The sequence below is a fragment of the Lepidochelys kempii genome, chromosome 18 (genome assembly GCF_965140285.1).
Source record: "Lepidochelys kempii isolate rLepKem1 chromosome 18, rLepKem1.hap1, whole genome shotgun sequence".
NCBI lineage: Eukaryota > Metazoa > Chordata > Testudines > Cheloniidae > Lepidochelys > Lepidochelys kempii.
The window spans coordinates 2,031,630-2,174,300 of NC_136397.1; the positions used below are offsets into that span (position 1 = coordinate 2,031,630).

General features: G+C 51.5%; 1 protein-coding gene across 4 annotated transcripts; it reads left to right on the forward strand.

The window, feature by feature from the left end:
- The first annotated feature begins 1,460 nt into the window (after window positions 1-1,460).
- ALPL (alkaline phosphatase, biomineralization associated) lies at window positions 1,461-88,164 on the forward strand. Of its 4 annotated transcripts, none has more exons than XM_073316617.2 (12): window positions 1,461-1,546; window positions 36,856-36,990; window positions 48,400-48,519; window positions 52,020-52,135; window positions 55,744-55,918; window positions 56,634-56,809; window positions 67,747-67,890; window positions 72,764-72,833; window positions 80,389-80,523; window positions 81,566-81,757; window positions 83,489-83,608; window positions 83,960-88,164. In XM_073316617.2, exons 2-12 carry the CDS (start codon window positions 36,933-36,935, stop codon window positions 84,226-84,228), a joined length of 1,575 nt encoding a protein of 524 aa, XP_073172718.1. In that variant the 5' UTR covers window positions 1,461-1,546; window positions 36,856-36,932; the 3' UTR covers window positions 84,229-88,164. The 4 variants fall into 4 exon arrangements, with proteins under 4 accessions (XP_073172718.1, XP_073172721.1, XP_073172719.1 ...); XM_073316620.2 differs by lacking the exon at window positions 83,960-88,164 and adding an exon at window positions 82,881-82,975 and having other exon boundaries at window positions 83,489-83,560; XM_073316618.2 differs by lacking the exon at window positions 48,400-48,519.
- Window positions 88,165-142,671: the final 54,507 nt, after the last annotated feature.

The window sequence follows — 142,671 nt, forward strand, 5'->3', positions numbered from 1 at the left end:
GTTTCCCCAAGATAATGACCTCTCAAGATAGCGATGATGTGAGATAATGCCTTGGCAAATAATGCATTTTAAAAATCTTGGCCTGCTAGGAAATGAATATTTATGTCAGTTTCCTAGCCACAAATCTAGCATTCTGGAGTGAAGTCACTAAAACAGCTCTGGCCGCTGTTGTTCATTGTGCCGCCGTTCACTCCACCGCTCCGTCCCCAGTGGCCCTGCGCCGTCACCTTCTGCTGCCACCTGCCGCTGTGACCTCTGCGAGTCGGTCTCTTGGGGTTCCACCCAGCTCTCAGCGATTTCAGCTCTCGGTGGGGGAACCTCGCTGCTAGGGCAGGCAGGGCCGTCGCTTCCACAGAAACACTGTCCCCTACAGCCGGTCTGAGCACTTAGACCTGATTGTCAGCGAATTCAGCTCTAGTGGTCACTTAACCAACCAGAAGACTCTCTGTGGAGCCCAATCCAGGTCAGACAGTGCCTGTGACTCTTAGGCAGAGCCCACCCCACCAAGCAAAACACCTGTTCGCCCCCTGCCCCCTCACTAGGATCTGGCACCCAACCCTCCTGCTTAGCGAGTGCAGTTCAGGTGAGGGTGACCAGGGCTTACTCTGTAAGGAAAGAGGTGCCGGGGCTCAAGCAAATTTGTTACTTTCATAAGTGATGTGGCAAGCCCAGAGGTCCCCAGGCTCTGAACGGCCGAGCCTGGAGGTGCCAGGGCTGAGCCCTGGCAAGCCCTGGCACCAATTAAGCCCTGAGGGAGACCCCATCATTCAGGCAGGCTCAGCACAGGTCTGCTGCCCTCTACTCAGGCCATAAGGAGAACAACAGTTCATGACCCCCACATTCAAAGTGATTCCTAACCCAGCACCAGCCAAAATGGATCCCTTGGGCAGCAGGGCTCCGTCTGCTGGATACCTCGGCAGAGTAGGTGAGTACATATCAATACAGTCTGGCCCTGAAGCCTTCCCCCCACCCCGGCTCATCAGCAGCTGTCAGGGAAGAGCTCCGTCAGACCTGGCTTACAAGTCATAATTGGAAATGATTAAGCAGGCCAATGTAGCCGAAACCAATGTGCGAATGTCACCAACAACAGCCGTGTGAAGAAACGGGTCTTTGTTCAGACTTTTCAACCCCATTCTGCTTGCTCAGGTACAAGGTTTGATCACAAGATGTGTATGCTTTTATAATGCTTCCATTTCAGTTCAAATTGCCTTTGGCAACGCTGCTACCTGGGCTGGGGCGTCGGGGAAATTCGGGGAGCGGCTGGGGAACCCCCCGCGGGACCTGTTGCGGGAACAGGGCAGAGTCAAGGGCCAGGTGCGGACGCCGCGTGTCCGCCCCGTGCAGCGCGCCCAGCCCGGCCCAGCAGGGGGCAGTCGCGTGCGCCGGTCCCTGGATGGGCCGGGCCGGGGGCGGAGCCGAGCCGGCGATTGTCTCCCGGGCTTTAAAGAGCCGCCGGGACGCCCCGCTCCAGCGCAGCTGGGCCGGTCGGGCGGGCGCTCCGGAGCGAGGCTGGAGGTTCTGCAGCGCCGCCGTGTGAACCCTGCAGGTAAGGCCCGGCCCGGGCAGCGGCTCCGGCCGCGGGGCTGGGCGGCGTCTGGGTCGCAGCCGAGCCCAGCCCCTGGGCTGTTCGCTCCGCGGGGCCCCCAGCGGAACTTCGACGGGACTTCTGCGGGGAGCGGACCCCGAGTTTGCCAGGGGATCGGCCCGTCGGGGGCTTGAATCTGGCCTCGGGCTTCTGTGCGCCCTTCCTCTCCCTCTGGGCTTTATCCCGCCTCGCCGGGACGGGGGCAGCGGGGGAGCCCCGGCAGCGCGGGGTCGGGGCTGCCCGGGGGAAGCCCGAGTCCGGGAGCGAGCAGTGGGGCCGCATCAGCCGGGCGTGGGGATCGCCCCTTCCCTCCCTCCTCTGGCGGCTGCCGTGCTGGGGAATCCCGCAACGAGGAGCGGGTTGCTACAGACCCGCTCTGGGGGCAGAGAGGCGCCGGAGGCTTGTGGCTGTGAGCGGTGCCAGGCTGCTCCCGGAAGCCCTCTCCCAGTGCTGCCCCTCGGGAGAGCTAGGGAGTTTGGTGGAAGTTCTCGTGGGCGATTCCCAGCCTGTGTGGACACCGCTTTGGTGCTGTCAGTCTCATCCCAGGGCGCTGGGCAGCCCCCCTTTGCGTGGAGGAAAGGTTGGCAGTGAAGTTGGGCTGTTGGCAGGGTGTGTGATTTGCAGTTAATTCTTCTCCCAGGGGAGGTTCTGGCTCAGAGTTGCTGGAATGTGTGTCAGATGGGTTCACATGCCAGCCAGTGGGTTTGCAAGGAGCCGGGTGGTCCTCAGGCTTGAAGTGGGCTCCCAGAAATGCCAGGCCTGTCATTAAATCATGACAAGATTTAAAAGTTGGCAAAATAGCCCCTGCAGAATTGGGGCAGATGCTGCAAGGAAACCACCCTTGGGGGAGTATGCCAGGATGCAGAAGGGAACGACCAAGGCTGGGGACTGGTGGTGCTTGCCAGTACTAAGGCACTGTGCCAGCCTCCCACCGGTAACTGGTGCCCCTTAGAGCTCTCTCTCTAGGGTGGGAGGCAGGTTGGTGACCCAGTCCCCACAGAGACTGATGGGGTGGGGGGGGGGGGGGTTGGCCCTGGGAGATGCAGGGACTGTTATTGTCAGATGCTGGCTAGAAAAGTTTCAGTCCAGCTGGAGGGCTGTGTGGATAAGGCCCAAGTAGGGGAGATCTCTGGGAACCCCACTATGGCCAGGTCTGTCAGGGCTCTGGGCACAGCAAAACATGGACTGGGGAAATGAGGCACTAAGGAGAGCAGGGGCACTTCCTGCCCATTGGTTAGTACTGCCCTTAGGATCCTGGGCTTTGCTCTTTGGGGCCAGGTTCCCATTTCAGGGTCTTGGCCCATGCGGCTCAGAGTGGTCCCAGGTCCAGCACCATGCAGTGTGGGGGAGCTGTGGGTGTATGGGGTGGGGGAATCTACGTCCTCCTAGGCAGCTGGGATGAGGTCACTTTGTGCGAGAGGTTCCCCTTCCTTGCTCTGCAGATGACTTGTAGGCAATTCCCCTATTGAGATTCCCAGCCAGAGCCCTCCCAGACAGTCAAAGAATATCAGGGTTGGAAGAGACCTCAGGAGGTCATCTAGTCCAACCCCCTGCTCAAAGCAGGGCCAATCCCCAATTTTTGCCCCAGATCCCAAATGGCTCCCTCAAGGATTGAACTCACAACCCTGGGTTTAGCAGGCCAATGCTCAAACCACTGAGCTATCCGTGATCGTAAGGCAGGCATGGGGCTCAGGATGCCAAGGGACTAACCCTCCCCTCCGAGCTAAAGCCTCCTGAATAATCCAGGGGTCTCCTACAGCAGCCAGCCCTGCTCGCAGCAGATATAGCCGTAAACCAGCTCTCGCACTCCTACCACTCGTGGCTGGCTCTTACGGGCTGTCTTTTGGCAGGTTTCTGTGCTGGCTGGTCAGTACCATGAGCTGCATGTGTGATGGGGACACACGTTTGTCATGGGTCACATGGGTTTGAAAGCTCTTTAGAAAAGAGTGCAATTTTCTAAGGAACTCGTCAAGTGCATGCTGAGCTCTGGGAAATCTGACTGTCTCCCCCAAAGGGAGCTGCTGGCTCTGGGAAACCTGGCACTTCTTTGGGTGCCTAAACGGGAGCCTGAGCACTTTGAGGAAATCTGCTCCATGCGTGCTGGATTCTTACCTTGCTCACCCCAGTGCAACTCTGTGGCGTTATCCTTGATTCTCACCAGTGGCAGTGAGCTCAAAATCTGGCCCTTGAGACAAGGTTTGTTCCCTTGCATTACACGGGTTTCCCAGTTTCGTGGGCTACAGTGTGTTCTCGTATTGATTGTGTTGTGGTACTATGGTAGGCCCTATATGAACATGTAGGAAGAGAAGGTTTAGTCTGCAGAAGAGAAGAGTGAGGGGGGATTTGATAGCTGCTTTCAACTACCTGAAAGGGGGTTCCCAAGAGGATGGATCTAGACTGTTCTCAGTGGTGGCAGATGACAGAACAAGAAGCAATGGTCTCAAATTGCAGTGGGGGAGATTTAGGTTGGATATTAGGAAAAACTATTTCACTAGGATTGTGGTGAAGCACTGGAATGCGTTACCTAGGGAGGTGGTAGAATCTCCTTCCTTAGATGTTTTTAAGGCCCAGCTTGACAAAGCCCTGGCTGGGATGATTTAATTGGGGATGGGCCCTGCTTTGAGCAGGGGGTTGGACTAGCTGACCTCCTGAGGTCCCTTCCAACCCTGATATTCTGTGATAAGGTGCCTGCACTGAAGAACTTCCAGTACAAGTTGTTAATGTCAGCGGTGTCATTCCCTGCAGCCAACCAGGGAAGTGCAGGTCACCTCCCTTTCTGCACCCCTTTACCTGGAAAGGTGCTTGTGCTGTCAGGCTGTGGAGGTAGGAGGTCTGATTCTGATCTTGCCCTGCTGGGAGTCCATTGAGTTCAAGGGACTGACTTCTGACCAGCATTGCTCAGCAGAACAGCCCATCTCTAACTGTTCCCACCAGCCACCCAGCTTGCTGATCTTCGGAGGGCAGTGCACCATGCATCCTCTTTCACGTGTTTTCCTGGTGATGGCTGGGTTATATCATCTGGACTGGGGCTCTGTGTGTGTGTGGGCGGGAGGCACCTGGGGGGCCTCTCTGCACTGGCCTTTGTGGGCAGTTAATTTAACGTGAGGCTGCATTGAATCTGCATGAGGCACCAGACGCTGCCGGGACCTATGCATTTTAAAACATTCAATGAATGGAATCAAATTAAATTTTAAGAGCTGAGGTGGGAGGAGCTTGTTTCTAAAAATGACCTGACCCCAAAATTTGTTTCTGAAACTCTTCTCCTCAGCCATTCCAAGTGCAAGTTAAAGCCACCTGGAGACCAGGAGGCTGCAATGCCTCTCAGCACCGGGTCACACAGGCTGATCCCAAGTGGGTCCAGGGGATCTCTGCCCTGTTCTGCAGCTCTGTGCTCAGACTGTCTAGTGTGGGCTATAGCTGCTGCTGCAGGATCAGTCAGCAATAGCTTCTCCATTCCAGTGCTGGGTGGGTTCCAGTCTGCCCAGCTTTGCCAGGGCACCTCAGCCCCAACTGGCTTCCCCCACACCTCCCCAGCTCTGCCAATGCTCTTAGTTCCTGAGTTGCAGCCCTCCAGCTCCAGTCCTAACCTCCCATCTGCACCCCAGCTTTGCTGAATCACCTTAGTTATATGTGAAAACTCTCCAGGTGTGGTGGGCTTTTAGCATAATGTTAATTTCTCTTGGAAACCAGCCAGGAGGAGAAACCCTATATGCCATGTCTTCCTTGCTTCCTGGTGATAGAGCACCCATGGCTTGCCATTCAGGGGCTCCCAGACCATCTGGAGATAAGGGTTCTTCCAGGGTCCCTGAGCTGACAGCTGCCACATGAGCCATGGGACCTTATTAGCCAGGATGAGAAGGTGCTGGAGCAACATGCAGATCCCCATTGTGGGGTGGGGGTGCCCCTGTCTGGAGGGGTCTCATTCTGCTCCCTTCAGCCAGACTGGGCCTCATGTTTATCCATGGATGAGGATGATGCAAGGGTAGGGTGGGGGGAGGGTTTTGTGCAGCAACAAGTGATCCAGAGGGTACCCTGATCTGGAGGACACTGGGACTTCAAGAGGTGTTAGTTTGCCTCCCAAAATTCCCTGTGCAGCTGCCACTGGAAATGGAGGTATTCAGCTGATTCCTAAATTGCTGCACAGTGTTGCTGCATAGAACAGTTACCATGCTCTGGACCAGAGGTGGCTGTATGTCAGTGCTGGGCGAAGTGATCTACTTCGAGCCAACCATAGAGCTGTAACGTATCCTCCCTGTGGGAACCTCTGGGATGAAAAGCACTAGTACAAATGTGCAAAGAGAAGCAACAATCCAGCGGTCTCATTATGGAGGGAAGGAAATACAATTGTATCTCTTTACGAAGAGACTGGTTGGTTTGTTTCTGTCCTTCCTACATCCCCCATGAGGGCTGGAGCAGTTACTCTGAAACAATTCATACAGGATTATTGTAACAGTCGTGTTAGTCTGTATCCGCAAAAAGAAAAGGAGGACTTGTGGCACCTTAGAGACTAACTCATTTATTTGAGCACAAGCTTTCATGAGCTCACTGGATCCGATGAAGTGAGCTGTAGCCCACGAAAGCTTGTGCTCAAATAAATTGGCTAGTCTCTAAGGTGCCACAAGTCCTCCTTTTCTTTTTGCCTGTATAACTTAATGTTTCTCTAGCAATCAGCAAAAAGCAGAAACCCTGCTAGGAAGGTGCCAACTTCTTACTGCCCAGGGCATCCCCAAACACCACTGGCATGATGTGCTCATGCCTTTGGAACATGTCAGCTTCAGGAAGAGCTGTGTTAACAAGCACATGGTTAAAGAAACCAAGCAGTGTAGTTAGGATCCAGCTCTCTAAACCAGGAGGGTGCTTTGGATGCACACTGCTTTAAACTGAATGGCAAACACAGGATCTTTCAGGGCACTAAAGCCTGCATCATCGGAGTTGCTCAAAAGGAAATAAATAGCATTCTCCTGCCAGACATGTTTCAGATTTCCTTGGAGCTGTGCTGCTGTAGTGTTTGTGGTGGAGATGCTCTCTCTCGCAGGAGAGAGCTTGCCTGTCTGCTGAACTCCTGCCTCTGCAAGAGGCAGCAGCTCTGCTGGCAGGAGACGCTTTCCTGCTGCAATAGTGCTGTCTACACTGGCAGCTAGATTCGTGTAACTTATGTCGCCAAGGGGGGGTGGATTACTCACATCCTGAATGTTGCACGTTATACCAAAGTACCCTGTAGAGTAGCCATGGTCTTAGTGAATCGGTCACTTAGCTGGCAGTCAGAGGGGCAGGGCACGGAAGCACTGCTCCTTGGGCTGAGCACTAGGAGCCTTTGGTTTGGTGCTGGCTCCACACTTCCAGGGTCTGCACCCCCAGTCTGTGAGGCAGGAGGGGAAGGGAGGAAAGCTGCCCTGCTGCTGAGGCAAGAACAGGACAGACTGCCCCTGAGTTTTGTAGGAAAAAATAAAATGTCTCATCGGATATTAGGAAAAACTTTCCCACTAGGAGGGTGGTGAAACACTGGAATGCGTTGCCTAGGGAGGTGGTGGAATCTCCTTCCTTAGAAGTTTTTAAGGTCAGGCTTGACAAAGCCCTGGCTGGGATGATTTAGCTGGGGCTTGGTCCTGCTTTGAGCAGGGGTGGGACTGGAACCTCCTGAGGTCCCTTCCAGCCCTGATAGCCTGACTGCCAAGCACTACCAGAGTCAGGTATGGAAACAGCATGTTAGTGCAGTGCTGTATGTTCCCGGGCATCTGCTCTGGGGTCTCCTTTAGTAGCTAGTGACATTATAGCAGGGACGTGGGCAGGAGGGCTCCTGGAGCAGTCTCTTGACTAGAACACTGCTCAAGCATTAGCAAACGCAGCGAGTGCAGTGCATGGTGCCCAAGCCCGCCAGCTGGGGTGGTTAGACACAAGGAGGAATGTTTCTGCAGTTGAGTGTTGCACTTGCTCTTGGGGGTGGGTGGGTGTGTTTTGTTTTGTTTCCCTTCAGAACAGTGCTTAGGATCTGCATCCTCACTGCTCCCTGTGCTGGGGTACAGCCGTGTTAGTCTGTAGCCACAAGAAAAGGAGTACTTGTGGCACCTTAGAGACGAACCCATTTATTGGAGCATGAGCTTTCGTGAGCTACAGCTCACTTCATCGGAGGCACTGAGTGGAAAATACAGTGGGGCGATTTTATATACACAGAACACGAATCAATGGGTGTTACCGTACACCCTGTAACGAGTGATCAGGTAAGGTGAGCATTACCAGTGAGGGGGGTGGGTGGGGGTGTGAGACCTTTCGTAGTGATGATCAAGGTGGGCCATTTCCAGCAGTTGACAAGAACGTCTGCGGAGCAGTGGGGGAGGGGGGAATAAACATGGGGAAATAGTTTTACTTTGTGTAATGACCCATCTACTCCCCGTCTCTATTCAAGCCAAAGTTAACTGTAGCTCATGAAAGCTTATGCTCAAATAAATTTTAGTCTCTAAGCTGCTGCAAGTCCTCCTGTTCTTTGTGCTGGGGTAGTCACTCTGGGGCAAGTCCAGGGATGCATATTGGTGTCCGTTCAGCTCCTAGGGATGCCCACATTTCCTAGGGTCTCTAATCACCACTGCCTGGGCTGTGTGTGCTCAGGGGAGGGAGCATTTGGCCTCCACTGTTAATCCACTTCTCCCTGCCTGCCCCCGGTGCTGACCCCAGCCAGGAGCGACTGAGCAGCACGGACTAGGGTACTTCTTGCTCTAGAGAGGCAGCAGCTGTGGAGATGGCTCAGTGGAGCATACTTGCTGGGTGACTGGACAAAATGGGTCTGTGGGGGAGAATGGGCTGAGGGAGGGTTTTGCAGGTGAATCTGCAGCGATGCACCCTGTGATTGCTAAAGCAACAGGAAACCCTTCAGCATTAGCAAGCAGCCTCTGGGGCAATCTCTGCCAAGTTGTTGCGCTGACCCAGTGTAATGGTAGGAAATGCTGGAACTCCCCCAAACCCTGGCCTCTGAGCAGGGCCCGGCCCAGCTTGGCTGTGTGTTCCTCTGAATAGGGAAGGATGAACTGGCATGACACTTGGCTGCAATGGCTTCCTGCCTGTGAAGGGGTGGGGTTTGCCTGCATGCTGAGTTGACCCAAGCACATGGGGGTTTTCTCAGTAACTCTTCCTGAGCTTTGGGGACAGTGACTGGGGTGAGAGTGATGGAACAGGAGTCGAGGACCATTGTCATGGCAGAGGGAGGAGCGGAGCTGAATTGCAGAGCAGCCCTGCTGAGAGACACTTGGGTGGTATTTGAGACTGCTCTGCCCCAGTGCCCTGCAGTCCTGCACATATCACCAGTGATATGTGCATGTCCATATCCATACAGCCTGCACAGAGCTGGCTTGGCTAGCCCAGTGCCTTCTGTATCACAACTCTTCCATGTTTCCATCCCCCTCTGGCACAGGGTAAGAGCAGAGGCAGGGCATAAATTGCCCTGGAAGGGAGGGGACAGAGTGGAAGTTGTGGATGGGGCTGGGGTTGGCCAAAGAAGCACTTCCCCATAGTGCTTTGCAAGCCTAAAGGCCACTGCAACAAGAGTACAAGTTTCCATGGCCTGCGTCAGGAGCCACCACAGCCCCCAAATAGGGGAAAGACAAATTGCCCTGTACCTGGGCCTGTGCAGGGCTCTATGCCCCAACACAGGAGGAATCCCCCTGCCTAAGCACATGTCATGGGGAGGGCAGGGGATGTTTGCATGAGAGTTGCGTTACTCAGACCCATTGCCATTACTGTGATCCCTTTGTAAGTCGTGCAATGGCCCGAGATGCAGAGGCAAATCGGTGGTAAGAGCGCTGGTCCAATCTGCACTAGTGCTTGCAGCTGTGGGAGGATTTTGGAGAATCCTGCCTGTGGGCAAAGGCCTGGAGATTGGAGAGAAGAGTCTCCATGGCCTAACCCTTCACTTGGCATGTGCTGAGACTGCTGCCAAAGCAGCCTGGGATTTGTGAGGGTTTCCTCTTTGAAGGAAATTAACCTCTACAAGTGAAGGCTGGTAGTAGAATGTGACCACATAATAAAAGTGCATCAGGCAACTGCTGGCTGCCTGGTGAAGGCAGTAACGCTGTGTGGGCACAGGCTGCAGAAGACCATTACCCTACAGTCACCTGTAAAGGCAGAAGACTGACTGGCCGTTGCACTCCACTCTTTCACTTCTGATTGATACAGTAATACCAGACACTGCAGAACAGGGAAGGATTGGAGAGAAAATGTGTTTGGTTTTTTGTTTAAAGTAGTCTACATAAAGTCTTGCATTCTTTCCATGCAGTTAGTGTCCTCTGTGGGGCTTCGTCTAAGCAAAGTTTGTGTGATGTTGGCATGGGAAAAGTGGTACAGCAGAGCCACACCAGAATCCTGCAGCTTTGCGTTTAGACAATGACTAACTGCAAGGGAAAGGGTGAAAATGACTAAAAAAATCACCCCCCCCCCCCAATGAGTCCTATGGATACAAAATCTGTTTGTGGACCAGGCCTTGATTGGGCGGGATTTCACACTGCAGCAGGGGAGAGAATTCTGTGCTTAAAATGGGAAGGTGGGATTGGGAACCACAAACACTGACAGGTCCTGGGGCAGCAGTATTTCCCAAGCATTTAAAGATTGCAGGTCCCCTCATCTGCCCCCCAAATCCCAAATGAGATTGTTTCTGTTTTTTTGGGGGGGAGGGAGGAGTCTTTTTATTGAGCTTCTGGTTTGTGAGCCGTTAGACATGTTTTCAAGCTTTCCTTGGCCACCACAAACTAGGAACGTTAGAAAGCTGAGATTCTCACATCTGCTGCTTGGTGGCCTGTGGGTAAGGCTCCTAATGCCAACAGTCAGGGGTTCCCAGGTGATTGAACACAAGAAGGTGGAAGGGGCAATTATAAGACCTTTTAATTTTGGATGAAATTCTCTGGCCTGTGTCCTGTAGGTCAGACTAGATGGGTAGGGCAGCACATGCTTTAAAGCAAAACTGGATTTAATCCACGGTCCCAGGTATGCAAGCAAGCGTGGGTTCAAAGAATATGCCTGAGGCTTTTGTGTATGGCTGGTAAGGGGGTCTGGGCAAAAACGCACCCAAATGATGGGTAGACCTACAAAGTGGACATAACCATAATGGGACCATTATGAATCTGTCTACCTTATGAGCTAGGGGTGGGGTTCATTCCCCTGCCCCCCCTTCCTGCTCCTGTACACACTTGCGCTAACTCTCCTCAAGCTAGTGTGACAGTAAATAGCAGCGGAGCTGCAGTCGCATGCATGGGGTTGTACTCGCCATGGCTAACCCCTGCATTTGCTGCCACTACCCATGCGACTGCAGCTGCCTTGCTAGTCCTACTCCTGCTGACATGAGTGTAGCGCGATCCTGAGAATCACATCCTCCGCTCTTAGGGCACATGTAGCCTGTGGCTCCAGGAGTTGGAAACTTAAGAAAAACACCCCAAATTGCAGGAGTTGGCAACAAGCAAACACCTGGAAGCTACTTTTGGTTTTAAGATAGCACAAGCAACTTGAAATCTGGCTTTATCTCTGCTCACAGAGCCCTGGGGCCACTTCTTCAGAAGAGTTCAGCACCCAACATGCAGAGCCTTCTTGCAGACCTGGCCCCAGAGTCATGCTGGGGGCTGAATGCTTGAACATAGGGCCCCAAGTTCCTTTGACGGGTTGGTTCCTGCTGCATTGACTCTGTCAACATTGGCCATTGTCTTGCTGGTTAAAAACAATTGCAACTGATCTGGGTGAGATTCTCTGGCAGGAGATCAGATTAGATGACTGCAGCTGGCCTTGAATCCAGCTGCTTGAAGCATATGGGGGAAGGGTTGAGTTTTGGGGGCATGGGCTCCTGGGGGCAGGGATTGTATGGGCCTGTAGACTCCCTCTGCCCTTTCCAGCTTCTTCCAACAAGTCTCCTCTTCCCATCTGCCTTGCAGGTGGTGACAGAGTATTGGAACAACACACTGAGGGGGTGACACTCACTCAGCGCATATCCTCACAATCCAATCTGAGCTTAAGCCTTAATTACCCTCTTTGCCAACAGTCTTCCTCACCCTAACCCCATCCCCTCCAGAATGCCTGAGGAAGGTGCTGAGCTCTGTGCAACAGCTGATCTTTGTCTGAGGGAGGATCTAGGGAAATATGTGTGGCCAGCTGTGAGGGCCCAGGATGTGAAGGATTGCCCCAAACAGGTCCATGTTTTGAGGTATGCTTTCCATGTACAGCTACATAAAGATCTCACTGTTTTCTCACAATGAGAAGGATCCAACAGGACTCCTGCTGTAGGGGAAACACTCCCATGAAGAATATTTGATTCCCAGGCTCACTTGATGCTAGCAGGGACGTTTGGAGTGTAGGGTGACTAGCACAGAGACAATTCTGAGGTGGCAGAGGATAGCTTAGGCAGAGCTGAAAAGGAAGCTATTATCTAATTAGCAGTTTCAATGGAAGTGTATGTGCTCTCATCAGTGTGTCATGCATTAGACTTCCTCTGAGCTGACCCAAGGATTCCTTTTCCCCTCTTATGTAAGAAAGGGAACATTTGCATATAACCTCACTTCAAGTTCATTAGAAGACACTTATCTTCCTGGCCTGGCTCTCTGAGCAAACCCATCTTTTTGCATATCAGTTGTTCACTTCCCTTCCTCAGGAAGTTGGCTGGGCTGTTTGCATGTTTCCTTGAGGCCACATTAACATACAGGAATTAAATTCATAACCACATACATGGATCAAATATCATAACCTTCAGACTATCACCAGCATGTCTAAAGATGGCCTAGTGATGGTGCCCTTTATTAAGGGGGAAACTCCCAGTTTACAAGTGTGCAAAAAACAAACTCGTGCACTTAATTTTATAAATCTATAAAAATATCCTAGCCTTTGCTCTCCTGTATACCCCTCCTGCTTTTCCCTTCTCCTGAAGGCTGTGGATAAAGATCTGGAGTGTACCAAGGTGGACCAGGTTACTGCAGTGAGTTGCTGAGCTTGGAGCTCTTTCTCCCAGGATCCACAGAAGTACTCCTGGGGGCAGTCTGGCCCCCCAAAATTTTAAAATTGGGCAATTTTATTTGTCAAAATAACACTACATAATCAGGACCATTTCAATTTTGATTTATTTCAAAATACCTGTAAGCAAGTATGTCTGTCACAATTCAGGCCAACACAAATTCCCCAACGAGTAGAGTTAAAGAGCCCCCTGTGACAACCCAGTTCCTCTTTCTGTCCCTTCCCCTCCCCAGAGCCCAGGTGGGAGACCAGACACCCACAACCTCCCACCCCTTCCCCAGAGCCCACTTGGAGTTCTCAGATTGTATTGCGGTCCTTGACCCCTGTCACGCTCTCCAGGGACACAGCACCTCACTACCACTTACCCTGAGTGTGAAGAAGCCTTAGGGTCCCCTGACTCCCCCAGCAACAGGCAACACATGCACCCCCCTCGAGGCCTACACCGGCCCTGCTGCTGTCTCCCTGCAGTTTAGAGGATAGGCATGCTCTAACCCTCGAGCCCTCCTAGCAGCCCCTGTTCTACTGGACACTCGCAGTATTCAGAGCCATTGGTTCCAAAGAAACTGCACACCCAGCTTAGCTGTTCCACCTCAGATCACCACTCTGCATTACATGCAACACTGTGAAGGTCACAGACCTTGAAGCAGGGCCCAGGAGTACTCAGACAGCACGTGGCCCACAGCCACCACCCAGCAGGTCCCTTGAAGGACTAGTGCGCAAAGAGCTCCACCCACAAAGCTTCTGTTTGGGGGAGACATCCAGCCCCACCGATCGGCTGGGAAGCTCCACTTAAGCCAGAAAGAGGCACAGGAAGTTGTCAAAGTGGGAATCTGTGGCTGGCTGCTAGTATGGATCCTGTCTGATTCCTGAACACTGCCTGTTCCTGTCACCCTTATCCCAGACCCCCATCTGTTCCGAGATCCTGCTTTCCTGCCTCACTCAGGTGTCTGCTCCTACATCCCACCCCGATGCTGACTCCAGCTTTCATCTTAGGGTTGGCTCCTGACTGTTGCCAGCTCTGGTTCCAGGCGCCTGACTCTAACCATTAGGCATGACTGCCCATGCCCTACAAGCACTGAGATGTTGCTTTATAGAGAAAGCAAGTACAAGTTTATTTTAACAATGACTCAAGTGATAGCAAGTAGAAGTATTGAAAACGAATAGTCCCAGGTAAAATCATAACATGCATTCTAGAGCCCTGACTTAATTAACAAGATACTTTCATGTCTAATAAAGTATTGCTCACTAGCACTTTGCAGCCAGGCTGGCTGTGACCTCTCTTTGAAAAGGCACAACATGCTGTCCACTTGTCTCCTCAGTCAAGGATCTGGGCTTGTCTCCTGGTACCCCAAGATGTATTCGAACAGTTCTTTGTCCTTAATCATCAGCAGGACATCGGCTGAGAAATCAATGAGAGGAAAGCCACAGGAAGAAACAAATCTAAGATTGATGATTGTATCTGGCTCAGTCTGTAAACAGCCCTACAGAGAGGCGGACAATACACAAATGACCAGACAGGGAGAGAAGTGTTGGTTGCCACCTGTCCAAGGTCTGTCACCTGACCTGATACGTCTGTATCTGTACTGAAAATTCTGTTCTGAAGGATTTGGGATTGAGAACTCCTTAAATATGATCTGTACCTACATTTTGCAACAGTCTACTTGCTCTGGATAGAGACCTCACATGTTGTCTTTGGTGAACTAATTTGTATATATCTGATCCAGGGATCCCTGTAAACCCCTAGGCACCCTTTGCACCCTCTGCCAGTTGGCACCAACAAGCTCCTGGGCCACAGACCCATGTGCCTGTCCTTTTGCCCACCCACACGAGACCTCCATTCATCAACAGCTATTTTTCCATGGTGCTCCAAGACCTGGTTGGTCACCATGGAAGGTTCACCAAGATTAATGTGGGGTGTTCTGGCCAGGTCCATGGGGCTACAATCTTTTGAAACTTATGTCTGGGCTTTGTGTGTGGTGTGTTTTTGCTAATGGAAAAATGGAACGCTTTCTTGCAGGACCGCTATGAACATAACAGCTTTACTGGGTCAGAGCAATGGTCCGTCTAGCCCAACATCCGGTCGCCTGACAATGGCCAATGCCAGGTGCTTCAGAGGGAATGAACAGAACAGGGCAGCTTCAAGTGATCAGTCCCCTGTTGTCTAGTTCCAGCTTCTGGCAAACAGAAGCGAGGGACACCCAAACATGGGGTTACAACCAGTATTCCCTCTCATTTTCCCCACCCATGTGCAGAATGAATTTTGTTATGTGCACCAATATGGATTATCACCTTCATATTAGTGCACATAACAAAATTCATGTGGTGGGGGTGAGGCCAGAGCTGAGGGGTTCAGTGTGGAAGGAGGCTCAGGGCTGGGGCAAAGGGGTGCAGTGCAGGGGTGTGAGGGCTCCAGCTAGGGGTGCAGGCTCTGGGGTGAGGCCAGAGATGAGGGTCTCAGAGCTGGGGCAGAGGGTTGTGGTGCTGGGGTGTGGGCTTGGGTGGGGCTGGGGATAAGGGGTTTGGGGTGCCTGAGGGTGCTCAGGGGCCACAGCAGGGAGAGAGGACTCCCTGTAGCTCTCTCCCCCCACAGCAGCAGGACCTGGGCTGCGGGGTGGGGAGATGGCTCTCCCTGCCATAGCGGGGTTGGGGCTGCAGGATAGGTGCCCCTCCCCTGGCCATGGCAGGTCTCCGGGCAGGCTCTTTGAGTGTCTGTGCAGCGCTAACTAGGCTGCTGCGTGGCCATGCAGCTCACAGGGAATTTAAGTTGCATCCCTGACCATCTTGGCTAATAGCTATTGATGGACCTGTCCTCCATGAACTTACCTTATTCCTGTTTGACCCCAGGTATACTTTTGGCCATCACAACATCCCACGGCAACAAGTTCCACAGGTTGACTGTGTGTTCTTTGAAGAAGTGCTTCCTTTTGTTTGTTTCAGATCTGCTGCTGATTAATTTCATTGGGGTACCCCTGGTTCTTGTGTTACGGGAAGGAGTAAATAACATTCTCCACACCAGTCAAGACTTCATAGTCTATCATATCCCTACTGTCTCTCTTCCAAGCTGAACACGGTCTTTTTATTCTCTCCCCATATGTTCCATGCCCCTAATTTTTGTTGTCCCTTTCTATAACTTTTCTAGTTCTAATATCTTTTTGAGATGGGGCAAGCAAATCTGCATGCAGTAGTCAAGGTGTGGGAGTCCCATGGGTTTAAATAGTAGCATTGTGATATTTTCTGTCTTATCTATCACTTTCCTAATAGTTCCCAACATTGTTTGCTTTTTTGACTGCCGCTGCACATTGAGCAGATGTGTTCTGAGAACTTGGAGTCATTGTGGATCTTTAAGTGGTGTCAAAGTTTGACTCAGACTCACAATTTATCAGACCACTCTGTTTTATTAGCAAAGCTGCTCTGCTAATACATTTAGAAGTGAGCCCCCCGAGTGGGGCTTGTGTCTTTTAATTTATACAGTTTTGGAGAAGAAAAAGATTTTAGTCGCCACCCTTTGAGATCCCTGAGACCAGTCACGTATCTTCAATTATCCGCCACCCTAAACAATCTCCTTTAACAGCTTCCAGTTAACTTAACTAATTGCCCTTCACACCTTCCATTCTGATGCCTGCTTCTTAGATGTGCTGGCTCTATCTTAATTGCTTCTCCATTCAAAAGCTAACTGTCCCTACGTGTGCTCCCTCAGATACTTTGTAACATGTTCTGGCATGCCGTGTCATATACAATGTATCCAGCATGCCCCCTTATACAACATTATACTTCCACAATCCCCCCTTTTGGTCAAGGCTACACCCATGACCATTGGCTTACTGGATTCCATACATCAGTCGTTCTTTTTCATTACTTTCACTGGTGACATTTAACAACATTAGATTAGCACTCTGGTTAGGGGTAACCTGATGGATGATGTGTCTTGTGCAGTTTTGGATACAACAAGAAATCAATTGAAAACACACCAAGATTATTAGAATTCCAAATAGGATAGTCAGGATTCCTTGAAACAACTAGGTTCCCAGACTAGAGAAATTGAATAAGTTACTCATCCATTTCCACAAGGAACTTGGTTCCTTGTGGGGAAGGTATGCAATTTGCTCCAGATGGCTAGCACGATTTATTACCTCATTAGTATTATCAGGTATGTATTCACAGCATTCTGTTCCGATTAGAACACAGGTCCCTCCTTTGGCTGCCAGTATATCTAATGCCTGACGGTTTTGGAGGGCCACTTGTTGGACCGCTCCTGCTTCTTTGGCTAGAGCTTTTAAGCTCTCTCCTGTTTCATTGGCCATGATCTCAACCACCGCTTGTAACCTTAAAAGCCTTTTTGCATGGTGGATTTACCCCCCCCCCCCACTGGGACTAAAGAAATGCCAACAGCTTCTTCCCAAGTTAGGGGGCTTATGTTATCCACATACCATTTAGCATCTGGCAAGTCCCTCCTTTTTTGCCTGAAATTACGGAGGCAATTTCGTGGGAGGGATTGAAGCACCTGGAATTGTGGAAAAGCTGAGCAGGATAACAGATACCTGACCAATTTGCTGGTAAAACAGTGTAAGCATTTTCCCCACAAACCCAATGATGTCCCATTAAAGCTGGGAAGGGTTGACTGCAACCCTTTGACATGTAAGAATTTACAAAGGAGAAATAGTATCCCCCAAAGGGCACAGGATGATTTTCACTGGGAGAAGAGGTAGCATTCACATGACATTTGTAGATGGTGCTGTTTTTCTCAGGGAGGCTGTAGGGGGAGCAAGAGATTGAATCTTTGGTTTGGTCCCAGGTTGAGAGGAAGTTTCTTTCCATACCCGGTTCGCCATTCTCCAACCTTGTTTGAATAGTCCCATACACCACAGGACACGATGTATTGGAGACAGCAGCTCCTCCCTAGATTCAGCCCTGTCCCATTACACGCCCAGCACCAGTGGCCCTTTCCTTTCACCACACTTATAAGTTTAGGAACATATGTTTTTCCCAGCCCCCAAGTGTCATTTTTCCTTCCATGTCCTTTCAAGTGGATAGGGTTCTCCAGCAAGCTCTGAGGAATTCAAAAGGATTGCCATGGTAGGGATACTAGCTTGTGAGTGAGCTGGGATGTGGCTGCAGACCCAGCAATTAGCCCAGATCCTGAATATTTCTATCTGCACCTGTTGTTGGATGAAAGAATTGTCACTGTCACTCTGGATTCCCCAGACCCTCAGGACACAGGAGCTGAGGATTAAGCTTCTCAAAGGACACATGTTGGAAGCAGGACCCTTTCTGGTTCCGACAACCCCTTTTGAGGGAACCGCAAAAATCACGGTTTTACGTCCACCAGGCAGCAGGTGCTAGGCTCACTACTGCTTCTTGTTTGTGGGGTCCTGCTGCCTGCTTACCCTCTGCTTCTGGCAACCCTTACGAGAGCGCAGATTGTAAGGTATTGCAGGCTGTTCCTCTTTGTCTTCTGGGGTTGAAGCTGGTTCTGTGTGGTCTTGCAGAGGTGCTTGGTCCCCGTGAGGTGGCGCTGGCTTACACTGTGAGGCGTGGATCCGTGCAGCGATGCCGGATGATTTCACTGCTGTCTGGGTGGTGAGCAGTACCTGGTATGGACCCTTCCACCGGGGTTCCAAGGCGTGCTTCCGAAGGTGGTGCCGCAGGCAGACCCACTCACCAGGCTCAGGGGTGTGACAGGCAGCAGAGGTGGGTTCCCTCGGCCAAGCTGCTCGCACCTGCCAATGGAAGGAGCTCACAGCTTGCATTAACCCTTTGCAGTACTGGAGGAGCGTGCTGTGAGTTGGGTTTAGGTCTGGGGCTGGGGTAATAGTAGCCATTGTTCGCATAGGGCGTCCCATGATGATTTCAAATGGACTCAATTTGTGTCTCTGGGATGGGGATGACCGAATTTCCATAAGGGCCAGTGGTAAAGCAGCTGGCCAGTTTAACCCTGCGGAACTACAGATTTTTGCCAGCTTATTTTTAAGCACACCATTTCTCCTTTCAACTGCCCCTGCACTCTGTGGATGGCAAGGGCAGTGCAACAGGTGGGTGACATGTAATACCTGGTTTAGATGTTGAACAATTTTTCCAGTAGAATGTGTTCCCCGGTCACTAGACAAAGTGGCAGGAATTCCCTTGGTAGGGATAATGTGGTTTAACAGACATTTTGCAACAGACAATGAATCAGCTTTGCGACAGGGAAAGGCTTCAATCCAACCCGAAAACAGACATATTATAACTAAAATGAATTCATATTTCTGACACTTTGGCATTTGTACAAAATCAAGTTGCCAGTGTAGCAAAGGTGCTTGAGGCAAACCCCAGAACCCTTGTGTTACTTTTACAGATTTGCCGACATTGTGGCTTTGACAAGTAACACAAGCCGCACAGTGGCGGGTTGTAAAGGAGCTGAAATGGGGAGCCCACCACCCCGCCTTTCTCATAGCAGAGACCATCCCCTCCTCGCTGACATGTGAAACACCACGTAGCAGGGCGGCTAGAGATGGGTAGAGTGAGAGGGGGGCTACAAAGGTACCGGTGGGCGATCGCCAAAGGGAATCAGAATGCAAAGAGCAACCCAAAGCACTCCAGGAGCCTTTCTCTGTTTCTGGGGCAGAATCCTGGAGCTGAGTGAGATGAGACAGGGATGGTGGCGTTAGAGACAGAGAGAGGACCAAGAAACGCTTCTGGTGAAGGTTTTATAGTGGCGGCATGTTTTGCAGCAGCATCAGCAAGTGCATTACCTTTTGCCACCTCAGTGTCTGCCGCTGAGTGGCCAGTACACTTAACAATTGCCAAGGCAGACGGTAGTAAAACTGCATACAGGAGGGCAGCAATGTAGGGGCCATTCTTGATAGTGGTACCAGTAGAGGTAAGAAAACCTCAAGCCTGCCAGAGGGTGCCAAAGTCATGCACAACCCCAAAGGCATACCGAGAATCAGTAAAAATAGTGGCAGAGAGCCACTCGGCTAGAAAGCTGGCACGGGTTAGAGCAATCAGTTCAGCCACCTGGGCAGAGGTCACAGAGGGTAAAGGCACAGCTTCTATGGTCTCAGAGAGAGAGACCACAGCATACCCTGCAAGAAGGTGGCCTTGGTCATTTCTATAACAGGACCCATCAGTGAATAATACCAGGTCAGAGTTAGAGAGAGGTACATCTGAAAGGTCGGGGCACGGGACAGTGATAGCAGAGACAGTTGCAAGGCAGTCATGGGGTTCACCATCACTAGGTAAAGGAAGGAGGGTAGCGGGGTTTAACCAGGAGCAGTGCTTAATAGTGATATGTGAGGCTGAAAGCAGCAGAAGTTCATACCTAGTGAGGCGAGCAGAGGAGAGGTGAGCAGTGTTGCGTTGCAGAAGGAGTTTCCACAGAATAGGGAACCGTGAGAGGAGAGCAGAGGACCAGGGAGTCAGACATCTCGACCAGGCACGCTGCAGCAGCTTCAGCACGTAGGCAAGGGGGTAAACCCTGGGCTACAGGGTCCAAGGTTGCAGAAAAATAAGCCACCGGGCGATTTCTGTCACCGTGCTCCTGAGTAAGAACCCCGAGGGCACAAGCAGATTGTTCGTGACAGAAAAGGGTAAAAGGCTTGTCATAGTTAGGTAACCCTAAGGCAGGGGCAGAGGCTAAATTCTGCTTAAGGGAGATGAAAGCAGCATTTGCTTCAAGTGGCCATGGCATGGGGTTAGGTAAAGAGGATCGAGTGAGTTCTTGGAGTGGTTTAGCCAGAGAAGCATATTGGGGAATCCATTGCCTACAGAACCCTGTCATGCCTAAGAATTTTCTGACCTGGCGTGGAGAGCAAGGCTGGGGAAAGCTAAGGATGGCTTGTACCCGGGCTGGAGAGAGCGTACGGGAGCCCTGGGAGAGAAGGAAGCCTAGGTATGTGACAGAGGTTTGGCAGAGCTGCAATTTTGTGCGAGAAGCCTTATGACCCTTGTTTGCTAAAGCTGTGAGAAGTGATAGTGAATCAGTTTCTGAGGCAGACAGAGGGGGGAACACAGGAGTAAGTCGTCCACATATTGGATCAGTGTGGATCCTGATGGGAAAACCAGATCAGCGAGATCCCTGGCTAGGGCTTGAGAAAAATAGGATGGACTCTCTGTATACCCCTGGGGAAGGGTAGTCCATGTATATTGCTGACCCTTGTAGGAGAAGGCAAAGAGATACTGGGATTCAGAGTGAACTGGGACAGAGAAGAAAGCGGAGCACAAATCTCCAACAGTAAAGTGGGTTGCATTAGGAGGAATAGACGCTAGTATTGTAGCAGGGTTAGGAACCACTGGAAAAGAAGGTCTGACAATACGGTTAATAGCTCAAAAGTCTTGAACAAATTGCCACAATTTGCCATCAGCCTTTTGAACTGGGAGGATAGGGGTGTTACAGGGGCTGGAACAAGGGACAATAATTCCTTGTTCTTTTAATGCAGATATAACTGGAGCAATCCCAGCCTCTGCCTCAGGATTCAAAGGATACTGAGACAGGCAAGGCAGAGGTTTGGAATTGTCTACAGTAATCCGAACTGGGTCAGTATTTAATCGGCCCACTTCAGATGGGTGAGATGGCCATAGGGAGGAAGGAACCTGAGAGATTAGGTGCTCTAGGGACGGAGTTAAGGGACAGCAAGGGACAGGAGTGGAGAGGGAAGTTTCAGACAGCAGGGAGGCTACAGAATCACATAAGGAAGACTGAGGGATTTGCAGATAGACACCATCTGGGGAGCAGTAAATAGAGCAGCCAAGTTTGCATAGCAAGTCCCATCCCAGAAGGTTTGCAGGGGTGGAATCAGAGAGGAGGAATGCATGCTCCTCAGAGAGGGGACCGACCTGAACAAAGGTTTTGAGAGGGGGAAAAGACGTAGGGATCCCTGTAATGCCAACAGCAGACACAGATTTTCCAGATCAGGGAACTTCAGGCAAGTCAGTGGTGCGGATTGTAGAAAGAGAAGCTCCAGTATCAAGAAGGAAAGGGAGAGAGAGATCATTTACAGTCAGGACACATTCTCCAGTAGGGGACAGAGGTAATAAGGGAGCTAAAACTTTGTGAGGTTCCCCAGCATCCCGTCATTGTTGGGGTGAAAAATAGGGTTGGGGATCAGCTGGAGGAACCAGCGAGGTGTTCACTTGATTTCCCATACAATTATTAGGTCGTCTTGGACACTTTTTTCCAGTGTCCAGGCTGTTTACAGTAGTTACAAACCCCAGTTAATCCAGCCCCACGCCCCCTTCCGCAACCCCGTCCCTGTCCCCGGTGTGGTCTGCTTAGTCCTGAATAATGCTGTATCTGCAGAGCCATTAACTTTTGGGAGGACTGTTCCTCCTTTCCTTTTAAAGTGCGGTGGCAATGCTCTGCTACTGCCAGCAATTTGTCCATGGTTTCAGTCTCCCATCCCACACTTATTCGTTTTAACATGCTGCCTGTGCAAGGGAGAAGACCATCAACAAATGCATGTGCCAAGGCCCCCTGCCCATTTACATCGGGCTCCTGTATTCCTGAATGTTGTAGGAAAATATCAGTTAGCCGGGACCTATAGTCGCCTGGGCTTTCTCCTTGCCCTTGCTTACAGCAATGTATTGCTGTCCAGTTTGTTTTAGGAGACCACACTTAGGGAATGGCTTGATGCAGGCGCTTCCAAAGAGCCATACTCCAGTCTCTGTATGCCGAATCTGGGCCAGTACTTTTTATGGTTGAGTGGCGTGCCTCAGCTGGCCAGTCTGCGGCAGCCAACCATTTTTCATAACTGGCGGGAGCTAACAATTTACACAGTTGGAGAAGATCTGTCTCAGAGGGTTCATGGGTTTCACAGATTAACAGAAACTCCTCAGCAAATTTGACAGTTTTCCTGTGGTTTGGGAAAACTTTTAACTATAGATAAGTTCCATACGAGTCCAGGGCTTATAATCCCATATGGACTCACTTTCTCCCATCTTAAGGACTCGTAAGGGTGCCACAACAGTTTGATCAGAGTCTCTCATTAACCTCCCATCAGGTTCTCTTTTCCAAGAAGAGATGTCAAGAGAATCTTTGCAGTCTGCTTTGGATTTCTTCATAATATTTTGCAGAGCTGCGAGGCCAATGAGGGTATCTTCTTCACTTTCATTATCTGTAGTCACTGAAGATTTTTCCTTTTTGGATTTCTTATTTGCGCAGGAGTATGGTGGGGGTCGGGTTTGATCCGGATCATTGCACAGGACTGCGCAAAGGGGAGCACTTGGACTAGGGGTGGGAGAGACTGCATCCAATTGAACTGTTAGTTTTTTGATAGAATTTTTAAGAGGAGTTTTGACTCAGTCCATCTACAATTTGCCTCTTCCCACCACTGCATGAAGCAGTCTACTTCTCCTCTCTCCAATTTGGTTTTTGGGAGGACGAGTTTGCTTTTTAAAGCATCCACTCGATCCTTGTCCCAAGAACCTAATGGTGGCCACTGTAATTTGGGGTTCTCTAGAGCTAATTTGGACCATTTTTTCAAGAAACCTACAAGAGTCTGGACCCCTCTTAAAATACATAAAATAAGCTGGAGTTCCCTTCGGGAACTGTTCTACCTTAGACTTCTGATTACCCATCCAGGAGGACTTCACACAGCACTCACACAAGAAGGAAATTCAGGCTCAGCAGAGCAGTACCCGGTGCAACACACAGAAAGGAGCCCACAGGCTACTGCCTCAACTGCCCTTGCTTTCACACCAGGGGTTATACCCAAGGTGTGGTGCGGCTGCAGCTGTGCAGATTCCACTTATTCAGACCGTGTGGACAGGGACCCCTTGGTCAGCCAGTCTCCAGGCAGAGATGGCTCCCAGATTCACACACACCACGGGGAAGACAGATAGACACAAAGACAAGACAGTCCTCAAACTGGTTAAAGCACAAAAATAATAATTACCTGAGATGTCTGATTCCAGAAGCTGGATCCAAAGAACCCTACCCAAACAGAGTGGGAACCAACAAGTTCAATGGCCTAGACTGCACTGCTGCTGTGTACCTTTCTGTCTTGTGGAGGATTGCTTGGACTAAGCGTCCAGGCGCCGGCTGCCACGATCATCCTGCAAGGCAGTCAGGGATCACACAGCCTCAGTGAAGCCGCTTGCCATCTCGGTGGAACCTCCAAATTGTCAAAGTTTGACTCAAACTCACAATTTATCAGACCACTCTGTTTTATTAGCAAAGCTGCTCTGCTAATACATTTAGAAGTGAGCCCCCCGAGTGGGGCTTGTGTCTCTTAATTTATACAGCTTGCTGGAGAACAAGTTACAGACAAAAGAAGAGAGACTTTAGTCACCACCCTTCGAGATCCCTGAGACCAGTCACGTATCTTCAATTACCTGCCACCCTTAACAATCTCCTTTAACAGCTTCCAGTTAACTTAACTAATTGCCCTTCACACCTTTCATTCTGATGCCTGCTTCTTAGACATGCTGGCTCTATCTTAATTGCTTCTCCATTCAAAAGCTAACTGTCCCTACGTGTGCTCCCTCAGATACTTTGTAACATGTTCTGGCATGCCCTCTCATATACAATGTATCCAGCATGTCCCCTTACACAACATTATACAATAAGAAAAGGAGTACTTGTGGCACCTTAGAGACTAACCAATTTATTTGAGCATGAGCTTTCGTGAGCTACAGCTCACTTCATCGGATGCATACCGTGGAAACTGCAGCAGACTTTATATACACACAGAAATCATGAAACAATACCTCCTCCCACCCCACTGTCCTGCTGGTAATAGCTTATCTAAAGTGATCAACAGGTGGGACATTTCCAGCACAAATCCAGGTTTTCTCACCCTCCACCCCCCCACACAAATTCACTCTCCTGCTGGTGCTAGCCCATCCAAAGTGACAACTCTTTACATAATCAAGTCGGGCCCGACTTGATTATGTAAAGAGTTGTCACTTTGGATGGGCTAGCACCAGCAGGAGAGTGAATTTGTGTGGGGGGGTGGAGGGTGAGAAAACCTGGATTTGTGCTGGAAATGGCCCACCTGATGATCACTTTAGATAAGCTATTACCAGCAGGACAGTGGGGTGGGAGGAGGTATTGTTTCATATTCTCTGTGTATATATAAAGTCTGCTGCAGTTTCCACGGTAAACATCTGATGAAGTGAGCTATAGCTCACGAAAGCTCATGCTCAAATAAATTGGTTAGTCTCTAAGGTGCCACAAGTACTCCTTTTCTTTTTGCGAATACAGACTAACACGGCTGTTCCTCTGAAACCTAACATTATACAATGTTATACTTCTACAGTGGTAAAAGCTAGCTTAGACCCCATGATGTGGTATGTATGGTAGGGATTGTTTTTCCAATATGCATTACTCTGCAGTAAGGGGCTGTAACTGCCTGCCCTGAAACTCTAGGTGCCTTCCATGCTCTTTCTGTGGCTCACACCTCTGACACCAACAGTCCACATACAACCATGCAAGTCCCACCCTGCTTCCGCCAGCCTTTGTTACATTTTTTCAGAGTGACCCCAAATTCCCCCAAAACCATCTGTCTTGTGACCATCTTCTGAGGTTCCCAGAATTGTGAGTTACTGTTACCCTTCTCACTGTCTGCCAGTGAGAGCTTTGCTAATGGGGAGTTGCTGTACAGCTTCCCAGGCATGCTAGCTTGTTTGTCTGGCCAGCGAACTCTGCAGTTCTCTGCTAGTCCACACCTTGCCTTGGAGGTAACAAACCATGACCTGAGCTCCCCAGATAAGTGTCCTTGCAGCATCCACTCCCACAAGTCATTAAGTTTACTGTACCTTTAAAGAGACAGGAATACCAGCTTGTTAATGTAACTGGGGTTTGAAATAAGAGTTTGTCAATCTCAGCACTGAACTGGCATATAATTAAATTTAAAACAAGTTTATGAAACAGTCATAGATGTGTGTGATGCCAAAGATAAGGAGCCAAGATAAAAAGGGTTAAACAAGCAAAAGTGAAAATAAATTTCAGCAAGTTACAATCTTTGCCTAAGCAGGATTCTCACCTGTATTGAAGGATCCCTTTGCCTCAGATGTACAGAAGCTCTGGCCTCTTGTATCTGCCCAGTAACACAGACCAAAAATGGCTTTCTGTTTCTGCTTAGTTTCCCAAAGGTCATTGACCTTCTTTCAAGAGGCAGGAAGGTTTCTGGCTGTTCTTCCCTTCCTGTTGACTTCCCATCCCTCTGCTGATTCATATCTAAATTAGACTTCCATTGTTTGATGGTCACACCTTGTTTAATTTCATTGGAGACCAGTAGATAACTGAGGAAACCAGTTTCTCCCTGTGTTTGGTCACAGATTGTAAAGCATGATATTGGTGAGTGTCTGTCTGTAATTCCTCATAGTGTTAATACAGATATTTCACAATGATTGTAATCCCCAGTATCTCACAGGCTGTCCTAAAAGACCTTACTTGGCACACGTCAATAATTCAGTAATATTGGATTGAAGCAACAGATTTTATTGCTTAATGTTTGAGGTTCAGAGCCATTGTCCTTGTAGCCCAATAAACAGTTGCAGTGTATTCTCCAGTAAAGTTCCTTTCCCCTTCTGGGGAGAGGACATGGCCTGGTGAAGACTTCATGCAGGCTCCTTCCCATCTGGTGGTGGTTGAGTTACTATCTTCTCCCCTTGCTAGCTTGATGACTGTTTACCTGTTATGTAAATTCACCTTCATTGCCACTGCCTGGTGACCTAGGTGGTCAGACAAGCAAATACACATTCCTTTGTCTAAGGCAGACTGGGCTTAGGCATTGCTTGTCAACACACAACTACTGAAATTATGTTCTTAAAATGTATTCCCTTTGTACATGCCCCATACATACATCATGCAATGATTATTGGGGGGCCATCGTGTTACCAGTTGGTGTATGAAATCTTACACAACACCTTTTTGATACAGATTCTGATACCAGTGTGTGAGGTTTAGTGAGCACATCAGGACTGCCGAGCTGCTGACACAGATTAATAGTGTTTGATATTAGGGTCTTGGAGCTTTTATCAAAATTATTTGCACTACTGGATGGGCAATGCAATTAAACCATAAACTGACAAAGGCTTGCAAACTGTTAACCTCAATACCACAAAATAAAAGGCTGCAAACTTTGGAACGGTGAAAGAAGATAGAATGCCTGCCTAAGCCCTGGTCTACACTAGGACTTTAGGTCGAATTTAGCAGCATTAAATCGATGTAAACCTGCACCCGTCCACACAATGAAGCCCTTTATTTCGACTTAAAGGGCTCTTAAAATCGATTTCCTTACTCCACCCCTGACAAGTGGATTAGCGCTTAAATCGACGTTGCTGGCTCGAATTTGGGGTACTGTGGACACAATTTGATGGTATTGGCCTCCGGTAGCTATCCCAGAGTGCTCCATTGTGACCGCTCTGGACAGCACTCTCAACTCAGCTGCACTGGCCAGGTAGACAAGAAAAGAACCACGAACTTTTGAATCTCATTTCCTGTTTGGCCAGCGTGGCAAGCTGCAGGTGACCATGCAGAGCTCATCAGCACAGGTGACCATGATGGAGTCCCAGAATCGCAAAAGAGCTCCAGCATGGACCGAACGGGAGGTACGGGATCTGATCGCTGTTTGGGGAGAGGAATCTGTGCTATCAGAACTCCGTTCCAGTTTTCGAAATGCCAAAACCTTTGTGAAAATCTCCCAGGGCATGAAGGACAGAGGCCATAACAGGGACCCGAAGCAGTGCCGCGTGAAACTGAAGGAGCTGAGGCAAGCCTACCAGAAAACCAGAGAGGCGAACAGCCACTCTGGGTCAGAGCCCCAAACATGCCGCTTCTATGATGAGCTGCATGCCATTTTAGGGGGTTCAGCCACCACTACCCCAGCCGTGTTGTTTGACTCCTTCAATGGAGATGGAGGCAACACGGAAGCAGGTTTTGGGGACAAAGATGATAGCTCACAGCAAGCAAGCGGAGAAACCGGTTTTCCTGACAGCCAGGAACTGTTTCTCACCCTAGACCTGGAGCCAGTACCCCCCAAACCCACCCAAGGCTGCCTCCTGGACCCAGCAGGTGGAGAAGGGACCTCTGGTGAGTGTACCTTTTTAAAATACTATACATGGTTTAAAAGCAAGCATGTGAAAGGATTACTTTGCCCTGGCATTTGCGGTTCTCCTAGATGTACTCCCAAAGCCTTTGCAAAAGGATTCTGGGGCGGGCATTTCAACATCCCCAACAGTTATTTTCTGGTCTGGGAATAAAGTCCCTTCCTGCAGCTTTTGAAACAGACCAGAGTTCCTGAAGATGCGAGCATCATGCACCTTTCCAGGCCATCCCACGTTGATGTTGGTGAAACGTCCCTTGTGATCCACCAGAGCTTGCAGCACTATCAGAAAGTACCCCTTGCGGTTTATGTACTCGGCGGCTTGGTGCTCCGGTGCCAAGACAGGGATATGGGTTCCATCTATGGCCCCACCACAGTTAGGGAATCCCATTGCAGCAAAGCCATCCACTATGACCTGCACATTTCCCAGGGTCACTACCCTTGATATCAGCAGATCTTTGATTGCGTGGGCTACTTGCATCACAGCAGCCCCCACAGTAGATTTGCCCACTCCAAATTGATTCCCAACTGACCGGTAGCTGTCTGGCGTTGCAAGCTTCCACAGGGCTATCGCCACTCGCTTCTCAACTGTGAGGGCTGCTCTCATCCTGGTATTCATGCGCCTCAGGGCAGGGGAAGGCAAGTCACAAAGTTCCATGAAAGTGCCCTTACGCATGCGAAAGTTTCGCAGCCACTGGGAATTGTCCCAGACCCGCAACACTATGCGGTCCCACCAGTCTGTGCTTGTTTCCCGAGCCCAGAATCGGCGTTCCACAGCATGAACCTGCCCCATTAGCACCATGATGCATGCATTGGCAGGGCCCATGCTTTCAGAGAAATCTGTGTCTGTGTCCTGATCACTCACGGGACCGCGCTGACGTCGCCTCCTCGCCCGGTATCGCTTTGCCAGGTTCTGGTGCTGCATATACTGCTGGATAATGCGTGTGGTGGTTAATGTGCTCCTAATTGCCAAAGTGAGCTGAGCAGCCTCCATGCTTGCCTTGGTATGGCGTCCGCACAGAAAAAAGGCGCGGAACGATTGTCGGCCGTTGCTCTGACGGAGGGAGGGGCGACTGACGACATGGCTTACAGGGTTGGCTTCAGGGAGCTAAAATCAACAAGGGGTGGCTTTACATCAAGGAGTATTTCAGGCAGGACTTCACGGAGGGTTCCAATAAGAAATGGTGCACCTAAGTTATCGTTCTTATTGGAACAAGGAGGTTAGCCTGGCCTCTGATTGATACATGGCTAGATTTACCTCGCTGCACCTTCTCTGAGTGACTACAGTGTGACCTAGAGGAATGAGTCCCCTAGACAGGGGAGGAGGCAAATGAGTACAAAACAAATCTGGTCTATTTCTTGTTTTGACCCACTCCATCTATCTTTTACATCTTTGGCTGGCAGCAGACGGTGCAGAAGGACTGCATGCCATCCACATCTCTTGCCTGCCTGGCAGAAGATGGTACAGTACGACTGCTAGCAGTCCATATCGCCTGCCCGCTCACCATAAGACGGTTCAATAGGACTGACTGCAGGACTAAAGAGAATGACCTGGTCAAGTCACTCCAAATTTAGTCCCTGCGCCCATGTCTGCCCAGGTGCTCCCAGCCAACGTGGCCAGGAGCACCTCGCACACGACGAGGACGACTACCAGTCGTATTGCACCGTCTGCTGCCAGAAGGCAATGGGTTGCTGCTACTATGCAGCAAAGCCGTACCACGTCTGCCAGCACCCAGGAGACATAGGGTGACGGTTACCTGAGCGGGCTCCATGCTTGCCGTGGTATGGCGTCTGCATAGGTAACTCGGGGGAAAAAAGGCGCGAAATGATTGTCTGCCCTTGCTTTCACGGAGGGAGGGAGGGAACGGGGGCCTGACGATATGTACCCAGAACCACCCGCGACAATGTTTTAGCCCCATCAGGCATTGGGATCTCAACCCAGAATTCCAATGGGCAGCAGAGACTGCGGGAACTGTGGGATAGCTACCCACAGTGCAACGCTCCGGAAGTCGACGCTTGCCTCGGTACTGTGGAAGCGCTCCGCCGAGTTAATGCACTTAATGCACTTAGAGCATTTTCTGTGGGGACACACACTCGAATATATAAAACCGATTTCTAAAAAAACCGACTTCTATAAATTTGACCTTATTCTGTAGTGTAGACATACCCTAAAAGTGCTGTGTGGCACAAATGGGCTCTCTGGTTGTAAGTGTCTGTAGGTGCAGGAGTTTAGCCTGTTTTGTCCTTCCCTTTCAGTATAGAATGAGGAGGAAAGAAGCCTTCAGTTGGGTGCAAGCTGGGGTCCTGGTATCTGCTATTTTCCCTACCCTGTAGCGTAGAGGGGGGAGGGAAGTGCCTGGGGCTAGAATCTGGAAAGAGTAAAGCTGCTCCCAGTACACAGTGTTGTCTATGAGCTTCAGGACATGGCTGGGACGTGGTGGTGTAAGGAACACTGCCCTAAGACTACATCTACACTGCACACAACTGGTTTAGCTACATGCCACAGTGAAAAGCAAGCTGCATCCACACTGCGGTGTCAGGGAAAGTCTCCAGCATGGCCCCGCTGCCGGCAACTTTCCCCGCTGCCGGAGTTCTTCCCTGCTTCAGAGAGAGGCTCCGGCACCAGGCTGCTAAACTGGGTCACCAGAAAAAAAGTTTGAAAACCACTGCTCTATAACAGCCCATAATATATCTGAAAACTTGTCAGATGCTCCCGGAGTCATCTTTTTGGAAGACTAAACATGCCCAGTTTTGTTTAAGCTTTTCTAACTTTGGCTCTTCTGTGGGCTCTCGCCAGTTTGCCCACAACTTTCCTAGAGTTCGGTGCCCAGAACTGGACACAATATTCAGCTGAGGCCTCACTAGTGCTGTGTAGAGCAGGACAGTGACCTCTCAGGTCTTCCATATGACACTCCTGTCAACACCCCTCCCACAATGAGATTTTTCACAACTGCGCACATTGTTGGCTCATTCAGTTTGTGATTCCCCAGGTCCTTTTCAGCAGTACCACCACCTAGCCAGGTATCCTCTATTCTATAGGTGTGCATTTGATATTTTCCTTCCTGTAGACAAAACCTTAGTTAAAGGGTCCAATTTTCTTGGATATATATGAAGCCTGAGTTTACTGCTTCATAAAGCACCTGGGTGACTGCAAGCATGGTGCACATATGAGGAGCATCATGTCCTGTTCCCTTGTCTGATGAGCAGCCACTTAGCCAACACTTCTGCTGGACTTCAGGGCAATAGGATTTCCCCAGCCCAACTTACATACCCAGTGCACTTGTCTAGAGCTGGGGTGTGGGGGAAGCAATTCTCTGTCAGCCTGGAAGAGGATTGCAGCTGATATGCCATGGCATTGTCTCCCATCGCACACCTTGCATCAGCAGGGGTAGTCCCTGGCCGTGTCTAGACTTCAGTCCTTGGCTGCCTGCACAGCAGAGCAAGGGCCCGTGCCTGCTCTCCAGGAGTGAACTGTGGGCATTGGACACAGCGTCTCTTGGGGCACCAGCTTTGAGTGCGACTGTCTCGGGGAAGGCGAACGGGTCAGATGGGCCATGGTAATAGAGAGGTTCTGCCATCAGCAGGTTTGCTGCTGAAAGGGAAGCACTGGGGCCGCTGGCTCTGAGTTGTATCCCTGCGAGTTAGTGAGGGGTTGTCAATAAATTACATAGCATATTGTTGGGTGACTTCTCTCTCCCCCCCTGACCATATACCCCTTGAAACACACAAAATTAAGGACCCCCTATGCCCTTTATGTGCTATGTAATTGATGAACAGCCCCTGGTCCACTGCTGGTTCCTTGGCTGATCTTGCTGCAGTCAGAACCATCGTGTTGCATTTGAATGAGCAAGTCACCAAGTTGTGAAAATTCTGGAAAAACAGGAGTTTGGCTCTAGCCAATCATCTAACCAGAGGCAGGACCCAAAGGTAGTGCTGGGAGGCAGGGTGTCAGGAAGAGGATGGGGTATAGCTGAGTAAAGGAAAATGCAGGTTAAAATACTTCCCAAAATCCAGGGCCTAGTATGATAAATCCCGAGGCTTTGGGCAGTCCTGTGTGCTCCATGGAAACCTAGGGCTCAGTATGATAGCTAACACCTAGCGTATGTAAAGCTCTTCACTCGGATTTCAGTGCACCTGTCAAAGGACGTCAGTATCCTAGAATATCAGGGTTGGAGGGGACCTCAGGAGGTCATCTAGTCCAACCCCCTGCTCAAAGCAGGACCAATCCCCAACTAAATCATCCCAGCCAGGGCTTTGTCAAGCCTGACCTTAAAGACCTCTAAGGAAGGAGATTCCACCACCTCCCTAAGTAACGCATTCCAGTGTTTCACCACCCTCCTAGTGAAATTTTTTTTCCTAATATCCAATCTAAACCTCCCCCACTGCAACTTGAGAGCATTGCTCCTTGTTCTGTCATCTGCAGAACAGTCTAGAATCCCCCTCATTCTTCTCTTCTGCAGACTAAACAATCCCTGTTCCCTCAGCCTCGCCTCATAAGTGATGTGCTCCAGCCCCCAAATCACTTTTCCAATTTTTCCACATCCTTCTTGTAGTGTGGACACAGTACTCCAGATGAGGCCTCACCAATGCAGAATAGATGGGAATGATCACGTCCCTCGATCTGCTGGCAATGCTCCTACTTATACAGCCCAAAATGCCATTGGCCTTCTTGGCAACAAGGGCACACTGACTCATATCCAGCTTCTCGTCCACTGTAACCCCTAGGTCCTTTTCTGCAGAACTGCTGCCGAGCCATTCGGTCCCTAATCTGTAGCAGTACATGGAATTCTTCCATCCTAAGTACAGGACTCTGCACTTGTCCTTGTTGAACCTCATCAGATTTCTTTTGGCCCAATCCTCCAATTTGTCTAGGGCCCTCTGTATCCTATCCCTACCTCCAGCATACCTCCCAGTTTAGTGTCATCTGCAAACTTGCTGAGGATGCGATCCATGCCATACTCCAGATCTCTAATGAGGATATTAGACACAACTGGGCCCAGGACCGACCCTTGGGGCACTCTGCTTGATACCAGCTGCCACCTAGACATGGAGGCATTGATCGCTAGATGTTGACCCCTATGATCTAGCCAGCTCTCTATCCACCTTGTAGCCCATACTTCTTTAACTTGCTGGCAAGAATACTGTAGGAGACCGTGTCAAAAGCTTTGCTAAAGTCAAGGAATAACCACTTTCCCCTCATCCACAGAGCCAGTTATCTCGTCATAGAAGGCAATCAGGTGGTCAGGCATGACTTGCCCTTGGTGAATCCATGCTGACTGTTCCTGATCACTTTCGTCTCCTCTAAGTGCATCAAAATGGATTTCTTGAGGACCTGCTCCGTGACTTTTCCAGGGACTGAGGTGAGGCTGACTGGCCTGTAGTTCCCCCAGATTCTCCTTCTCTTTTTTTAAAGATGGGCACTACATTAGCCTTTTTCCAGTCATCCGGGACCTTGCCAGGAGTTTTCAAAGATAATGGCCAATGGCTCTGCAATCACATCTGCCAACTCCTTTAGCACTCTGGGATGCAGTGCATCCGGCCCCATGGACTTGTGCTCGTCCAGCTTTTCTAAATAGTCCAGAACCACTTCTTTCGCCACAGAAGGCTCGTCCCCTCCTCCCCATGCTGTCCTGCCCAGTGCAGTAGTCTGGGAGCTGACCTTGTTCATGAAGACAGAGGCAAAAAAAAGCATTGAGTACATTAGCTTTTTCCACATCCTCTGTCACTAGGTTGCCTCCCTCATTTAGTAAGAACTTCCCCTGACTTTCTTCTTGTTGTTAATGTACCTGAAGAAACCCTTCTTGTTACTCTTAACATCTCTTGCTAGCTGCAACTCCAGGTGTGATTTGGCCTTCCTGATTACACTCCTGCATCCCCCAACAATATTTTTATACTCCTCCCTGGTTATTTGTCCAATCTTCCACTTCTTGTAAGCTTTTTTTTTGTGTGTTTAAGATCAGCAAGGATTTTACTGTTAAGCCAAGCTCGTCGCCTGCCATACTTACTATTCTTTCTACACATTGGGATGGTTTGATCCTGCAATCTCAATAAGGCTTCTTTAAAATACAGCCAGCTCTCCTGGACTCCTTTTTCCCCCTCAGATTAGCCACCCAGGGGATCCTGCCCATCAGTTCCCTGAGGGAGTCAGTCTCCTTTTCTGAAGTCCAGGGTCCATATTCTGCTGCTCTCCTTTCTTCCTTGTGTCAGGATCCTGAACTCGACCAACTCATGGTCACTGCCTCCCAGGTTCCCATCCACTTTTACTTCCCCTACTAATTCTTCCCAGTTTGTGAGCAGCAGGTTAAGAAGAGCTCTGCCCCTAGTTGGCTCCTCCAGCACTTGCACCAGAAAATTGTCCCCTACGCTTTCCAAAAACTTCCTGGATTGTCTGTGCACTGCTGTATTGCTCTCCAGCAGATATCAGGGTGATTGAAGTCTCCCATGAGAACCAGGGCCTGCGATCTAATAACTTCCATGAAGTGACCTTAACTTTCTCTGCAATAAGCTAAATTGTGTGTCCTTTTTGACATGGGGACACCAGAACTGGACCAGTCCCCAGTGATGGGATCTCTAATGCTATACACAGAGGTAATATCACCTTACTCCTGCTTGTTGTTCCCATCCCTCCACCTACTAAAGTACACTTCCAGAGCTGTGAATGCGGGTGTGTTTCTGGGTTTGAGCTACATTGACACAGCTGGTTCAGGAGGCTACAGGACTGGAGTAGCAGGGGATGCTGCAGGTAAATAATGCCACACATCCGCAGAGCTGAGGTGAGTGAAGTTTGCGGAGCACCTCCCCGTGTTGCACCTGGCTCTGCTTGGGAGGGCAAGAGAATTTTATTGCTTATCTGAATATTACAATTCCAAATGCAGTTCAGAGATGCATGGGCTGGATTCACACTGGGTTGGAGAGTTGTCTCAGCCAAGCTCCCCAGATAGCACATGCTGGATACTGAAAGCCTGCAAAGGAGCTTGACCCAGCACCAGACTCATGCCTAGAGCCACCTGACTGCTGAAAAAGTGGCCATATCTTTATAAGACCTCAGCTTCCCCAGTGAGCAATGGCCCCCACAGTCCCTCCACCTCCTTCTCCAATGGAGAAATCCTACCTTGCCCCTCTACTGACAGCAATGGAGAGCTCTGCTTCCCTCCCCCACTGAGTGGGAGGGATAGCTCAGTGGTTTGAGCATTGGCCTGCTAAACCCTGTGAGTTCAATCCTTGAGGGGGCCATTTAGGGATCTGGGGCAAAAATTGGGGATTGGTCCTTCTTTGAGCAGGGGGTTGGACTAGATGACCTCCTGAGGTCACTTCCAACCCTGATATTCTGAGAGCAGTGGGGAATTCCCTCCCCAGGCTGTTCTCAGTGGGAGCTCTTGGGTGTTGAGCTTGCTTGTAAACGTGGCCTCCAGCCTCTGCCCCTGGGTACCCATGCTGCCCTGGGGCAGCCACGAGGCCTCTTCAGCAGGACCACTGCTGCCAGCATGCAACTCAGCATTGCCGAGTGCAATGTAGCTGTCGTTTGCAGAGATCAGTGGCCGTTTCTCTTCAGATTCCTGCTCCTCTGGACCATGGGGTCCTGTCAGAACTTGGTACTGAGCAAACCTCCATTTCCCCCATCTGTGAATTAGGGCTAAGGCCCACCTCACAGGCGCTGAAGAAAAGTTAATACCTCTCCAAACAGCAGGCAGGCCCTCAGCTGGAAAGCACAATAACCTTCCTCCATGCTATATAACGTGCTCCAGCTGCTTGTGATTTGCCAGACCAGCTAGATCTCTCTGCCAGCTGGCACGGCTTGCTCAGAGGGTTGTGCTGGGGATGCTGGTTAGTTCTCCCCCTCCACCCCCCACTGCCAGCTGGAGTTTCTGGAGGAGGCCTGGTTGTGCAAGGCAACTGCTGTCCCCTGCCAAAATCTCTGTGCTACCCAGGGAGCAGTTACTGAGCTCCAAAGGCACCTCTGTTTCTGGCACCCAGCAGGCTAATCTGAGGGAACTGACTATTGCCATTCTCCTGGCTTGTCTTGGATCTTCTCCCTCCCCAGAGGAGACTGAGCCCCATAACTTGACAATGTGAAGGGAGTGGGGGGGATCCCCCTCCCTCCCTCCCTGCCCCGTGGTGGTGCTGCTGCTCAGGAGGTGAGGATAGTTTTTCATTCTGCTCTGTCCTGACTCTCCATCCCAGGAGATGCTGGTTTGCCAGTCACCTCGTGCAGCTGGTCAGGTGAGAGCTGGGGTGTTTGCACTGCAATTCAACTCTTTCTGTGTTGTAATTTCCACAGTATTGGAGCAAAGATCCATTCTTATGTAGTGACTTGAACCATGGGTCATCTGTGAGGACTGAGCCTGTGACCCACGCACAAGCCTTAGGAAGGAGGGCCGTGTTTGGGCGGAGGAGTGATGGTGCTGGGCACTGAGAGACAGTGCAGTTCAGTGCATAGGCATCTGGACAGAGTCAGATTTTGGTCTATCTCCAGATGACTTTGGGCAAATCACTTCAACCTCTCTGCCTTGGTTTTTCCTCTCCCACTCTGTGTGATCCATTTAGGTGCAGGCTCCTTGGGGCAGGGGCTCTCTCACTAGGGCTCCTTGTCTTCACTAGGAAAAAGGTGGAAAGCCATGTGGTAAAACCCCCGTGCAGACAAGGCAGTTGCAGTTTCAACACGTTAGCAGGACAAGGTGACCCCCAAGGCCCCCCTTAGTGTTTACCTCAACCTGCTACCACATGGGAAAACTAAACTGCCATGTCCTTACTAGGATTTTACTATGTTAGGTGTGGTCTTACCATGTGTTAGCTTTCTTCCTACATGTGGATGCATCCCCAGTGTCTGTCCAGCACCTTGCACCACAGGGCTGTGATTCCCTCCTGGTGCTACCAGGCCCCACTGTAATACAAACAGGAAGCCCAGTCAGAGGTGGTGCAGTGTCTAAAGGTGGGTGCCCTCGCTGCACTGAGAGGGAATTTAAGAGATGTTGCCGGACAGTAGGAGCTATATATTGTTTGAGAAGTGCCAGCATGTCTTAATTGATCTCAGCCCCCTCCCCTGGAGGAAAGACTGTCCTGAGCTGAGTTGGTTGGACAGCAGAACAGTTCAGCCCTTCCAGCCTACCTGGGACAATCCAGGCCTCCTAGGATTTTACCTAGGCTACAGCCAAGTCTGTCCTCTCCTGAAAGCTGTTCTGCATGGGGGAAGCAGGGGGGGACAAGGAGATGGGCTGGGGTAGATGTCCTTTCTCGCTAGCGCAGCAGTGCGAGTGGTCTCTGTCTTCCATTCCCCAGAGTCTGCTACGCAAGAACAGATCCTCTGCTGAGCACGCAGGTCCCTGGTGTCGTCCTGAGTGATTGCCAGCAGCATTATGAAGGCTCTTCTCCTTGTCCTGCTGGCTGAAGTCTGTCTCGCCTCCCTTGTCCCAGGTATGTGGATCCCTAGGTTACTCATGCCCAGGCCATTCCTGGGGGGTGCGGGGCCTGGGACAAATCAGCCCACACCAGCTTGGGGGCCTTGCTCTGCATCTGTGGCCGGGAGCCTAGGGGTCTCGCAGCATCCCCCAAATCCCTAGTTCCCATGCCTGTCTTCCAGGACTGACCGTGCCAGCCAATTGCACTGGCCCGGGGGGCCCCACCAAAGCGCAGGGCCCAGAGTGGTTTCCCCAATTTGCCCTACCCAAGGGATGGCTCTGCTTGCACCCATGGGCATACCAGCTTTGTGGCATGTGGTTCGAAGAGTGTGTGCGTCAAGAAAGGATGTAGGAGTTCTGATCCTCTCTGCGAACATGCTCCACCCATTCCTGAGGGCTGCAGCTTATGGCGTGACATCTGGGGCTTGTACACTGCCATGCAGAGAACCCATCAGCTGCAGGTCTGCAGAGCTCTTTACCGGGGTCCTTCAGCAGGCAGACAGAACTCAGGAAGGCTGGTGCCAGCCCATACTCCTCAAGGTGGACGGTTCAGCTCCTGCAGTATCCGTCACCCCTCTGTGCCCCCTTAGCCGAAGGTGCAGCCTTGCAGGCTGCAGGGGAGACCAGTTGGGAGGGCTGGTCTTGGCATAGTCCACCAGTCAGATGGGCCAGGCTCTGATTCATAAGGCAGTTTGTGCGGTGCCCCGCGCAGCCTGCCCATACGAGGGTGAAAGATGTCGTCATTGTAACGTGTTAGCTAACCCTGGGGTTGAGAGGGCAATCTGTATTTTAATTTCTGTTAGCTGGTCAAGAAACTCTGACCTCCCCTCTTAAAACATGTCAGTTAGCACCCCTTACGCTGCCAGCCCCACCCGTGTCTACCTAAAGCCCGTCATAGAATCCTCGAAGATCAGGGTTGAAAGAGACCTCAGGAGATCCTCTCATCTAACCCCCTGCTCAAAGCAGGACCAATTCCCAACTAAATCATCCCAGCCAGGGCTTTGTCAAGCTGGGCCTTAAAAACCTCTAAGGATGGAGATTCCACCACCTCCCCAGGTAACTCATTCCAGTGCTTCACCACCCTCCTGGTGAAATAGTGTTTCCTAATATCCAACCTAGACCTGCCCCACTGCAACTTGAAACCATTGCTCCTTGTTCTGTCGTCTGCCACCACTGAGAGCAGCCTAGCTCCATCCTCTTTGGACCCCCCTTCAGGTAGTTGAAGGCTGCTATCAAATCCCCCCTCACTCTTCTCTTCTGCCGACTAAATAAACCCAGTTCCCTCAGCCTCTTCTCATAAGTCATATGCTTCTCTCCCCCAGTCATTGTCATTACCCTCCGCTGGACTCTCTCTCCAATTTGTCCACATCCCTTCTGTAGTTGGGGTCCAAAACTGGACACAATACTGCAGATGTGATCTCACCAGAGGGGAATAATCACTTCCCTCAACCTGCTGGCAATGCTCCTTCTAATGCAGCCCAATATGCTGTTAGCTTTCTTGGCAATAAGGGCACACTGACTCATCCAGCTTCTCATCCACTGTAATCCCCAGATCCTTTTCTGCAGAACGGCTGCTTAGCTAGTCGGTCCCGAGCCTGTAACCGTGCATGGGATTCTTCCATCATACATGCAGGACTCTGCACTTGTCCTTTTTGAACCTCATCAGATTTCTTTTGGCTCAATCCAACAATTTGTCTAGGTCACTCTGGACCCTATTCCTACCCTCCAGCATATCTACCTCTTCCCCCCCCCCCCGTTTAGTGTTTTCCACGAACTTGCTGAGGATGCAATCCATCCCATCATCCAGATCATTAATGAAGATGTTGAAAAAACCAATCCCTGGAGCACTCCGCTTGATACCGGCTGCCAACTAGACATTGAGCCATTGATCACTACCCGTTGAGCTCAACAATCTAGCCAGCTTTCCATCCACCTTACAGTCCATTCATCCTATCCATACTTCTTGAACTTGCTGGCAAGAATACTGTGGGAGACTGTATCAAAAGTTTTGCTAAAGTCAAGGTTTATCATGTCCACCACTTTCCCCATATCCACAGAGCCAGTTATCTCCTCATAGAAGGCATGACTTGCCCTTGGTGAATCCATGTTGACTGTTCCTGAGCACCTTCCTCTCCACCAAGTGCTTCAAAATGGATTCCTTGAGGACCTGCTCCATGATTTTTATAGGGACTGAGGTGAGGCTGACCAGTCTGTAGTTCTTTAAAGATGGGCACTATATTTTCCTTTCTCCAATACTCCGGGACCTCCCCTGATTGCCATGAGTTTTCAAAGATAATGGCCAAGGGCTCTGCAATCACATCAGCCCATTCCCTGAGCACCCTTGGATACATTAGATCCAGCCTATGGACTTGTGTATGTCCAGCTTTTCTAAATAGTCCTTAACCTGTTCTTTCACCACTGAGGGCTGCTCACCATCTCCCGATACTGTGCTGTCCACTGCAGCAGTCTGGGGTGAAGACCGGGAGGGGGAAATCATTAAGTACTTCAACTTTTTCCACATCATCTGTCGCTAGGTTGCATCCCCCATTAAGTGTCCCACACTTTCCCTGACCACCACCTTGTTGCGAACGTACCTGTAGAAACCCTTCTCGTTTCCCTTCACATCCCTGGCTAGCTGCAACTCCAATTGTGCTTTGGCCTTCCTGATTACATCCCTGCATGCTCGAGCAATATTCTCATACTCCTCCCTAGTCATCTGTCCAAGTTTCCACTTCTTGTAAGCTTCCTTTTCGAGGGAGTCAGTCTGCTTTTCTGAAGTCCAGGTTCCATATTTTGCTGCTCTCCTTTCTCTCCTTTTGTCAGGATCCTGAATTTGACCATCTCATGATCACTGCTGCCCAGATTGCCACCCACTTCTATTTCCCATACGAATTCTTCCCTGCTTGCGAGCAGCAGGTCAAGAGGAGCACGGTTCCTCCAGCACTTGCACCAGAAAGTTGTCCTCAACCCTCTCCAAAAACTTCCTGGATTGTCTGTGCACTGCTCTATTGCTCTCCAATCACCCTGACATTGGCTGGAAGTTTCCCCCACCATGAGAACCAGGGCCTGTGATCTGGAAACGTCTGTTAATTGTCTGAAAGCCTCATCTACCTCATCCTCCTGGTCTGGTGGTCTATACCTTACCTCTGTAATGGAGACTCCCAGGGGGCAGGGCAGGGCCATCACCCCTTGGACAGAAAGGTAACTAAGGCATATTGAGGCTAAGGGGTTTGTCTACACTTTGGGGGGTGGGGGGCAGACCTGCAGCAGGAAGACTCTGAGCCCAGGTATATAGCCCCCAGCCCATGCGACATGTAGCAATACAGACATTCCCAAATGGGCTGAGAGACCCACTCCATTCTCAGCGTTTCAGAGCCCAAGTAGGAATGTCCACCAGAGCCAGTGCTAGCCCACTGGGGGCCTTAAGCAGGAATATTTTACCCTCCCACCCCAATATTAAAGCAGGCAAATTCTTATAAGTGAATAGGGGCCCCCTTGAGCTGCTCAGGGCTCTAAGCAGTTGCTTAGTCTGCTTCTCTGATGTCCACACTGGTTTTAGCGCCCTTGCACGGGGGCTGGCTTGCAGACTCTGGCTCTGAGACTTGCAGCCCCATCTCTGTCTTGCAGCATAGATACACCCTAAGCAGCTTGCACAGGAAGTCTGTGAAAGAGAAGGGAATGGAAATAGGTTTTCTGGAGCCCAGTGGTACACCCTAACCACTGGGACATTGTTCCTTGCGGGGGGCATCTTCACCATGCTCCTCGAGGGCACCGCTAAGCGTGAAGGGTGTAAAAGGCTGAGCAGCACATAAAGAAGAGACCCAGAAAAGGGTAAAACCAGCAAAGGAATAAACCCCCTTTGCCCACCAGGAAGAGAGGGCCCTGAAGAATACAGGGAGACCACCTGGATAATGATATTCAGAAAGGACTCTTCTGTAATTGCATCTGAATTCACATCCCAGGGTATTTTTGTCTGATGCTGAGTCGGGGCAGAGGGTCACAGTCCTGGCTCAGCAGAGCCCCTGCCAGCAGCATATGTGAGAATTCAGGCCCCAGTGCTTCGGGGTTCAGGGCCATTTCATGGCTCTGGGATTGGATCCTGGCCTGGGAGAGGCCGGCATAAATCAATGGCAGCGACTAATTGGAAAGTGCTGCCTGCAAGAGCAGCTCTACTGGATCGGGGCTTGTAAAAGGAGAATGCAGGCTAGAGAAGTGGGGAAGAGTCCTCGCTGTTCCTGGGCGAGAGTGCAGGAACAATTTTTATAGTGGAAGCCATTGAACAAAACTGTAAAGCATTTGGTTGCCATTGTTCCTTCAATCTGGAAGGGCTGCCGCAACCCCAGCAGCACCCCTAGCATGGGGTGGAGCCCAACATGAGGAGTGGGGGTGGTATTGCCTGCCCTGTGTGCTAAGGGGTCGCACTACAAAGGGTGCTGCCCTCTGATCCGCAAGGGGCCCACATCAGTGAATTAAAAGCAGAGGCAACCCCAGGTCGGAAAATCCCCTGGCTCGGGGCATTCAGTATCTAGACTTGCATGTCAGCAAAGAGCTCTACTGTTAGCTAGGGATACCAACAAAGAAACCAGATCCAAACACTCCATGATCTTCGGCGTGTGGGAGATCTGGATTGAAATCCTGTGGGTTGAGCTCCTCTCTGGCCGGGAGCTGATGGTCCAAGCCAGCTAGGGCTGTCCACTCACCCACATTGGGAGGGTGACCAGGCCTGCTGACAGCAGTTCCAGGCCCCAGGGCAGAATAGTCAATGAGGCCCCGCACAAGCTTCGCCCGTGGCCCACTTGACTTTTGGATGGTGCTGCGCCCGCACTGGCTGGTGCCCAGAGAGCTGCCATCTGTGCTCCTGGACGCACTCTTCCAGCACACCCAGGGCTTTCACACGCTCACCCAGTAGGGTTGCCAGTGGTCTAATCGCGCAAACCCAAAGGGGGGTGCGGGCTGTGGGGGGGAGTTGGGGTGCAGGAGGGGGTGAGGGGTGCAGGCTCTGGGAAAGGGTGTGGGCTCTAGACTGGGGCAGGGGGTTGGGGTGCAGGAGAGGGCCAGGGGGTCAGTGCTTACCTCAGGTGGTTCCCGAAAGCGACCAGAACACCCCTCTGGCAGCAGCGGCTCCTAGGTTGGGGGCGCAGGAGGTGTCCGCACGCCACTGCCTACAGGCACAGCTCCCATTGGCTGCAGTTCCTGGCCAATGAGAGCTGCGGAGTTGGCACTTGGGGCGGGAGCAGTGTGCAGATACCTCAACCTGTGGCCCATGGACTATGTCTAAGGGGTCCACGAAAGACTTAAATCGAAAACTAACTGAACAGAAATCAGCTATAGTTACAGATAATCCATTTCCAAAGAGGTCCTCTCCTCAATTCAAAATTTTTTAGGGGTCTGCAAATGAAAAAAGGTTGAGAACCACTGTGTTAAATAATTGGTGAGCCTTCTAATGGTCCCACTGAACTTGTGTTTTCTGGCAGCTTTGAAAGCCCTTGGCTTTATCTACCCTTTTGAATTCAGGATTGAACAGGGATTTCTAGCCCCAGCCAGAAAAATTGGAAGCAATTCATACCCCACACTCCAGTTTTGAGCTAGGAACTGCACAGACAGATCCATTTTGGATCCTCCTTCATTTTGTTTGTGACAAGTTGACAGATGCTCAGTGCGCCCAAAAGCGATGAGGTTTATAGAGTGGTAATTCCCAGAGTTTGTCAGGTGACTGGCCACACCAAAGCAGCCCTGGCCTCCCTGGCTCTGCCAGCCAAGTCTTTGCCCTATAGCCCGGCTTGTACTTCTTGATTTATATTTTTCTTTTGTGGTGAAACATACAGAGCCGGCGGCATTAACTCCTTCCAGACTTGACGTAGAGAACAATGGGCAGGCGAAGGGACCAGGTCGGAGGAGGCTGGGAAACCACTGCTGGGCTGTGTAGCACCAACCAGCTCTTCTTGCTGGACTCCTCCCTTGCCACCTAAGTGTTGGAGTCGTGTGGTCCCCACTTCACCCAGGGATTCTCTGTATTGTGGCTGCCTTCCAGCCCCCACCATGGTGATCTTTCTGGCCCAGGTGCGAATGAATCTGTAGTGCCTAGGAATAAGATTGTAGCCCTTTTAAATAGTTTGCTAGCCCTCTTGTGGTGCCCGCTGTGTTTGTGTTTTAGGAGCTGCCAGAAACCAGCCAGAGCGGCTGGATGTGTGTAGCTAGGCGAGTTGTACTACTGATGCCAAACATTCAAAAGCTTGAGTCTGGCCCTGTGAAAATCATGGGATTGGCTTAAAGCTTACGAGATTTAAAAAATATTGGAGGGGAGGGGGGTCCTACTTTGCTTCCCCCCTCTCCCTCCTGCCCTGCTTTCAGGTCACATTTGCTTCATGTTCAGACTTTTCCGTGCAACCAGGAGGGCTAGAAATTTGCTTTTAAAAAAAAAAACAACCAAAAGCCAAGATTCTCTTGCAGTACCAGGATTCCAGCAGCTGGGGCTTTAAGAAAACACCTGCAACCCAGAACTGGCAATAATGAATTAACGAATACCATTATTTGGGACCCCGTAGTGCTGGATGCTTCCTTCATAGTGCTGTGGAAAGAGCAAATGCTCCTGCAGACCCTCCCTTAGGGTCTCTGTCTCTGTTCTTCGGTCAGAGATCAAAGAGCAATCCATCCTTGGGACACCAGTCCCCAGGACTGAGTCAGCTCAGGCACAAGAAGCTGGGACTTGATCCAAGATTCCTCTTCTGAGCTTCATTCCACAGGCTAGAAACCTCTCCTAGTCCCATGCACAATGCCACAAAACCCTGGAAAATGGCCACTCCCCGGGTGACCTCCCTGAAGGGTGGCTGATTTCATAAGTTAGTATGGCAAGGAGAAGACTGTGCAGGCAGATGCTGCTGGCTTCCTTAAAGACATGCAGAGAGTGCTCGTTTCTTCTCATGTCTAGATCCAGGCCTGTGGAGGCAGGCTCTTGTTGCTGCTTTTTGGGGCTTGGTTCCTTCTGCTAAAGGATGGAGCACTGTGGTGACAGCTGGGGACTGGCAGTCAGGACCTCTAGGTTCTTCTTTGAATGATTGCTCGTGTCGATTCCAATTAGATGTGTGCGAGCCGTGTGCAGTCATTAGAAAGGTGTTTGTTTTTTCTTTTCCCCCCTAGTCGCACCAGTCGGGTCGGCTGTGGAGCCTCCTGGTGTGGCACCTTCATGGTGCTCAATATGACTCTGCCTACCCAGTGCCACCTCAGTTCCTTCTTATTGAGCAGGGGGTTGGACTAGATGACCTCCTGAGGTCCCTTCCAACCCTGATATTCTATGATATGATTCTACCACCTGTGACAGTTGTTGGAACTGTGGCTTCTTGCTCAGCAAGTTCTCCACGTTTCCCTAGCTCTTGTTTTTCTTGTATCTTTTATTTAGCTTATTGTAGTAGCAGTTGGGATGGGAGGTTTACCCTCCATCCTGATTGGTTTCTCTTGGGAGAGCTTTCATCCCAAGTCCCAGGGGTTCAAGTCCTGCTCCAAGCCCGTGTCAACGGGCAACCCTCACAACACTTGTCTCAAGTGCCTGGGGGAGGCTCACCAAGCCAATAGGTATGGGATTCGCAAGGGTTTTGCCCTAGAACCAAAGAGGAGCAAGACTTTCACCTTAAGCAGCTCCTTATGGTGAAGACCTACTTAGACCTTAACTTCCTTCCGTGTGGCAGGATCTGGCAGAGAGTTCTTCGGTGTGTAGCGCCATGGTGGAAGTGGCACAGTGGACGGACTCTGGCAGAGACCTGCAGCACCGCTGCTCCCTGGTGCTGAAACCGGCAGGATCAACCCGGCACCGCTCCCACTCCCTGGCGCAGAAGCAGCACCCAAAGCAAAGAAAGAGCAGCTCTCCGTCCCACAGACCCACCCCTCTGGAGCTAGCCAATGGGGCACGTCCTCGAGAGGAGCACCCAGCGCCAAAGCCTGCAGAGACGGTACCATTGACTTTGGCCCTGCAAGGGGGATTGTCGAGTCTGGTGCCGTTGGACTCCCCAGCCCTCCTCATTGAGGAGGTACAGCTACCATCCACTCGGGACACCTTTCTGGCCACAAGGGGCCTCATCACCATGACAGCGCCAAGGTTGCCTAGGATTCACATCAAGCCTCTGGTACCACGGCACCATCTCAAGGCAAAGAAGCAATGAACAGTGGTGCCGACAGCCAGGTCAAACTCACGGCGCCACTCCAGGTCATGCCAGCGCTCTCAATGCTGATCCTTTGCGGAGCAGGTCCTGGACACGGCACCAATCCGGCGCCGCTCGATGACCCTGTGTAGCTCCAGGTCACGCACTGCTCCCCAGCCTCGCAGCACCGGTTGCCAGCTCAGCTCCGCTCAGCACCACCCTGGCCCTCGTGATCCTGGTCCTCAAACTTGGAGGCAGGGTCTAGGTACTCGGAGCAGGACCGGCACTGGTCAGGCTATAGACGCTCTGAGGTGGGGCCAGGGCCATGGCCTGCACAGTGGCAGGGACCAGCGCAGTGGCCGTTCTGGACCCCATGGGCATATCACCAGCCCAGGGCACCCAGTCTAAAGGCTCCCAATCGGCCACCTCTGAACCGAGGGGGCCGTAGGCCTCAGCCAGTCAGCCCACCCCTAGGGGTGCTGGGGAGACACAGTGCCCCCACCTCCTCTCAGAATCAGCTCCAACTCTGGTTCCTGAGCCGGGGGTGACCAGCAAAGCAGATAGTCAGGCTCCTGATGAGCAGGAAGGATGAGAGGGCCTGGTTTCCCCCAATGGCCTCTTCGTCCTCCTCGGACAAAGCCATTGCAGGCACTTCTGTCTCTGGACTGCCTCCTCTAGATAGCCGTGCCCACCAGGACCTCCTGCGTAGAGCAGCGTGCAACATGGGTCTGCACACCGAGGAGGTGGTGGAGTTAGAGGACCCTGTGGTTGACATTCTGGCCCCAGAAGGTCCTTTGAGGGTGGCTCTGCCCCTCATCAAGACCATACAGACCAATTCCAAGACTATCTGTCAGCCTCCATCCCTCCCATAGCCAAGGGCGCTGAGAGGAAGTACTTCGTGCCCTCAAAGGGGTACGAATATCTCTTTTGCGCACCCACAGCCCAGTTCATTGGTGGCTGCGACTGTAAATGAGAGAGAGGCAGGGGCAGCAGGTGCCGGAGGCCAAGCGCCTAGACTCGTTTGGCCGTAAAGTGTACTCCATGGGGGGATGTCCGCTCAGGATTGCCAGCCAGCTCGCAATTCTGAGCTGCTGTAACTTCAACTCCTGGAACTTGATGCTCAAGGAGCTTGTGCCATCTGAGTCCAGGGAGGAGTTTGGGGGTATAGTAGAGGAAGGCAGGGTGGTGGCACAGGCCTCTTTACAGGCCTCACTGGACACTGCAGACTCAGCAGTGCACACCTTGTCCTCGGATATTGCCATGAGGTGCACCTCTTGGTTGCAAGCCTCGGGCCTTCCACCGAGGGGCAGGCCTGTTCGCGTAGCAGACTGCCTCTCGGCTGCACAGCCTAAAGGACTCAAGGGTGACTATGAAATCCTTGGGTATGCACACCCCAGCAACCCAACAGAAACCCTTCCAGGCCCAGCCCCAGCAGCAGCAGCCCTCCTACCCTCCTCAGCTGAGGGAGGGCTTCTACAGACTGAGGGGCAGGAACAGCAGAAGGAAGCCTTCCAATCCCCCTTCCAAACAAGGCCAGGACCCAACCAAACCATCATCGGGTTCCAAGCAGGCCTGTTGAAGAGACGCCCGAGGACAACGCACCAGACTCCTCCCTGGATCCTTCCCCGCCCTTTTTGAATCGTTTGTCCTACCTCTACCATGCCTGGTCCCAAATAACCTCAGACTGCTGGGTACGTAAAGGTGCGCCTTGCTGTTATCTCGGCCTTCCACCTGAGTGTCGGATCACTCCGTCTTTGCCAACCCTATGGTTGGTTGCTTCCTCAAAGATTTGCACCGCCTGCATGCTCAGATTCGGCAGCCTGTCCCTGCGTGGACCTTAACCTGGTCCTTTCATGGCTCATGTGGGGGGCCCATTCGAACCATTGGTGACTTGCTCCCTCCTGTATCTGTCTTGGAAGGCAGCTTTCCTGGTGGCCATTACATCTGTGAGAGGGTGTCTGAGCTAAAGGCCCTCACCTCAGAACTGCCTTACACAGCTTTCCACAAGGCTAAGGTGCAACTCAGGCTACACCCGGCCTTTCTCCCCAACGTGATGTCTCACTTCCACACCAGCCAGGACATTTTCCTTTTACCCTTATGCCAGTACCCAACAGCAATGGCTACGCTCCCTTGATGTTCAGTGAGCACTAGCTTTCTACATTAAGCGCACTAAGACCTTCAGAAAATCGACCCAGCTATTCATGGCAGACCAGATGAAAGGCTTCCCGGTCTAATCTCAAAGAATATCCTCCTGGATCATGTCCTGCATCCGCATGTGCTAAGAACTGGCCAAAGTGCCAACCCCAGCTCTCATGGCACACTCCACTAGGGCCCAGGCCTCATCGGCCGTGTTCCTGGCCCAGGTTCCAATCCAAGAAATCCGCAGGGCAGCAACTTGGTCCTCGGTACATACCTTCACCTCTCGCTAGGCCATCACTCAGCTCACCAGGGACGACGCGGCTTTTGCCGCAATCAGCGTTTCCTTAACACCTGGGTGAGGCTTGGGAATCAATACGAGCAATCATTCAAAGAAAAAACGGTTACTTGCCTCTCCTAACGATTGTTCTTCGAGATGCGTTGCTCACATCCACTGCTCATCCCCGCCCATCTTCCCCTCTGTCGGAGCAGCCGGCAAGGAGGGACTGAGGAGGCGCGGGGTTGGCAGGGTCACATATTGAGTGCCTTGAAGGCACCACGCCAGGGGGCTCCACAGCCGACCCGACAGGTGCTGCCAGGGGACAAACTTTCCGACGTGTGTGCGCCCCGCATGCACAGTCCTAATTGGAATGGATGTGAGCAACACCTCTCCAGGAACAACAGTTACAAGAAACAAGTAACTCTGTGTGTGTGTGTTTTTGTTTCTGGCTCTGCCTGATTTGCTGTGTGACTATGGGGCAAATTACTTTGGTCAAACTTTCAAAAGTGCCCACTAATTTGGGGCACATGAGGATATGTGGTTGTGTGTGGTGTGTTTAAATCCCAGAGGTTCTGAGTGTCATGGCTCAGGGCTATCGCCCATGTAGTCCCCCCTCTAGAATCCCAGCCAAGCGGTCCACCCTCTTTCTCCCCTGGCTGTCACCTCTGGGGCGGAGGGGCTCTCCCATTGCTGTAGTTAGTGCATCTCTCCAATGGAAGGCTTCTGTGTCCAGCTGTGTGCACTGGGAGTTAGGTCTGCTCTGAGGGGTGGATTTTTCACACCTGGAGCGATGTTTGAGTTGACCTAACTCTGCAGTGTAGACCTGGCCCTTCTCTCTGGCTGCTGTGCTCTCACCCTGCCGTGGCTCTGCTTTCAGAGAAGGAGAAGAATCCACAGTACTGGAGGAATCAGGCTCAGCAGACACTGAAAATTGCCCTGAAGCTGCAGCAGCTCAACACCAATGTGGCCAAGAACATCATCTTATTTCTTGGAGATGGTGAGTGCTTTCATCCGCTGCCTAAGCAGCGCACATGGGGCGGGAGTGGCCTGTGTCAACCCTAGTGTCTCAGGAAGAGGGGTTGGGTCAGTTCTGGAAATTGTGGGTGGGTGGGGAGTGTGTGTGTGTGGGGGGGCAGGCAGTGATCTTGCCATCAAACTTTCTTGGAATTTCCTGTAATTCCCCTGGTTGGTGATTCATAAATCTCAGTGGATTCTGCCAGAGTCCTCCACTTGGGAACTCCACTGGTTGGGACTGCGCTGGCCCACAATGGGAGTTAAACACCTCGGAGGGTTTGGGCCTCTCTCCCCAACATTACCCACTGTGGCTAACTCTGGCTCCCTAGTGGTAACCGTGTCGGTGGCATGGAGGAGGAGCAGTAGTGTGTCCTCTACCGGGCTGGAGTAAGGAGGCTGGAGATGGCAGCTCCCCCTCCTGCCTCACCTGGCCTAGGGAAGGACCACTGAGCTGTGTGTCATAGACCCTAGACGCGCACCGTGTGGCTCAGTCGCAGGGGCCTGTGCTTGCAGCCCAGCTGTGAGTGGCTGTGGAGTGCGGCACAGCGATAACTGTGCTGATGTTGCACTTGCTGTGACATCACACGATCAAATATTCGCCGCCAGTGGGAGGCATTGTCATCAGAGTAAGCTCCCATTGGCTGACCTGACCCCCTTCCTGCCAGCTTTAGAGAGCTGCGTTTCCCAAATATCCCCTTTCCCAGGCATCACATGGACGCTTTTCCCTGCCCCTCCCCGCTGGAGTTCAGTGACCCAGGCTGTGTCCGAGTTGGTCCTGCTTTGAGCAGGGGGTTGGACTAGATGACCTCCTGAGGTCTCTTCCAACCCTGATCTATGATTCTATGAGTCACGATGCAGGCTGAAGGTGGAGAGGAGAGGTTGATCCCAGAGATGCTGGGAACCACTAGGTCCACCAACAGCAGGGCTGGGATGCCAAGTTTATCTAACCTTTCAAGTAGCTGCTGTGTGGTTAGACAGCCCGGGAAAGCCTGGTTCAGAAGGACCCAGTGCCAGCATGCCATGTCCCAGGGACAGCTGATTCCATTTAGACCCATGCTTGGGACATTCTTCTGGGGTCTTGGTGTAAAACATATGGGGTTGTTGGTAATCCTGGGCTGTGCTCTGATTCCTGGGACTCTTGGGATTAGGTCTCTCTCACTCCTCACCCCCACGCGCCCCTCCCCACTGTGAGCTGCAGACATCTGTTCCGAGAGGCTCTAGTTATCAAGCAGCAATTTTTCACCACTTCACCCAACCTCAAACAAGAGAATAAGCAAACGAAGCAAAGACCCTTGGAGCAGGGGCAGATGCTCAACAAAGCCAGCTTCTGAAAGCCAGGAATGCTTTGCAGGCTGGGGTTGGGGGTAGAGGGAGAGAACAGAAGGAGTGAAAGCAACACAGGGGGATGATTCTCTGAATAAACCCTTTGAAGGTTCACCAGTCGCTCTTGCTGATCTTGCACCATGAGTAGCATCTGGTCACATATCCATCCTGAGCACCTCTCAGAACATGTGCTCTGGAGCCTGACTCCTGGGGTAGGACTTCTAAAACATGGGCCGTTTGTGCTGTGTGCACAAGTGCTATTGGTCCGGCACACACCTGGTCAAGTGCCCCTCGGCACATCTGTCCTGATGAGCCGGTTTTTAAAGCTCTCCGGGTTCTCTGCCCTCATCCCCTAGGTTGGGTATGTTGCTTGTCTGAGCTTTTTGACTGGCTTAAGTTGGTGCGAGGGATCATTGAACTTCAAGACTGTGTCCTAGCCTTTCACAAACATTGCACGCACACCAGTAATTGCCGTGCAAATGGTTGTGTGGTTGGAAACTGGTAACGTGTATTCTGCCAGAAATGAAGCAAAATAATATACTTTTTAATGGAAAACCTGACTTTTCTGTTTTGAGAAAAAATGTAGAGAGAGAAACAAAGTGGTTATTTGAAAAAAATTTTTTTTTTAAAAGGCCATTTTTAATCTCTGACATTTTGACAATTTAATGCCCCTACTCAGCATAAATAGCCTTTTTCTAATAAACAAAACAAAGAAAAATCAAAATGTCACGTCTGTTCCATAATTGCACAGTCAAGGGGAAAATTTTCAAAAGCACCTAAGTCCCATTTTCAGAAGTGATCTTGGGCTCTTAGAAATGTGGACTATTGACTTTGTGAGACTTAGCCTTCCATGTTAAGTAGACGCTTTTGAAAATGTTACCATAAGTCACTATAGTGTGCTAGGTCCCAGGCCTTCACTGGCTCCATCTCTGAGCATCATGGAAGTTAGTGGGCATCCGTGGTGCAACTTGCAGATTCAGAGCTTATAGTTATTAAAGAAATACCAGGTATAAAAATGTCCCTGAGCTACCAAAAGAATGAAGGTGAATGCAGGAACAGAGTGTATATTACAAGAGCACCCATTGCAGATAATAGATGGGGAGGGCAAACAGACACAAAAGGGTCTGTCTACACAGCCTGCCCCTGAGCCTGGGTCAACAGGCTTGTGCTTGTGCTACTGGATTAGAAATAACTGTGTAGACATTGTGGCTTGGGTGGAGCTCATGCTCTGACGTCGAAGGAGGGGGTAGATCTACACAGCTATTTTTATCGCCATAGCACAAGCCCTAGTCTGTGGTGTGGTCTTGGAGGCTCTCTACTCCGCAGTGCCAAGGTTCCAGAACAGGTCAACAGCAGAGCCAGGAATAGAATCCCGTGTGCCTGATTCCTAATCCAGTGCCTTGTCCCCTAGACCAGGAATAGGGCCCCTTGCCTACCAGAACAGTTAGATGAGAGCAGCTCCCTTGCTCTCCTTAGTCCTATCTGACTGGTTCTCTGAGAAGATCTCCCAATGTGGAGATTTCCAGGGACTGCTTTAAGCTGAGATGGCCACTGGAGAAAACTGGTGCCCATCTTCTGTGCTTCCTCACATTGAGGGAAGGGCCTTATGTCAATTTTTGTCTGAACCCACTCAGAAAGAGAGGAAGTACCTAATTCCCCAAAGTCTTTGATGAACTGGAATCCTATATTGGCAAGGGTGAAGTGGTTTGCATAGACTGCTTTTACTGTGTATAACAGCCGTGGTTTGGGACGATGGTCCTTAGCCCTGGACTTCTCTCAGGGGAATAGAAATGGGATGCAGAGCAAAATAAACAATGTGCAATGTTCTATTTTAATTCAGCAGTTAAAGGGTTAATTGTGTCATGAGCATGGTTTAATTATACTGTCACCTGATGTTTTCCTCTTGGGGCCAGGGGAGCCAAGCTCAGACAAAAAAGAGGAATAATTGTTGCAACTAATGTTTTAGTCTGTACCTGATCTGGAGACAGCTGTGTGGAGAAGCCTCTGGTGAGTGGGTTGGACCGGCTTTTCTGATCCCCCTGCAATGCCTTGCAATAGCTTTTAAGGAAGTCAGAGTCAGTGCTTTGCGATTCTTCAGCATTGGACACAGGTCACTGCTCCATGTGATTCATTCTTGCTTTGTCCAACTGTCTGCTGCAGGCATGGGAGTCTCCACCGTCACAGCAGCTCGTATCCTCAAGGGGCAGCTGCAGAACATGAAGGGGGAAGACTCGCTGCTGGAAATGGATAAATTTCCTTATGTGGCTTTGTCCAAGGTGAGCCCAGTTATTTTTGCCTGCCTGGCTATTCCTGGGGCATGGTTTGGGGTGGGAGCAGGAGCTACAAAGTGGCGGGGGTGAGGCAATGCCTGTGGCTGAGAATCTACAGGGATCTGTCCTGCTCTGGATTTCATGGCTGGGGCATTTAGACATGTCTGTGTTGGGGGCACTGTGAAGCTGCTCAGCTTGTGGGGGAAGGGTAGAGAAAAAACTGGATCACAGTCATTCAAAGGACTGTACCTCTTCTGTGCTCAGTCTTGCAACGTCCAAGTCGGTTAGGCCTGGCAATGCCGAGTGCAACAATGCCTGAAGGCCTTTAAAAAGCTGGCCTGTGCCCAAGGAGGTACAATCCCAGCTCCACTACTGCAGGGGGGAGGGGCAGCAAGGATTGTGTTTTGTCCCTGTCTCTTGCACCTTCAACTTGTTGTTGTGTTTCTTCTGGGGTATGGGGGAAGGTTTTCCTCCAGCACCTGCTCCCCACCCCTCTCCTCTCACCCCACACCTTGCCTAGTATCAGAGCCCCATCTTCTCTGGGCTTCAGCTGCATTTCCCTGGTTGCTCAGTGAAAGCAGCTCAGTTTGTTTCAGCCTGGTTGCAGAAATAGGTGACTGTGGATAAAGCATCTGCCACAGCCATGGAACTGTCACTTTTCTCCAGGGAGCTGGTTGCTTTGGGTCACCTGCAGGGCATTCGCCACCAGTCCTTCCCTCCCACTCAAAATTACTTCTCTTAGGGGCTAGGGACCCCTCTGTCCTTGGCTTTTGCCAACTTCCCCATGGGAGGAGAAGCTGGGAGACTAACATATCTTTGTGGGCCTGTTGACGAGACTGCCCCTTTGTTGACACCCCAGGCAGAATCAATTTCAGTGACCTCAGTGCCACCTCTCCAGCAGGTATTGACAAGTGCTGTAAATCAAACCAGCAGCAAATAAGCCACTGGCAAAGGCAAAGATTTGTGCCAGCTGACTGACACATACACGCCCAGGGCAGCTCCTCTCGGCCAGGAAGGTGTCTCTTTAAGAAATTCAGTTTCCATTTGTTTGGGTTAATTCAAGTGATTGCAATGGCATAGGGATTAATGCCAGAATATATACAGGTGTCTTGGCCTCTCAGAGACCAGGAAAAGATTTATGGCAGAGAATACAGAGGTGCTGGGCCAACTTTGATGCCTTTTGGAAGTTTGACATTTGAAAGGGCTCTGGGTCAAGGGCAATTTTTAAAGGTTAGACTGTGGGAAAGCAGACTCCTGAAAAACCCTCTGCATTTTCACTCTGGTCACAAGATAGACTTCTAAAACTGATCCTGAGGCTGCCAGGTGTGTGCATATGCGTATGAATGTATAGTGGGGTCAGCATAGCTAGGGTTGCATTCAGATTTGCACATACCCACATATCTCTGATTTAAAATAACTGAGAATTTTAAAGCTGCCTCCAGGATTGGGGTGTTCAGTTTGCATTAATTATGTCATGGATGGGACCTCGAGCATCCAAATCCCTTAGGCTGATTTGAAAAATCAGTCTGAATACAAAGAGTTTATTTCCCTGATTCCTTATAATTGAACTGCTCTCCACCAAGCAAAGCCAAGAGAGCTGCTCAACCCATTGCCTGCTTCCATTCTCCGAGCTGATGGAGCAGGGGGCTGGGGTGGTCAGTGGTCGCACAGAGCTTACAGAGTTTACAAGAGATCTGCTTTATTCTAAGTTTGGTTCCAACCATCTGTGCATAACATGAACTTCATGGCACTCCACCCAGGCTGTCTGGGAAGCTCAGCCCTTGAAGGCACAGTCCCTAATATCACAGGGACCAGTGTCTCTTTTGCAGAGTGGCAGCTCTTAGGGTAAAACACTGCATAGATGAGCTGCTCTTAAAAACAAACTTAAAAATGCCATTTCATTTCTCCCAAACTGCTTTTCCCTGGACATGGGTCCCTGGCATTTGGGTTGGAAAAAGGATCTTGGCACCAGCATTTGCAGGGCTGTGCTCTTCACCCAGCCCATCTGCTGGCATGCAGCTGGCCATGGGTGGATGGTCTGGCACTGAGACGCCTGCTGTTGCCTCCCTGCTCTGAACTGAAGCCCTGATTCAATCCATGTTTGTGTCAATAATGCATCTCACCGCAGTGGAGTGCAGGGTGAGGCTAGCCAGCTACTTGCCACAAGGCGGGGGGGGGGGGGGGGTGAGGGATGCCCCACTTTGGAGGAAAAACTTTATTTTTTGCAAGGTGTGGGGGTTTTTATTTTTTTTTTTTATTGAATAGGATCAAATATGTGTTGCCTAGTGTCCCTGTCTGGTGCCAGGTTAAAAATGTTCTGGACTGAGTTAAAATATGCATGGAGCTGAAAGGCAGGGATTGTGGGCAGCTGGGTGATGGCACGAGGTATAGGGGTCCTGCTCTGCCAGCTCCCTTTTCTGCTGTGGGAGTCGAGCCTGAAGGCACAGGCACACCCCTTGAGGCAATCTCTCCCTTGCTACTCACCGTTGGGCCCTTCCTGGTGAGGGGGAAGGCTGTCAGTGGGTGGAAGGCAAGGGGGTCATATCAGTGCTAGTAGGTGAAAGGGTTGAGAACATGGGCATCTCCCAAAGTTGCCCCGGTGCTGCAGAGGTTGGCAGTTGGAGCGATTTCCTGGCATCACTGGTGGGCCCCATCCCACCAAGGGCAATGGGAGTCTTGGTGCCAACTTGGTAGGGTTGGCTGGGGCCCACAGGGAGGCTGGGGTGCCTGGCTAGTCAGGGTTTGTCTGAAGTAACAGTTAAATGCCCCGAAGTTGGCTGTGGGTGAGGGTGGGGAGTGAGAACTGGGGGACAATCACAAGGCAGAGAGCAGGAGAGCTGCCCGGCCTTGTTGGGAATGGGAGCATCTCTCTGGAATGGGAGGTTCAGGGCAGTCTCCTTGCAACCCTTGAGTTGCCATGGGGCAGAATCCAGACCTGGCATGAGTGGCAGCGTCTCTGGGCCCAGTCCAGCTGTGTGGCCTGTAATTGTGCAAGTTATATACACGGTGCATGGAGCAAAGTGGTGAATCTTGCACCAATTTGTTCACAAAACCAGTGTAATTTACATGCTGAGAGGACGGATGGGAGGGCATCCAAGAAATGCAGCACCCAGGAGAATGCTAGACAGAGCAACCCACTCCTTTCCTTATCTCAGCCCCTCCTCTTGTTAGCAGTATCCACGCCAAGGCACAGGAGAGATTCCACTCCTTTTTCACACCCACTGAATGCCGGCTGCATGGAGTGTCTCTTTCCCACACCCGTCCCGAGTGCCTTACCTCACAGAGACCTCACTGTGGAATCTGGGCTTGAAGCCTGCCCTGAAGGCAGCTAGTGTTGTGATCTGTTCTTTGCCTGGAGACTGGAATCCAGCTCCTAGCATAGAACACACCAGCCTCCCCAAGCCTGTATATGTTCATTGCCTTTCTCCTAACTCACCCCAGCTCCTTTCCCCATAGGCCATCAGCAGACCAGTCCCTGGTACGTACAGTTGGGAGGCTTGGGGCTCTGTTTCCTCCATGCCTGTTCTGGGGAGGAAAGGCAAGTGGCCAAAGCCTTGTGACGGGGGCTGCTGACGCTGGTCTTGCTCATTCAACCCTGCCGTTCATCCTTGCAGACCTACAACACCAACGCCCAGGTGCCAGACAGTGCAGGCACAGCTACTGCTTATCTCTGTGGGGTGAAGGCCAACGAGGGGACGGTGGGCGTGAGCGCAGCCGTGACCCGCGCTCAGTGCAATACCACAGCGGGCAACGAGGTCACATCGGTTCTCAAGTGGGCAAAGGGAGCAGGTGAGCAAGTGGGCAGGCTGTAAGATGTCATGTGTGATACAGACCAGCTCTCTGGGCCCAGTGGCCAGAGGGGAGGGTGGGCAGGACGGGGGCATGGCCAGGTCAAGTTTATTCATTTCATCGATTTCTTTGTTTCTGGCATTCCTGTCCCTTAGAGCAGGACTTCCCAGATGTGCCCCTCTTCCAAAGAAGGGTTGGGGGGAAAAACATCCCTGACCGCAGAAACAACTGCCATGCCAAGGACACCTGAACCAAAGCAATGTGAAGTTTCATCCTAAACTAATGGCCAGTGCCCCCTTCCATGTATCCGTTGAAAAGAAATACCTGGGACATTCCCCAGTGAGATCCCCCATCTCCTGTCTGTTCTGGACATATCCTACAGTGCCCCCTCTAGGGCTGTGGCTAGAAAACATGTCCCTCCAACGTGAGGTGAGCCAGGGGAAAACGATTGGCAGAGGGTGAACTGCATGATAGCATCCCAGAATGCTTTGTGCGGTGGTCTCTCCTTTGCAGGTGTCAATAGAGCACGAACAACCGGGAGTCCGGTGGCACCTTAAAGACTAACAGATTTATTTGGGCATAAGCTTTCGTGGGTAAATGCAGCATGGTTACACTCCGAGATGGGGATCAGGCCCTTTATATCTCTAACCATCAAACCGCATGTCATGCTCCCCACTCACTTATCCCACTGTTAACCCCTTTTCTCCTGCTGCAGGCAAGTCTGTGGGCATCGTCACCACCACACGGGTAAACCACGCCACTCCCAGTGCTGCCTATGCCCACTCTGCTAACAGGGACTGGTATTCGGATAACGAGATGCCCCCGGAGGCCATCCAGCAGGGTTGCAAAGATATCGCCCAGCAGCTCTTTGACAACATCCCAGACATCGAGGTATAGTGTGGAGAAAAGCAGAGCCGGAGGATGAATAGCATTATATTCCTGGGGTTGGGGAGGAATGACTTGGGGGGCTGGGTATAATATGGTGAGGGCTGGTATCAGTGGGAGCTGGCATTGATTAGATCATGAAATTGTAACACACGTAAAATGTGTTCTGCAACCCTAGTTGGTGGCTGGGCCCCATGGAAAGAAAGAACCTGCTGCTGCTTCCAGTTAATGGAGTTTCTCCTTTAGCACAAAAGGTAGAAGTATGTTCTGAAGGGCTGGAGGTTGTGGGTTCATACCCAGGGGGGGCTGTTTCAAAACTCAATTATTGGGGGATGGATTAGGAAGGGTTGGATGGTCAGTTGGGATCAACACCCAGAAATGTGGATACTTCTGCTAGGCTTGAGATGGCCTAGGAACAGTGTTTGTCATGAAAGACAGCATGGTGAAGTATGGAGGGTGCCATCCTGGCAGGTAGCAAACTTTGGCTCTGCTCCCTGCTCTGCCATTGCCTTGCTGAACTGGGTCGAGGGCTATCCATGAGGGTGATGCAGGGTATAGCCCTTTATAGTGATGGAAAAGGACTGTTGCTGTTCTGTACCTGGACTTTTCCCAGCTGGATTTGTAGATTACTGTTGTCCGTAGGTAGGTAAACTATTGCAACTGAAAAACATTCCTCTGTATACGTACAGCGCGGCTTGTGTTTATTTTGGACCTTGGAGAGTTCACTTCAATCTTGTTGTCACTCAAGTCGTGTCAGCATTGTGTGCTTTGGAGCTGTGCAATGTCAGAGCAAATCCGTGGTGGGGGGAACCAATCGGTTGTCCGTTCTAGAAGTAGGAGTTCTGGAACTTCCCTGACCCTTCGCAAAACAAATGTTTTGCTTTCTGCCCATGATTCCTGGGGAAGAGCAGAGCCTATGAAAACATGGGATAAATGTGTAGCCCGGTCAGATTGGTGGGAAGAAAAGATGGTGGTACGCTAAGCTCTGCCCATGTGAATCTTCCAAATGAGACACTGCTTGCAGTAGATTGTGCACATGTGTCTGTTTGCCAATATATGGGAATGGGTGACAGGGGATGGATCACTTGATTCCCTTTTCTGTTCATTCCCTCTGGGGCGTCTGGCATTGGCCACTGTCAGACAGGATACTGGGCTAGATGGACCTTTGGTCTGACCAAGTATGGCCATTCTTATGTTAAGTTCTTATGCTGGATGACCTTGAGGAAGACCATTCTGCTTTCTGTGCCTCAGTTTCCCCACCTTTAAAACGAGGATAATGGCCATTTCCTACTGTGGCAAAACACTTTGAGATCTCTGCATGGAAAGCGCTGTATGTGACTGGGCTACACTGCATTGATAGCTCTTGCCCCAGGTCAGCCCCTTCAGTCCCAACTCCACCTGCGAAGGAGAGGCTCTGCAAAAATAATAAGAAACACTGAAATTATTTGCAGTTCCTTGATCCTCCATGGCTGGATTTGGACGAAGGTTTAGGCTGTCTTTTACCTTCTCCAAACAAGCATTCCTGGCCCTAATGGCGTCTAAGGGCTGATCTACACTGCAGCACAGTGCAGAATATGGGAGATTGGGGGGGGGGAGAATTGTAGAGCAGACTAAAGTGTCGTGCTTTTAACTGGCCCATGTAGACCCTGCTGGTGTGAACTGAAAGGTACCTAATGTGTGTTTGATGTAGTCCCGTGTCAAACAGCTGCCAGATAGACTAGCCATAAGAGACCAGGCAGATTTCAGTGGCTTTCATAAAGCAGGCTGAAGAAGACCCTGACTGCAAAGGGATGTATTCCAATCTGGGCAGAACTCCCTTGCCACATTACCTTCCTCTGAGGGTGATTAGTTATTTGTATTGTGGTAGCACCTAGACGCAGGATTCCAGTGCAACAGAATATAAACTGGTCCCTGACAATCCAAGTTAATATCTACATCTTGCTCTGTCTTTGGTGTCCCCCCTGTGGGGGTTGTTTGGAGTGGGGGGGCAGGGCTGGGGTGAGGAAATTAGGTGGTACTTTTCCCATGTTGCTCCCAAGCTGCCTCAAAACGCTGTGAGCTGTACACTTATTAGCCAAATGAGCTTGTATCTCACCCTTGGCCGCACTGCAGTGTGCCATGATGGCTTAGGAAACAGGAGGGGAGCAAAGGGAAGCCTGACTAGGCCCCGCACAGTGATCCAAGGAACACTGACAATTAAAGGCTTTCAGATTAATAACCCGGGATCAACTGGCTTATCTGGGCTCTGAGAAAACTGCCCGCTTTGCAGACACTGCTCTGCATCCTGGCGGAGCTCACCCATCAGAGTTCTCCTGTCCCACCCTAAGCTGTGTGCTGGCTCTGCTCCACCCAACGTGCCTTCCTCTGGCAGCAATATTGCTAGCCAGGTGGCATCCGGTGGGGCTGACTCTTGGCCCGGGGTGCCAGGCAGTTAGTGTGGCAAAAGGGGGGATCCAGCAGCCACCTAGCCGAGGCAAATATTGAAAGCTGGGCTCAATCAGGCACTGTGGCAAGTGAAAGGAGTTGGCTGAGAGCTCAGCTCGACATGGTGCTGGGCAGCCTCCATCCCCAATGAGCTTGGAGTGTGTCAGGATCAGGCCCTAGTGAAGTAGTCCTGGAGCATCAGCAGAACAAGGACGTCCTTCCCAGAGCTTCCAGCTTTGCTTCCGTGGGGATAAATAGCTGGTGCCTGCTGCTTCCCAGTAAGCATTTGGGATCCACCAGCCTGTCCTGAGCTAATGGCTCCTTCCCTGATGGCAAAGGCGTGAAGTGATTGTGTGAGGCTTTGGCAATGAAAATGGCAGGGACTGAGTGGGAAGAAAGGGAATGTTCTTGGGGATCTGCCAGCAGTTGGCTGGCCTGGACAGCCACCTTTGTGACTCTTAATAAAGCAAATGTTAATGCTTGTGCCTGGAGAGCTGGTGTGGGCTAGCTGGGTCCCCTCCTGAAAGCCTAAGAGGGGGTGGTGGGCTATTCAGGGGGCTGCAAGGCCACCTTTGCATTCCCCCCCCTGCCCCAAAGGAACATTGGAACCTAGGCCTGTGGGAGTATCCCACATGAGAAGGGCTGTTTCTTGGCAGGGTTCATAATTTGGATGTGTCCAGAGATATGGGCCTAAATCTCTGTGAGCTTGAGTGCTGGTGTAGGGTATTTCAAAATAAAGGGTGTCTGGGCCAGGAGTCTGTAACCATAAGGGCCATCAAAGCAACTTAGAAACTTCATTACAACCTCTGATCTTGGGCATTCTCATCTGTGAGGATCACAAAGGCACTGGCTTTTCAGCAAGATGGCCACCTCTGCCACTGGGCTCAGCAAAATGGCTGCCTTTTTGTTTCAACTCTGATGTGGTAGGGGAACAAGGAGGAAACCACAGCCTCCAGCTGGTGCCAATGTAGGGGCCTACGTGACACTTATGCCTTTTGGAGGATTCACTCTCTCAGTCCCATTGCTTGAACATCTCAGTGAGGAGACTGGCTGGCTGGATTTGGCTGCTCTGAGGCTTCTGGGGACATTTGCTGGTGCTTCCAAATCAAGGCTTTGTGTCTCAGGTTCTGAGCACTGACAGTCCCCTTTGTTGCTCTTGGGTACAGGGAGATGAGAAGATCTGGGCCTTTCCATAGTGATCTAGGCCTCTGTCATCTCCAGACTGGATTATTATGTACTAGGAACTCTCTCTCTTCACATTGGTCTGACAAAGCCGTGGTCTGTTGACCTTCAGGGGTCATGGGATCCATCTGTTCCCTCAAGCACTTTCACTGGGACCAGAATTTGGCCCTAAATGCAAAGACCTGTTCATGCAGAAGTAGGAGTGTCAATGACAGCCTCTTCTGACAGTGGTGTGCTTCTCCTGCAGTAGAAAGAGTCCCCCAGCGCATATGAGGTGTAAAGGTATGCATCAGGACTGCTTATTGAGGAGCACCTGTCTGTAGGAAATTACAGAACAGGTTTTTGACAGAGTAGACAGGCTTTGACAGAAGTTACAGTTGAACTAGATGACCTTCAAATCCAGCTAATCATTCATCTGCATTCCAGGTTCAAGGCGGGAGAAACCACAATAAATATTGTGGAAAGCTGCTGTCAGCGTGCTCTTGTTTACAAACACGCCTCTCACTATGGCACTGGTCCAGAGCAAAGAGCGGCCCCTGCTCAATCACTTTCACCACTTCTACAGTGCCTGGGCCTTTGTGGGAAGTGTCCCATCCTAACAGTGGCCTGTCTGACTGAGCAAGGGAGACCTGAGTTACTGTGGCACGTTTGAATAAAGCAGGGCCCATCTTTCTGTTCTGTTTGTGTACAGCACCTAGCAAGTGGGGTCCTGCTCCATGGCTGGGCTATTACACAAATAATTACTAATGGGCATGTCTAGGTACTGCAGGAGCATGGCTCAGAGTCCCTTTTCCAGGTGCCATGGGAAGCTTAGCTGTGTCTGTTGGAGACTCTTCATGTGAGCAGAGCTTTGAGAACCACCTTGTGCCATGAGAACTGCTCAGATACACTCCTGGTATCCAGCATGCTCCTCTACTATGGGCAGTGGGTGGTCCTCAATGCTGGCTGCTCTGGATGTTTCTCTGAATCCTTTTGGTTGCTTTTCTGAGTCTGCTGCTTCCAGAGATCTGAACACTTAAGGGAAAAAACCATTTACCAAACTGTGGGGTGTGGTGTGGTGTGTTTTTTTTTTTTTTTTTTTTTTTTGAACCCAAAGCCTGTCTTCTACTTTGGGTTTACCTGTGTTACTCCAGATATTTTCATCCAGGTTAACCTTTATTGTAGATGAAGAGAGCAATAAAAATCGGGAACATGCCACAATAAAGTCTCCATGAGGAAACGCAGGGCCAATCTCGGCTGGGCCAGCCTGCACTGAATGAGACCTACATGGCCAGATTCTCCATTGCTCTCAGTAAAGAAGGGAGTTCTCTGTGGTTTTCATTGGGAGCAGAGTAACTTTGAAAATCTGGCACTTCATTTAGGTACCTAAATGGGAACTGGGCTCTTCTGCAAATCTGGCCCAAAGTGGCTGCCAGGCTTTTCAGGCAGCAGAGGCCTCAGACGTAATAGTTACGTAGCTAAATCCATCTGTGGTGGAGATTTGATTTCAGGCCAGAGGTTCAGGCTGGATTTAATTTTATCCCGAATGGTGGCCTCATTGTTACTAGGCATAAGAACTCTGCTCCACAGAGGAAAAACACATGTTAGAAGCAGAAAACGAGCCCCCTGGAATGTGTAGTCTGATTTCCAGTAACATATGGACCCTGTGGATTTTGTTTTGTGCTCCCATTGGCATTAGAGTGGAATGAAAACCTTGGCAGTTTGATCTGTCCCAGATTTTGTGGTCTGGGATTGAATGAATTCGCTTTCTTCTTTGGAAGAAACCACTTTACTGACCGCTTGTGAAAGGCTATAATTCTCGGCCGTGAGAAGGCAGAAAGAAATGTGAGTAATAAGCTGTCTCCCAGGGTGACTTTCAGATCGCAGTTGGCACTAGAAGTAAAGGGCCATGCTCTGGTGCCCACTGATTTCCTGATGCCACAGAAATCTCTCTGCCACCACAGGGGTCTAGCCCACAGATGGGGCCACTCAATATGCTTTTTGCCAACGAGGCCACGAAGTCATGAAGTGTCTTGCGGCCATGGAAAGAAAGGACATGAAAATTACAAGGGAGGCAACAAGTCGGCTGGGTGGAGCAGGTACCTGCCATGGAGGCAGTCTCGTTAATGTAGCCCTCGCAGAAAATAAAATGAAAATCAGTCATAGAATCGTAGAATACAAGGGTTGGAAGGGACCTCAGGAGGTCATCTAGACCAACCCCCTGCTCAAAGCAGGACCAAGCCCCATTTTTTGCCCCAGATCCCTAAATGGCCTCCTCAAGGATTGAACTTGCAACCCTGGGTTTAGCAGGCCAATGCTCAAACCACTGAGGGATCCCTCCCCCCCTTTTAGTGTCTATGCCCTGCCAGCACCAGGCTGGGGAATCCCGCAGAAATGTTCTCTGGTGCCTCTCCTGTAAATGAATATCCCTCTTTGCGTCAAAATAACCACAAAGCAAACGGCCAAGCCTGTTAGTGGTTTAACGGGCACGTGGTTTGTTGCTTTAAGTCGGCCCTGGGTGGGAAACATGACGGTGGGAGGGCGGGTGGCTGGTGGCAGGCGGGCAGCAAGCTTGTTTCCCTTAATGCTTTTGTTTTGGCAGCTTCACAGGGTCACCTCCTGAGAAGGGAAATCTGTGCCTCCGCTAAAAATAAGAAAGCAAAAAAAAATATTTCAAAGCAAATGCCTAGAGACGGCTCGGGGCAATGCGGGACTCAGGGTCTGAGGCACCAGCCAGGCTCGCTCAGACCTAGGGCTCTGCTCTGGGCCCATAGGATCATGGAATCTCGGGGTTGGAAGGGACCTCAGGAGGTTCTAGTCCAACCCCCTGCTCAAAGCAGGACCAATACCCAACTAAATCATCCCAGCCAGGGCTTTGTCAAGCCTGACCTTGAAAACCTCTAAGGAAGGAGATTCCACCACCTCCCTAGGTAACCCATTCCAGTGTTTCACCACTCTCCTAGTGAAAAAGTTTTTCCTAATATCCAACCTAAACCTCCCCCACTGCAACTTGAGACTATTACTCCTTGTTCTGTCATCTGCTACCACTGAGAACAGTCTAGGTCCATCCTCTTCGGAACCCCCTTTCAGGTAGTTGAAAGCAGCTATCAAATCCCCCCTTATTCTTCTCTTCCGCAGACTAAACAATCCCAGGTCCCTCAGCCTCTCCTCATATGTCATGTGTTCCAGCCCCCTGATCATTTCCGTTGCCCAAAACTGGACACAATACTCCAGATGAGGCCTCACCAGTGCCAAATAGAGGGGAATAATTTCCTCGATCTACCAGCAATGCTTCTACTAATGCAGCCCAATATGCCATTAGCCTTCTTGGCAACAAGGGCACACTGCTGGCTCATATCCAGCTTCTCGTCCACTGTAACCCCTAGGTCCTTTTCTGCAGACCTGCCAATTAGCCGCTCAGTCCCAAGTCTATGGCAGTGCATGGGATTTTTTCCATCCTAAGGGCAGGACTCTGCACTTGTCTTTGTTGAACCTCATCAGATTTTTTTTGGCCCAATCCTGCAATTTGTCTAGGTCACTCTGGACACTATCCCTACCTTCAGTTTAGTGTCATCTGCAAACTTGTTGAGAGTGCAGTCCATCCCTCATCCAGATCATTAATGAAGATGTTGAACAAAACTGGTCCTACGACCAACCTCTGGGGCACTCCGCTTGATACTGGCTGCCAACTATACAGTGAGCCCTTGATCACTACCTGTTGAGCCCAACAATCTAGCCAGCTTTCTATCCACCTTATTTATTCATCCAATCCATACTTCTTGAACTTGCTGGCAAGAATACTGTGGGAGACCATATCAAAAGTTTTGCTAAAGGTATATCACATCCACCACTTTCCCCATATCCACAAAGCCAGCTATCTCATCATAGAAGGCATGGTCAGGCATGCCCTTGGTGAATCCATGTTGACTGTTCCTGATCACCTTCCTCTCCTCCAAGTGCCTCAAAATGGATTCCTTGAGGCTCCATGATTTTTATTCCAAGGACTGAAGTGAGGCTGACTGATTTTATAGTTCCTCAGATTCTTTCTTCCCTTTTTTAGAGATGGGCACTATATTTGCCTTTTTCCAATTGTCTGGCACCTCCCCCGATTGCCATGAGTTTTCAAAGATAATGGCCAAGGGCTCTGCAATCGCATCAACCAACTCCCTCAGCACCCTTGGATGCATCTGATCTGGACCCCTGGACTTGTGCATGTCCAGCTTTTCTAAATAGTCCTTAACCTGTTCTTTCACCACTGAGGGCTGCTAATCTCCTTCCCATGCTGTGTTGCCCAGTGCAGCAGTCTGGGAGCTGACCTTGACTGTGAAGACCAAGGCAAAAAAAGCATTGAGTACTTCAGCTTTTTCCACATCATCTGTCACTAGGTTGCCTCCCCCATCGACGAAGGGTCCCACACTTTCCCTGACCACTTTCTTGTTGCTAACATACCTGTAGAAGCCCTTCTTGTTCCCCTTCACATCCCTGGAAGGGTTGGCCCCATCTCCAACATCAACACAAGGGGCTGATTCTGCTCTCACACCAGTGTGAATCCATTGATTTAATGGAAACATGCCTGATACTCACCAGGAGTGAGGGGAGACTCGGGCCCTTTGTCTCTGTGTAGATGCTGTTGGCATCTGTTGAGTGCAGGGGGAGGACACCATGCTGTGAGTCTGTCTGCACTACATGTGGGAGGGGTGACTGCAGCGTGTGTGGACGCGCAGGCTAGGTCGGGTAACAGCAGTAGAACTCCAGAGTACAAGTGGGAGCCGTTTGAGATGTACCAAGTCACCCCATGCTGCCCTCTGGGCTCTTGCGACTTCACTGGTATCGTTACTTGAGCTGGCATTGATCTAGCTGGTACCACCCAGCCAGTGCAGTGGGGCTGGCTCCTGCAGCAGGGCTCCCTGCAGGGGTCCTGCCTGGCCGTACCCCACTTCCAGAGACTTATGTCCTTTCTGCTCTGCTTGCAGGACTTGCTCAGCGCCAGCTAGGGTTGCCAACTGTCTAATACAAACCAAAACACCCTTGCCCTTCCCTGAGGCCCCACCCTTGCCCTACCCCTTCTCCAAGGCCTAGCCCCGCTCACTCCATCCCCTCTCCCTCACCCTCACTTACTGTCACCAGTGCAGGAGGGGGTGTGGGCTCTAGCCAAGGGGTTTGAAGTGTGGGAGGAGGCTCCAGGCTGAGCCTGGGCACAGAGGTCCAGGAGGGGGGATTGGGGTGCTACTCTGGGAGGGAGTTTTGGGTGCTGGAGGGGGCTCGGAGCTGGCGCAGGGGGTTGGGGTGCAGGCTCCAGCCAGGAGGTGCTTACTACAAGTGGCTCCCGGTCGGCAGCATAGTGGGGCTAAGGCAGGCTCCCTGCCTGCCCTGGCCTCGCGTCGCTCCTGGAAGAGGCTGGCATGTCCCTGTGGTGCCTGGGAGGGTGGTGGGGCAGGAGGCTCGGCATACGACCTGCACCTGCAAGTGCTGCCCCTGCAGCTCCTATTGGCTGTAGTTCCCAGCCAATGGGAGCTGCAGAGGCAGTGCGCAGAGCTTGTTGCTCCCTCCCCCAGGGGACTGGATGACCTCCTGAGGTCCCTTCTAAACCTGATATTCTATGATTGACTCCCACCCCCCATTCCCAGAACCAGGAGGCAATTCACAGTTCAGTCTCTGGGTCTCACACTCAATTCAGAACCAAATCCAGCCTGTCTCCTCCGCACAGTGAAGGGCCACGAGCCAGGGCTGGGGTTTGGCCTCTGATTCAGAGGTACCCTTGTTTGCTTTACAAATCTGGCCCTTAAAGACTTGCCCAAGGCCCCCAGTCTGGCAGCAGGCCTGCGGCAGACTGAGGGTGGAACCCAGCTGGGCTGGCCCAGGGCTCTGCTCTCACCCAGTGTCTTTAACAGACTCCACTCAGTTTTGCTTTCAGCTGCATCTGTGCATCCTGGGTAGGGCACTTCTTCCCCCCCGGACCGGGTGCTACAGAATGTCTCCCCCTTGTCAGGAGGACACCAGGATCTGTGTCCAAGCCAGTGAATTATTTTCCCACCCCCTCCTTGGCTGTTACTCTCTCATTTCATCTCTCTCTCACCGGGGACGTGATGCCCTCCCCTCCCTTGGGACCCGTGGGACGGGGATGTGAACGGGCGACTGTAATGGCAGGCAGCACATGCTGTTCCCGGCCCTGGCTGGTAGAGGCAGTAATGGGGCTTTGCAGCCGGCGTTTGCTCGGGCCAGCGGCGCTCTCTGTGCAGCCACCAAGGAGTTTTTGCATGGAGTCCAGGAATAATTTCTAATAAAGCCCAAGCCTTGCAGCGAGCCATGTCCCCCTTCCAGGTCACAGCTGGCTGGCACCTTGCAACAAGCATCTGCTGTGGTCACTGTAAGTGACCTGGGTGTCTTGTGAGCAACAGCCAGAGGTCGTGGTAAGCTGGATGCTCTGGGCCAGGCTACTGGGTTCGTTAGCTAGTGCTGGTCTCTCCGCATTCATGTCAGGAACCCATTGAGTACAAGGGCCATTCAGACCAGTCAGTCCAAATATTTAAATATTCAGAAGGCTAAAGTCTAGGCTTGTGATTCAGCCTTCCCCACCAGTCAGGAAAATCCCGGGTCCTGCTTTCCTGTGGCAGATCTAGGACAGACAGGTTCGCTGATGATCCATTCCTCTAATGATGATTTTTGCAAGAATGGGGGAGAAAGAGACTAGGTGCCGTCACACCTTTGCCAGCTAATCTGCAGACAGTGGTTTGGTGCATTTTCCTGTTCTGCCCGCCTGTGCCCACTGGACAAGCTGCTGGTGTCCGTTCTTAGTTCAACAATTGCATCTAGGAGTGTTAAGTCCCAAGGGCTGTAAAATTCACATGACAGCGGATGGCATTTTAGCAGCCGTCTTAATCCTGGTGACCCTGTGAGTAGGGCTCTGAGGTGCTCTGATTAATGTATGACAGATAGGGGGGCAGATTCTCAGCTGCTGTAAATTGATCGCGGTGCTACACTGAGGTCTAGCCCAGTAACTGATTAAACCTTACCCTCTCCATCCAGGGAAGTAGGCCAGTATCATCCGCTCCATTTTATAGATTATGACCGGGGGGGGAACTGATGCACAGGGAGTTGAAGTGACTTGGTCCAGGTCACAGAGCTGGAATCCCAAGAGTTCTTGGCCTCCTGATCCCTCCACTAAACTATGCTGCATCCCGGTGAGACTGCAAGCATGTCTCTGTCCATATACTGACAGAGAGCAGAACCCTGAGACAGGAACAGAGAGGGAACTGAAAACCGGTGTCCGGTTAACCAAAGGGTTAACATGCTTGATCGCTGAAATACTCTGGTGTGGCTGAATGGAAACTGGGTTCTTTTTTTGTGCCCTGCCCTAGGTGATCATGGGAGGTGGCCGGAAATACATGTTCCCAAAGAACACCAGTGATGTGGAATACCGGGATGATGACAAGTACAGGGGCACTCGTCTGGATGGCAAAAACCTCATTGATGTCTGGAGAGATAAGAAACCTAAAGACAAGGTAAAGGGGAGGGAGGGAGATGTCTGGGGAGAGGATCAAGGCCAGAGGGGCTGCAGTTTTAAAGATTCTTTACTCGGGGATCTCTGGTTCAAGCTCATGTCCAAAGATAGGGAAATAATCCTGCTGATGTAGCACTTCCTTTGTTCAAAACCCTCAGTCAGTAACTAACCTCCACAGCCCCTGCCAGGAATGGGGAGTGTTTACAGTTCTGTCTGGCACCTTCCATCCAAATGAGGAGCTGTGTCCTACAGATATCAACTGGGAGGCAGATGGGGAAACCGAGGCAGACAGGCGCTGAGTCTCACCCAGGATCATACAGTGAGTCAGCAGTGCAGCCAGGATTACAGCTTGGGAGCGCCTGGCCCACCGTTGAGGGTCCTTCAGGATGAAAGGTGCTCTAAGAAACTGCTATCTGGACACCCAGGGCACGAACGAAAGAAAGGAACGTTCCTGAGTTTCAGCATAAAAGTACTTCTCTTTAGAGTTCGCAGTGTTGCTGTGGTGGTGTCCGTCCCAGAATATTAGAGAGGCCAGGTGGGTGAGGGGAGATCTTCTATTGGACAACTTCTGTTTTATTGTTTTGTTCTGGTTTGTTGGGCCAATAAAAATTATTACCTCACCCACCTGGTATCTCTTTAGAGTAACACAGATGAGCCCAGCTGCCTTTGACCTTTCTTGGCCAGAGACTTTGTCCCATCGGCACTTTGCTGTCTCTCTAGAGATCTGTGTGGCTGTCAGAACCATAGTATCTTTGCTGCTGGAATATCGATGCGGGGCTGTTGATTACAAAGAGGGCTGTTGCCAGCTTCCACCCAGTTTTTCCAGTCACCCCTCTTACCCAGGCTTGGAGCTAATCTTTGCAGAAGACCCTAGATGCCTGTATGGTTTTGTTTTATATTCCAGAAGTCCTGAAGTCAAGACCCCACTGAACAAACACACAGGAAGAGCTTGCAGACTAAATAGCTAAGACAAATAAAGGGTGGGAGGGGGTGAAGCCACTTGCTAAGCTCACTCAGTAGAGGTTGGTATAGAACCCAGGCCTCTGAAGCCAGTGTCCTAGCCACTGGACCAACCTGCCTCTCTTTGTATGCTCCACTGCCTAACTAGATAGTATCCCCAGTGCTGAAAGACGACTTTGTCCTAATACAGCCTCCCAAGCAGATGTCGTGGCAAACCCAGTTCTGAACTGTTGTCTGGAATTTCCTGCACGTGCTGTACTGGGATTGAGAGCTCTGTCTCAAAATCTATCACTTCTCTGTGTGCAGCTTGTCTACACCTTAAACACTATAGCGGCACAGACCCTCTATGCTGACAGGAGGGGTTCTCCCGTCAGTGCAGGTAATCCACCTCCCCAAGAGGCAGTAGCTAGGTCAACATTCGTCCACTGACTTAGCACTGTCCACACAGGGACTTGGGTCAGCTTAACTGCATTGCTTAGGGGTGTGGATTTTTCACACTCTGTGCAATGTAGTTAAGAGGACTTAATTTTCTAGTGTAGACCAGGCCTGCTTAGATGGGGATGCTGGGGGATGAGGGAGAGAGACTGGAAATTATGGTGGATGAATGCCTGAAGACAGCAGTGAGCCCTGGTGGTCTGAACAGCTTTGATGTTGATGGAATTTAGATTTCTAACTGGCTTCAGTTTTAAGTGCCCACATTGCATCCACTGAGAGTGAAAACAGGAGTCGGCAGAGGACAAATGGGGCTGGTTATTCCAGTCTAAGGGATGATAATTGTGTGCGGGAAAACTCTCTGAAAATCCCCAGACCCTCTGGAGGGACCTTTTGAAATTAGCCCTGCAGCAGCCTTAGGGAGCTCTGCAAACACACCAGCTCACTCCCTGATCCAAGCCTGAGCCCTGAACTCCTCAGAGGAAGGAACAAAGGAAAATTCTTTATCCAATGGAAACTGCTTTTCTCTTCCATTGATTATGATTTAGCTGGGATATAAACCACTGGGAACATTTGAGTTTTACTAAGACCAGCTGGTGTATCCTGGCCTCCCTCAGACTCAAAGGGAGTCTGTTTCTTCTGCTGCTTGTGCCCCAAAGGGGAGGTTCCATGTTAGTGGCACTGGTGCTGCCTGGCTATTTAGGAGCAGGCAGTCACTCTTCTGGGGTATCTTGGCTAGCAGAGGGCATCTGGGTGAGGAAGGGGGCTAGCAGTCCGGCTGCAATGGCTAGAGCTAGGAGAGCAGGATTGGCCCCAGGCATGTTTAAAATCCCTCTGTGAAGTCAAGCGGAAGGAACTTTCTCTTCCCTCGGCGTGGTGGGAGCAGCCATAAAGCATGCTGTGTCTGGAGAAGGTTGAGCTGGCCTGAATCTTGGCATGACCCAAACTGGAGCCTTGCCTGATGGTCAAAGTTTGGGTGACATTTGTCTCCTTTTCCCCCATGCTGCTCAGTACTGGCTTTGGCCAGGACCAGCCCTGAAACCTGCCTTATGTAAGAGGCTTAGCTCAGGGTATTTCTGGCTCAGCCCAAACCAGGATATCTCATGGCAAAGCCTCCCTAGGCCAAGGCACACAGGAGAAGCATCTAAACTGAATGGAACCTTGTCAAAACTGAATCCCCATTCTGGCACTTCGAGTGCAGAAGGTGGGGGCCTGCAAGGAGTCTAAAAATTAATACTGTCTGCTCCAGGCTTGTATTAAACTCCCAAGGTTACAGCTTTTCTCTGACTTTGGCTTGGTTATCACTGCCACCACCCAAATGCAAAAAAAACCCCAAACCTTTGGACCCAGGAAGGAACACTTGGGAATTCCTCCCTGTGGGGTACCCTTGAGCCCTTTCACCCCTTCCCCCCTGGGGAAGAGTTGAGAAAGAGAAAAAGGAAATTAGCTGTTGCTACCAGCTAATCAAACAACATGCACAAACCTCTTAGGACACCAAAAATCCAATCCTGCTCTTAAAGGTAATTTTTTTTAAAAAACAAAAAGGAAAAAAATACACCTGGAACCCAAACTAGCTTTCTTGGGGGTTCAGCTTAAAACTTGCAAGCAAACAAAAGCATCAGGGGTTTGCACAGAGGAGATCCACAAGCCAAAATAAGAAAGAAACCTGATTGTGTCTGTCTAAATATTTCCTATCCAAATCATTTCTTCTTTTTCATATCTGGTTCAAACCTTACACAGCATTGCTGGTCCATGTCCCTCCAGCCCAGAGAACAACAAAGGGAAAGTTTTCTTTCCCAATTCTAAAAGTTCTAGCCTTCCCATTGGCTCTTTTGGTCAGGTGCCCACTCATTTCATGTTACCTGTGGGCTTGTTAACCCTGTACAGGTAAAGCAAGCAGAGAACAGACATCAAGAGGGATTTTACAACTGGCTGGCTGGGTGTTCATAAAAGGGAGCTCTCCTCCTCTCTCCCCCCCCCCCTCCCGCCAACGCACTTCATTTTATCACAAACCTTCAGACCTTTGAGGGTCTCCCCATCATTTAGTGTCTGAGGCTGAGATGTGGGTGGAAGGGAAGGAGACACATGGATTTGTTTGCTCATGGCAGCTCCTATAAGCAACATGATGGTCAGCACAGGTACTGGGGGCCACCCACCTGGATCTGGTTTCAGGATCTGGACCAGAAGTCCCTCTCTCTACAGCACTGGCAAATCTATGGGCATTGTTGCTATCAACCCTCATTAGCCTTTGCTCCAACCCCCTGGTTCCAGGGCAGAACCAAACTCAAGAGGGCCCAGTTTTCTAGTTCTGAGGAGACTACAGCCTCATGCTCTTCAACTGCTGGGAATCTTGTTACATTTATTTTTCTGCTGCTTTGGGCCAAAACCTTGTGAGAATGGCTAGTGGGATTTTAGTGCTGTAGGATCCAAACCTGAATCCCAATCTTGTGCGTTGAACCCAAAGCCTCTGTGTGTTCTGAGCCTTGTACTAGGGCTGCCAAACTTTGCTCTGAGCTTAAACTTTATGGGTGGGATGTTCAAAAAGTGCTCCACTTTGGCCAACCTCTTATTCAGCGGCGCTGAGGGGAGTTCTGTCACTCGGAGCAGAGTTGGGCCAACGCTGAGTGCTCCTGAGGCGCCTGCGCTGGGTGCTTTATTTGTTTTATTTTCCACAGGAGTCCTCTGAATAGGTCCAGTCAATTTTCTGGAGAAACTAAAGATCCGATTTCACTTCTTGATCAAAAAATCCCCCATGCCACTGTTCTGTTTGACTGTTGCCCTCCACCCCAGAGGTGGCTGCATTTCTATGCCGCTTTTAGCTGTGTGTCTATTAAGTAACATTTATACTGCAGTAGCACCAAGAGGCCAACCAGGTCAAGACCCCATTGTGCTGGGCACCATACAAATGAATAGAAAATGATTAGTCCAACCTTAAAGAGCTTACAATATCTGTAGTTTGTGACATGCTTTGGGATCCAAGTTGCTAAATGAATTTAAGATCCTCATTATGATGAACATTCATTGCACAATAAAATACATTTACTAAGATACAAGATAAATGTGTTAAAGAGGGCAAAGTTGTCTGATTTTCATGCCTGTGAAGTTGTCTGGGCAGTTATTGATGCATATATATGGCAGATGTTCTCTGTGAGTGCAATACATATGGCAAATACCATATCTGGGAAATACCTATGGCTTCTAGATTCAAAAGGCAGAAGTAGCCACCGTGATCATCTAGTCTGACTGCCTGCATAGCAAAGGCCAGAAAAATTCTCCACAATAATTCCTGTTTTGAATTAGAACAGATCTTGTAGAACATCCAGTCTTGATTTTAAAATTGCCAGTGTTGGAGAAACCACCACAAACCTTGGGAAATTGTTTCTAGTGGTTAATTCCCCTCCCTGATAAATGTATTTCTTATTTCTAATCCCCCTCTATAAAGAAGTGTACAAAACAGCTGCTGTTCCATTGCTCTCCCTTAGAATGCCCAGTACGTCTGGAATCGCAGTGACCTGTTGTCTCTTAACCTGATGGAGGTGGACTTCCTCTTAGGTGAGTATCTAAGGCAAAGGTCAGAGGCGAGGGAGCTAAGTGAAAATTGGTGAGTTGTGGGACAGATTTACGAGGGTGTTCAGGCACCTGGAGATGCAGATGGGTGCCGAGTGGGATTTGTGAATGCTCCTCAGCAAGTTAAGTACCTGGTTGCCAGTGAATGTCCATGGGAGTTAGGCACCTAGCTCCCTTAGGCACTTTGTAAATCTCTGGTTGGGTGGCAAGGGGCAAGGCCACCCTGCCCCTCCCTTGTTGCTAAAAGGGAGGTATGGTCAGATGTCGGCTGTGTGTGTGTGCTCAGCTCTGCATGCAGGGTGGGCTCCAGGCCCCAGCGTTCCAAGCAGGTCCTTGGGGTGGCAGTTCGAAAGGGGCGGCAGCTCTTCCAGCCACGGTGGCCGATCGGCAGCAGCTTCTTCCCTTTTGCCATCCACGGAGGCAGGGTTTTTTGTTTTTTTTCACTGCTTAAGGCGGCAAAAACTGTAGAGCCAGCCCTGTCCGCGGAGATAGCAGACTGATTGAGCTACCCACTAAATCCAGACACCGTTTTCAGCAAAGGAACTTGGTCAGGTTTATTGCCGACGAAGGACAGTGCTAATGCCCCAGCTCAATGATACACTAACACCATGTAGGCTCGTGACAATGGACTGGGTCGGTGAATGGCGGGACTTTCCATTCTCCCGTCGTCCAGACCCCAACACCGCCTCAGCGATACCTCTTTATACCCCAGTACAAACAAGTTACGTATTGCCCCTCTGATGTAGCTATGTGCCAGCTCCGACGTATCTGGGTGCCACCCTCTGATGTCCACCCATTGCCTTGTACTTGTTGGTTCGATCAAAACGTCTCTATCCATCATGGTGTTATCATGACCTTATCTTTAGGATGGGTCAGTGTGTTCCTGTTATCTTTTGGGGAATGTGTCTGGTATTGAGGTGTTCTAGTACCTTTCTGGAATGCTTGTGTATATATTCTTAAGAATGTGTGTTTCTGCAATATCAGCCCTGTTCTTGCCAAATTCTGTGAGCAGGGCCTCTTGAGTGTGCCTCTTGCTCACAACTTAACTTTAGCTCAGGCCTGAGACCTCGTACCAAGCCTCTGACACAAGGCCTCAAGTCTCAGGCCCTCTTTCTACTATAGGGTACATGGGAGAAGGGAGGTGAGTTCATTAGGGGAAAGGCAGAGAGCCACAACGAGAGGGAAGTATCCTGTGTTGCCAGGGACTGATGGACTGTAACTCATTAGGGTTTCTCTGCTTCTATTCTCTATGGTCCTTGCCTGGCGCAGGGAACTAGGACGAAGGATTCCCTCAGCATTGGAAAAGACTGAAAACACCTGACCAGAAAGACTAAGTGTGCACTGAAGAATCTTCTTACCTAATACCCACAAACCTAGCTGTTCCCAAGTGCTGAGCCAACCCCTGAGGCAGGGAAAAGGGCATTTAGTGCCAGCCCTGGGTGGGTGGCTGGAGTCTGCCTGTCTTCTAGCCTGCTGTTTCAACAGCATACTTCTAGATGCAGCGGGGAGAGATCACATCTCCTTCACTGCTGCTCCCCGTTCCAGGCTCTGCACAGTGACAGAAAGCAGCAGCATGGTTAGGAGGTGCTAATGTCCTATTAGCAGCCAAGTCACCTCTGCAGTGCCAGTATTCTATGTGGAGTGGCATGCTGTGTTATGCCTTGTGACCCAGGCAACATCAAACCAGTTGTCACACCCCAGAAGCGTGGGAAAGCAGAGCTTAGAGACCTTGCATTATGCATTGCAGCTACAGAGCTGCTGGCTAGCTGAGGAGCTGGCCCACAACTGCTCCTTGGGTGGAGGGAGAGGAACAGAGCAGAACCACACAGCAATTGGGGGCTGGAGGGAAGATATCTTTTGCAGGCAGGAGGGACTTTTTGATTTTTATAAAATGCAGGGAGCTGAAAAAGCTGAGTATTTGTACAGGACCTTTCCCACTGTGTGCGTATAGCTGCTGTTTGTACATCCAGTCATGCGTATTGAGGGCAATATGTACCCGCAAGTCTGCAAAGGATGCCTGTGGCTTGAAAGGAAGTAGGCTCCTTCTGTATGGCCATGGCACTCCACCTCTTCCAGCCTGTGACCATGTTCCATCAGAACATGGGGTTTGTGAGGGACCCATTCCCATCTAGCTAAAGGGAGGGGGCTTCTGACTCCCTGAAATTTGGTGGAGGAGAACCTATGGACCTGGCCCACTTCCCATCTGAATTTGGGATGTGTTCTCCTTGTTATGGGCTCCTGTTATCCAAGAGAAGCACAGTGGGAAAGTGGCAGGAAGGGGGATGGCCACTAGCTCTTGCCGAGTCAAACAACCCCTTTGGGCCTCTTGGTTATGCTACAGCTCACAGCTGGGTCGGAAACACTTTTCAAATGCAGCTGCAGCCTCACAAGCATCTGTGTCTGATGTGGTTACGCAGTGTGCTCAAAAACCAACCCATGGAGTGCCTGGGCATGATGATCTGGCCCAGCGAGCACGGCTGCAAGAGTCCTTGTCCCTTCTTTCAGAGAACATTGCTACCAAAGTGCTAGCAACCATGGCTTTGGAAACTAGTGGCTGGGGCTGCAGATTTGCCACAGCATTTGTTATCAAGAATCGCAGGGGAGTGCCGGTAACTTCAGTCAAAGTGCTGTGTTACTGAATTTACCACAACTGTTCTGATTTTTGCTAACAAATGCCCTCTCCTCACCCCGCTGAGGGGGGCAATGATGATCCACAGCCGCACCCTCCACGCCCGGCACCACAACCCCCAGGTAAGAGGGGAGGCCAGGGATGGAGAAGGACTGGAGAGTGAGCCCTCCCACACTTGCCCCACAGCAGTGACTCCTGGGTTCTGCGGGGCTGAGCCCAGCGCTGTGCTCTGGGCATTGCAACCTGGCATGCAGGGCTGCTCTGTTTGGCTTGCCTGACTGGCACTGCCTTCCCGTCACAATGGAGGCTGAGGTGCTCCACGTCGCAGTACCAGGGACAGGGCGCTGGGCCTAGCCCCATGGGACACAGGAGCTGCCACTGTGGGGTGAGCCTTGAACAGAGGAAAAGTCAGACAAACGGGACAGTCACTGTCTGGGAGTTTTTTCACTCTGACAAACCTGCAGCCCTGCCAATGTCCAGTCCAGTGCTAGGCTGGCCCCTGTCGTGGAGTGGAGAGAGCCTTCCAGGGAAAGGCTGCAGTTCTCCACCCCATGAAGTCGGCTGTGAGCGTCAACGACGCATCAGCTGTTCTATATGGGCCTGAACCGCAGTCCCCCACCTCCCCACAGGTTCCAATTCCCACAGCTCCTCGCTCTGCCTGTGCAGTGGTCCACATGGCAGCCCTCGTGGGTTCAGGGGCTCCTAGAACTGGCATTTGGAGCCATAGCTCAGGCTGCTTTTTAAAATGGAGGTCCCTGCGCAGCCATGACTCGACAGATTCTGGTGTAGCAGGTTTCTTCAGATGTTCACTGTGCCGTGCGTGTTCATGTACATACGGGGCCAGGTGTGTGCACGGGTACACGTGGAGGATGTGTTCACATGTACCTGCTTCATGCCTCTGCCAACTTCCGGATAGATTGTCTTAGTACTTACCCCAGGAGTCAGTGATGGCTGGCCCATTTTTATGAGCATAAGAAAACCAATCCAGGAACCTGTTTCTCCAGGCGGCTCCGTTTGCTTTCTGAGTCTGGTTCCAAATGCTTGGGCCCCTCAGGAGATGCAGACACAGGGAGATCTCACCTTGGCGTCTCCCTACATCAGCTCCAGAGCCGGATGGCACATGTGCAAAGCATCTGGCTGTATAGGCCCCTCTCTCTCCGGAGCTGCTGAAGCCTTTGATATCTGCAGGGTGTTTGCTGCAGTCTCTGGCCACTTCCATCCTCCTGAGCTGCATCTGAGGAACCAAACAGGTCGGCGTGAACAAACTCTTACATACAGTGTTTGGGCACGCATTTCCTGCTGGCTCCCTGGTTACTGAGACAAGGCATGCGGCCATCTCGTTAACCCATTTTTGGCTAGAAGGCAGGATTCCCTAGAGGCCACACGGTGGAGCAAAGAGCCAGCATTAGCAGGGAGCAATAGGGAGGAATCCTGACACAGAGCGAAGCTGCCCCCGGGCTCCATTATCACCAGGAGCAGATTGGAGTCCGCTGGAGTATGGCAGGAGGGTAACCAGAGCAACAGATTGCAGTAAGAAAGTAAGAAGGTGTCTGATACACTCCTCAGGAGAGTCACTGCCCCTGTCCCTGAGGATCTGAGTGTGATGTGGGCCTCCAACAATTGCTCCACCCCAGCAACACGTGTCCTACCTCCTCTGCTTGTCAGATCCATATGGATCTGCTTGGCTCTCTTTCAGCAGTTATGTCTCATGGAGCCAAGCGACACCAATTACAGCATGTAGCAGGGACTTGGTACATCTGAGCCAGTTGCTAGGATTGGGGGCAAAGAGGCAGCTGGAAGTAGCTGCAGCAGTGAATGAGCAGGCAGTGTGAGCATGGAGGATGAGTGCACAGTGGGAGCACAAGTCCGGAGTCCCAGGGAAAATGTGCACCTGTAAAATACTGCAGAGACTCAGCAGAAATGTGGATGTGTGTCTCTGATCTGTACCAGGCCCCATTGGCCTCCAAGCACAGTTCTGGGCCCATCTGTGATGTGCTGCTGTTGAAGCAGGGTATGGTCACACACACACAATTACATCCATAAAACGTGTTGAAGCAATTTCCCAAAGGAAGCACTTGCACACTGGATCCCGTGCTGGATTTCACTGTCTATTTTTGTGTTTTTGAGAAGGTTAGCTACCGAGGTAGCAAAAGTGCTCAACTGTCTCCAAAGTCTGACTCTCGATGGTGATTTGCGGTGGGTCGTGTGCAAGGCCTTGAAGCAGGCTGATAGAGCACTTTAATCTTCTCAGTATTAAGTGAGAGCCCTAGGCTTCGGTAAACTTATGCAAGAAAATCCAGTGTGGACTGAAGGTCATTCTCAGTGTGCGCGAAGATGGCAGTCATCTGCATACTGAAGATCAGTAATGGACGCCCTGAAGACTTTAGACTTTGAGCGGAGACGTCAAAGATTAAAGAGCCACCCATCCATTTTGTATTGAATGTCAGCTGACCAAAATAACTGCTAAATAGATGGAGAACAGGGTTGGGGCAATAACACGTCCTTGCTTAACCCTGATTTTGATGACGAAAGATTCCATCTCAAGGCCATTACAGAGAACCATGGCAGTCATCTGATCTTAAGAAATTTTGGAGCGCAGCCAAATTTGGTCAGCACTTTCCACAGGGCATCACAGTTGACAGAGACAGACTGTGACCTATGGCAGGACGCCAAGATCCAGGTCTATAAGACAATTGTTGTTCCTACACTCCTTTATGGGGGTAAAACCCGGGTGATCGATTGACAGCACCTCAAGATTCTGGAGGGGTACCACCAACAATGCTTCTGGAAAACACTTTGCATCAAGTGGCAAGATTGCTGCACTAATGCCAGCATCCTCACTGAAGCCAATGTCACTAGCATTGAAGCAATGATCCTCATGCACCAACTTCGCTGGGCTGGACATTGTGTGCAGATGCCAGACTCTCACCTCCCAAAAAAAAGTCCTCTACTCTCAGCTCACCAATAGTCAGAGTTCCCATGGTAGTTGGAGGAAATGCTACAGCAGTTCTCAAACTGTGGGTCAGGATAGGGGGGAGGGATAGCTCAGTGGTTTGAGCATTGGCCTGCTAAACCCAGGGTTGTGAGTTCAGTCCTTGAGGGGGCCATTTACAGATCGGGGCAAAAATTGGGGATTGGTCCTGCTTTGAGCAGGGGGTTGGACTAGATGACCTCCTAAAGTCCCTTCCAACCCTGATATTCTGTGACCCCAAAGTGGGTCCTGACCCCTTTTTAATGGGGTTACCAGGGCTGGTTTGCTGGGGCCCAGGGCCCAAGCCCTAGGGCTTCAGCCCTGGGTGACAGGACTCAGATTACAGGTCCCCTGCCTGGGGAGGTGGGGCTTTGGCTTTGCGCACGTCCCCCACACTCCCGGGCTTCTGGGGTCCTGTAGTAATTTTTGTTGTCAAAAGGGGATTGCGGTGCAATGATTGAGAACTTCTGTGCTACGCTTTCAGTGTCTTTGTATCTTAAGAAAACTGATGTAGGCATCGCAAGCTGGGAGGAGCAAGCCACCAACTGACCCCACTGGCACCATATCTTCCATTAGGCAGTGGCCCACTTCGAGGAGAGGCGCCTAGCCCTTGAAGCTGAAAAGAGAACTTTTTCTCCCAACAGGCTGCTGGCCTGCCATGAAATGTCTGTACCTACTGCAGGCAGATTTGAAGTTTCAGGAGTCCAATTCTGGGTCATCTCAGGGCCCATAGTAAATCCGTGGTAGAGAACATCCTTGAATTGAGGGATTGCCAATCAATCCTTATGTCCATAGTAGGCTGCTGACCCATTCAGAGGAAAATCTAATCTGAACCCTGCACCCGCTTCTCAGTTACATGCCCCGTCACACCACACAGCCCACATCCCAATGCATACTGCACTTAGGATAGAAGAATCCAATGCACTGCTACAGACTAGGGACCGAATGGCTAGGCAGCAGTTCTGCGGAAAAGGACCTAGGGGTGACAGTGGACGAGAAGCTGGATATGAGTCAGCAGTGTGCCCTTGTTGCCAAGAAGGCCAATGGCATTTTGGGATGTATAAGTAGGGGCATAGCAAGCAGATCGAGGGACGTGATCGTTCCCCTCTATTCGACATTGGTGAGGCCTCATCTGGAGTACTGTGTCCAGTTTTGGGCCCCACACTACAAGAAGGATGTGGATAAATTGGAGAGAGTCCAGCGAAGGGCAACAAAAATGATTAGGGGTCTAGAACACATGACTTATGAGGAGAGGCTGAGGGAGCTGGGATTGTTTAGCCTGCAGAAGAGAAGAATGAGGGGGGATTTGATAGCTGCTTTCAACTACCTGAAAGGGGGTTCCAAAGAGGATGGCTCTAGACTGTTCTCAATGGTAGCAGATGACAGAACGAGGAGTAATGGTCTCAAATTGCAGTGGGGGAGGTTTAGATTGGATATTAGGAAAAACTTTTTCACTAAGAGGGTGGTGAAACACTGGAATGCGTTACCTAGGGAGGTGGTGGAATCTCCTTCCTTAGAGGTTTTTAAGGTCAGGCTTGACAAAGCCCTGGCTGGGATGATTTAACTGGGAATTGATCCTGCTTTGAGCAGGGGGTTGGACTAGATGACCTTCAGGGGTCCCTTCCAACCCTGATATTCTATGATTCATACTGCGGTATACATACGTTATCTCATACCTCCAGGGTGGTGCTGCCTAGTGAGCAGAGCAATGGACTGGGAGTCAAAACGCCTGGCTACTCTGCCAGAATGTGTCCAGCTCCTGGTGGCACAGAGAGGTGGGAGGGTAGCAGAGCCCATGAGGGATCATTATTCTGTGAAAAACTTTGGAGATCATGTTGGTACAGCCTTGCTTCCTCAATCGGAATTGGTAGCACATGGATCTGGGGCCTCATGAAGATCAAAACATGGTGCATAGCTGACATGTCCTCTCCCTTTTGCAGGCCTCTTCGAGCCAATGGATATGATGTATGAGCTAGACAGGAATGTCCAGACAGACCCTTCCCTGACGGAGATGGTGCAGGTGGCCATCAAAATCCTCCAGAGAAACCCCCGAGGATTCTTCCTGCTGGTAGAAGGTGAGAGCCAGTGTCTCCAGACTACCAGTGCCCCATGAGGCTGAGCTTCCCATCCTGTGCTGAGGACACGGGCCTGTTACTGGAGGGCTGCTATTGTCTTCTGACCTGAAGGTGCCTCTCTGAGAGGGTGATGAAACAGTTTTGGAGTCGAGTGACAGTGGGCAAAACCCACCCCTGTTGCACCCACCATTGCTTCACGAGTCAGGAAAGGAGCTGAGCAAGTTCCCCAGCCATTTGCCCTACAAGGGAACAGATGGAAATTGCTTTGTGGGGAGAGCCTAGTATGTAGGCAATGGGTCCCAGAGCCCACGGCTCCCGAGGGAGACCCTGGACATGGGTAAATACCAGCACTGGTCTGATACTGGCCCACAAACTCCTAGCTTAACTGCATTAGCCTCCCTTTCTAGCATCTGAAGTGCAGGTAATGCTGGTCCCTGATTACACCTTTCAGTCAAGAGAAGTTGGTTTCCTTTACTGGCCTGGAAGGGGGAGGAATGGAGGGCTCATGGTAAGGAATATTCACCACATCAGAACCAAGACTGTAGCCTAGCAATTCCCATCCTGAGGGCTCTAGGAGGTAGTACCTACCCCTGCTGTGTGGGTGTCCCTTCTAATAGCGAGTCTGCTGCGTGCCGTGGTATCTCAGTCAGCACGTCCCTTGGGAAGCAGCCGGAGACGACTCAGTTGTGGATGTGATCCTCGAAGTGGCTTGATAGAAATGATGATGTATTTCCCGTGCTCTCTCCCTGTCAGCTCCTTCCATCTGTTCTCCAGATAACAGCTCAGACCTATTGTGCCACACTGTAAAGTGCGGTAAACGTGGTTTGCACCTTCCAGTGCAGCACCCGCCACAGGCCGGTGTTGGGACAGGAGAGTGGATTGGTACTGGCCTGGTGCAGCGAAGAGGAAGGATATTGGACTCCATAGACCATTGGCCTGGCCCGAGATAGCAGGAAGCAAGAGCACAGCCAGGTGTGATCTGTTATTGGTGATTCTCAGGTTTCTAGTCCAACCAGTTCCCTTCTTGCTTTTCCCTTTCCAGGAGGTAGGATCGATCACGGTCACCATGAGGGGAAAGCCAAGCACGCGCTGTATGAGACCGTGGAGATGGACAGAGCCATAGGCCAGGCTGGTGGCATGACGTCCCTGGAGGACACGCTGACCGTAGTCACTGCTGACCACTCCCATGTCTTCACCTTTGGTGGATACACACCCCGCGGCAATCCCATTTTCGGTAAGGGTTTAACCCATTGGTTCCCCCCACAAGCCGAAGACCTGCCAGCCTCCAAATGGTGGCACCTGGACCGTTACTGCTGGAGAACTGTTTGGCATCTCTGCCTTGCAGGATTGACAAAGCCTTGGCTGGGATGATTACCTGGGGTTGGACTGAATGACCTCTTGAGGTCCCTTCTAACACTGATCTATGATTCTGTGATGTCCCTTGAAACAGCAGTGATTGAAATGTGTCCAGTGTCAGAACCAGGGCAAAACCTCTGGCAGCTTTCCTAGACTGTAAGGTCATTACAATCCTCTAGTCTGACTCCCATGTAACTCAAGCCTGAGAACTCCCCCAGAGTGTCCTGAATTGCACCTGAGCCCATGGCTTGTGGCTGACCTGGAGTGCATCTGTTTAGAAAGACCTCCAATCTTGATATAAAGACCCCAAGTGAAGGGAAATTTTACCACCCCCTAGTTATTGGGGGATGGATTTCTAATCACATCATAAGATCCAGCTCCTGGATCCCTGAGCCCGTGGACTAGAACCAAACCCCAGTTCTGAACACCCTGAAACTCTCTGGGTTTGAGGCCTGGATTTCAGATATACTGGAGCTCCTCTCTACTGCAGCCCAGACTCGCACCACCCACCCTGGGTCAAAACACAGCAGCTGTTTAGCTAGCCCAGCAAAATGCCGTATTTCTCCTTTCTGATGGAGTGGGCTTGGGGGAGTAATCACTTTTCTGATTAAAACCACTAATTCAATTTGTCAGCAAATGAGATGCCCAGTCTGGGCCTGCCAGCACAGCTGTGGGTAGGAGCCTTGCAACAGTCGGGATGAACTGGAGCAAGAGGTTTTCAGAGGGGCAGAGTAGAAAAACGAGGCTTCTTTTGTTAAGAAAATAGAATCCTAGAATATCAGGGTTAGAAAGGACCTCAGGAGGTCATCTAGTCCAACCCCCTGCTCAAAGCAGGACCAATCCCCAATTTTTGCCCCAGATCCCTAAATGGCCCCCTCAAGGATTGAACTCACCACCCTAGGTTTGGCAGGCCAATGCTCAAACCACTGAGCTATCCCTCCCCTTGCTGTAAGGGTTCCAGTTGCACATGAAATGAGTTCACGCTCCAACTCTTGCCAAAGGTTCCATGCAGTCGATGACCGAGCGGCTCAGTATCTCGGCTCCCCGTCTCCAGAAGGCAAGACCTCCAGCAGCATAGCACCATGCTGCATCACCGGTACTGCTTGCTGCAACACCTCGGGGTTGTCTGGTTGGGTCTCCCATCCAAATGCTGGCCAGCACTGACCCTGCTTAGCCAAGGAGAGCCGATGAGCTTCCAGTGGGGTGGAATGGCTGCATGGGCTATGAGCAGGCGGGACTATAAAAACATCAAACCTTTGACCGCCTCCTGAGTTATTCACCCCTGAAAACTGGCTGTAGTGACTATTTCTTGTGCCACACTTCCCCTCTCCCTGTTCTCACTTGGGAACCAGAGCTTGGTCTCTTTGATGGGCATGTGATCAGCCCCAGGGTAGCAGAAACAGCACTGGCTGACACTCCAGTCAGTGTCCTTGGCTAAAGAGAGGATTGGAGTGAGGCGCTGGAGCAGATAAACTAGGGAATCCTGGAGATATGCCTCCCCAGCAGAAATACTCTCTGGAAAGGGCAGGATTGGAGTCAAGCACGACCTCTTCTGTAGAGGAGCGATGGTCACCATCCCTCATGCTAACCATTGCTCCTCCCCGTGCAGGTCTAGCACCGATGCACAGCGATGTGGATAAAATGCCCTTCACCTCCATCCTGTACGGAAATGGCCCCGGGTACAAAATTGTAGCCGGAGAGAGGGAGAATGTGTCCACTGTGGATTATGGTGAGTTTGGGGGGCTGGCAAGATGGGGATGGGTGGGAGGCATGTGTCAGGGACCAGCTAATGCCACTGGGTTCATGTAAAATGCATGCTTGTCCCAATCTAATTCCCAGTGAGACGGAGTCCACGTTCCAAACCCACTGCCACTAACAGGGGCTCCACATTGGGGCACTCAGCAGAGAGGCCATGGTCTGAGTGGGCCATGGAGACTGAACTCCCTCCCCTCTCAAAGGTGGCCTGTCATGTCAGGATGGAAGCTGGGGAGGCCCCTTCCTCAGTGGATAGTGGGTGCCAATCTCCAGCCTGGTGGTCTGACTCCCCAGTCTCTTACAGCTGTTTGTTCGTTCTTTGCAGCTCATGCCAACTACCAGGCCCAGTCGGCTGTGCCCCTGCGCCAGGAGACCCATGGGGGTGAGGACGTAGCGATCTTTGCCAAGGGCCCCATGGCCCACCTCCTGCATGGAGTACACGAACAGAACTACATCCCACACGTCATGGCCTATGCCGCCTGCATTGGCCAGAACACAGACCACTGCCGTTCTGGGGCCCACCACAGCATAGTGGGGCCTCTGCCCTTCCTCTCTACCCTTGCCTCAGTCATCCTCCTCAAATTCTTGTTTTAAGGTCTCGCCCTGAATCAGCTCACTTCCTTCAGTCACAGACCAGGGGTCCCCAGCTGTCTCAAATAGAGATCTTGACCCCATTCAAAGACAGATCTTGGAACCTGTCTTGCCATATGATACTGGGTCTTCAGGTTTTAACCACATTGGACATAATACCAAAGCTTCCTATGTCTCTTGCCTCTGGACCCACCTTGCCCCCGAACCAGGGCAGCTGGCCTGCGGCCATGAACCACTGTTCAAGATCATTGGCGTGGGGAACGGAGTGAGCAGCTCAGTTGCTGTTGACACTGCTGGACATCCCTTGTGTGGATGCCTGGACTCCAAGTTGGCTTCAAGAGCTGGAAGTGTTGGGCTGTTTCTATAGCAATAGCCTGGACTGGTTCTGTGAACCTAAAGGCAAGACACACTGGTTCAGGCTGGGGCAGACTCTCTTGGGTCCAGATGTTTCATATCTAATGTTTTCGTTTGTGTTAAGCGCCCCTAACCCAACTCAAGCAGCTTTTTAAAAAAAATCAGAAGAACAAAACTCACATACAGGGAAATGTTCTGTTCTCCTCCCACGGCTGCTGATTATGTAAATAGAGGCTTCCTCCCCAGGAACCAAAACCTGGATTTAAACTTTTGAGAGAAGTGGCTTTTGGAATCTGAATTTTGGCTCCTTCGTTCATCTCTGGTTGATGTTTTCAGAGGACCTTTGGGGAATTAGTCACTTAAGTCAGCAGGAATGGGCCATCTAGAGCCAGATCCATAAAGGTATTTAGGCTCCCAAGTCCCTCCAGTTTCAATGGAAGTTAGAAGCCTAAATACCTTCAGTGGGGCCAAAGGAATCACTCATATCCATAGAATCGTAAGACTGGAAGGGACATTGAGAGGTCATCTAGTCCAGTCCCCTGCACTCATGGGAGGACTAAGTATTCTCAATGGGTGTTTTATGTTTGAAGCCAGGGTGATACGATATATGGAGCCCTCTTTGATTCCTCCCTTTAGCCCCCTTGGGGCCAGGCACATTAGGCACTCCCAGCCGACGCTGCGGTTGCCACGTCTGTCCCAGACCTTGTGCCACAATTCCGATTTGTCTAGGCTCTGCTTTGTCCTTCACGTCTGGCTTATAGGACACTAAAGGTCTCTGGAGACCATGCTTGTTGGTCACTTCTTGGTGATGCTGTGATGTGAAGATGTGGGGCAAAATGGCAGGTCAGGGTAGAAACCCAGGTTGTCAGATCCTGGGTCAGCCAACCCCTCAAGTCTCCCAAGCTGGACTGGGAAGGTCCAAGTAAAGGCATTCCTGTGAGACTTTCTACAGCCGGTTAGGCCATGGACAATACCCCCACGATCAGCCTTTGCCACCATATTGCAGTCCTGGCCTGAGCTCAGTAGTGGGGAGCAGCTGGAGAATAATGTTGGTCAAACTTTTCTTGACCATATTAAAAGGTTGTTTGCGGTGCTGTGGCCATGTCGGTCCCAGGATGTTAGAGCGACAAGCTATCTTTTATTGGCCAGACTTCTGTTGGTGAAAGACACACACTTTCGAGCTGCACAGAGCTCTTTGTCCTGGCTGGGCTCCCTCACCCTCACCTTGTCTCCTATATAAAAAATGTCCATTTGAGTTTCAGGCTGGGTCGTATTTGAACCAAACTGGTTTCCCTGTCTCTCATTGCATCACAATGTGATGATGCAACAGCCTTAGGAGCCAGAACCCTATTACAAGTAAATGGGACTTAGTTTTTCTAGATATTAGGAGACCAGAGTGGCCAAGGCCCCTGCTGACAGACAGAAAGAAGCAGGGTGTGTGTGTGTGCGGGGGTAACATTATCAAAAGCACTTACATGCCTTGAGAGACTATCATTTCTCCTGACAAGTTGATGCAGCAGGTGGAGGGGAATTATTTGCCATGACATGTGGGGATTAGTTTCTGAGGATGCTCATCAGCATGCCCTTAGGAGACCTGAGCTCTTTAACTTATCAACGTTTCATTCAGCTGTTCAATTTGTCAGTAGGGTGTTGATTTTTTTTAAAAGGCTTTATTAAAAAAAAACCAAAAACCTATTTCAGGCCATAGCGGATTGTTTGAAGAAACTTGAATTCTTGGGGTCAATGAGGCACTGGAAGACAGCCTCTTTGGGCTTCATTCATAAGAAAACCACTGGCCTGAACACAGCCAGATGGAAGGAACAGTCAATCCAATTCATAACCTGTGACTCAAGACCCCTCTCTCTATTTCCATAGAAGTCATCCATGGTGAAAGCAAATCAGCTGTCAGTGATAAATAAATACAAATCTGGGAGTGCATCTGGATTGGATTTGCATTGAGGCCTCTTGTTTCAGTGTTTAGTTGGGGATCTTGTTAAAGCTGCTTATGGTTTTTCCATAAATGTGCATCGGCTTCTCAGCATAAAACTCTGTGGGCTGTAGCAAAAGCTGGCTGCAGAACCGTAACGGTGGGGGCCGGGCACTGCAGTACAGCTGCTGAGCGTTCAGCTCTGGTTGCTCACACATGCTGCTCCCTACGGGCTTCTAGAGTAACTTGAACAGCTGAGTGCACTACACCTCAGTGGCTTCCTGAGATTATTGCTCTCCTCCTGCTGGCTTTCATTTATGACTCTTGGAATGGGGGTGAAGCTGTTTAGAGCCTGGAGGGCGGGAAAAAGACCTGGTTCATTAGGCTATCAGTCACCCAGAGAGAGGGGGCAAGACTTCTCCTCCCACAAAGGGTCCTGGGAAGCCCTCTACAAAACTCCCTGGCTTGGCGTTGAGAGTCAGCGTTGCAGGAAGGAGGTCCCCTGGAGGAACATGGGCCTGTCGGAGGCCTGTTGTGGCAGGTATTCCTGCTTGGGTTTTTATTTGTATTATTATTTATTCTTTTTTAAACCCCTCGAAACTGGGTCTTGATGTTAAATTAGACACTCTTGCTACTGCCCTGTGCCACAACCCTCTTTTTATTTATTTGTGCTGAAGTGGTGACTAAGAGACCCCGTCATGGACACCATTGTGCTAGGTGCTGTACAAATACAGAGCAAAATGATGGTCCCTGTCCCAAGGACCTTCTCGTCCTAGACACTCTTCTCCCCCCCCCCCCCCCCCATGTGCCTTCTTTGTTTTTCCTGCCCACGTTTAGGGTTGCATTTTGATACATAGAAGCCTTTGTTTGCTGCCATAGTTAAAGGAGGTTTTATTAATTGTCACTGAGATGTTTTTTTTGGGTGAGGAAGATGGACCTTGAGCCAAGAGCCCTGGATTTGGATCCCAGCTCACCACTTGAATATCTCACAGATCTTGGGAGACAGGCCAGTCTTTGCTTATAGACAGTCCCCCAACCTGCACATCTACCAATGTGATATATGCCATCATGTGCCAGCAATGCCCCTATACCGTGTACATTGGTCATACTGGACAGTCTGTACGTAAAAGAATAAATGGACACAAATCAGACATCAAGAATTATAACTTTCAAAAACCAGTTGGAGAACACTTCAATCTCTCTGGTCACTCGATTTACAGACCTAAAAGTTGCAATACTTCAACAAAAAAACTTCAAAAACAGACTCCAACGAGAGACTGCTGAATTGGAATTAATTTGTAAACTGGATACAATTAACTTAGGCTTGAATAGAGACTGGGAGTGGATGGGTCATTACACAAAGTAAAACTATTTCCCCATGTTTATTCCCCCCTTCCACCCCCTACTGTTCCTCAGATGTTCTTGTCAACTGCTGGAAATGGCCCACCTCGATTATCACTACAAAAGGTTTTTCCCTCCTGCTCTCCTGCTGGTGGTAACTCACCATAAGTGATCACTCTCCAGTGTGTATGGTAACACCCATTGTTTCATGTTCTCTGTGTATTTAAAATTGTCCTACTGTATTTTCCACTGAATGCATCCGATGAAGTGAGCTGTAGCTCATGAAAGCTTATGCTCAAATAAATTTGTTAGTCTCTAAGGTGCCTCAAGTCCTCCTGGTTTTTTTTTGTGAATACAGACTAACACGGCTGCTACTCTGACACTTGAATATCTGTTTCTCTAATGGGCTAAATTGTAAATGTTCACAGTAGAACAGTCCAAACTGTGAACATTTACAATTTGGCCCACTACAGAGTTTGGATTCAGGGTTTTTGCTAGGCTCCTTGTGTATCCCGACAGTTCAGACCTGGAATCCTGGCATATTTGAGTTGGGTGGCTTCAAAAATACATTCCAAGGGAAGAGCAACTTTTGAAAATGGGCAGAAGGAGGGAACAGGTGTGGGTGGTTGATTAAGTAGGGTGGCCTGGCAGCAAACTTGCTGCCTCTCGGTTGAAGCACTACTAAGCTCTGACCATGTGCGGGCAGAGTCTGTGGGTGGCTCATACCTCTGGGGGTCTTGATCAAAACTCATCCTTCAGGGGCAAGCAGTTTGGGAGTTTTCTTTCTGTAATCAGGAGGAGATGGGAGGAGTTTGGTGATTGCTGAAGTGGATCGGAATGTCCTAGTGTCCTAGTCTATTGCTTGCAAATATTTATATGTCTTTGTTTGTGTCTAATAATCTCCTAATCAGTCAATAAAATCAAACCAGCCCATCTGCACACAGCACGCAAGGAATGGGTGGAAAAAAACCAACCAGCTGCTTGCTAATCACTGCTGCTCGGAAGTAGCTGCTGGTGTGGGACTGGCTGGCTAGGCAGATGGCTTTTGGAGTGGCTACAGTTGTGTGTGTGCGAGAGAGAGAGAGAGAAGGCCCTGGATCTCTGCTTTGACTGGTTGGTAGGTGCAGGATGCCTGGCGCAGATCCCTGACCACCTCTCTGCCTGGCAACAAGTGTTGGTCCAGCTCCTGTTATAGTCCCAAGACGAGATGGGGCAGGTTACAAAACCTGGACTGGATATGGGGTTGGAATGGATTGGATGCAGGAGAGTAGAGACCCCCCCCCCCCCCCACCCCCGTTTAGGTATCCTACTTTCACCTCTTCTTTCCATTGACAGCAGTGCCTGCTAGTGTCATGGAAACCCCCACCCCCTCACTCTTTATTTTGGGGGCTGCCATGTCCACCCTTTGATGGGCCTGATCCTTCTTCTCTTTTACACCATTGGACTCCATGGCCTTGAGGGTTACTGCTGATCTGCACTGGTGTAAGTAGAAGAGAATCGGGCCCGGAGTCTCCAAGATTGCAACACCACACCCAGGTGCTCCCTGCTCCCCCTCAAAGGGTCCGTGAAGCACTTGCTCCAGAGCTGCACCCATGTGGGTGCTGGGGTCGCCCAGCCAGAGGCCCTGGTACTAGTGTCCACGCTCATACTTGCATCCCATGGAGACCAGCTTTCCAGGGAAGAAGACACCCTAGGCTGCTCTCTTCCCTCACTCCCGTCCTGGGGTTTGCTGGCAGTCTGCCCTACTTGGTCCCAAGGCTCGGGCTTGTTTTATCACTCTGTGACACAGGGCTGTGTTCTCTCTGAGCTGGCCTTTGCAAGCTAGGCCAATGCCCCTCAAACCTCTGCCTGATCGCATCCACTCGGCCCTTGCATGTCATCGTCCTTACAGATTTACAGCCAGGAGGCCCCGTGTAAAGGGAAGGAGCTGGGTGCTTGGTGCTGTGCCCTGCTGCTGCTGCCTCTTGGGCTGGACAGGACTTTCTGGAGCCCGCTCGTGGGCTGCCCCTTAGAATCCTAGGTACGCCAAGGGGACTGCTTGGGCCCTGGCTGCCACAGCGATGCCTGAGCTCCGCTTCTGGGGCAGACTGGACGTTCTTAGCTGTGACTGCACCCTAGCCCTGCTTGCCTGGCCTGTGAGCAGTGTGTGGCCCCGAGGGTTTGCTTGGGGGGAGGCAGTTGATCACACATCTGCCCAGTGATGAGCTGCCAAAATCTTAACAACCGGTTCCCTATAAAAAGTTCTGATGTAAGGGCTGTGCCCCAGTATGTATTTTTTGTACCAACAGGGTTACCATACGTCCGTAATTTAAAAATTCCTCCCAGATGGCGATTTAAGAACCAAAAAGCCTGACATGTCGGGAAAATACAGGTGTGTGTTAACACTGCCTAAAGCTCTTCTTCAAAAAGATGGGCCTGACCTAGAAATGAGCTCCGTTTCACAGGTGTGAGACCCCACCACGCTCTGGGGGTGTGCTAGGGTGACCAGATGTCCCGATTTTATAGGGACAGTCCCGGTTTTGGGGTCTTTTTTTTTTATATAGGCTACTGTTACCCCCCACCTCCTGTCCTGATTTTTCACACTTGCTGTCTGGTCACCCTAGGGTGTGCTCATTTGTGGGTCCCAGCTGCTCCCTGCCCCCCTCATTGAAGCAGGTGTGGGAACTGCAGGGCACCACTGGACATGGGGCCAGCAGCAGACAGGGGTGTGGGGCAGGGCTAGCTGGAGGCAGGGGGTGTGGAGCTGGCTGGAGACAGGGCAGGGGCTGATGGAGGTAGGGGCTGGCTGGAGGCAGGGAGTGCAGGGGCTGGCTGCGGGAACGGGGTGCAGGGGGTGGCTGGAGGCAGTGGCTGGCTGCAGGCAGGGGTTGCAGGGGCTGGCTGCGGGCAGGGGGTGCAGGGGTGTCACGGAGTCCCTGGGCGATGCTCTGGAACTGCTCCCCATGAAGCCAGGCAGGACTCTGGGGCAGTCGCCTTTCTTCAGGACCCACAGCTCACGCGGCTTCCACCTTCCTGGGTCTGACCTCGGAGCATTCAGCCTCCTCTGCCCCTCCCTGCTCTTCCCCCAGTGAGTCCGCCGAGGCGGGGTCCTGGGGAAGCCAGAGGGTCCTGCCCCCCAACTCCGCAGTCAGACGGGACTCTCAGCCAGCCAGTAAAACAGAAGGTTTATTAGATGACAGGAACATGGTCTAACACAGAGCTTGTAGGTGCAGAGAACGGGACCCCTCAGCTGGGTCCATTTTGGGGGGCAGTGAGCCAGACAACCCCGTCTGCCCTTCACTCCATGTCCCAGCCAGCCCCAAACTGAAACTCCCTCCAGCCCCTCCTCCTCTGGGCTTTGTCCCTTTCCCCGGCCAGGAGGTCACCGGATTCCTTTGTTCTCCAACCCTTTAGATCTCAACTTGCAGGGGGGAAGGGCCCAGGCCATCAGTGGCCAGGAAACAGGGTGTCGGCCCTTCTCTGTGTCCAGACCCCTGCACAGACCTGCCCTCTAGGGCTCTCAATGATCATACACACTTATCCCACCCCCTAGATACTTAAGAACTGCATAGGGGAAACTGAGGCATCCCCACACTATTCAGAGGAAACATTAGGGACACTTCGTCACAAGGGGGTGGCTGGAGGCAGGGCAGGGGCTGGCTGCAGGCAGGGGGTGGCTGCAGGCAGGGGCTGGCTGCGAGTAGGGGGTGCAAGGGTGGCTGGAGGCAGGGGGTGGCTGGAGGCAGGGGGTGCAGGGGTGGCTGGAGGCAGGGCAGGGGGTGCGGCAAGGGCTGGATGGAGGCAGGGCAGGGGAGTGGCTGGAGGCAGGGGCTGGCTGCAGGCAGGGGGGGGCAGGGGGTGGCTGGAGGCAGGGGCTGGCTGCAGGCAGGGGGGGGCAGGGGGTGGCTGGAGGCAGGGGCTGGCTGCAGGCGGGGGGGGCAGGGGGTGGCTGGAGGCAGGGGCTGGCTGCAGGCAGGGGGTGCGGGGGTGGCTGGAGGCAGGGGCTGGCTTGAGGCAGGGCAGGGGTGGCTGGAGGCAGGGGGTGTGGCAGGGGCTGGCTGCGGGCAGGGGGTGCGGCAGGGGCTGGAGACAGGGGCTGGCTGCGGGCAGGGGGTGCAGGGGGTGGCTGGAGACAGGGGCTAGCTGGAGGCAGGGGCTGGCTGCGGGCAGGGGGTGCGAGGGTGGCTGGAGGCAGGGGGTGGCTGCAGGCAGGGGGTGCAGGGGTGGCTGGAGGCAGGGGGTGCGGGGGTGGCTGGAGGCAGGGCAGGGGGTGCGGCAAGGGCTGGATGGAGGCAGGGCAGGGGGCTGGCTGCAGGTAGGGGGTGCGGGGGTGGCTGGAGGCAGGGGGTGTGGCAGGGGCTGGCTGCGGGCAGGGGGTGCGGGGGTGGCTGGAGGCAGGGGCTGGCTGCGGGCAGGGGGTGCAGGGGGTGCGACAGGGGCTGGCTGCAGGCAGGGGGTGCAGGGGTGGCTGGAGGCAGGACAGGGGCTGGCTGCAGGCAGGGGGTGCAGGGGTGGCTGGAGGCAGGGGGTGCAGGGGTGGCTAGAGGCAGGACAGGGGCTGGCTGCGGGCAGGGGGTTCGGGGGTGGCTGCGGGCAAGGCAGCGGGTGCAGCAGGGGCTGGCTGCGGGCAGGGTTGGGGGCGCTCACGGGGAGAGCAGCAGGATGCAGCCCCGGCCCAGCAGAGCAGCCGGGACCCACCCAGCAGCAGCGGGAGCCCCAGGGCAGGGGTTGGGGGAGCAGCAGCACCAGGGCTCGTGCCCAGGGCCGGGGGGCAGCCCACGTGGCTCCCGCAGCGCAGCGCCCCTGGTGGCCGGAGGAGGAATTACATCACTTCCCGGCCGGAGCCCCCTGCAGGGAAGCGGGTTAACAACCTTTTCTAAAACTGCTTCAAAATTTAACAACCGGTTCACGCGAACCGACTCCAGCTCCCCACTGCACGTGCCCTGGGATGGGGCCGTCACTCCAGGTTAAGCCTCTTGTTTGCTTTTGTCCACAAGGTAAATTTTGCATAAGCTGCAGAACAAGGCAGTTGGGGAGAAGCTGGGGCCCACCTTGGACAGATTGCACAGGAACTGGTGGGGGCAACAGTGGGGTCTCCTCTCCTTGCTAACAGCGGGTTCCAACCTCTCCTCCCTTGCCATGGGGTGCTGCCCCGTCCTCCTAACTTTGTGGGGGAGGGATAGCTCAGTGGTTTGAGCATTGGCCTGCTAAACCCAGGGTTGTGAGTTCAATCCTTGAGGGGGCCATTTAGGGATCTGGAGCAAAAATTGGGGATTGGTCCTGCTTCAAGTAGGGGGTTGGACTAGATGACCTCCTGAGGTCCCTTCCAACCGTAACCTTCTATGAATCTAGGGCTTCACCCAACTTCATTATTGCTGGGAAATAGCCAGGTTGGTCAGCACCAAGCAGCAGGCAGGCAGGGTTCTTTACACCCTGCATTACACCTCTTAGTCCCCGGTCAGTGGCCTTTTCCCTCGGGGCTCTGGCTGAGACACACTCTCCACCTACGCCTTGGGCCTGTGCCCCAAGCCTGAGCTCAGACCATTGACCTGCTGTGTCCCTGCAGCAGCAGCAGCAACTGCTGCCTGTCACATAGAATCATAGAATATCAGGGCTGGAAGGGACCTCAGGAGGTCATCTAGTCCAACCCCCTGCTCAAAGCAGGACCAATCCCCAATTAAATCATCCCAGCCAGGGCTTTGTCAAGCCTGACCTTAAAAACTTCTAAGGAAGGAGATTCTACCACCTCCCTAGGTAACGCATTCCAGTGTTTCACCACCCTCCTAGTGAAAAAGTTTTTCCTAATATCCAACCTAAACCTCCCCCACTGCAACTTGAGACCATTGCTCCTCGTTCTGTCATCTGCTACCACTGAGAACAGTCTAGATACATCCTCTTGGGAACCCCCTTTCAGGTAGTTGAAAGCAGCTATCAAATCCCCCCTCATTCTTCTCTTCTGCAGACTAAACAATCCCAGTTCCCTCAGCCTCTCCTCATAAGTCATGTGTTCCAGTCCCCTAATCATTTTTGTTGCCCTTCGCTGGACTCTCTCCAATTTTTCCACATCCTTCTTGTAGTGTGGGGCCCAAAACTGGACACACTACTCCAGATGAGGCCTTACCAATGTCAAATAGAGGGGAACGATCACGTCCCTCGATCTGCTGGCTATGCCCCTACTTATACATAGGTATACATCTTTGACTCTTCCCAGGAGAGCTGCAACAGGAGCTCTGGGCAGGATTTCCTGCGTCTCTACCCAACCAGCAAGCTCATTGCCCTGCCAGTCCAGGGCCAGGCCAGCATTTACAGCTTGGCAGCTGATCTGTAGAGTGATCATAGAATCACAGATTATCAGGGTTGGAAGGGACCTCAGGAGGTCATCTAGTCCAACCCCCTGCTCAAAGCAGGACCAATCCCCAACTAAATCATCCCAGTCAGGGCTTTGTCAAGCCTGACCTTAAAAATATCTAAGGAAGTAGATTCCACCACCTCCCTCGGTAATGCATTTCAGTGTTTCATCACCCTCTTAGTGAAAAAGTTTTTCCTAACATCCAACCTAAACCTCCCCCACTGCAACTTGAGACCATTACTCCTTGTCCTGTCCTCTTCTACCACTGAGAACAGTCTGGATCCATCTTCTTTGGAACCCCCTTTCAGGTAGTTGAAAGCAGCTATCAAATCCCCCCTCATTCTTCTGTTCCTCAGACTAAACAATCCCAGTTCCCTCAGCCCCTCCTCATAAGCCATGAGCCCTATGGGAATAATGAGAAAAGGAGGAGCTCGCTGGGAACCACCTTAGTAGCCTTCCCATTCCAAGGTACCAGAGTAACTATTACACAGGTACTAGACCCAGAGTTGAGCATTTTGTAACCCCATATGCACCTCCCCATCCCAAGTTAACCTTCTGAAGCCATCCTCCACCCATGTCACCAGGTTTCCTGTCCCTGAGTTAGCTGTAGGTTCCCTTTGGCTGCTCTTTTCTATCCTATTGTGATTGCAGGCAGCTTTTGTGCCAGTAGCTCATTGATTTGCTGCTGCAATTTTACATTCTGGCTTATCAGTTATAGTTACCCAACAGTCCCCCAGATTTCATACACCCAGCCCTGTGTTTCCTGCTGCCCACAAATCCCTTTTCCAGCAATGATTCCATGGATGTCCCCTCACCCACCAATTAAATTGTCGCTTCAACCCTTCTATGTATGTGTTGCAGTTGAGGTGTACCCGGTCCACCCACCATTCTCTGGGGCATACCACCCATGTTATGGACTGGAAAGACTCACTGAAAAGCGCTGGTTGCACCCGCACCCACAGTGGCTCCCACACATTCGCCCATCAAGAAGTATTTCTGGCTTCAGGCTGCGGCCAGCTTAGATCAGGATTCTTCCAGCTTGGCATCCATATTACCTGTAGGGTTACATTCTGCAAAGCAGTTAAATTGTCATACCCAGCATCCCAGGGGAGAGTATATGCTCCGTGTGATGTGTACATAACAACTGCACATCCAGGGATTTTCCTCGGTGGAGGTACCATTATGATTACACATGGTAACATCACACCCTAACTGGGGAACCCCATTACCCAAACACCCCAGGAGACCAGAGGGTTATAGGTTTTTTGGGCCCTCTGTGACAAACCATATGTCCAGATGACTTTGTTTCCCACTGTCATTGATCATGACGTATTGTCAAAGCTGATTCCCCCCACTCTGGCACTTCGATCGGAGAAGGTGGGGGCCCGCAAGGATTCTAAAAATTAATACTGGCCACTGCAGGCTTGTATTAAACTCCCAAGGTCATAGTTCTCGTTGACCTTGGATGGGTAGATGCTGCCACCACCCAAGTGCAAAAAACCCCTTTGGACCCAGGAAGGCGCACTGGGGAATTCCTCCCTGAGGGGTACCCTCAATCCCTTTCACCCTGCCTCCGGGAAGAGCTTAGAAAGAAAACAAAGGAAATCAGCTGTTGCCACCAGCTAATTAAACAACATGTGCACAAACCTCTTAGGACACCAAAAAAACCCCAATCCTGGCCTTAAAAAAGGTAAATTTTATTAAAAACAAAAAGAATTACATCTGGAACTTAGGCTATTGCTAGACTTAAAAAGAGCAAAGAGAATAATTAAGCATCAAGAATAGTTTTCTTGAGGTCCAGTTTAAAGCAAAACAAAAGCACCTAGGGTTAGAAGAAAGGAGTCCACAAGCCATAAAGAAATAAAAGAGAGAAACCTAATCGAGTCTTCCTAGACATTTTCCGATCTACTTACATATCTGGGAGTTTCAAATAAGTAGTTTCTAGGTATGATCTGATGGTTTTTCATACGTGACTTAAAGCTTCTTACAGCATAGTTCAGCTCTGCGCCTGCTCTGCGTCTCCTCTCTCCAGAGAACAATAGACAGACAGACAAAGGGAAAGTTTTTTCCCCAATTTTTAAAAAGTTCTAGCCCTCCCATTGGCTCTTTTGGTCAGGTGTCCACTCCCTTCCTTTTACCTGTGTGCTTTTTTAACCCTTTACAGGTAAAGCAAGTAGAGAACAGCTACTAACAGGGATTTTACAGCTAACTGGCTTGGTGTTCACAAAAGGGAACTAACCCCCACTTCATTTATCACACATATCCTAAAGAACACCATGCAATATTTCCTGATAAATTTGTCTCCACCCGGTTAGGACTCTACCCCTTCCAATCCATACACCACATACCAACACTGCCAAATTCCCATGGGGGGAATCAGCAGTACAATTTTCTATGGGTAGATCCTTAAGGTCCTTATCTGCCTTATTACCACAACTTGGGGGTGTCACAGTCCACGTGTTCCCTCCTTTTGCCACTTCACATCACGGGATCTGGGCAAGGTTTACAATAGTGACAACTGTGATTAGCAACAACGATTGTTCCATTCCAGGCCAGGGAATCCTTGATTTCTCCTCTGTAGGGCCGCCTGTAATATGCATGTAATAGTTTATACGTCCTCCTTCTTAGCTCCCATTTTGTGCCTTTTTATTTGTGCTTGATTTCCCAGCTTGGGTAGACCATGCTTCCCAGGCAGGTCATACCATGCATTGACCTTTGCTTTTATATATGTTAATTCTCCTTGTACCATTTCCACCAAAATAATGGTAATAACAAGACAAACAACACAACCACACAACACAATCTTTGTCGCGTCAGTAGACTCATGGTGCTCTGGGTTATTTTTCCGCCGGCAGCAGCTTGCTTGTAGAGTGTCTGAAAAACAAAAGAAACATTTCACAGTCCCCTGGATGGGGACAGATTATTGCCTAGAAATACCCCTTTCTTTTACAAATTTTGCTGACTGCAGAGAAAACAGAAGAATTGCCTCCATATTTTCCTTGTTTTGTTCTATAGGCAGGCTAGTGAATTATCCCACTGTTCATTCATGAAATTCATCAGGTGGTGTACCTCAGTTTCCTCTCTTATTTTCAGGCTTGACTTGTTTTCCCACCTCCCTTTTCTGGAGGCCCATAATCTGAGTCTTCTTGCTTACAAGTAGCTTGTTTGCTGACTAGGTATATTTATTATTTGCTGCTCCTTTGTGCTGCCATTTATGGGCAGTTGTCTCCTTCCCCTATCAGCTAGGTAATTTGCATCCACACAGAGGCTTTCTGGCTTGCTTTTGGATCCAAAGCTACTAGCAGCTCAGAGACTCTGTCTTAAAAAGGACACAATTAACTTCCACCAGAGTTATTACTTTTCACTTCTGCTTCTAAAACACACAGCCACGTGAGAAAGAAAACACAACCAAGTGTGGCTCCTTTTGGAGCCCTGATAGAATTTTAATTAAGTAGCATGTTTTGTTTGCATTTCTTTTACCCCTTCTACAAAATATACTGCACATGTTCTGGGAAAATGCATACCCCGTTCACAGTTCAACTCTACAACATTCTATTAGCCACATCAACTTTCTCACGAGGCGTAACTGCCTCCCCCCGCACCCAGAGTTCTCCTGCACCCCCACCAAAGTGACAGTCCGATCCCCCAGAGCCACCCCAAGGCTTCCCTTCTCTTTTTTCCTGTGCACACACAAAAAAAGACCCACAATGTCTCCCCCATCCCCCGGCCCTGACCACCTCCCACCACAGCCACGACTTTGGTCTTTACTTAAAAACATATTAAGCTTTATAAATCATTGAGGTACCTTAAGGGTAAATGCTAAATACCAAAGCCAAACAACACTATTTACCTGTGTCTAGCAAAAAGTGTCTGTCAGTTTTGCAACTTTGAATGAAAGATTCAAATGGATTTTTAGTGGTATTATTTAAAAACAAAAACAAATCAATTCATCTTAAACCTATGTAAGCAGAGTCAGGATGAGCTCCACCCTTACATCTGGTGGTGAGGTGTGGCAAGTGGTGGAAAAAAACTTCAGGGGCTGATCTCATTTGCATAGACACACCCACCCCACCTAGAATGAGGCCATAGCTGCCCAAATGGTGACTTTGGCTGCTGTGGGATCCCCAGTGTCTCTGTTATTGGGGCAGGAAGAATAAATTGTTATTACCCTGATTATGGGAATCAAGGACAGTGGAACTGTACTTGGCCTTTTGTTATGATGGAGGGACTCGCCATCAACTAAGTAGCACTCGCTAGGCAAGGGACATGGGTTCCAAAACTCTGTGAATTGAGAGAGGCTGGGAACAAGTATTAATATTTGGTGGTATGGGCTCCTGGGTGAGGGCCTTGCATGCTAATTCCACTTCCTCCTCTCTCCACTGTGGAATATCAGAGCTAATGTTGACTCCATTAGGAGTCTAGTTACAGGCTGCTGAGCTGATTTCACTTGGGGCTAATGGTGCACCAGCACTGAGGCTCCCCTGCTACAAGCTGAAATCACAAAAGAGCTAAAAACTGACTAAGAGCTGAAATCACTGAGTGTTGTGTTAAGTAGTGGGGGAGCCTGAAGCTATATGGTAGAGCTGTTTGCAGCATGGTGAGTGGAGTGGCTGGTAGAGCAGTTCGGCTGGTGGAGTGGAGCCCTGTGGAGAGGTGGGGCCACCAGTGTTGGACCACCTAAGGTACCCCTTAACACCCCCCCACAATCTCCACCCAAGCTCTGCAGATAAACTTTTGAACTCTGGGGCTGCCCTGACTAAGGACAGAGACTTTTGGGTCATTGGACTTTTGGGACTTTGGGTGATTTTGGGTTGCTGGACTCAAGAACCAAAGGGAAAGGACACGCCCCAATTTGCTTGGCGTGGGTTTTGCTCCTGGGTTGTGTTATGAATCCTGTTGGTGGTGTTTCCCCAACATAATGCCGCATTGTTTCTCTCTGTTATTAAAAGGCTTTTTGCTACATTCAGACTATGTGCTTGGGAGAGGGGAAGTATTGCCTCTTGGAGGCGCCCGGCAGGGGTGGTATATATTTGTCCCAGGTCACTGGGTGGGGGCTCGAGCCGGTTTTGCATTGTGTTATTGGAATGGATCCCCTAGATATTGAACCCGGCCCTTGTTGCTGCCAACTCTGACGGGCAGAAGGGTTACACCTACAAACATGATTTTACAAACCATGAGTGTTGGTTTAGGTCCTTAAAACCTCACATGATTACACAAAAAGATTCACACACAAAAATTCTCTTTTGCCTAACATCCCTTGCACTGCTTTTATGAATTTTTACACAACTGTACCCAGATTATATTCCCATTTTGTACAATCGGAGACAGTCAAGTTAAGCTCCAATAGAAACCCCTTACCTTCCTTTAGTGATTTTGATTAAGTCGTCCAATAGTCAAATAATATAGGTCAGAGTATCCGGCTGGCTGCTGCCTGCAGCAGAGCCCTTTACAGACCATTTCTGTGGAGAAAGGGCCTGTTTCCCCTCGGAATAGCTGTAAAGGCTCCTGTGGACAGAAACATAGAAGGTGGTGGCCACCTGATCCTCTGGTATAATTTGTTTGACTACCAGGGTCCCCCCAGTGTAACGGTACCGAGTTGCACAAATAATTTCATTTACATGATGGGGTTTTATCATCAAACCCAAAACTTCCTTCTTATAACACCACAACTATTCCTCTTTAACACTTACACAACTCCCAACCAAATTAAGCAAACTGAGGAGGAGGAGAAGAAAAAGAGGAAGAAAAGAGTGGGGGTTGTTAGCCACTTGTGCAAACCCTGCTGTTTTTCACTTTGAAACTTTTTTTTCTCCACCCCCCCAGGACCAAGTCCCAGCTCCTGTCTCCTAAGGTGGTCTGTTAACTCTGCTTCTGACTCCAAACCCTGTTGTGCCAAACCATCTTTAACTACCCCTAACTTTAATTTACAATCCTCCAGTAGCCTTCGCTAGAGTAGCGCCAAACTTGAAAGATTCCTGGCAGCTTCCCATAATGCTGCCTTTACTTCAAACCTCTTACCAGCAGAGTGAAGTGCCTCCTTTCCCTGGAAGGCATCCTGTCCCCATGGGCACGGACCTCCTTCCGCTACCCCTTTACCAAGGAGGGTGGGCTCCTCAGCCAGCCCCCATCCCTCTGGGTCCCCTAACACTGCTCCCATTTCCTTCTTAATCTCATCCCAGGTTGACCCCTGCACCTGGAATGGGCCCAGATTCTTCCTAATCCACTTATCCAAAAAGACCATTACAAGGTCTTGCAAGGACCCACAACTACCATTATGAGAGCCCACCTATGCCCCATCCAAGCAGCTGGGTGGACAGTTGGGGAAGGGAACGTACGTGCCTGCTACTCACCTGTCCGACATGAGGTATCTGAGTCACGGCACCAAGATGTTAGAGGGCTTTCCCTCCACCCTCCCACTTCCCTGGTTCTTGTCATGCAGACAGCAAGCGGCAAAAGACCAGCAGCAGTCCGAAGCGCAGACAATGCAATGTTTGTTGGGGTTAGTTTCCATGCAAGCATATTCTGAAGCCCTTCACACCAGTCGGGCTTATCTCTATATGCACGATAGAGTCTGTCCCGCAGTGTTCCCTTCCCAGCTCTGATGCCACAGAGCCTTGCCTGTGTCCCTGTTCCCTATTCCTGTTCCCCCCCCTTAGCAAACATAATTCCAATTTCCCTTCCCCCCCCTTCCTGTTTGACCCCAGTATATATAGTAATATTCTCAGCTATACCTTAACCAATCATTTTATTGAAATTTAATTAACCAATCCTAACATATTGTAACATAATTCTCTAACCAATTATATCCCACTTCCCTAAGTTAACTTACTCCTAGCAAAATAAATTATACAGCAGACAGAAATAATTAGAGAGCCAGACAGATTAACAATAGAAAAGTGGGGGCCATAAAGATAAAACACTGCAGAAATGAGGGTTTCACAACCACAACCGTAAGTGATTTCTTGCCAGACAGGATGCTATCAAACTAAGTTTTCTTTAACCATCTTTATCTGGTGGGGATAGGCACTTATCAGGACAGGATTGTATTCCTGTACAAGCCCAATATCAATTTATTTCAATGCGACTGGTTTGGGGTGTGAGGATGTGACTGTTCGCTTCCCAGCTTATGGCTGCCCCTGCTGCTTAGCCAAAGGCCTTAGCCTAAGAACAAGGCCTCAGACTATCCTAGTGAGAGAAAGCCCATTCACAGGCAGACTTGTGATTTTGATTCTTTGTTTTTATACCTCTGTAACTAGCTAAGTGATAAAAATAGACCTACGTTCTTAAAGTATAGGCCTTTACAGGCAGGCCTGAATATCTATATTCTAACACTGACACTGAAAGAGTCTGTCAAGACAGTTTGGGTCCAAGGCTTGGGGTAAACTGCAGCAACTTTCACGCACATTGGTGAACTTCACTGGCATCCAGTGAACCCAGTTTAAACAAGACTCCAAAATGTTCATACAGCACATTGTAAGCATCCAGTCAGTGATATAGAGAAGCTGTAAACTGGTCAATTATGACGAAAATGTTTCAATGCAAAATTGATTCAAGTATTTGCTCTAGTTCTTAAGATTCAACCTGAAACCATTTTCTGAGGATGACACAACTTGTGTTATCGTAGTGAGAAGTAGTCCTGCATTTTTTCTTTGCATTGAATTCAGAATCCACAGATATTTATTGCAACGTTGCATGAACAGTTTCCAGGGAGCTCAGTACTTCAGATCTCTGTCCATTTGCTGCAGCGGTACGCTGGTTGGTGAGAATCTTTAAAGCACGATGATCCCAAAGTGTGCCATAAAAGCTGTCTTCACTTGTTCCATTTTCTTCAGAAAAGTTGCATTTAAATGAGTGGCAGGAATCTGATTTGTATCTTTGGCAAACTCCACCAAGGCTCAACAAATCCTGCTCTAGCTTTGATGCAATGCTTTGGAAGAATTGGCAGGACTACACCATCGTGTGTATGGCAGACTGTTGAGAGCCAACAATCTCTGGCCAGTGACAGTATTTACATTATCGAAAATACTTTTCCACTGATCTGTCAGTACAGAACAAAAAGAGCATCATGACTACATAACACCCACCCCATGATTATATCTGAGCAACTGTGAACATCAGACCTTCAACTAAATGTAAGGAGTGTGCAGTGCAGGGAACATACTGTATTAATGTTTTTTTCTGCCTGCAGATCACTTTAACAAGCCAGGCACATTACTTAGCATTATCAAATGCCTGTTTGTGGCAGTGTGACACAACCAAACCAACATCTGTGTAGGCTAGGGTTACACCTGTCTGGTTCTATAGTGGCTGCAACCCAATGATCACTCAATTATTTGCCCCTCTGAATTGAGAGATCAGAAGATGAATCCAACCTGGTCTACATGCATGACATCAGACACTGAATCAACAATGACAGAGAAATATTTGGCTTGCTGTAATTCTCGTGCTACAGTATTTTTAATGTTCTTTCCCATCAATTTAATTAATTTCTCACTGTAGCAGATCGAACACTCACTGCCTCGGCACCGCTTGCTGGTCGTTCTGGGAATTAGATCTTTCCAGCCTCAGAGCACCTCCTGCTGGCCGGTGACTCACCGGCCGCAGGCCCTGTGTCCCTCCCAGACCCCAGTACCCCTTACCTTGGGGTGCTGCCCCACCGCAGTCCCCACACTCTGGGTCTGCCCTTCCAGAGGAACCCCCTCCCCCTATGCCCACTTTGCCTCAGTGGCTACTGCCAATCATCATCTAGCCCCCTCTCACTGGGGCAAACTGCAGTCTGTAATGGCCACTCATCACTAGCAAGGGGCTTGGCCCAGCTACCTTTCCCTGCAGCCCCAGTACCTCACTAGGCCTTTACTAAGGCCTCAGCCTGGGGAGTTGCCAGGCTGGAGCTCCCCAGCTCCTCTCGCCCTTCCCCAGCACTGTTTTGCTTCTGGTGCCCTGTGCTGCCAGGCAGCTAAGTCCTTCCCATTCCAGGGCTGGAGTGAGCCTCTGACCCAGCTCCTGCCTTATCCCTTCTTGTCAGGGCCTGCTATGGCCTGATTAGGTGTGGACCCAGCTGTGGCCGCTTCCACAATCAGCCTACCTTTTTTCCACTGGGTACTGCTCCACTGCTCACATATAGCTTACTGTTCCCATGCTGTCTAAATTTAGCCAGGTGGGAAGTCAGAAATGGATCAAACTGTGGTTTAGCTTCAAAATCCCCCAATAATTTCCATTGCTGTCAGATCCTAATACTTCATCCTGGCCATGGAAGCCAAGCCCATGAGCACTTGAAAACATTATAACTGCCACCACATGCTGAAGAATCTCTCTCAAGTACCGCCGTTCTGAATTAAATTGGCATGCACATCAGAGTCAACTCCACAGATGATGATTTCACAAGTGTTATCGAGCCAACATGCCATTTCAGTGCTCTGTATTCCTCGTGCTCAGAGAACCAATTGGGATTTTTCCAACTGCTAAATCCTTCTGTAAAAGCATGCGATCCACTGGAAAAAGCTTACATGGAACGCAGTAAACATTTCCAGTAGATGGAGAGTAAATAAATTAATTTCACACAACAACTTCACCATTGTGCAGATGAAATTTAAAAAAGTTCTTCAGAAAACATTTGTCGCTTCCCTGCAATTACCCAGGCAGAATTCAGGAAGTGTTCTACAGCCACATTTCAACACACAGCCAAACCTGCAGTAACCCCAAACTGTGACTGCTATTTTCATCATATTTTCTCCACAGAGCAGCATCTGAAGGAACTTGGTTAGTGGTAGAGCTCTTGCGTTATCTTTAGCTTTTTTCTTCTTGCCCAGCTTTGAGTGTAGTCATACTCTGATCTCTTTCTATGGCCTTTCCTTCTGCTTGCAAATTTTCAGTGTTACCTGCTCCAGGTGGGCTGCATTGCTCCCTGTCATTTTCTTTTCAAACACCAGAATTCTCTTGTAGGGGCTTCTCTGGGTTGACAACAAAGACACTCCTGTTGACTTAATTAATCCACCCCAACGAACAGTGGTAGGACTGCACACACCAGCGCTTAGGCGGTTCACACCCCACAGAGCCTAAACATGTCTGAAAACTTTTACCAGGCTAGAGTGTTTCAAACGGTTCAGTGTAAAGCTGCTGTGACGCAGCAGGGAGGGGGAGTGTTGACCTGGGAATGTGGCGGGGGAGTTTCAATGGGAGACCTGAGAGCCTGTCACCTGAGCCAGGAGGGGGAAGGGGAGGTGACACCTCTGCCCGGGAATGTGAACAGAGGCTGCAGGAGGGAGCCTGCTGGGGGGGTTTAGTTTCAGTTTGGGGCTGGGGGGTGGAACGCAGGGAACCCCAGGGCTGGGGTCTAAGCTCCCTGCCCCCCAGAAGGACTTGACTGAGGGGTCCTGGTTGTACCCACAAGCTCTGGTTTGGACTGTGTTCCTGTTGTCCAATAAACCTTCCATTTTACTGGCTGGCTGAGAGTCTCAGTGAATCCCAGGAAGAGGGGTGCAGGGCCTGGACTCCCCCACACTCCGTGACAACTGGTGGCAGCGGTGGGATGTACTGCACCCCGTGAACGGCGCTTCCTGCAGTAAGTGACTGGGGAACAGTAAAACAAAGGGGGATTGACGGGGACCAGGCATGCTGAAGATTCAGAGAGAGATGGTTTCAGGGGGTGATTAACCCCTGGGAGTGTGTAACCAGAGAGAAGGACTTTTGCAGTAACAGGGTCCCCCGGGGGATCGCAGCGAGCGGTCCCAGGGGCGGAGGAGTCTGCAGCTCGACCCTGGCAAAGAGGTGGTGACCTCAAGAAGGACTGGCACCCTAGGGGTTTTTCCTGGAAACTGTAGAAAGCTGCCTGGCCTGCGAGTAGCCAGGAGGGAGATGTACGATAAACGCCTTAAGAGCGACCTGGTGGAGCTGTGCAGGCAGAGGGGGCTGCGCATTGGGAAGTCCACCAAGGAACAGCTGATTGCCCAGTTGGAGGAGAGGGATCGCTTGGATGACCCGATCCCTGTCCCTGAGGGAAGCCGCCCGGGGGATGCAGCGTGGGCCTTGGGGCCTGACCAGGCTGGGAGGGGTCAGACTGCTGCCCAGGACATCCCGAGACCCTTCCTACCTAGGCCTGGGGGAGGGGTTGGGGGACCCTGACCCTGGCAGCCAGCAGGGGATCCTCCCGGCAGAGCTCCCCATCCCTGGAACGGATGCGGCTGGAATGGGAGAGGGAGATGAAAATGAGGGAGCTGGAGGATCATGAAAAACAATGTAAGCATGAGCAGGAGGAGAAGGAGAGGGAACGTCAGGAGAAGGAGAAACAAAGACAGCATGAACTGGAGCTGGCCAGGCTGAGGAGCAGTGGGGCACTGGCTGCGGTGAGTGCGGGGGGACCCAAGACTGCAAGGAACTTTGATAAGTGCTTCCTGGCCCAGCGGAAGGAGAGGGAGGACATAGATAGCTTCCTGACAGCCTTTGAGAATGCCTGTGAGCTGCACAGGGTTGACCCTGCCGACAGGCTCCAGTTCCTCACCCCCTTACTGGACCCCAAAGCCGTGGAGGTGTACAGCCGGATGACAGGGGCGGAGGCAGGGGACTACGAACTGTTCAAACAGGCCCTGCTCCGTGAGTTTGGGCTGACCCCCGAGATGTACCGGAGAAGGTTCCGGAGTCAGCGTAAAACGCCTGAGGTCACCTACCTACAACTGGCCAACCGGATGCAGGGATATGCCCGCAAGTGGACAGCTGGGGCCCGAGCTAAAGAGGACCTGCTTGACCTAATTGTACTGGAGCAACTGTATGATCAGTGCCCTTCCGACCTGAGGCTGTGGCTGGTGGACAAAAAGCTCGAGAACCCCCAGCACGCAGGGCAGCTGGCCGACGAGTTTGTGAACAGTCGGTCAGGGGGTAGCTGGGAGGAGCCCCAAAAGAACAGGCTCCCCCCGATGCAGAGAGAGAGTCACCAGGGGGCCTCCCAGCGGGGAAATAGGGAGAACCCCCTCCCAAGGGGAACGCCTGGCGTCGGGACCCTCCGACCCGCTCGAGGGGACCAACGTGACCTGAGCTGCTATCACTGTGGCCAGAGAGGCCACGTGCGGTCCCAGTGCCCCGGGCTCAGGGACAAACTGAGCCGACTCAACCTACCCAGGGTTAACTGGGTAGGGACTCAGCTGGACGAGGGGCAGACGACCCAGAAAAGGGGGGCTGCCAGTTTACCACCTGCTCAGGAGGGAAGAGTACCCCAGCCAGCTCCGCCAGAGGGCTGGAGGCTCTGGACTTAGGGTGCTCGGTTTACAGGGTGGGCGCGGGGCTGTCCCTCTGGAGAGAGTGCCTTGTTCCCCTGGAGGTGGATGGGAGGAAGGTCAATGGACACTGGGATACGGGCGCAGAGGTGATGCTGGTCCAGCCCGAGGTGGTGGCCCCAGATCGGGTGGTGCCCAACACCTATCTGACCCTGACAGGGGTGGGCGGGACCCCATTTAAGGTGCCCGTGGCAAGGGTACACCTGAAATGGGGGGCCAAGGAGGGCCCCAAGGACGTGGGGGTACACCACCATTTGCCCACTGAAGTTTTGATGGGGGGAGACCTAGAGGACTGGCCAAGCAAGCCCCAGACCGCCCTGGTTGTGACCCGTAGCCAGAGCCGGCGAGGGGCACTGCACCCTGACCTTGGGGTGGGTACCACACCAGAGGCGCAGGACCCTACCCTGGTGGGGAGGGAGCGCCGAGGGGCACGGCTCAGAGAGGCTGTGGCCTCAGACCTGGCCACTGATGGGAAACCGGGCCCCATCCCTTCCCCAGCCGCTGAGTTCCAGGCCGAGTTGAGGAAAGATACCTCCTTGCGGAAGCTCAGGGACCTGGCCGACCTCAGTGTGGTACGGACTATGAGGAGAGGCTGCCAGGAGAGGTTCCTGTGGGAGAAGGGGTTCCTGTACCGAGAATGGGCTCCCCCAGGGGAAGTGGAGTCCTGTGGGATCAGGAGGCAGCTGGTGGTCCCCCAGAAATATCGCCGCAAGCTCCTGTACCTGGCCCATGACATCCCCCTCTCAGGGCACCAGGGAATCCGGCGCACCCGGCAGAGGTTGCTACAGAACTTTTACTGGCCCGGGGTCTTTACCACGGTCCGGCAGTATTGCCGATCCTGTGACCCCTGTCAGAGGGTGGGGAAGGCCCGGGACAAGGGGAAAGCGGCTTTGAGACCTTTGCCCATCATAGAGGAGCCTTTCCAGAAGGTGGCCATGGACATCGTGGGGCCTCTCAGCAGGACGACCCGGTCGGGGAAGAAATACATTCTGGTGGTGGTAGATTTCGCCACCCGCTACCCCGAGGCAGTGCCCTTAGCTTCCATTGAAGCAGACACCGTGGCCGATGCACTCCTGACCATTTTCAGCCGAGTGGGGTTCCCCAAGGAAGTCTTGACAGACCAAGGGTCTAACTTCATGTCGGCCCTGCTCCGGTGCTTATGGGAGAAATGTGGGGTCTGGCACGACTGGGCCTCAGCTTATCACCCCCAGTCCAATGGGCTGGTGGAGAAGTTCAATGGGACGCTAAAGATGATGCTGAAAATCTTTATGAACCAGCACCCACAGGATTGGGACAAGTACTTACCGCACCTGCTGTTCGCGTACAGGGAGGTGCCCCAGGAGTCTACCGGATTTTCGCCTTTCGAACTGTTATATGGAAGGAGGGTAAGGGGCCCCCTGAACCTGATGAGAGATGAATGGGAGGGGAAGGCCACCCCCGATGGAGAGTCAGTGGTGGAGTATGTCCTGATCTTCCGAGAGAGACTTGCTGAGCTCATGGGCCTGGCCAGGGAGAATCTGGCCAGAGCCCAGAGGAAGCAGAAGGTCTGGTATGACCGCATGGGGCGGGCCCACACCTACGCCACTGGGGATCAGGTGATGGTTCTCATCCCCATGAGAAAGAACAAACTACAGGCCACCTGGGAGGACCCTTTCAAGGTTGTCAAGCAGCTCAGTGAGGTAAACTATGTGGTGGAGCTGCCGAACCGGGTGCACCTCCGCCGGGTGTACCATGTGAATATGATGAAGCCATATTATGCCAGGGGGAATGTGGGGTTGGCCGTGTGTGGACACTGGGAGGAGCAGGGAAATGACCCTTTAGTAGATCTATTCCCTGGGACCAGAGCTGGTTCCCCCCTGGAAACAATTCCCCTCTCGGATCAGCTAACCCCTGCCCGGCAAGCTGAGGTCAGGGGGTTGCTGCATCCGTACCGACAGCTGTTTTCCAACCAGCCTGGACGCACTAATCTGACTGTCCACCAGGTGCAAACAGGGTCGATGAAGTCCTAGATGAGGCCTGATGAGCTCCTAGACAAATTGGGAGGAGCTCGATACCTTACCACCATGGACCTTACAAAGGGCTACTGGCAAGTGCCGCTGGATGCAGATGCCCAGCTGAAATCAGTCTTTATCACCCCTCTGGGGCTCTATGAGTTCCTGACCCTGCCTTTCGGCCTCAAGGGAGTGCCGGCCACCTTCCAGCGCCTGGTGGATCAGCTACTGAGGGGGGTAGAGAGTTTTGCCGTGGCGTATATTGATGACATTGATGTCTTTAGCCAGACCTGGGAGGACCATGTGTCCCAGGTTAGACAAATGCTGGACCGACTTCAGGGGACTGGGCTGACTTTAAAAGCAGAGAAGTGCAACGTGGGGATGGCTGAAGTATCTTACCTGGGCCATCGGGTGGGGAGCGGCCGCCTAAAGCTGGAACCAGCTAAGGTGGTAAGGTGGAGGTGATCAGAGACTGGCCTGCTCCACACACCAAAAAGCAGGTCCAAGCCTTTACTGGGTTGGCAGGATACTACCGAAGATTTGTGCCCCACTTTAGTGCCATAGCCACCCCCATCACTGAGCTATGCAAGAAGGAAAAGCCAGACAAGGTGGTCTGGACCGAGCAGCGCCAGGAGGCTTTCCGGGCACTGAAGGAGGCTCTGGTCTGTGGCCCAGTTCTGGCAAACCCAGACTTTGACAAGCCCTTTGTGGTGTTCACCGATGCCTCAGACACGGGAGTGGGGGCAGTGTTAATGCAGGAGGATGAAAAGGGGGAGAGACACCCCATCGTCTACTTGGGCAGCATCATCTTGTTGCTGCTTTGTCAAAGACAGCAACGCACTTGGGCTAAAGGTATGATGGGATAACATGATTTTGGCAATTAATTTATATTTAAATTTTCATGGTAAATAGGCCCAATGGCCTGTGATGGGATGTTAGATGGGGTGGGATCTGAGTTACTACAGAGAATTCTTTCCTAGGTATCTGGCTGGTGAATCTTGCCCATATGCTCAGGGTTCAGCTGATCGCCATATTTGGGGTCGGGAAGGAATTTTCCTCCAGGGCAGACTGGAAGAGGCCCTGGGGGTTTCTCGCCTTCCTCTGCAGTGTGGGGCACGGGTCACTTGCTGGAGGATTCTCTGCTCCTTGAAGTCTTTAAACCATGATTTGAGGACTTCAATAGCTCAGACATAGGTGAGAGGTTTATCGCAGGAGTGGGTGGGTGAGATTCTGTAGCCTGCGTTGTGCAGGAGGTCGGATTAGATGATCATGATGGTCCCTTCTGACCTTAATATCTATAAAGGTACCATCAGGACACAATGTGTTGCCAGCTAAGCAAATGTAACTGCCACATTTTCACAATTTGAGTAAATGTGCAAGCAGCAAAAAGAATGGGAAAGTCTTCTGTCTTTACCCATTCTAGGCACATGGCCAAAAAGTAATAAAAGCAGGTTTGTTTTTAAACATGTTACAAACGCATAACATCAGCAGCATGGGATTTGTTTTAGCCATAAAGTGAGTTCTTAGTTTTAACATCTTTATTTAACTGCAATTTTTGTAATATTCAATTGTATCAAACTTCTAAATCCCAATTTTGGGATAAGAAACCTACAAACCTTAAAATATAATCAAGTACCTTCCCTCTTCTCTGTTTTTGTTTGTAATTGTGATTTTTATGAACCAGTGGCTGATCCTACATGGAATAGGTCCATAAGAAAGGATTATGTTGCAATAATTGGGCCTGCACAATTTGAGTACATTTGAGTTCAGCTGTAAAAAGTGAACGAAAGTTAATAAAAAAAAGTTAATAAAATGTCACACTAACCTTATAACATTGCAGATGACACTAGACTGGGAGGAGAGGTAGATATGCTGGAGGGTAGGGATAGGACACAGAGGGACCTAAACAAATTAGAGGATTGGGCCAAAAGAAATCTGATGAGGTTCAACAAGGACAAGTGCAGAGTCCTGCACTTAGGAGAGAAGAATCCCATGCATCGCTACAGACTAGGGACCGAATGGCTCGGCAGCAGTTCTGCAGAAAAGGTCCAAATGGTTACAGTGGACGAGAAGCTGGATATGAGTCAGCAGTGTGCCCTTGTTGCCAAGAAGGCTAACATCATATTGGGCTACATTAGTAGGAGCATTGCCAGCAGATCGAGGGAAGTGATCTATCATGATCCAGCTTCTCGTCCACTGTAATCCCCAAATCCTTTTCTGTAGAACTGTCGTTTAGCCAGTCGGTCCCCAGCCTGTAGCCATGCATGGGATTCTTCTGTCCTAAGTGCAGGACTCTGCACTTGTCCTTGTTGAACCTCATCAGATTTCTTTTGGCCCAATCCTCCAATTTGTCTAGGTCCCTCTGGACCCTATCCCTACCCCTACCCTCCAGCATATCCACCTCTCCCCGCATCTTAGCGTCATCTGCAAACTTGCTGAGGGTGCAATCTAGCCCACCCTCCAGATCACTAATGAAGATATTGAACAAAACCAGCCCCAGGACCGACCGCTTGAGCACTCCTCTTGATACCAGCAGCCAACTAGACATTGAGCCATTGATCACGACCCATTGAGCCCGATGATCTAGCCAGCTTTCTATCCACCTTCTAGTCCATTCATCCAATCCATACTTCTTTAACTTTGCTGGCAAGAATACCGTGGGAGACCTTATCAAAAGCTTTGCTAAAGTCAAGGTATATCACATCCACCACTTTCCCCATATCCAGGGAGCCAGTTATCTCATCATAGAAGGCAATCAGGTTGGTCAGGCATGACTTTCCCTTGGTGAATCCATGTTGACTGTTCCTGATCACCTTCCTCTCCTCCAAGTGCTTCAAAATGGATTCCTTGAGGACCTGCTCCATGATTTTTCCAGGGACTGAGGTGAGGCTGACTGGCCTGTAGTTCCCCCAGATTCTCCTTCTTCCCTTTTTTAAAGATGGGCACTACATTAGCCTTTTTCCAGTCATCCAGGTCCTCCCTGTATCACCACAAGTTTTCAAAGATAATGGCCAGTGGCTCTGCAACCACATCAGCCAACTCCCTCAGCACCCTCAGATGCAGTGCATCTGGCCTCATGCATGTCCAACTTTTCTAAATAGTCTTTAACTTGTTCTTTCACCCCTGAAGGCTGCTCGCCTCCTCCCCATAGTGTGCTGCTCAGTACAGCAGTCTGGGAGCTGACCTTGTCTGTAAAGACCGAGGCAAAGAAAGCATTGAGTACTTCAGCTTTTTCCACATCATCTGTCAGCCATACCCTGGGTGCAGGTGCTCCCAGCACGGCTTCATCCCTTGGGCGCCAGCAATTTCATCTCACGGTCACGCTCCAGCTCCCCTCCACAACCTCAGCCAAGGAGCCGAGCCCCCAGGGAGTGGCACAGCACAGCTAATGTTCCCATGATCTTTTGAAGTGCGGGAGCGGGAGGATGTTAGGCCGGGAAACCATGGACCTTTAGCATGCACCATCCTCTGTCTGACTCATCTGGTTTCTATAGGCCCCTAACCACTGTAGGAGACAGGCAACAAGAGAGCACTGACCATTGTCTTGGAAAGTTTAATTGGATGAGGGCCAAATTCTCTGCTGACAGCATCCCTGCAGGACTGCACCAGGTCTGTCCTCCAGCAAAGCGTGACAGGCCCAGGGGCTGTGAGTCTGTTAGAGCCATAAACTAGACAGGCTTGGTCCTTACCTCGAGCTGAAGCAACCAATGCTTTTAGCTCTGGCGGTTCCCTGTTTTAATCGCTGGAGTATCAGCCAAGATGGCGACATCACATGAATGTCAGTGGTGAGAAGTGCGTTCAGTCCTCCTGAGCCCTGAGGGACAGGAGTTCCGCTCCTTTATCCCATCTCCAGTCCAGGGCCAGCGGCTCACCCACATCACCGGGGGTGCCCACTAGGAGGTGGAATTAGAGCCGTGGCCAGCAGAGAAACTCCTAAGCAGCAGCCCCAGCCCTGCTCCTCTCCCAACAGCCTCTGGAAATGCGATTGCCACTTGCTTGAGTTTGTCCGAAGGAATTAGTACACACGGCACGACACCGTGGCGTTTTCATGGCACTGGTGTTGTGGCACATCGTGAGGCCATGTAGTTACCTGCTCTCAAAACGTTGCAGTGGGCATCATTAAATACCTGCCATTGACAGCCACTGCAGCTGGCGTTACTGTGGCATTGGCAGGGTTGCCTGTTATAAATTCATGAAATACCAGGGGGTAGTTTTAATTCTGCCTCTGTTCTCCCTGCTATAAACCACGGGCAGCTCCATCTTAGGGCAAGACAAATGCTGCGGGTGTCGGGGTGATGGCTGTGTGTAGTAACGTGCCATGATACCATTATGCCACGACTTGCCATGCTGCACTGCAATGCAGTGAAGTTCTGCAGACCCCAGGAGTTATTTCAGGCCCATTTGCATCTCATGTGTTATGTGAGCTGGCCCAGTAACCATGTGAGCAACAGGAAGCAGGCCGGGCAGCAAGCCCATCAACAGAATGGAAACGGCTCTAAGCTAGCTGCATCCTGGGAAGGCCAGAGTCTCACCGACTCCCTTGCAGTGTGAGGTCGCTGTAGTGTGTAGGAGCAGGCTCACAGCCTAGTGTGGAACACAGTGGGATGCTACCCTATTTTTCTACACTACAGACATAGTGCTGGACAGGGAGTCCACAAACAGCCACTGGGCCTTCCAGCCAAACATGTAGTCACTGGAGACCCTTCATGCCAAAGCCCAGGCCTCGCTTGGCTGAAGCCCCATTAGCTGTTGGAGCTTCAGGTTATAGTCTCAAGAGGCCGCCAGCCTCGGGGCTGGGACAGCCGCCCGCACTGCTCAGGGCTGGCTCTGGCCACAGAGGACAGCACTGGCCCACAGCGCCTGGCCGCCGGTGGGGGACCACTCAGCCGGACTCCAGCGGATGGAAGGATCCAGCCACTTCCCTGAGCTCCATGCAGCAGCTAAGTCCAAAGTTTCCGGAAGGTACCTGCCTGTAGGGAGCCAGGGCGGCTTCCCTCCGAACCGGAGGGTACAGAGCCACCCCCTCAGCCTGAGTGGGGGGGGCCAGGCCAAGCTTACACTGATCCCCGGGAGGGGCGGGGGGGACAGGAAGGACAAAGGGCGGGGTCCTGGGCCCAGCGCGGGCAGCACCAGGGAGGGAGACATACCCAGGCTGCTGGCGGCTCCCTCGCGATCCTGCTGCCGACCCCGGGGAGGCCCTGGGCCAGGAGGAACCAGACCGGGAGGAAGGTCCGTGGCGACCAGGACTGCCAGCCGCCGAGTACCCAGAGGACCCGGAGGGGCCCGGCTGTAGCCCGGCCAGCGTGAGCCCGAGACAGACAGGGAGCTGGAGCTGCCAGCAGCTGGATACGCGGACGAGCCGGAGGGACCAGAGAGGCCCGCTTGAGAGACCGGGGAGGAAGTAGCCTGGGGCAGAACTGCACCGTGGGGTGGGTGTGTTTGGTCAGCAAGCGCGGACGGCCCCCCCCGCTGACCGAGCTGCGGGACCTTCGGCTCCCGCCACTGCTAGGGCCCTGGGCTGGAATGCAGTGGAGTTGGGTGGGCCGGCGTTCCCCTACCCAGGGCCAGCCCGCCTCGGGTAGCAAAACTGTGCACTACCAACCCATGCCGGCGCTCCCCGGTCTGAGGGGCGCCCTGCAGACTCGTACCGGTCCCCGGTCTGAGGGGCGCCCTGCAGACTCGTGCCGGTCCCCAGTCTGAGGGGCGCCCTGCAGACTCGTACCGGTCCCCGGTCTGAGGGGCGCCCTGCAGACTCGTACCGGTCCCCGGTCTGAGCGGCGCCCTGCAGACTCGTACCGGTCCCCGGTCTGAGCGGCGCCCTGCAGACTCGTGCCGGTCCCCGGTCTGAGCGGCGCCCTGCAGACTCGTGCCGGTCCCCGGTCTGAGGGGCGCCCTGCAGACTCGTGCCGGTCCCCGGTCTGAGGGGCGCCCTGCAGACTCGTACCGGTCCCCGGTCTGAGCGGCGCCCTGCAGACTCGTGCCGGTCCCCGGTCTGAGCGGCGCCCTGCAGACTCGTGCCGGTCCCCGGTCTGAGGGGCGCCCTGCAGACTCGTGCCGGTCCCCTGTCTGAGGGGTGCGCCGCAGACTCTGGCCAGCACACCTTTCCCGCTAATTCCCCAGTGCCCGAAAGGTGTGATGAAGGCCCGCCAGTGGGACCATAGCTCTCCATCGCCCTCAGGGGCTTGGAGGACAGATTGAAACCTGTCACAGTGCCATAATCGGGGTAGGGTGCCATCCCCATCCCATTAGGCTCCCTGTGTTATTGACTCACCAGTCCCTTTACAGAGGCAAAATATCCCAACCAGTGGTTTGTCCTGAGAGTTTATTGATGCAAATAATTCAGCTCAGGAAGTTTATTAGCCCTTTTCCTCCGATGCCGCCTTGGCTTCGGAAATCACTTCCCCAGCTGCGGCCAGCCAGCCCTTAGAGTCATGCAGCCGAGCATGGGGTCAAGGCTCTGACACGCTGCAACCACTGTGCTCATCAGGAGCACACATGCTGTACCACAGCCAGCCCTGGAGTCAGCCCTGTTTCCCCCAGCCATCAGGCCAGCCCCATGTTCAGCCTTCCCAGAGCCCTGGCCGTGATGTTTGGCCCCAGCATACCTTTGTGGGTTTATGGGGCTGGCTCCAGTCCAGAAGCACAAGCCGTGAAGTATGAACTGGCTTTCTGTCTTCACACAGGGCACCACGCCGGCATAGATAGAGAACAAACAGGGAAGCCGCAGAGCCTGGAGCCAAGGGCTTGCTCTGCTCAGGAGACGCCAGGAACCCCTGCCAGCATGTGGTTTCAGCTTCTTTATTTGCAGAGTCAGATTCAAATATACATCTACTGGAGTCCACAGACACAGAACATGCCCCAGCCAGGTTGTTAGGCTATCTTGAAAATACCCCTTTGGCAGGCACAGTGAGAGACAGCCCCTGCCCCTCGAGTTTGCAGCTTACAAATTGACAAGCCAGCCAAAGGCTGGGGGAGGGCAACAGGGACAGAACAGGGAATTCACTCAGCTAGGGCTGCCAACTTTCTATTCACAGAAAACCAAACACCCTTGCCCTGCCCCACCCCTCCCCCCAAACCCCTCCCCTGCCCATTCTCTGTGGCTCTGCCCCTTCTCACTCCATCACACACACACACCCATCGCTCGCTCTCCCCACCCTCACTCACTCGCTCATTTTCACCGAGCTGGGGCAGGGAGTGGGATGTGGGAGTGGGTGAGGGCTCCGGCTGGGGGTGTGGCCTCCAGGTGGGACCAGAAATGAGGAGTTCAGAGTGCGGGAGGGGGCTCCAGGCTGGGGGTGGAGCCGAGGGGTTCGGTGTATGGGAGAGGGCTCCAGGCTGAGGCAGTGGGTTGGAGTATGGGAGGGGGTACACCTGCACCCCCAACCCAAAGCAATCAGTGCCCTTGGGTTGCCAGGAGGGTGGGTGCCAGATCCAGTGGCAGATGAAGCCCAACCGGGAAGTCAGCATGAAGGCAGGAAGCTGCAGAAGCAGAGGAAAGAACTGTGCAGTCCCTCTCCAGTGGCTGGAGCAGTGGTTCTCAATCAGGGGTACGTGTACCCCTGATGTATGCAGAGGTCTTCCAGGGGGCACATCAACTCATCTAGATATTTGCTTAGTTTTACAAGAAGCAACATAAAAAGCACTAGCGAAGTCAGTACACACTAAAATTTCATGCAGACAATGATTTGTTTATGCTGCTCTTTATACCATACACTGAAATGTAAGTAAGATATTAATATTCCAGTCGATTTATTTTATAATTACATGGTAAAAATGAGAAAGGAAGCCATTTGTCAGTAACAGTGTGTTGTTGCACTTGTATTGTTATGTCTGATTTTGTAAGCGAGTAATTTTTAAGTGAGGTGAAACTTGGGGTATGCAAGACATATCCACCTCCTGAATGGGGGACAGTCATCTGGAAAAGCTGAGAACCACTGGGCTTGAGCATGGAGGAAAGGCCATTTTTAAAAAAGAGAAGAAGGATTATCCTCGGAACTACAGGCCGGTCAGCCTCACCTCAGCCCCTAGAAAAATCATGGAGCAGGTCCTCAAGCAATCAATTCTGAAGCACTTAGAGGAGAGGAAAGTGATCAGGAACAGTCAGCATGGATTCACCAAGGGAAAGTCATGCCTGACTAATCTAATTGCCTTCTATGATGAGATAACTGGTTCTGTGGATGAAGGGAAAGCAGTGGACGTGTTATTCCTTGACTTTAGCAAAGCTTTTGACACGGTCTCCCACCGTATTCTTGTCAGCAAGTTAAAGAAGTATGGGCTGGATGGATGCACTACAAGGTGGGTAGAAAGTTGGCTAGATTGTCGGGCTCAACGGGTAGTGATCAATGGCTCCATGTCTAGTTGGCAGCCGGTGTCAAGTGGAGTGCCCCAAGGATTGGTCCTGGGGCCGGTTTTGTTCAATATCTTCATTAATGATCTGGAGGATAGTGTGGATTGCACCCTGTTAGGGGGCTTATTCCTTCACCCACTTACTTCCCTGGTCCTTCTCGCATGAACAGAGAGCAACAATACCCGAAGTCCAAAGGTGCAAACAATTCGATGTTTATTGGGGTGAACTTCCAGCAAGCATGATTCCAGTTTCCTTCCTTAGTATCCTCCTTCCCAGCTCTGACACCACAGAGCCTTACACCTGTGTCCCTGTTCCCATTCCTACCCTTAGCCAAACATGATTCCAACTTCCTTACTCCCATTCCCTGTTCCCATTTCCCCCTTTAGCAAAACATGATTCCAATTTTCTTATCCCCATTCCCTGTTCCCATCTCCCCCTTTAGCAAAACATGATTCCAATTTTCTTACCCCCATTCCCTGTTCCCATCTCACACACCCACATGCCCACCCCCACCCACACCCCCGTCACTTCCTCATTGACTACAGATTATATAGTAAAACTTGAGTTCTGCTTAGCTATACCTTAACCAATCATTTTCCTGAAATTTAACTAACCAATCCTAACATATTGTAACATGATTATGTACCCAATTATATCCCACCACCTCAATTAGTTTACACCCAGCAAAATTAATTATACAGCAGACAGGAACAATCACAGAACCAGACAGAGATTATACAGACAAACAACAGCAAAGTGGGAACTATAATGACAAAACAATACAGAAGTGAGGATTTCACATCCCAGCTATTGATAAGTGAGTTCTTGCCAGACAGGATGCTATCAAACTAAGTTTCCTTTTACATTTTCTAGGCACTTCCCTTTCTCTGGAGGTGATAGGAATACAATCCTGTCCTGATAGTGCCTAACAGCCCAATAGCACCTTATTTCAATGTGACTAGTTTGGAATGTGAGGATGTGACCGTTCGCTTCCCAGCTTATGGCTGCCTCTGCTGCTTAGCCAAAGGCCTGAGCCTAAGAACAGGGCCACAAACTGTCACAGTAAGAGAAGGCCCTTACACTGGCAGACAGTGGTTTTGATTCTTTCTTTTATACCTCTATCACTAGCCAAGTGATAAGAATACACCTAAATTCTTAGAGTACAGGCCTTTACAGACAGGCCTGAATATCTATATCCTAACACACCCTCAGCAAGTTTGTGGATGACACTAAACTGGGAGGAGTGGTAGATACGCTGGAGGGTAGGGCTAGGATGCAGAGGGACCTAGACAAATTGGAAGATTGGGCCAAAAGAAATCTGATGAGGTTCAACAAGGACAAGTGCAGAGTCCTGCACTTAGGACGGAAGAATCCAATGCACCGCTACAGACTAGGGACCGAATGGCTCGGCAGCAGTTCTGCAGAAAAGGACCTAGGGGTGACAGTGGACGAGAAGCTGGATATAAGTCAACAGTGTGCCCTTGTTGCCAAGAAGGCCAATGGCATTTTGGGATGTATAAGTAGGGGCATAACCAGCAGATCGAGGGACGTGATTGTCCCCCTCTATTTCGACATTGGTGAGGCCTCATCTGGAGTAGTGTGTCCAGTTTTGGGCCCCACACTACAAGAAGGATGTGGAAAAATTGGAGAGAGTCCAGCGAAGGGCAACAAAAATGATTAGGGGACTGGAACACATGAGTTATCAGGAGAGGCTGAGGGAACTGGGATTGTTTAGTCTACGGAAGAGAAGAATGAGCGGGAATTTGATAGCTGCTTTTAACTACCTGAAAGGCGGATCCAAAGAGGATGGATCTAGACTATTCTCAGTGATAGCAGATGACAGGACAAGGAGTAATGGTCTCAAGTTGCAGTGCGGGAGGTTTAGGTTGGATATTAGGAAAAACTCTTTCACTAGGAGGGTGGTGAAACACTGGAATGCGTTACCTAGGGAGGTGGTGGAATCCCCTTCCTTAGAAGTTTTTAAGGTCAGGCTTGACAAAGCCCTAGCTGGGATAATTTAGTTGGGATTGGTCCTGCTCTGGGCAGGGGGTTGGACTAGATGGCCTCCAGAGATCCCTTCCAACTCTGTTATTCTATGATTCTATGATTCTATGATAGAGTCAGCCCAGGGAGGGGCTGTGAGAAGGGGCCTGCAGGAAGGCCCAGCTAGCAAGAAGTTCAGGGAAGCAGCAAGGAGCTGGAGGGAGCAGAGCTAAGCTGCTCATAGAATCATAGAATATCAGGTTGGAAGGGACCTCAGGAGGTAATCTAGTCCCACCCCCTGCTCAAAGCAGGACCAAGCCCCACCTAAATCATCCCAGCCAGGGCTTTGTCAATCCAGGCCTTAAAAACCTCTAAAGGAAGGAGATTCCACCACCTCCCTATTTAACTCATTCCAGTGCTTCACCAGCCTCCTAGTGAAATAGTGTTTCCTAATATCCAATCTAGACCTCCCCCACTGCAACTTGAGATCATTGCTTTTGGTTCTGTCGTCTGCCACCACTGAGAACAGCCGAGCTCCATCCTCTTTGGACCTCCCTTTCAGGTAGTTGAAAGCAGCTATCAAATCCCCCCTCACTCGTCTCTTCTGCAGACTAAATAATCCCAGTTCCCTCAGCCTTTCCTCGTAACTCATGTGCCCCAGCCCCCTAATCATTTTCATTGCCCTCCGTTGGACTCTCTCCAATTTGTGCACATCCCTTCTGTAGTGGGGAGGACCAAAACTGGACGCAATACTCCAGGTGTGGCCTCACCAGTGCTGAATAGAGGGGAATAATCACTTCCCTCGATCTGCTGGCAATGCTCCTACTAATACAGCCCAATATGCCATTGGCCTTCTTGGCAACAAGGGCACAGTTCTGACTCATGTCCAGCTTCTCGTCCACTGTAATCCCCAGGTCCTTTTCTGCAGAATTGCTGCTTAGCCAGCCGGTCCCCAGCCTGTAGCGTTGCATGGAAATCTTCCTTCCTAAGTGCAGAACTCTACACTTCTCCTTGTTGAGCCTCATCTGATTTCTTTTGGCCCAGTCCTCCAATTTGGCTAGGTCACTCTGGACCCTATCCCTACCCTCCAGCATATCTACCTCTCCCCCGAGCTTAGTGTCATCTGCAAACTTGTTCAGGTTGCAATCCATCCCATCATCCAGATCACTGATAAAGATGTTGAACAAAACTAGCCTCAAGACCGACCCCTGGGGCAATCTGCTTGATATCTGCCAACTAGACAACGAGCCACTATCCGTTGAGCCTAACAATGTAGCCAGCTTTCTATCCATCTTATAGTCCATTCAACCAATTCATACTTTTTTAACTGGCAGGCAAGAATACTGTGGGAGACCTTATCAAAAACTTTGCTAAAGTCAAGATATATCGCATCCACCGCTTTCCCCATATCCAGGGAGCCAGTTATCTCATCATAGAAGGCAATCAGGTTGGTCAGGCATGACTTGCCCTTGGGGAATCCATGTTGACTGTTCCTGATCACTTTCCTCTCTTCCAAGTTTTTCAAAATGGATTCCTTGAGGACCTGCTTCATGATTTTTCTGGGGACAGAGGTGAGGCTGTAGTTTCCCAGGTTCTCTTTCTTCCCTTTCTTAAAGATGGGCACTACATTAGCCTTTTTCCTACTGTCCAGGACCTCCCCCGATCACCACGAGTTTTCAAAGATAATGGCCAATGGATCTGCAATCACATCAGCCAACTCCCTCAGCACCCTTGGATGCATTAGATCAGACCCATGGATTAGTACACATCCAGCTTTTCTAAATAGTCCCGAACCACTTCTTTCTCCACAGAGGGTTGGTCACCTCCTCCCCATGCTGTGCTGCCCTGTGCAGCAGTCTGGGAGCTGACCTTGTTCGTGAAGACCAAGGCAAAAAAAGTATGTCAGCTTTTTCCACATCCTCTGTCACTAGGTTGCCTCCCCCATTCAGTCAGGGGCCCACACGTTCCCTGACCTTCTTCTTGTTGCTAACATACCTGTAGAAACCCTTCTTGTTACCCTTCTCGTCCCTTGCTAGCTGCAACTCCAGTTGTGCCTTGGCCTTCCTGATTATACTCCTGCATACTCGAGCAATATCTTTATACTCCAGCGGAGAGCAACAAAAATGATTAGGGGACTGGAACACATGACTTATGAGGAGAGGCTGAGGGAACTGGGATTGTTTAGTCTGCGGAAGCGAAGAGTGAGGGGGGATTTGATAGCTGCTTTCAACTACCTGAAAGAGGGTTCCAGAGAGGATGGATCTAGACTATTCTCAGTGGTAGTGGATGACAGAACAAGGAGTAATGGTCTCAAGTTGCAGTGGGGGAGGTTTAGGTTGGATATTAGGGAAAAACTTTTTCACTAGGAAGGTGGTGAAGCACTGGAATGGGTTATCTAGAGAAGTGGTGGAATCTCCTTCCTTAGAGGTTTTTAAGGTCAGGCTTGACAAAGCCCTGGCTGGGATGATTTAGTTGGGGATTGGTCCTGCTTTGAGCAGGGGGTTGGACTAGATGACCTCCTGAGGTCCCTTCTAACCCTGATATTCTCTGATTCTATGTTAATATGATGAAGTCATATTATGAAAGGGGGAATGTGGTGTTAGCTGTGTGTGGACATTGGGAGAAGCAGGGAGATGACCCTTTAGTAGATCTATTCCCTGTGATACAGCCTGGCCAGAGGGCAGCAGGAGAGTGTTTTTTTATTTGTTTGTTTTTTGTTTTTTGAAGCAGAAAAGAATTTTATTTGTGTAACACTTACAAGAATCACCAAAAAGGATAAAGCAAAACTATGCAACAAAACAAAAGCAAACACAAGGTATAACACAGCAGCCTTCAGGAGGGAGAAGTGTTCAGGCTAGCCTGGGCCCAGAGCGGGGGGGCTTCCTTGACACTCGTGGTCTTCCACCCTCCTGAGTTACCTGGTGGCCTAGAGCGGGGGGGCTTCCTCGACACTCATGGTCTTCCACCCCCTCGAGTTACCTAGTGCCATGCCCAGTGTCACCGATTATCCCTCTCCTGAGAGTGCCTGACAAGATGGGCATGGCTGCGGGGTGACGGTTTAGGGGTGGGGGGGGACGTACACCCAAGTGTGATGGGACCCCTCCTAGGTGACAGTGATGATGGTATCCACAGCGGCAAACGGCTGGGGCTAGGGTCTCTCGCTCTTCCCCTCAATCAAAGAGTCAGACAGAGGGAACCGGATGGAGTCACCGAGCAGAGAACCTCGGACAGCGCCCACTGCTCCTCGAAGGCGTCAAGGGAGTCAGTGGACGCCGCCCAGAGGAACTCCGCCCGGATACGTGAATGTACTGAGGATCGGAAAATGGCCCTACAATCGCAGGACGCTTCATTAGCCAACCTCCCCTCTCTGGTTTTATAAATGGCTGTTTTAGTTAGGGCTAGGAGGAGGTTAACCAGGAGATCTCGCGATTTTGTAGGGGGCCATGGATGGGGAGTGTGTAGATAAAAAGGTGAGGGGAAAAGTGTAGCCAAAAGCATAATAAAATATTCGTGAGGAGCCGGAAAAGGGGCTCAGCCTGGCACACACTAAATATACGTGCGCCAGGGTTTCCCTCACGTTGCAAAAAGGGCAAGTATCTGGGATGGGGGTGAAACGCGTCAAAAACACGCCTGTGCTCACAGCTCAGTGAAGGAGCCGCCAACTGATGTCCCTGACGGGCCTCAGGACCAAGGTGGAATACAGGCTGGCCCACCGGGGTTGCTCACCCTCTAAAGGTGGCAGGAGGTCCCACCACTTTGTATCGGGACGGGATACCAGGGTGTGGGAGTGAAGGGTATGAAGTGTAAATGTGTATAGATATTTCCATGGCGCAATTTGGAAGTTGACCGGCTGCAGTTCATGCAGCCGGCTCGCAGTGAAAGGGTGAGGGGTTTGTTGGGATCTACGGGGTAGGGGCCCAATTGAAAGATCCGGGGGGCCTGGGGTAGAGGGTGGGCGGGGTGCGCCCTCGCGCAGTGCTCAGTTGAGATAAGCCCGAGCAGTGGGCGTCAAGGTGGCCTTCACCTCCTGAAGTACGCGCCGGGGGGTATGAGGTCTGGAGAGCCCCATGCGCTAAGCAAGCATCAGGGGATCCAGCCAGTCTCCCCGGTCGTAGTCCAGGAGGTCTCCGACTCTTGTGACTTCCGCCAGGACCACACTCTGGCTCACCGAGCGGGACTCCGCCGCCTGCACAAGGAGCTGGGGGTTGTATAGCAGGGGCTCCGTGAGGAGATCTGCTCCCACGGCGGCCGCCACGGACCTGGTCATTGAAAACAGTTTCCAGGTCCGGAGGAGGTCCTGGTAGAAGACCGGCAGCCCGGAGAGGTCTCGCAGAAAACCTCTTGGACAAAGATAAAAGAACTGCCAGTCGTATTGGAGGCCTTGGAAACGGCGCAGGAAGGCGTGCGCCAGTATGCTCCACGCTGAACTACCTGCACTATAAAGGAGCCTCTGCAGGGTCTGGAGGTGGAAAACACAGACCTGAGTGTACAGACACTTCAGGCCCTGTCCTCCTTCCTTCAGGGGTAGATGAAGAACCCCAACAGGGGCCCAGTGCATTCCTGACCAAAAGAACTCTAGAATCGATGTCCGGAGATGGGTCAGGAAACTCGGGGCCGGGACCAGGGTGTTGAGCCGGTACCAGAGCATGGACAGGACTAGTTGGTTAAGCACCAGCGCTCTCCCTCGGAGGGAGAGACATCGGAGTAGCCTCCTCCATTTCCGGAGCCGCTCTATCACCCCGCCCTCTAAATTTTGCCACTTCTCCGGCGGAGAAGGGTGCGTGGCAGAAAGGTAAATGCCTAGGTAGAGCAGTGGGCCTGCACTCCACCGAATGGTCTGAAGCACGGGTGAGAGGGAGCTTACCTGCCGCCAGTCCCCCACCGCCAAGCCAGAGCTCTTGACGCAGTTGACTCAGGCGGAGGAGGCTGCCGAATAGATGGCCGGGCAAGCCTCCACTCGCGCCAAGTCGCCCTGGTCTTGGACCACGAGGAGCACGTCATAGGCGTATGCTGACAGGACCAGGCGCAGCTCCAGCTCCCGTAGCACCAACCCTGTCAACCTCCTGCAGAGGAGACAGAGGAAGGGCTCGATCGCCAGAGCGTACAGCTGGCCCGAGAGGGGGCACCCCTGCCGTACTCCTCGCCCTAAGCTGACCGGTTCGGTCAGGGTCCAGTTGAGCGTAACCAGACACTCCGCAGAAGCATACAGCAGCCGGAGAAAACTCACAAACTGAGGTCCAAATCCAAACGCCTGCAGAGTGCCCAGGAGGTACCCATGGTCCACTCTATCGAACGCCTTCTCCTGATCAAGAGACAGGAGGGTGAACGACAGACCGTCTCTACGCCCGAGTTCCAAAAGGTCTCCGACTAGAAATAGGTTGTCAAAAATGCTGCAGCCCGGGACAGTATAGGTCTGGTCTGGTGGATCACGTCCGCCATCACGGACCCTAGCGGCAGTGAGATTGCTTTCGTTACGAATTTGTAATCCATGCTAAGGAGCGAGACGGGACGCCAGTTTCATAAATCGCAGAGGTCCCCCTTCTTCGGCAACAAGGCGAGCACTGCTCGCCTGCACAAAAGAGGGAGGACCCCGCCCTGCAAAGACTTGGCCCAGACAGTGGCTAGGTCTGTGCCAAGGATGTCCCAGAACACATGGTAGAACTCCACGGTCAGCCCGTCCATGCCCGGAGATTTATTGGCGGGCACGGGACGGAGGGCTTCCGAGAACTCGGCCAATGTGAGAGGCAGCTCTAGTCGGTCTCAGTCACCCACGCTGACCACGAGGAGTTCCTCCCAGAGCACCCTGCAAGCGCCAGGATCGGTTGAATCCGGGGAGAAAAGGCTTGTGTAGAAGTCACGGGCCCTCCCACACATCTCCACTGGATCCCTGAGGGGGGTGCCGTCTTCTGTTAGAAGGCAGGTGACGTGTTTCTTGGCCCCCCTTGTTTTCTCCAGGGCGTAGAAGAAACGGGAGCCGTGGTCCATCTCCCGAAGGAGGCAGATGCAGGATCGAACAAAGGCACCTCGGGCCCGATGGTCCTCGAGGGCCCGGAGCTCCTCCCGCTTCTCCCGGCACGCTCCGCAGAGGAACGGGTCCTCGGGGCTGGCGGCCAGATGCCTCTCCATCTCCAAGACCTCCCGTTCCAACTGGTCTATCGCTGCATTTCTCCGTCGGCTGGTGCCCCGGGTGTAGTCACGGCAGAGGAGCTTGGCGCGCACCTTCCCTAGATCCCACATCGCCGCGCCAAGGGAAAGGCACGTCGCTGCTCTCGCCAGGCCAGCCACAACTCCCGGAAGGACGTCACGAAGCCCTCCTCCTCCAACAGGCTGTTGTTAAAGTGCCAATAGGCCGGCCCTGGCCTCTCTGCACGGAGGGAGGCCGTTATGGTGGCTAGATGATGGTCGGAAAATGGGTCCGGCCGAATGTTGGAGGAGTGGGCCTGTGAAAGATGGAAACGGGATAAATAAATACGGTCCAACCGAGAGTGGTGTGACCAATGGGCCTCCACCCGGACAAAGGTGAATGTGGAAGTGTCATCTGGGTGATGGTCACGCCAGACGTCCACTAGGGAGTGATGTTCAACTATTTCTTGGAGAATGTTCGCAGCTGCCAGGCTCAGCTCGGCCCCTGAGCGGTCCTGTTCCTCGAGGGTGGTGTTAAAGTCCCCTCCCAGGACTAAGCACTCGTGAGAATCTAGGGTGCTGAGGAAGTCGGACACCCACTGATAGAATTGCGGCCGCTTTGGGCTCATTGTCGGGGCATAGATGTTAACGAGGTTGACCACGAGCCCCTCCATACAGACTCGGAGATGCAGCAGGTGGCCTGGCACGGCCTCAGTGACCCCTAGCACCTCAGGCCGTAGGTTGGGGGAGAACAGGGTCGCCACTCCAGCTTGTCGGATCGTGAAGTGGCTAAAGTAGACCCCGTCCCCCCACTCCAGCTGCCACCTGTCCTCGGCGGTCGGATCCGTATGGGTCTCCTGCAGGAAAACCACAGAGTACCCCCCTTCCCGAAGGTAAGAGAGCACCTGGGATCTGCGGTGAGCCATCCTACAGCCCCTGGTGTTCAAAGTTGCGATAATGAGGGGCGTCATGCAGAGGGCTGGGGGGTGGGGGTTCCTTGTTGGCGGGGGTGTTTGCAGCCCCCGGCGGGTCGCACAACAATCCGTGACCCATCCCGTAAGTGAGTAAATCGTCACGGAAGCTGCGGGCCCGCCCGTAGGCAGTGGCACTGTGCCTTCCTTTCCCTTTACCCTCCTTTATAAGGGCCCTTGTGGCCTGGAGGTTTTGATCAAAGTCCCCCCATAGCTGGAGAGCCAGCTGTACCCTGTTGCGGGAGCCACGGATGTCTTCTAAAAACTCTCGCAATGCTTTTCGCAACTCATGGGGGGGTGGGGTTACGATTTCCGGGGTGTTCCCTGGTGGGGCTCTTGGTGCAGCCTCGTGGTCCGCTGAGGCGGGCAGGCAGGGTGCAGACCACTGACGGGGCGTCTGACAGGCTAAAGTTATTAGGTCCATCTCAAGCCTTGGGGTAGAAGAGGATGGCGGAGGGAAAATTGCAGCTCCTAATGGGTCACGGCAGGAAAATGCAAAGGCTGCTCCTTGTGGGGGCTCCGCAAAAAACAGGAAAGAAATAACCCCAGGGGCGGCAATAGCATTGCAGGAGGAGGTGGATTGGGCAGGGACAGGGGTGGGGGTGGGGGCGGGGGCAGAGGCGAGGCTCTGGGCTTCGGGAGGCAAGCAGCTAAGAGGTGGCGCCTCCCGAACAGATTCGAGGGTTAAGGGGGTGGGGAGGGGGCTCCCAGTGATGCTAGGCGCAGGCTCTGTGGTGGATTTGGCAGCCATGGCCTCAGGTGGTGGACCACCTTCTGCAGGGTGCTCGCCCGGGAAGGCGGTTAGGGGGAGGGAGCATGGGGAAAGGGGGATTGGGGTAAAGTTGCCCAGGTCGAAGCCAGCCGGCAGTAGGTCATTCTCTCTCTGGGTGTCCGGGGTCAAACCTAGGGCCTCGATCTCCTCATACATGGAGGAGAGGTTGTCTTCTGCCATCCCGGGGGGCTCCCCTCTGGTGCCCGCTACGACGGTTGCTTCGGGGTTTGCGGGGGGCTCAGGTGATATTCGGGCAGAAGGGGCTTCCTCAGGGGTCTTGGAGGGGAGGGTCTTCCGTGGAGGGGAGATTCTACCTTCCAGTGCTATTTTGTCTTCCCCTCCCAACACCGGCGGATGGATCTCACTCGTGGGCATAGCAGAAGGCTCAGTGTCAGTGCCCCCCTTCCTGGTCTTCTGGGGGGCCTCCGCATCGGATGGGTGCAGCGGAGCTCGAGCCTTCCGCTTGCCTCGCTTTCCCTGGACTAGGGTCCAGCCCTCCATAGCATTGTCTGGGGGCTGGTTAGCAGGGGTCGTGTCGGGGGGCAGAGGCGATGTGGTTCAGGGGCTCGGGGGGGGTGGTAATGGTGAGGCAACATGATGGGGGGCAGTTCTCCTTGGGGCGGGCCCTCTCCTATGCCCGGTAATATCTTTGCTGCACCCTCCTCCATAGGCTCTGCTGGATTGTTAACAGCAAGGGCGGGGCTCCCTCGCTCGTCTGGGCATTGTAGGGGAGATGTCTCTTGGGCCCGGGCAGGAGCAGCAGTGGATCGAGCAGGAGGAGAGGTGGTTTCAGGTACCGGGCGGCCAGGAGCGTTGGCAAAGATGGAGCCGATGTCCTGCCGGATCTCGGGGGTCTCGGGTGCCCCTCCCCCCTGGGCCAAGGGGCAGTCTCTTCGGACATGCCCCGCCGATTGGCAGAGGTAGCACCGGGCCTCTCCTGTGGAATAGTAGACCCGATAACGGGCTCCCTGGTAGGGGACTAGGAAGGACCCCTCAAGTGCCTCTCCGTCACGCGCCGCCGGCGGCGGTAAAAGCTGCACTTGCCGACGGAACGAAAGGACGTGACAGAGGGTGGGGTCCTTGCAGCCCAACGGGAGAGGGCTGATGACGGAAACGGGTTTCCCCCGGGTGGAGAGAGCAGGTAACAGGGAGGCATTGGGTAGAAAAGAAGGGACGGAGGTCAGGACTAGGCGGATGCCCAGGTCTTCTAGCGGCTCCAGGGGGACAAATACCCCCCCAACCACCAGGCCCTTCTCCACCGCCTCCTGGGCAGCAGCCTCCGATGCTAAGAAAAAGACGACCTTCCCGTACATTTGGGAGGCCACCACAATGGTCGTGGGCCCTACCACCCTCGCCAACGCCCGCACATAGGTCTCCACGTGGGGCGAGGCGGGCACCAGGAGGCATTGGACACCGTGCTTCCTGGTCATGGTGGGGAAGGGGCCTCGGCCGCTATTGATGGTAGCGGAGGCGGTGGGTGGGTGAGATGACGAGACGGCAGACGGGGGGGAGGGGCTGCCACTGCCCGGGCATACGCCCTGGGGGCCAGGGGAGGGACGCTCGCAGAGCTGGTGGAGGGAACAGCGGGGAGGGACGCCATGGTCGAGGACGAGGCCACAGCAGTGGGGGCAGCCTCTGCCATGGAGGGCTTGGTGGTTGTGGCGGGGCCCTTCCCCTTCTTCGCACCCTGGCCTTTCTGGCTAACCGGGGGGGGCTTTCCTAGAATCTGCGGGGGCGTAGCAGCGGCAATAGTCGCCCCGGTGCCTCCGGCTGCCGATGCCCCAGCAGGGGCGGTGGCAGGTGTTTTGGCAGCAGTGGTGGGGGGGGAGGCTTGGGGGTTGGGCAGGGGGGTAGGTGGGGGAGGGGCAGCTGAGGTTGTTAGAGGGACCTCACCCCTCTCATTCCCCGCCATTGTGAGCAGGGAGAGACGGGGAGACACCAGAAGGAGGAGGGGGGAGGGGGAAGCAGATTAACCACTTTTCCCTGTTGGGCTGCAGGCAGGGGGTGGCCAAATGGGTCGGAGTGGACAGGGGAAGGAAACAGGAGTTGGGGTCAGGTAGTAGGGGCAAACTGTGGGGTGGGCAGTCCGGGGGTGGGGGGGGGAACGCGGACCCATGCGCGTTTATCCAAAGAGTCTCGTTTGGTCGGCTGTTGTGTCTGGTCCGGATGATGGAATTCAAAGCAAGCAGTTGAGGCTAGAGGCAGACGGCAGGTTGCCAGCAGGGACGGACGGCGGGTGGGGGGCCCTGATGGTTGTAGTAGCATTGGGGGGCACCGATGGATCGGGGGGCAGCTCCGTGCCACACCCCCTGTGCCCCTACAAATGCAGTTAAGACACAGTGAAACTCCCCTATACGAAAGTACAGTTCAAAAGTTACTCAGTCTTACGGCCTCCTCCACAATGATTTGTAGCTTCCCTGGGCGATGTCTCTGTCAGCTGTCTTCTCTCCCAGTCTTTGTGGAGCATTCCGAAAAATGCCAAGCAAAGATAAGAAGACGATTAATCGCGGGTCCACAAACGAACAGCAAAACGGTTGGGTCTGGGGGCGTCCACTCCCCTCCTCCGGGGAGCGGGTCAGCAGTCCTCCCGCCCTCCTCCGGGGGTTGCAGCTGAAGCAATAGCAGTGTCCGAGGGCAGGCGTGGCAGGGCTGGCAGGCAAGCTGGCAGCCGACCAGCACTCGAATGGCAGCAAAAAAAAAAACAGCAAAAAAAACACAAAACAAAGAAAAAGCGTCTGACCCGGTCGGGGGGGGGGGGGGGACGGGGACTAAAGCAGGGGCAAAAAGCAAGGAAAGCCCAGGCCAGAGGGCAGCAGGAGAGTGCTAGAAGGGAGCCTTCTTCCCTGTAGAGGGAAGAAAGTTTGCTATAAATTAATTAAAGCACCTGAAGCCAGTCACCTGATAAAAAACCCCTGCTTCAATCAGACAAGAGGAGGAGTTGAAGCAGAGTGGATTGGCGTTGGAGCAGAGAGCAGTTTGGAGGGAAGCAGAGGAGAGTTTGGAGAAGTGCTGAGGTGGGCTAAGAAGACCAAGACCCTAGGTAAAGGGACACCTGGTTTGTGCAGGGGGAGGGCAGGAAGCCCCACAAGCTGAAGGGGAGGAGAGGGAAGTAGCCCAGGGGAAGGAACTGCTAGTTCTAGTGGTTCACCGCTATCCCTAGGGCCCCTGGGCTGGGACCTGGAGTAGAGGTCGGGCCCGTGTCCCTCCCTCTCCACTCCCCTCCTCTAGGATACTAGTGGGGCAGTTAATACCCCAGATCAGGGGCAAGAAACGGTGCCCTGAACCCTCCCTCCCAAGAAGAGAAAGCGCGAGACCCATCATAGTAGTGCCGGCAATTTGCCACATCCCTGAGACAGGAGCTGGCTCCTCCCTGGAAACAATCCCCCTCTCTGATCAGCTAACCCCCACCCAGGAAGCTGAGTTCAGAGGGGTGTTGCATTTGTACCGACAGCTGTTTTCCAACCAGCCTGGACTCACTAATCTTACTGTCCACCGGGTGGAGACAGGATCACATCTGCCTGTAAGATACTCCTGTGATGGGTTGGATCACAGAAACCCCCTTGGGGCTGCCAACTGATGTGCCAAGACTACTTCTGCCCCTGCTTTCCCTGCCAGCTTGGGACTCCAGAGCCCTGTCTGGTCGGGCCAGACATGCTTGCCGGCCACAAACACAGACCCAGGTCTGAACCACATCCCACAAACTTGCAAGCTTAACTGAAAGCAGCTTAAGAAGTGTTCCTGTCTTTAACACTCAGATGCCCAACTCCCAGTGGGGTCCAAATCGCAAATAAATCCATTTTACCCTATATAAAGCTTATTCCAGGGAAACTCATAAATTGTTCGCCCTCTATAACACTGCTATGCACAGCTGTTTTCCACCCCCCCCCCCAGGTATTAATACATACTCTGGGTTAAATAATAAGTAAAAAGTGATTTTATTAAATACAGAAAGTAGGATTTAAGTGGTTCCAGATAGTAACAGACAGAACAAAGTGAATTACCAAGCAAAATAAAATAAAACACACAAGTCTATGCCTAATACAGTAAGAAAACTGAATACAGATAAAACCCCACCCTCAGAGGTGTTCCAGTAAGCTTCCTTTTGCAGACTAGTCTCCTTCTAGTCTGGGTCCATCAATACACCCCCTGTAGTTACTGTCCTCTGTCCCAGTTTCTTTCAGGTATCCTTTGGGGTGGAGAGGCTATCTCTTGAGCCAGCTGAAGACAAAGTGGAGGGGTCTCCCACAGGCTTAAAGAGACATTCTCTGTAATGTGGAGACACCCTCCTCTCTCCTATGCAAAGTCCAGCTCCAAGATGGAGTTTTGTGGTCACATGGGCAAGTCATATGTCCATGAATGACTCAGTTTTTACAGGCAGCAGCCATTGTTCACATGCTAACTTGAACATTCTCAGGTAGACTTCTTATGTGGATTGGAGCCTTCCAAGAGCCATTGTCCATTAAGTGTTTCTTGATTGGGCACTTAACTTGCACATTCCTCTCTAAAGAAGCTGACCAAATGCCTTACTAAAACCTACTTAAAATCAAACAAGTATACAGCCAATATTCATAACTTCAAGTACAAAAATGATACCTGCCTTTTGGCCTCAAGGGGATGCCAGCTACCTTCCAGTGCCTGGTGGATCAGCTACTGAGGGGGATGGAGAGTTTTGCCATGGCGTAGATTGATGACATCTGTGTCTTTAGCCAGACCTGGGAGGACCATGTGTCCCAGGTTAAACAAGAGCTGGACCAACTCCAGGAGGCTGGGCTGACCGTAAAAGCTGAGAAGTGCAAGGTGGGGATGGCCGAAGTGTCCTACTTGGGTGGAGAGCGGCTGCCTAAAGCCAGAACCAGCCAAGGTGGAGGTGATCAGAGACTGACCCACTCCCCAAACCAAAAAGCAGGTCCAAGCCTTTATTGGGATGGCGCGGGGGCGGGGAGGGGGTCATCCACAAGTGCTGTACAGACCACAGCATGCAAACCCTTGGGTAGGTTACAGAGTCCCTGTAGGCATAAGACAGAGGGGAGGATCCTGGGGTCACCAGTCACTGGGGTTCTCAGAAAGTTCGTCATTAACTGGATTGCACATGAGCGGCTAATGTTTCACTGGGCTACCAGCCTTTGCTCCTCCGGGATAGGTGGCTGCAACCTTCCGTGCCAATTGCCCATTGCTCATTCCCCTCCAGCAGGGCCAGGAATAGGACAGATGCTACACAAGAGCAGCTGCACTGTGAGGTGCCTCGCAGGGACTCTGTCTCCATTTCAGCTTGGCGGGGGCTGCCCTGCTCTCTTCCCCATTGCCTCCCATTCCCTAGGTCTGACCCCGTCTTGGATCTGCCCCACACCACTAAGCGTATGCAGATGTCGCATTTATGATCTATCTAAATGTGCAGCTACAGCAGCTCCTGTGTGTGTCAGTGATACCGAGGGGCATTGCAGCATCCTGCCCCCACTCCTCATGTCATGAGTTGGGAGCAGGAGCCAGGGCCCTCTCTACTTCCACTGGTAATGGCCACTGCCAGCTGCTGCGACTATGCACTGGAGAGATGTGGTTCTTGCTCCCTCCCTGGTATCCATGGGCCACAGACCTGCACTGCTGGAGATGCTGGGGGAATCCAGAACCTCTTATTGACAAGCCAGCTCGTGATGCAGTGTTAGCATTAAGGTGTGGCCGATCACCTCCTAGCCAAAGAATCTCCCAGCGAGGCCCAGGGGGCTCACAGTAAAGCTGAGCTAGAACCAGAGTCCTCGGCCTAAAGACCTCCTAGCTTTGGGGAAGTTTAGATCTGGAGCTGGCTCCAAATCCAAGCTCTGCTTCTTAGGCCTCTCTCCAGCTCTTAGTCACTGCATCTGTCCTCTTGCTAACACAAGCTGCTCACAGCTGTGTCCTGAGGGTGGAAGCTGCAGCCGCAGTGAACAAGACCTGCTGGGAAGGCATCTCAATGGGCATGGGAATCCTGTCAGAACTAGAGAGAGCCTTGTCTTCTGATTACTCACTCTCTGGTTTCCCTCTCATTGACCTTGCTCAGCACAGGGGCTGCTGGGGACATGGCTTTAGAAAGCTGGGGTGAAAGGTTGGTTTTTCCATAGCAGGGACTTCCACTGGAATATCTGCTCTAGAAACACCAAGATCCAAGGTGCGAAGGTTGCTTTGGATTCCAGATCAGTAGAGCAGGTCCAAACATGGAATTCCTTCACGAGGTCTCAGAGTAGCAGCCGTGTTAGTCTGTATTCGCAAAAAGAAAAGGAGGACTTGTGGCACCTTAGAGACTAACCAATTTATTTGAGCATAAGCTTTCGTGAGCTACAGCTCACTTCATCAGAGGCATTCAGTGGAAAATACAGTGGGGCGATTTATATACACAGAGAACATGAAACAATGGGTGTTACCATACACACTGTAACCAGAGTGATCAGGTAAGATGAGCTATTACCAGCAGGAGAGCCGGGTTAGGGGGAGCAACCTTTTGTAGTGATAATCAAGGTGGGCCATTTCCAGCAGTTGACAAGAATGTCTGAAGAACAGTGTGGGGTGGGAGGGGGGGGATAAACATGGGGAAATAGTTTTACTTTGTGTAATGACCCATCCACTCCCAGTCTCTGTTCAAGCCTAAGTTAACTGTATCCAGTTTGCAAATTAATTCCCATTCAGCAGTCGCTTGTTGGAGTCTGTTTTTGAAGTTTTTTTGTTGAAGTATTGCCACTTTTAGTTCTGTAATCGAGTGACCAGAGAGATTGAAGTGTTCTCCGACTGGTTTTTGTGAGGAATGTTCACTAACATTCCACACAAAGATGGATGACAAGCCGTCAGGATCAGTATCCCCGATAATGTCACGGCAAACCTGGTGGCTGAACTTTGTGACTTTGTCCTCACCCATAACTATTTCACATTTGGGGACAATGTATACCTTCAGATCAGCGGCACTGCTATGGGTACCCGCATGGCCCACATATGCCAACATTTTTATGGCTGACCTAGAAAAACGCTTCCTCAGCTCTCGTCCCCTAACGCCCCTACTCTACTTGTGCTATATTGATGACATCTTCATCATCTGGACCCATGGAAAAGAAGCCCTTGAGGAATTCCACCATGATTTCAACAATTTCCATCCCACCATCAACCTCAGCCTGGACCAGTCCACACAAGAGATCCACTTCCTGGACACTACGGTGCTAATAAGCGATGGTCACATAAACAACACCCTATACTGGAAACCTACTGACCACTATTCCTACCTACATGCCTCCAGCTTTCACCCTGACCACACCACACGATCCATTGTCTACAGCCAAACTCTGCGATACAACCGCATTTGCTCCAACCCCTCAGACAGAGACAAACACCTACAAGATCTCTATCAAGCATTCTTACAACTACAATACCCACCTGCTGAAGTGAAGAAACAGACTGACAGAGCCAGAAGACTACCCAGAAGTCACCTTCTACAGGACAAGCCCAACAAAGAAAATAACAACGCCACTAGCCATCACCTTCAGCCGCCAACTAAAACCCCTCCAACGCATCATCAAGGATCTACAACCTAACCTGAAGGATGATCCCTCACTCTCATAGACCTTGGGAGACAGGCCAGTCCTTGCCTACAGACAGCCCCCCAACCTGAAGCAAATACTCACCAGCAACCACACACCACACAACAGAACCACTAACCCAGGGACCTATCCTTGCAACAAAGCCCGTTGCCAACTGTGCCCACATATCTATTCAGGAGACACCATCATAGGGCCTAATCACGTCAGCCACACTATCAGAGGCTCGTTCACCTGCACATCTACCAATGTGATATATGCCATCATGTGCCAGCAATGCCCCTCTGCCATGTACATTGAGCAAACTGGACAGTCTCTCCGTAAAAGAATAAATGGACACAAATCAGACGTCAAGAATTATAACATTCATAAACCAGTTGGAGAACACTTCAATCTCTCTGGTCACTCGATCTCTGACCTAAAAGTGGCAATACTTCAACAAAAAAAACTTCAAAAACAGACTCCAATGAGAGACTGCTGAATGGGAATTAATTTGCAAACTGGATACAATTAACTCAGGCTTGAATAGAGACTGGGAGTGGATGGGTCATTACACAAAGTAAAACTATTTCCCCATGTTTATTCCCCCCCCCACCTCCCACTGTTCCTCAGATGTTCTTGACAACTGCTGGAAATGGCCCACCTTAATTATCACTGCAAAAGGTTCCCCTCCCCCCCACTCTCCTGCTGGTTATAGCTCACCTTACCTGATCACTCTGGTTACAGTGTGTATGGTAACACCCATTGTTTCATGTTCTCTGTGTATATAAATCTCCCCACTGTATTTTCCACTGAATGCATCCGATGAAGTGAGCTGTAGCTCATGGAAGCTCATGCTCAAATAAATTTGTTAGTCTCTAAGGTGCCACAAGTATTCCTTTTCTTTTTGTCAGGAGGTCTGAGATTTTGAAACATTTTCATACAGAATATAACATATAACAGTCAAACCCAAGCACGTCAGTATGAGAATGTTGACAAAATCGATATGTTGTGGTGAAACTTTTCAACTTAGTCAAATCAGCATTTTCCATGTGTCCTACAAGTTCCCCCCAGCACTGCCAGCACCCCTGCTTGCTGCCCCAGGGGTAGTATTCCCTTTAGCTGCTCCCTTCTGATGACAAGGGCCCCAGTCTGCAGCCAGTGGCATGCCATGGCTGAGCAGCCATGGGAGTCGGGGGAGGCTCTGGGGGTTGGGCTGTCTAGCTGGAGCATGTTACCGTCACAATGGTCAGATACACCAGCCACGAAGGACGTGATGTAGTAGCCCCAGGGATGAGATACAGGCCAGGGCTAATGGACGAGGGCAGCCTTGGTGTTGCGTGCTATTCAGAGAGAGGAACTGGCAACTGCACCCACCATGATCACTTGGACTGATCCTCCTGGAACCCCCCGCCCCTTTAGTAAGGAGTTCGTACCCTTGGGCCAGTGCTGCTGACTTCTCCCGGCAGCAGGGAAAGGAAGGGGGATGCAATCCCACAGTCACTGGTCAACTAATGGGGGAGGGGAGACAAGCGCAGTCCCCAGCAGCCAATCAGGGCAGAAGACAGCCAGGCAGATGGCAAGCCGGCTCTGACCCTGGGCAGCAGAAGGAGGCTTTGACTAGCCAGCGGCGTTGGAACAGTTTTTATACTGGGGGTGCTGAGAGCCACTGAAGCAAACTGTAAGACTTGTATATGATGGAATCTGCTGCAAGGCAGAGGATGCGACATCCCCCCCAACATCCCTCATTCCTGCACCTATGTGACTAGCCCAGCGTTCCAGGCACATGGGAGAGACCAGCTGGGAGCGGAGTGGAGAGGGGGCTCCCTGGAACTGGCCAGTGCAGCACTTCCAGGCTGCAGACAGGAAAGGACAATCCGCTGCTCCTGCCCCCAGCCCGCCAGCAACAGGAGGAGATAGCCTGGCTCTCTGGCCACCACCTGCAGCCTGCTGTCCCTGCAGCAGCCCACACTGGATCTAGGAGACCCGACCTGCTTGGAACTGAACCTGCGGGCTCCAGGCTTTAGACACAGCCCCATCCCCAAAGGGGGTGGGTGCTTAGATCGTCTCCAGTGAGCCCCAGGGAGGAGCTACTTGCCCGCACCAGGCTCCTGACCACTTAGCCAGAAGAGGACCTTGAGCGAGTCAGATGGGCAGGTGGGGTTTAGTCTTGCACCATGAAGGCACATTGGATCTGCGACAGGGCTGTCATCTCCCTGCATCGCCAAGACCTGCACCGACCCTTCCCAGTATGACAAAGTGGTTCTAACAGCCGTGCCTCACAGGCCTGCAGCGAGTCTCCCTGGGACGTCGGAAGCACACGGAGCCGAGGGCAGACACAGGGTAGGAACACTGGGGAGAGGGTGGGCACATGAGCTTGGGTGCTTGCCAGCATGGCCATTACGGGTCAAAAGGCATGATTAATAGCACTAATCATTGACTGTTTGCACTGACTGTGGAGTTCTCTTTAATCACCCCCTCCCAGGCAGCCGAGAGCTCTTGTTTATCTTCTGTTGGCTTGTGAGAGTTTGAATGGTTTGTGAGCTCAAGCATGGTTGCCCCTCATCTCACTGATGGCACTGCCAAGCAGCTTTATTTTTGACTGCACCAGGCACCTGCCAGCAGCCCCGTAACAGGCAACACACACTCTGGAACTGTCCAAGGATTGGGAGGCCTCCCTGTCTGCACATCAGGCAGGTGCTAAACCAGCACTGAAAGCACGTCACATTCCCATCGTCCATAAGCAAGGCATTGAAGGGAGCATGGCTTGGGCTGAAGCCAGCTGACCTGCTAGCCTGAGAGGCTGGGAATGCAGTGACCTAGGTCCACCTCCCTGCAATGGCCACTGCTGCTGTTTATCTCAGGAGCTGTGAGGCAGGTTCTGTTCGTGCTGAGCTGTTTGGCCAGCATGGAAGGGACGCCGCTGTCCCCTTTCACTGCAGCTCTCAGAGTGGCCAGTATCTTGGCTGCTGGATGAGATGAAAGCTCCACCTGGCTGTTCAGATTTCCGAGCCTCCGGCTGCTGGTATGATCAGCAGCTTGGGTAGAGCCACCAGCAGCCTTTGGGCCCATAGGTGTGGGAACTAGGGGTGCGGGGGGAGCTGCAGCACCCCCATGTTTTAGCCAGGGCTCCTGCTGGCCCTCCGTGCCTGGGTCCCACCAGGGCACAAATCCACCCCCTTCATTCTAACACGAGCACCCTGAGAGGCCTCCACAGTAACTCACCTAAATTTCCTCCACCCTGATTTCCATCTAGCCTCCCCAAAACAGATATGCAAGAACCTACACTCAAATAGCCCCAGCACACGCACAACAACCTGCCCTCCACACAGGCCCTACTGTTCACGGTGCGTTAGGTCTGTCTCCCTCTCTCTTCTTGATTCACAGAGGAAAGTCTGCTGCAGACACCAGCCAGGTGCCTGGGTCCTTACACTCAGTCTCTTAGTGCTGAGGGTGCTGGGTTCACTCCCTGTCACTGACCAAGACGATGATTGCTACTAGAAGTGAGTGCTTCTCTGGGATGCAAGCTGCCATGGTGTTCAGAGGAACTTCCTCTGTCCAGGGGAGGTAGGCTGCTGCTGTCCTACTGTCTAGTGTGTGTTATGCAGCTGCCGCTGTGGCTGTGACCCTCCTCGAGGTGACAGCAAGGGGATTTAGTCCCTCAGCTCGAGTCATAGAGACTCACACTTTTAGTTCTGGGTTCCAAACCTGGCGATGGCCAAGATGACAGTTGTTATGCATGTGTAAGGGGACTGTTGTTCCCCTACTAAAACTCAGTGGGGGTGTTTTGGTTGCTAGCTCCCAGTACAAAAAGAAAGGGGAAGGGTCGATGGGCAATCAGGACCCTGAGACTGACAGTCCCCTGGGCCAATGGGAAGAGGACAATGCTCCAGGTCAGCCTGATTGACAGGCGGGCAGGCTAATCAGGGAGTCAGAAGGCCAGAGGGGTCCTATCCTCCAGGTGAGCTGGACTTGCTTGGGTCAGACTGAGCGGCGCTGAGCTGAGGAGAGCAGGGGCCCGAGCTGAGCTGGGGAGCAGAGCCGGGCCAGATCCAGAGGGGCCAGAGAAGCAGCCCAGGGAGCTGGAGGCAGAGCAGGGCTGGAGCTGGAGCTGGGAGCCAGGTGTGGGGAGCAGCTGGGGAGAGTGAGGGGGACCCTGGGCAGTGGGCCCAGTGCAGGGAGACACCCCCGGCCAAGACGCCCTGCAGGCCAGACTGGGAGGGGGATCGTAACCCCAACGGGGCGGGGGCGATGCTGGGAAGAAGGGTCCTGCCAGCTAGAGCCTGAGAGCGTGTGGCCACCGCCAGAGCAAGTGTCCAACCCGCAGCGTCCCTGCAGCACAGCCAGGGCCTGGGCAGGGGCCTGGGACATGGGAGGAACAGACTGAACTGCCCTGATGTGCCAGAGACGCTGGCTGTGCTGTTCCCAGGCCACAGAGCGGGGTGATGTGTTTTCCTTTAACCTGTCCCATTTTTTCCTTATTTTTTTTAATTGGTTGGTGTTTAACTTCTGTAGTGGGGGCAGGGACCAAACTGGATGCAATACTCCAGGTGTGGCCTCACCAGTGCCGAATAGAGGGGAGTAATCACTTCCCTTGATCTCCTGGCAATGCTCCTACTAGTACAGCTCAGTATGCTGTTAGCCTTCTTGGTAACAAGGGCACACTGTTGACTCATATCCAGCTACTCGTCCACTGTAACCCCAGGACCTTTTCTGCAGAACTGCCGCTTAGCCAGTCGGTCCCTAGTCTGTAGCGGTGCATGGGATTCTTCCTTCCTAAGTGCAGAACTCTGCACTTGTCCTTTTTGAACATAAGATTTCTTTTGGCCCAATCCTTCAATTTGTCTACGTCACTCTGGACCCTATCCCTCCCCTCTATCTTATCTACCTCTCCCCTCAGCTTAGTGCCATCTGCAAACTTTCTGAGGGTGCAATTAATCCCATCATCCAGATCATTAATAAAGATGTTGAACAAAACCGTCCCCAGGACCGACCCCTAGGGCACTCCGCTAGATACCGGCTGCCAACTAGACATGGAGCCATTGATCACTATATGTTGAGCCCAACAAGCTAGCCAGCTTTTATCCACCTTATAGTCCATTCATCCAATCCATACTTTTTTAACTTGCTGGCAAGAATACTGTGGGAGACTGTATCAAAAGTTTTGCTAAAGTCAAGGCAAATCACGTCCACTGCTTTCCCCATATTCACAGAGCCAGTTATCTCATCAATTAATAAGTAATTGTTTCTTCTCATTGCCAAAATAGTCTTTCCAATGGTGTATAACTTTTTAAATGCAATCTAATTAAGTCCCACTCAGAGTATTGCCAACCTCAAGAGATCCAAAAATAAATGAGACACACCCCAGCAACTCAGGAGACTGGCTCCCCAAATGTGGTTTTTTACAAAGAGATTATATTGTTTTTTCATTCACGATTGCTGACCTGCTCGTGCCCATCCCCAGAGAGAGAGAGAGAGAATGTGCTGCCCATGCTCCCAAACGGGTATGAGGATTTTGGCCCCTGCTGAAGGAGGTCTCACCCCCACATCTGCCTGTCCTCTGCCCAACAATAAATTTAACCTCCAAATCAGTCCTCCCCCTATCCCCTGCCCCCATCAGTTTTGTCCTTATTCTCCTCCAGTCCAGCTTCATCTCACCCCAATTCTGCCCTGTCCACACTCCCCTGTTCAGCCCCTCTGCCTCACCTCTGCTTCTCCTGGAGTTCTCCCCTCCCCCGCACTTCCAACCTGGGGGCCTACAGTGGGGTCCCCGTTCCCCTATCCCTGGCTGGCAGCTGCAGTAGAGAAGGAGGGGCAGAGGAGCTGACCCATTGCTCACAGGAGGGGAGGGGGGAAGGAGAGGGAAATTGAGCTCTAATGGGTTGTTCTGCCCCTGGAGGAGGCAAGACAATGAAGCAGATAGCCAATCAGAAGGCAACTTCCCCTCCTTCTTTCCCCTCCCCCACTTTGCGGGACTCAGATTTGCTATCTTAACCTGGCTTTGGGAATGGAATGTGTCTGATGGATAATATTTGCAAGGGCCCTTGTCCTGGAGACCAAAAGTATAGAATGCAATCCATCACTGACAGGAATTAAAATACAAGGGAATGTTTTTTTCTGTTCTCACATGTAGTTTTTCAAAAATGTATGCAGTACATCTGTTCGGGCCTGACAGCACATCAGGGCACCATGGCCTGCCGGTTGGGAAACACTGCTCTATAAGCCAAGCTTTGCCGGCATAGCTAGGTCAGTCAGGGGCGTGAAAAGCCCACCCTGGTGTAGACACAGCTCTGCAGACAGAAAAGTTCTGTAGTGTAGATAGACCTTCAGCCCAGCTTTTCATACTGACCTAGGGACTCTCGGAGCTCTACTCCAGTTGACTAATAAATGCTGGCTTTTTTTAGAACAGCTGCTTCATCGCTGCAGATGCTTACTAGCTACGTCGCTCCCTGCAGGGGGAAAGTCTCTGACAGGAACCTGTACTCATCTGGACTCACTGGGGTGCCACACTGAGGGATGCTGTGCCCCGTAGGCTCAGTCTTGAAGTTATGAAGCTCACTCTTGTAAAAAGCTAAACCTAGGGCCTCGAGAATAGAGGTCCTCCCAAAGAGACTTGGCCCTCAAGATCCCTGTGAATATGGGGCAAAGCCCTGAATTTTGGCTAACTGCTCAAGCCAAAGGGACAATAACAATAAGAAGAAATATGTCATACCTCCTGTGGTCACATGACCCACTAAGGCTCAGACACCTCGCATCAGCAGATTACACAATGTGTGCGTACTGTCACTGAGAGTGGAGTGCCCATAGATGTGGGCAGATTGGGGCCTGTCAGGTACAGAAATTGTTCCAAGCTGATTGCAGTAATTTATTATTTGTATTGTGCTAGCACCAAGGGATCAGGGTCCCATTGTGTTGCACAAAAACAGAACAAAAAGACTGTCTCCACCATGAAGAGCTTATACAACAAACGGCCATTGGAAAACAAGGGAACAGTGAAAAGTATGGTCTGGACGTCTTGGCAGGCGCTTGCTATAATGAGGTACCTCCATGTGTGGCATTAATAGGCTTTGTTTGAAGAGTTATTGTAGCCATGTTGGTCCCAGGATATAGAATCATAGAATTGTAGGACTGGAAGGGACCTTGAGAGGTCATCTAATCCAGTCCCCCTAGGGTGACCAGGTAGCAAGTGTGAAAAATCAGGTCAAGAGGTGGGGAGTAATAGGAGCCTATATAAGAAAAAGCCCCAAATATCGGGATTGTCCCTATAAAATCAGGACATCTGGTCACCCTAAATCCCCATAAGTATTATCTAGACCATCCCTGACAGGTGTTTGTGCAACCTGCTCTTAAATATCTCCAAAGATAGAGATTCCACAAGCTCCCTAGGCAAGGTGAGAGAGACAAAGTGGGAAGGGCTCTGTGGAGCTTGAAAGCTTATCCCTTCCACCAACAGCATGTGGCCCAATGAATGCTTAACCCTCACACAGCTTGTCTCTCTCATTAACAGGCTTGGCAGAATTTGATTTTGTTAAATGATTTTGACAGATAATATTGATGTTTATTTTTATTGATATAAATGTTCACAGTTGTAGGAAATGATGGGGCAGTCAGACAATGGGGTGGGGTGTCAGACAGTGGGGGCAGTCAGACAATGGGGGGTCAGTGAATAATAATGACAGTCGCTGAGATTCAAAAAGTTAATGGTTTATAACCATGAAAACACAAATTGTCAAATGTTGTCAAAGTAAATATCCTTAAATGAACCTCTAATGAGTTCTCAAACAACATTTTTCTTACTTTGCCTATCTGTAAATTGTCACTCTTATAGATGGAAATATTTGGGGGGGGGGGGTTGCATGTACAGTGAAATCAATGTTTACAGACATTTACTAATCAAAATCTAATTCCTCTGAGCATAATCAGTAATTATAATCACTTCAATGGTGCCATAAATGCCTGATGCTCAATGTGTGAATATTTTGCAGGAGGGCCATAATTACCACAGTCATTCAGAGAATACCTCATACTAATGCTCAGAGCAGGTAAGGTGACTGACAAAGATTTGGGAGTTGTGGTGGCTAAGCAGCTGAACATATACTCCTAGTGCGACGCTGTGGCCAAAAGAGCTAATGCAATCCTGGGACCAAGGCTGAATTACCCAACTGGCAGACTAAGCACGTGCTTAGGGCACCAGCAAAGCAGGGGGCACAAAAAAAAAAGAGATGTTTTTTGAAAAAATTTGATATTTGATATTTTTAAAAAAGCATTGAAGTAGTCATCACGGGAAAAATTAGAACTTTGACTTCCTTACACTCCACTGCACACTCTTCACCCGTTTTTCTGTTCTCTTTTTATTACTTATCCCCACCTAAACCAGGGGGGCGTGCTACTAACATAGATCAAAATAATGTGAGGAAATCAGATCCTGTCATGTATTGCAATAAATTTATGTTTTATTATTGCTATATTCTTCTGAGTTATACGTACTTGATTAGTTTTTTTCTTTCTTATGTA

Bases quoted from the DNA above. Each gene is read 5' to 3' on its own strand.
- ALPL (XM_073316617.2), top strand. From the start codon at position 36,933: ATGAAGGCTCTTCTCCTTGTCCTGCTGGCTGAAGTCTGTCTCGCCTCC. The intron at 48,520-52,019 runs GTGAGTGCTTTC...TGTCTGCTGCAG, and splicing joins CATCTTATTTCTTGGAGATG to GCATGGGAGTCTCCACCGTC. The intron at 56,810-67,746 runs GTATAGTGTGGA...GCCCTGCCCTAG, and splicing joins ACAACATCCCAGACATCGAG to GTGATCATGGGAGGTGGCCG.